The sequence below is a fragment of the Melitaea cinxia genome, chromosome 19 (assembly GCF_905220565.1).
Source record: "Melitaea cinxia chromosome 19, ilMelCinx1.1, whole genome shotgun sequence".
Classification (NCBI taxonomy): domain Eukaryota; kingdom Metazoa; phylum Arthropoda; class Insecta; order Lepidoptera; family Nymphalidae; genus Melitaea; species Melitaea cinxia.
The window spans coordinates 14,560,571-14,673,434 of record NC_059412.1 but is presented as its reverse complement, the minus strand read 5'-3'; the positions used below and the strand labels follow the sequence as shown (position 1 = coordinate 14,673,434).

At 35.5% G+C, this 112,864-nt stretch overlaps 5 protein-coding genes and 1 long non-coding RNA gene across 8 annotated transcripts; 4 read left to right on the top strand and 2 right to left on the bottom strand.

Moving 5' to 3' along the window:
• Nucleotides 1-12,165: 12,165 nt before the first annotated feature.
• Nucleotides 12,166-15,388, top strand: LOC123662936 (ubiquitin-fold modifier 1). Of its 3 annotated transcripts, none has more exons than XM_045597702.1 (4): nt 12,168-12,350; nt 12,447-12,503; nt 12,634-13,673; nt 13,711-13,738. In XM_045597702.1, exon 3 carries the CDS (start codon nt 12,689-12,691, stop codon nt 13,628-13,630), a length of 942 nt encoding a protein of 313 aa, XP_045453658.1. In that variant the 5' UTR covers nt 12,168-12,350; nt 12,447-12,503; nt 12,634-12,688; the 3' UTR covers nt 13,631-13,673; nt 13,711-13,738. The 3 variants fall into 3 exon arrangements, with proteins under 3 accessions (XP_045453659.1, XP_045453658.1, XP_045453660.1); XM_045597704.1 differs by lacking the exons at nt 12,634-13,673; nt 13,711-13,738 and adding exons at nt 14,348-14,478; nt 15,086-15,388 and having other exon boundaries at nt 12,246-12,350; XM_045597703.1 differs by lacking the exon at nt 13,711-13,738 and having other exon boundaries at nt 12,166-12,350; nt 12,634-13,681.
• A 34-nt stretch (nt 15,389-15,422) lies between these two features.
• On the bottom strand, nt 15,423-22,226 carry LOC123662938 (GDP-Man:Man(3)GlcNAc(2)-PP-Dol alpha-1,2-mannosyltransferase). Its single transcript, XM_045597706.1, has 8 exons — nt 21,985-22,226; nt 20,818-21,050; nt 19,510-19,727; nt 18,900-19,022; nt 18,038-18,199; nt 17,263-17,461; nt 15,812-16,007; nt 15,423-15,586 (listed from the first exon to the last, which is right to left on the bottom strand). The coding sequence occupies exons 1-8, from the start codon at nt 22,191-22,193 to the stop codon at nt 15,505-15,507; spliced, it is 1,422 nt and encodes a 473-aa protein (XP_045453662.1). The 5' UTR covers nt 22,194-22,226; the 3' UTR covers nt 15,423-15,504.
• Nucleotides 22,227-27,093: 4,867 nt separating this feature from the next.
• LOC123662939 (protein cramped) lies at nt 27,094-94,805 on the bottom strand. The gene is made up of 19 exons (XM_045597707.1): nt 94,751-94,805; nt 53,226-53,382; nt 51,736-52,023; nt 50,594-50,797; nt 44,151-44,323; nt 40,643-40,793; nt 38,088-38,252; nt 37,056-37,456; nt 36,512-36,775; nt 35,666-35,927; nt 35,306-35,423; nt 34,491-34,551; nt 33,440-33,553; nt 32,689-32,809; nt 31,848-31,932; nt 31,104-31,207; nt 30,311-30,439; nt 29,767-29,903; nt 27,094-27,436 (listed from the first exon to the last, which is right to left on the bottom strand). Exons 2-19 carry the CDS (start codon nt 53,359-53,361, stop codon nt 27,326-27,328), a joined length of 3,024 nt encoding a protein of 1,007 aa, XP_045453663.1. The 5' UTR covers nt 53,362-53,382; nt 94,751-94,805; the 3' UTR covers nt 27,094-27,325.
• LOC123662940 lies at nt 49,414-60,409 on the top strand. Its single transcript, XR_006744577.1, has 3 exons — nt 49,414-50,018; nt 54,775-54,778; nt 60,399-60,409. It is a non-coding gene; the product is annotated as an uncharacterized LOC123662940 (long non-coding RNA).
• LOC123662804 (lipase 1-like) lies at nt 80,156-92,680 on the top strand. Its single transcript, XM_045597599.1, has 8 exons — nt 80,156-80,212; nt 84,951-85,161; nt 85,636-85,747; nt 85,957-86,197; nt 86,667-86,825; nt 87,557-87,638; nt 88,987-89,105; nt 92,429-92,680. The coding sequence occupies exons 1-8, from the start codon at nt 80,156-80,158 to the stop codon at nt 92,618-92,620; spliced, it is 1,173 nt and encodes a 390-aa protein (XP_045453555.1). The 3' UTR covers nt 92,621-92,680.
• Nucleotides 94,806-96,883: 2,078 nt separating the features above from the next.
• LOC123662937 (RING finger protein 121) lies at nt 96,884-105,728 on the top strand. Its single transcript, XM_045597705.1, has 7 exons — nt 96,884-96,918; nt 101,051-101,192; nt 101,799-101,953; nt 103,025-103,253; nt 103,983-104,085; nt 104,360-104,492; nt 105,347-105,728. The coding sequence occupies exons 1-7, from the start codon at nt 96,896-96,898 to the stop codon at nt 105,465-105,467; spliced, it is 906 nt and encodes a 301-aa protein (XP_045453661.1). The 5' UTR covers nt 96,884-96,895; the 3' UTR covers nt 105,468-105,728.
• Nucleotides 105,729-112,864: the final 7,136 nt, after the last annotated feature.

Below are 112,864 nucleotides of genomic sequence, written 5' to 3'. Positions count from 1 at the left end.
GTTATACAATGAAATGTTTATTTATTTATTATAACTAGACCTTTATTAATTATTTACTTAAAGTACTTATCAGATTTTATTAATAAGTCTAATGGCAGTGCCACTGAACAAACAAAAAAAAAACATCTTTGCTGATTCTGCAGTGATAAAATTTATTTGGCATGCGTTAACACACGGTTGGGAAAAACACACATAAAGCACTGTTATATAATAACAAACAACCCCACAAAACATAATTTGAAAAGCGTAGGAACACATTGACATGCATGTCGTGCGCTATAAGTTGCATGTTTTTCGTTGTTACTTACATGTTTTGAGGTTAACTGAAATCTTTTTTATTTTCACTAACATATATATTTCACAATCCGCCATTTTAGTTTTCTAATGACGTCACAAAGATGAATAGCTTTTATACATAAATTCTGCTAAAGTAAGTAAATGTAATAAAACTTAAAAACTTATACCTAGGTAAAATACGTATTTTTCTTAAGATTATTTATTATTCGTGCAATTGTGTAATATTATATTTGTAAATATAACAAACCATAGTAAATTTAAAGAGTTAAATATATGTGACAAAATTTTGTGTCTTTTAAAAGTGTCGATTAAGATTGTGTTGTAATTTGAAGGCCATTTTCTATAATGTATGTATCTGTGATTTTGTATTCTCCATTTCTATAGAAATTGTAATATTTGCAAAGATTAATTTTGTCAAAATGAATTAAACAAATTTCAGCATCTGCAAATCTAGTTAACAAACAACTGTTCTGAAGAGACATTATAAGAGGCTATTTGCCGTAAAATATCAAGATACAGTTCATACAAATGGAGCATTAAGAGATAATTAATTATTATTATTCTTGGGATTAATGGCTTTCAGAGTAACCATACATGATAAAAAAATTTAGACAAAAACATTACGTAAAAACGAATTAAATTATTGCCATAATAAAAAACCACAGATAATACACATAGAAGTAACCATAAGCAATAAGAGATATCAGAATGCAAAGCATTTAAACCGTGCAAGAGACATACACTGGGATGATTGCGGGACACATCTACGTTTAACGGGACCTGGAGGTCAACTATCTTGGTCTTGGCCTGGTGAACCGTGGTCTGAAGGTCTTTAAGTAACGCATCGGTGGGTTTCGGGCTTGATTCTTTCTTTGCATCCTTAGTTTCCTGTTCCAATTCTATCGCATCTTCTTCGCCTGATGTATACACATAAGTATATTTTAGAGTTATTTGATGATAAATAATTGAAATGAAATGAAATGAATGGAAATGAAAATAAATGAAATGATGATGAATGAATGAAATGAATGAATCGAATGATTCATTTAATAAATAAATAATTGAGATATTTTATTACAAGTTTGATACATCAACAATGCTCAGTAAATAGAGCTATGACAGTCCCAATGACAAGTCGAGGCTGTGACCATTGCAAATGGCACTTTGAAACTTTATACTTGTGCAATTGCTAGATTCTGTAATGCAGTCACATCAGGTGTGATTATATAACAAATATTTTTAGTATATAAATTTTTTGCGATATTTAGGTTTACTTTATTGAGTGTATTTCTAGAACTTGAAACATTCTTACTCCAATCCCAAACACTAGTACATTTATTTCTCATCCTTTTTTTCATATATTTGTTGGTAAACAGCCTAACTGATGGCAAGTTTTTACCGTAGCCTATTAAGGCCTGCATAACCAGAAGCATCGCAAGTTCGGGTTCAGGGCAACGCCGACCCTTCCCCCGAACCCTCTCCGGTAGCTCTGGCGACCTTACACACCCCAGGAGCAACTTGAGAGTAATATTATTTAGCTGTGATCTTCTACAAGTTTGAGATACGTCTTAGTTCGTCTGCACCAAATTATGAGCAGGATATTTCTACTAACTGTGAGGTGTTCATCTTATACTTATATTTAAACAATATACATACATACCAAACCACAGCGGTTGCGGGGATACGCCACGTACATTGGGGCTATGCTCGGCTTCCTCGTGCCCCCAGAGTCTACTGAGCGTCATTCCATCTAAGCTGGCCAACAAATCCTGACCAACACTAATGCACTGAAGATCCATGTCGGTTTCCCAGGTTTTTACACTACCTGAAATTTATAAATTTCGTAATATTTATTTCAATTTCGAATACTTATAAGTAAGACAACTTGACATGGAAGCCATTAATCTGAATGAATGAATGACTACCTGACATGGTGTACTTCATATTACCTTTTTTGTGAAAATATTAGTTTTTTTTAAATTTCTTTTACAACATTGTTCTGACAATAATGAAAAAAAAAAGAATTATCTCACGTGTTGCATTTGTCCAAATTCATGAATTTTGGTGTTTTTTTTTTATTTATGTAGACTTATTCGTAACAGTAATATTAATTTCTTCTGTACATATTTTGCTGGTTTATATCAAAAAAATTTATTGACTTAAATTTAAATTTAAAGTCATCAATAAAACATCGTAGTACTTATTGTCTCTGATCTAAATTATTGCGTAAAAACTTTATTACTACAAACGTACCTTCAATAATTCTATCATAAATCTTAACTTCATTTCTCCCCTGTCGGCCCCTGCGTTGCCTTAAAATAGCCGCGGGTTTGACTTCAACTGTCTCACTACCTTCCACACCTATCTCGACCTCCGGCTTCTCTTTTGATTCTTCATTTACTTTCTGTATCACTTGTGGAACTTCTTTTTTTACGACTTTTGGACTTGGTTTCGGTTTTACTTCGGGTTCTATTACTAAGGGTTCTGGTTTCTCTAACTCAACAACGGGTTCAGTAACGGATTTGTCATCAGATATACTATTTTCTTCTAACAAAAGTATATGTATCCTGTCGTTGAGCCACACTGGGTCCGATATAGTGTTTTCAATAAAGTCGTCAAGCTTTTTGGCTAATATTCGAACAAGAAGTTCAGAGTATGGTGTATCCCATAACTCCCACGGTACAAGTTCTTTTAGAATTATTCTTAACACATTAGTACAATGGTCGGCGGAAACAGGTTTCTTGTTCTTGTTGTTATATATTGGATGAGTCTTCTTGTAAAGTGTATCGACAGAACTATCAGGAGAAGATTCTTGTCTTTTCAAAGCTTTTCTGTACTCTTTCAAGTGAGTTATTAGAATTGCACAGGCGTCAACATAAACATCTTTAGTTTCAATTTTATTGCATATCTAAAAAACACAATTATTTATTGTTAAAATAAAAATTAATAACTATTTTTTAAAATACACAAATTTATTGAAATGATAGTAATGATGATGATGGATCCTATATTTTTCAATGTGGCATAAGCAAAATAATCTGTCCACACATTTCGATTTTCGATTTCAACGCTGCCTCCAGGTCTTGCATGAAGCAAATCGCTAGGACAAAGTTTAAACACTTTCGCAGAATTCAAATCATCAAAAGTATTGAGCGAATCCAAAAAAGATTCATTTATCATTTAACTTACATTAACAATAAATGCAAAAATTTAGAAACTTATTGTAGTGATCTGTGATCATGGCAACCCTATGTCACTTGTCTCTCTAAACTTCGAATACAATGGTCGACACTTAGCTGGAGTTAATTATTAATTATCTCGCTTTGCCTGTCCTAATATAAAACCAAACCTAATAGACTTATGACTCTAGACTAAAGTATTATAATCTCAAACCCTTAAGTATTCGTCGGAAAATATCGGATATTTTGACTTTATGCAAAATTATACATGATTTAATGATATGTCCAAACTTTTTAAGTAAAATTTATTTTAAGATCCCATGTTCCGGTAGTCGTCTGTCAAATATGTATAGCTTTCAATTACCATATTTTCGTACTAATATTGGACATCATTCGGTTTTATATAGAATTCTGTCATCCTATAATGGTTTATGTCCAAACTTTGATATTTTCAATGGCTCCTTGGCCACGGCGAAGAATATTGTTCATAGATCGGTTAAATAGTTTTTAATATTCTGTGATTAGTTTAAGCTGAACATGTCAAAATTGCATGTTGTGTTCAATGTAATAAGAATGAACATTGTAAAACCTTTCCAATTGTTACACATATACACTTGATTGTATTGTATCATTCAATTTGTGAACCCAATAAAAATAAAATAAAAAAAAGAATTAGCGAGAGACTATTGGGCTTTCCAACTGGAACCCGTGCCTTTTGGTCTCTTGCCAAAGCTGTCAAAGGCAACTTCTGTCAGTCTTCACTCCCATTATTGGGCGAACCTGAAGGAACCCTGGCATATTCTGCGAGAGAGAAAGCGAAACTTCTCTGCACTCTTTTCGCGTCGAACTCAACTCTTGACGATGAGGGGATGGCACCGCCGAACATTTCTAGGTGCTCGCACACGATGCGTGATGTACGCTTCGACGTCAAGACGTCCAGAAGACGTGTGCTCCTAAATTGACTTTAGTTCTAACGCGTTTATTCTCACTTTCTTACACCACTGGTATAGTACCGTCTTCGTGGAAAGTAGCAATTGTGCACCCTATCCCAAAAAAGGGTCACCGCACACATCCATCTAACTACCGGCCAATTGCCATTACCTCCTTGCTGTCTAAGGTGATGGAGCGGGTTATTAACAATCAGCTCCTTGGTTACCTGGAAGATTGCTAGCTAATTAGCGACCGACAATACGGATTTAGTCGTGGTCGCAGCGCTGGTGACCTTCTAGTGTACCTAGCACACAGCTTGGCAACCGCCATTGAGAGCAAGGCCGAAATATTTATTTCAATTCGGAGCGAAGGCCTTTGATCGGGTCTGGCATAAAGCTCTTTTAGCATAGCAACCATTATACGGTTTCCCGGAGGGAATATGCAATTGGATAACCAGTTTTCTTAATGGGCGTAGCATCATGGTCGCTGTTGACGGAGTATACTCGGAAACCATGCCTATTAACGCTGGAGTTCCTCAAGGCTCAGTGCTCTCACCCACGCTGTTTACTCTGCATATTGACGATTTTTTGCAAACCAGCAATACCCCGTTGCTATGCAGATGACAGTACGTGTGATACATTCTACACTGGCCGAGCTAATATCCAATTTAACCCCTCGAAGACACAAATTTGCGCGTTCACCGCTAAGAAGACCCCCTTTTTTGTAGCGCCTTGTTTCCAGAACACATCGCTAAATATTCCTAAAAGTATTGGGATCCTTGGGGGTTGACATTACGAACGAGGTTCAATTCCAGGGTCATTTGGAGAGCAAGGCTAATCTGGCTGCAGAAAAGATCGGGGTTCTGAACAAGGCGGGCCGGTACTTCACATCGGGACATCGACTACTGCTCTATAAGGCTCAAGTCCATTCCCATGTGGAGTATTGCTCGCACCTTTGGGCAGGTGCCCCTCAATACCAACTCCACCCATTTGACTCCATCCAACGCCGGGCAATTCGCATTGTCGACGATCCCAAACTCACGGACGGTTTAGATCCTTTAAGCAAAGAGACGTTGGCTCTCTGTGTGTTTTTTACCGTCTGTACAACGGTGAGTGTTCTGACGAACTATTTGATATGGTGCCGCCGTCACGTTTTTACCTATCGTACCATTCGCCGAAGGACTAAGTTCCATCCGCACCATTTGGATACATGGTTTGCGACCAATATGCGAGCTTCACGCGCATTCTTTCCGCGTACATGCAAACTGTGGAATGACCTTCTTCCTGAGGTTTTCCCTGAGCGCAATTATTTGGGGGTTTTCAAGCGGCGCGTGTATAGGCATCTTATTCCTAAAGGCCGGCAACGCACCTGCAACTCCTCTTGTGTTGCAGATGTCCATGGGCGACAGTAGCCATTTAACATCAGATGGCTTCGTCAGCCCGTTTGCCCCATTCAAAAAAAAAAATATATGAAAACAAATAACTAAATGAATAACTATGAGTAGCAATTACTATTGTTTAAAATAAGAACGTTCCTGTGTGGAGTCGGTCGACGTCTGCAGCCACTGCCCACACCTAAAGACGGAGTGCACGGACTGGGCGCAGGCCGTCCTGTCCTCCTGCAGGAACTGCCGAAGGGCGAAACTGGACAAGTTGGACCACAACGCCTTCAGCAGTGACTGCCAAGTTAGGAGTAAGTGGGACGAGCTAGCGCGGTCAAAAGTCGCGTACTCCTGAGGGCGCGATGGTCGGCGCGGTGGCGTGCCAAACAGTCTCCATTCCCTGGCGACACACGTGCGAGACACTCTGCGGGGGTCATGGCTTCGGAAGAAACCTGTATATTTTTTGCGAGACAAGACTCCAGCAGAGCAAGCGGGGAGTGCACGGCCACCGACTCCTGCACAGGATTTCGGCATTAGGTCACAGGGCAGCACTAGATAACAAAGGGTCTCAGACAGTCTGATCTGTATCCTTGCAATTCTTTGAGGCGGCAAATGCATAATGGTCCCTGATTCAGAAGGCAGGCAAATATGCTATTTCTATATGAATAGCATAGCATAAGGTTAGGATAAGAATAGAGTAAGGATATAAAAATAGGAATAGACTGTAAAACGAGTAAACGTTGAAGATCAAAAATGTAGTAGTTAATAAGTTTAATGAAGAGAAACGTATTAATAGTAGTATTATGTTAAAGTATATAGAATATCTCAATTGTACGTAAGTGTGATAGAATAAAGAAATATATCAATTTTAGTATTAGACTAGAATAAATAAAAATAAAAATAAAAAATAAGACCTTGTGAAAGTAGAGTGTTGAAGCATCAGGCTCAACGTCGCTTCAAGACGCGGTTGCTTTTATTTTTGGTAAGGCGTCAACCAAACGATAGTGACGGTGAACAAAAATTATTTAATTAATATATCGCTAGCTCTCCTCAAAGTAAGATCTCAGTCTTTTATTTCAATTTCCTTGGATTCCTGAATTTTTAAAACCCCCTGCACGCACATAGAGTAAGGCCCTTTTAATGCGTTAAGTATGTAATAAAAATTTGTGATTATAAAATAGAATATAGAAAATTGTAAGAATGATAATGAATATCATTAAGACAATATTTAGCAGTAATTATTAGAAATTAATGAAAAAAACAAATATTGTAAAACAAAAATTGTTAAAACCCAAATGTGCAAAATTATTTATCCAATAACATAAATAAGTAAGGTAGCCTATTAGGACTAAAAAGTATTGGGAACCCACCTGTGTGAGAAAGGCGATGAATGAGAGAAAGAACAAGTATGCAGCATGGAAGTGCGAGAGGCATGAAAGCGAGAACTGGTATGAAAGAGTAGCTAGCAAATACAGTCTCCGACCTCAATATCGGAGTATTAGAATAAAAAAAAAAATAAGAACGTGCTTTAGAATTAGTTTTAGAAGTAAAGCATGTTTATAATGTTCTTTAAATTTAAAGATAAATATTAGTATGTATATACATATGTATGTATGTATGTATAAATAGATATATCTAATACTATTAAACGAGAAATTCTTGTATATATATATATATATGTTTATATATATATATAGAATCTGAATCTCGGAAACGGCTCCAACGATTTTCATAAAATTTAATATATAGGAGGTTTCGGGGGAGATAAATCCATCTAGCTAGGATTCATTTTTAGAAAATGTCGTTTTATCCCTGTTTTTAGGGAGTGAAAAATATCGTTAGAATACGAAGGTAAATTTCGCATCTGTCAATTTAGTTGCAATAGCTCGGTGGGAAATCGGCCGATCGGTATCAACCGAGAAGATCACGGTACAAATCCCCATGTCCCTGATCAATTATTTTTTCTTTTTCTTTTTCTAATTGCTCTCGTTATTTTTTATTCAAATAGGCTGATCATATTTTTATTATTATGTCGGTAAAATCGAAAAATATTATTCATATTTTATCATTATTATTTTTTAATTATTTTTTATTTTTGATTTTTTATATTTATTTATATTTTTTATTATTGTCGGTAAAAAAAAATACTATTCATATTTTATAAATATGTAATTCGTATTTAAATATGATTTTCAAAAAAAAAAAAAACACGATTTGTTGGAGCGCCTATCAGTTTTTGTGAAGCAATTAGTCTCAATCTTGTAATTGTCTAATTTGTATCAATTTTTAATTTATCGTTATTTTTAATTTTTATTTTGTGTTAATTCATTATTAATAATTGTGTTTGCCGCCTATTTTTTTTTATTTAAATAGGCTGATCATATTTTTATTATTATGTCGGTAAAATCGAAAAATATTATTCATATTTTATCACTATTATTTTTTAATTATTTTTTTATTTTTGATTTTTTATATTTATTTATATTTTTTATTATTGTCGGTAAAAAAAAAAATACTATTCATATTTTATAAATATGTAATTCGTATTTAAATATGATTTTCAAAAAAAAAAAAAAATACGATTTGTTGGAGCGCCTATCAGTTTTTTTTTTTTTTTTTTTGTGAAGCAATTAGTCTCAATCTTGTAATTGTCCAATTTGTAACAATTTTTAATTTATCGTTATTTTTTTTAATTTTTATTTTGTGTTAATTCATTATTAATAATTGTGTTTGCAGGCAAACGAAAAAAAAAACCGAATTCAGTTATATCGACAAGTAATACAACGTAGGTATACGAAAAAATAGTCAAGAAATACGCATTATCAAAGATTACTCTAAAAGTTGTAATCAGATCTCGATGAAATATGACCACATGATAAACATCGGCTTTCGATTAAGTTAAAAATCATTAAAATCAGTACACCCAGTAGTATGTTAAGTATTATGTAGTTGATGTAAAGTTGTGCGGATTTTCGAGAGTTTCCCTCGATTTCTCTAGGATCCCATCATCAGATCCTGGTTTCCTTACCATACCACACCAGGGATATCTTCTTTCCACCAAAAAGGAATTATCAAAATCTTTTCATAAACGACGAAGTTATCCCCGAACATACATTAAAATATATATATACTAGCGACCCGCTCCAGCTTCGCACGGGTATAAAATATAATTATAGCCTACGTCATTCACTGAAAAAATGATTAAAATCGATCCAGTACTTTTGATTTATTCATTACTGCCCGTGGCCCACGCACGCGTTAACTTTAGAGTAAAAGCCGGCCGGTACCGCCGCAAACGCTACATACCGCAATTTTTAAATCCGTAATATCTTCGAAAATATTCATTTAAATCATATGCTGTAAAGGGACATATATAGGGACATATATATCTATATTAAATCAGCAATGTATTTAAGGTATTTAATTAGATAAGGATTAATGCTGTATTGGTTAAAATCGCATTGAAAATTAGCCATTATTTGTCGTAAAAAGTAAATGACAAAAAAATGTTATTGTGGGATATCCATAAGAGATAGACATATACCCTAGCGGAGTTTTCTGTAGACCTTTTCAACGAGTACAATACTTAGTACATTATTTTGATAAACCTCGTAGGGTTCAGGCTGCGTTTGCGATGTAAGCGGAAAAAATGTAATTATTTACGACATCACATTAGAAACCTCAAAAATAACAGTATTTCTCCACTATTTAATGGATGTTATTATACATATAAACCTTCCTCTTCAATCACCTTATCTAATAAAAAAAAACCGCATCAAAATCCGTTGCATAGTTTTAAAGATTTAAGCATACATAGGGACATAGGGACAGAGAAAGCGACTTTGTTTTATACTATGTAGTGAGATATATGTCGGACCTTCGGTGCAACAAAGTCAAAACAGCTCATTTCTTAATTTTACAGGAGAGGACTTTTAACTTTTTTTTCGCTTTTACTTCCTCATTTCTGGATTGCTATTTATAGTAGGTTTGAAATCTTTATAAAATAAATAGTTTACTTTCTTTGCTATAGTTTAAAAATCTTATATTAAATTATCAAAAAGTCCTAATAAAAGACATAACAAAAAAAGTAGTAACAGAGAAAGCGACTTTGTTTTATACTATGTAGTGATATATATATATCTCGTACCTTCGGTGCAACAAAGTCACGACAGCTCATTTCTTAATTTTACAGGAGAGGACTTTTAATTATTTTTTTTTTCGCTTTTACTTCCTCATTTCTGGATTACTACTTATAGTAGGTTTGAAATGTTTATAAAATTAATAGTTTACTTTTTTGGTGGCTATGGCTAAAAGACATAACAAAAAAGTGTCCTGAATTGTGACTTTGTTACACCGAAGGTGCGATATATATATATTGAGTTTCCTTCAGCCGAATTGAGTAACCTCCTCCTTTTTTTAAGTCGGTTAAAAAAGACTTCATCCAAACCGGCAGCGAATCATTTTAACTCTCTCTTCTACTAATCCTTCACGATTTACTAAAAATACTGAGCTGAGCTTGGTCACCCAGGTACTATTATATTAACAGCATATGTATTATTTAACAGATTTTTTTTTGTCTTTTGGTTTTATTCTTTTTGTTCTCTCGCACTTCTGTACCCCTCGATAACACCAGTATTTACTCCCGTGGGTAAACTAGTAGAAATTTCTTTTAGAGATAAATAATAATAATAATAATAAAAAAACGCTTCACACTCAACGGCGCCCAGTAGGATTTTCTCCTGTGTCGGGGGTCTGGAAAAATAGACAAACACAACGCCCAGACCATGAGAAACATCTATATAGCCGATACAAATGTCTATCCTGAGTGGAATTGAATCCGCGACCGTCAGCGTAACAGCCAGTGCTATGACCGCTGCAGCAACGCGTCGTTATAAGTTCGCCCTTGCCAACTGCCATTATACTAATATTTTGTGTGTTTTTAAATACAATAAAGAGTATACATTAATTATAAGTATTAAAATATTTAGTTATAGCTATACCTATATACCTATTCTAATAAAACCACACTATATCAAAAGGCATTTAAAAGTTTATAGAAAGAAGCAATTAATCGACATGTATAAATAATACATGAACCATGACAATAACCGCTCTACATTCGACAATTATGTAAATAAATTACCTGAAAGGTTTTGGCAACCATTTGATCCAACATTTGTTTGCACGCAAACGGAAAGCCGATCTCTTGCGATATGTATGACATATACCATGAAGAAACTAACTTTTTTTCCAATACAGAAGTTATCACACTGAGTTCATTCGTATCATATTCTTTATTATTATCCTTTTCATCACTCTTTGGTACTTGCGGCAAGACTTTGAAAAAAGAGCTTAAAAACGGATACTTCTTTACGAGATTTTCTAAATCGTATTTCAAAGGCTTGTTTAGATGTAGTAACCATTGTATACATTTAAAACTACCGAATACAGAAAGGATAAATAATATTAAAAGATAACTTATGAACCAAATTCCAGTGATTGGTGATATATTCGTGACGTAGTTTAATGAGATACATATGACGGTGCCAATACACGATATTATTGTTACAGTTTCAAGTAGATTCCTTTTTAACAACATTTTTTATAATATTTTTGAAACATTTCACTCGATCTATATAGATTTGTTTTGACGTTCCAGTTTTCTAGTAGACGTCTAATGTCAAATTGCCAGGCAAACAAAATTCGGATAGGCTTATCGATAATTTGAAACACTGAAACTGAATCAATTAACAAGACTAATTTGATCAAATAAAATAAATGCAGAGAGTACGTATTAAAAACAAATTACTTGTAACCTTTATTTAATTGAGCCAACAACCATCACGTAATAATCTAATATATTTTACCTTACGTATTAAATTGACTTTTACCATGTTGATAAAGTTCTCATTTTATAACTTGTCGATATATTGATATCAATTGATTTTACCTGAGAAATATCTAATATATAGAATTCTCGTGGCGTGATGTTTATAGTTAAACTTCTCCGAAACGGCTTGACCGATTCTCATGAAATTTTGTGTGCATATTGGGTAGGTCTGAGAATCGAACAACATCTATTTTTCATCCCCCTAAATGTTAAGGGTAGTCCACCCCTAAATTTATTTTTTTATTTTTAGATAAATTATTTATTTTTATTATATTATGATTTGGCGTTGAAAAATACATACAACCCTAAATTTTCACCCTTCTACCACCAACCACTATTTTTAAATAGCGTTTAGCGGCAAGACAACGTTTGCGAGCTGGTGATGTACAAAAAAATATATACTCATAATATTTATATTATAATACGTACGATAGTTTAAAGTAGTGCTATAATTGAATTAAAGTTTGAAATATAATATTATTAGAGAAATTACAAAAGACATTAAAAAACATGACTAAATTGAATTTTTTCCATTTAAATCGATGTATCGAAGTTATCGAACTGAATCGAACAGTGTAAAAAATGTCAAGTTTTATGTGTCATCGTGTGTCACCGTGTCACGTCACTTTCATCCAACACGACTTGTATTTGCTCTTTAAATATTTTTCAATATGTAAGTTATTTATGAGGAAACTAAAGCTAATTAAAATATGCTGATATAAATATATGTTATTTTGTGATAAAATTATAACGTTTAACTTATTTTTAGGTCAAAAGTGACTTTCAAGATCACGCTGACTTCGGATCCTAAACTTCCCTTTAAAGTGTAAGCAGAATTGATTTTATTTTATATATGACATTACAAGAGCGTAACTTCAACGTAGAAGACAATGTTTAATTTCTAATTCTTCATATTTTTTTGCTATAAGAAGATGAAAATTATTCTTATTCGGCAGATGCTGAGAAATCGTGGGCTCTACGTTGAAGTTACGTTTTAGTGGGTTCCTCGTCATGGAGATGGAAACAATTGTAGTGCGTCAATTTCTAATATTTTTCCAAGACTTCATTCATTTGTGTCAAAAACGAAATTGGCCAAATAATGATACAACACCAGAGGAAATTCGGAATGCGTTTTTGATGGCTCAGCACATAGAAAAATGCTTAGATAAATTCCAAAAACGGTTGCTTATTGACGATTTTTTGTCTTTATTAAATAATAAACAAAACACATCAAGTTTGTTCCTAAAAAATTGTTTATCTGACCCACCAAAATACATTTTAAAGAAAATAATTAATTCCTCAGCGAATATCAGTCTAGTTGATGTAGGATTCACGATATTTCTAGAATTATACTCCGAGCAGAAATTAGAAGTATGTTTATCTGATTTAATGTTAGAAGCAGCATCAAAGGAGACTCTTTTAAAATGTTTAAAGATTGATGTACCTAAAGAGTTTGTATTAGAATTTAAGAGTAATTTCCTGCTTTCTGAAGTCAAAGATAAGAATAAAACCACTAAAGTAATTGAGGATATGTTAAGTAAATGTACAAAGGACGACATGGAATTACTAGTACAATGTATTTTATGTAAAGACTTAAAGTATGACGAAGCTGTTGATATACTAACTCAGGCGTTTGTCAGTTATATGAACGGAAAAACAGTTTCGAGAAAAACTTGTTGGAAGTTCTTCTTTGATACAGATGAGGAAAAATTTTTGCAAGTGTGCTTAAATCGTAGTGATATTTTTAAAGTAGTGGCTACAGCTTTAGTCGACGTCGGCGAGTGTCTCCGGAATGAAATGTCTCTGGAACATTTTTATATTGAACTAACATATTCTGAGTTTCTAAAAATAGTGCAAATGATTTGCAAAAATGACAATTTAAAATTGGAATTTCTAGATATTGTAGCAGAAAAAAATGTTGATTTTGAATTCTGGACTGGCTTAATGCCTTGATGTAGAGCATTTGTTAAATTTGATGAATTCTTTAATTAATTTATACAGACAGTAGCATTTGTTAATTTTTTATTAATTTTTACAGACAATAAAAAAATACTTTCGTGATTGTTTTTTTTTTTGGCTCTAATCCTTCTCCTACATGGGGAAAGAGGCCTATGCCCAGTAGTGGAATATAACAGGCTGAAGCGTTTTATACTTAGACCTCTGAATTAATTTACTTTGTCACTTTATGGGAATAAGCCTAGATTACGAAAATATAATTATAAATCATAATTTATTACATCAATTGCAGAGACTATATTGCAAAAACCTTTTAAAAAATTACATCAAGTCGGATCTAAATTTACTGGGGTATAGATACTTACTTCACTGAGATATGGCAGAGCAGAAAATATTCTGCTCAAAATCTAGAACAGACTGACTAGGGACCTCGACCTTACATATCACAGTTAAATAATACTGCTTTCAAGCAGTGTTGTCTCTGTGTTGAATAAGGTGACCAAAGTTCCTGGAGGGATTGGGGGTAGGGTCGGCAACGCGCTTGCGATGATTCTAGTGTTGCAGGTGTCTACGGTAATTGCTTTACCATCAGGTGAGCCGTAAGCTTGTTTGCCGACCTAGTTGTATAAAAAAAGACAATATTTCTTATGGATCAGCAAATAATTTCCCAACGTACCCATATTAATATGTTTATTTTTGTAAATATGGAAACAGACTTAGCGTGCCAGAAGCGACCCCTTTCACGGCGGTGTTAAAGTTCGCAGCGGAGGAGTTCCGCGTGGACCCCTCCACCAGCGCCATCATCACTGACGACGGGATCGGCATCAATCCACAGCAAACAGCAGGTATAAATTAAAGCAATTAACTAAGATAAAAGTTGTTAAGCTTTCATGGTCACAGGTATGTTTATATCAAAGATCTGTGGGATTGGTTGTGACGTATCTCCTGAGGAGAGTCTTATTCCGGTATGGCATGGCAGGATATTTTCTGCTCAAAATCTAGAGCAGCCCGACTGGGGAAGTACAAAAGATCACGGCTAACTAATACTGCTTTTAAGAAGTGTTGTGATCCTGTGGTGGGAAAGGTGTTCCTGGGGAGGGTCGGGGTAGGATCGGAAACACGCTTGCAATGCTTTTAGCGTTGCAGGCGTCTAGACTACGCTAATCGCCATCAAGTGAGCTGTACGCTTGTTTGCCGACCCAGTCACTACGACACAGTCTATGGTCACTGTCCAATAACTATCGACTATCTGAACCAAAAATATTAATTACGGTAAATTCTTAAAATTAGTTTACTAAGACCCTTTCTTCGTCAAAGTACAGGTAATGCCATTTTATTAGCACCCGAAACGTGTGCATGTTTATTTTATAAGGTTTTAGGCAGTGCAATGTTATCTATAGCCGGAACTAACGGTTTTACTCGTGCAACTTAATTATCGAGTTTTTTTTTCAGGAAATGTGTTCCTGAAGCATGGCTCCGAGCTGCGATTAATTCCCAGAGATCGAGTCGGAGGCGCCTTTACATAGACCAATAAATGCGTACATTCCTCTTAATGTGTATTATACGGTATTAGGTACAACTCTCAAATAAAAAAATCACTAAGGATGGCTGCGTTCACAAATTTATTTAAAAAATTTTTTTTCGATTTCATTGGATTATCAAAAATAAAAAAAGACAGTTGTATCAAATACCCGGCTTGTTATGATAATTTAAGAATAATTTTATATACATGAATTATATATTTTACGTTGTGAATACTTTTTTTTTCATAAAATATAAAAACAAGATAAACTTTGGTAAAATTTATTTCGTTACATTATTTAAGCTTAAAACTAATGGAAACTTGTAAATATTGCAAAACACTTTCCTAGTTAGTCCAATCTTATTAAAGGCTCAGTCGCTCTTAGGAATGCTTTTTCAAACTCTTTCTCAGAGAAACGATCCACAGAAGCTCTGAAAAGAAAAAATATATAAAATATAAGACTAGAATTAATAAAGACATATTTTTTCTGTTATAGAATGATAACTTCATATAAACTGACAAAATTTTATTTATAAGAAATTTATTTGACAGTCAATAACATAATTATAATATGGTATCCATTATTGTTTTTTTTTTTTTTTTTTTGAAGTGAATAATCTATGGCGTGATAAATATTTTCATTTCAATAAACTCACCTAGCAGCTTCTATAATCCGTTTTTTCTCGTCTGAGGGTAGAGCGATAACTTCAAGTATAGCACGCGCGTACTCATCCGGTTCAGATGCTAGGAAACCGGTTCTAGAACCTTCCGACGTTTCTATAATATCCGCTAGAGGGCCACCGGAGCGATGAGCGATTGTTATCAGACCCGCCGCCATACATTCCACTACACCTGGAGAATGTTTATAGGGTTACATAAGAAAAATATCGTTATGTAATAAATGTACTACATTTTACATACAAAATCAAAAACAGCTTTATTCAAATAAGCTCCAAGAGCACTTTCGAATCGTTAATTTACAAATATATTATAATATATAACTTTAAAAATAAATTATTATATTTGTAGAAGTAAAGCTACCACCGATTCGGAATGTAGATTCTGCAGAGAAGAATCGGCAAGAAACTCCGCAGTTACTCTTTTGAAAATAATACATAAACTGTGTTTTAGTACAAAATTAGAAATATGTTGCATGAAATACAGCGTCACTAAGTCCACACATCTTTATCAACTATGTAATCCTGCATTGAGTAATAAGCTTTATCTATTAATTTTTTTTAATTAAAATTTTTAAATTTATGTGTTTGTAGGATTTTATTATACATGTAAATACCATAACCCAGAAAGGAGACGTTTACTTTGCGCAGTCGGAAACTTGGGAGTTACAATTTTGTTATTCCTTCTCATGTTTACAATGCGATTATTACTATTATTTCAAAACAATCATTTGACATTTTATGATTTAAATGTATGTGTTTCTCTTATATCTCTCATAGATCCTTTATTGAAATGGACTTCTATAAATCAGGCAGGTGAGGTTAGGTGATTTAAATATTCTAGAATTGTTTTTTTAATGCACTCTTTAATTATTTTGTCATACCAGTGTTGCAAGCTTAACTGTGATTTTGTGGAATAAATAGTATATGCTACATGACTTCTTGGCCATACGTTACTACACAAAGAACGCTAGAGATCACTCAGAGGACTGAAGTGGTGCAGTAGAGTAAAATTGTAGTACTGTAACAATACAGTACAGTAGGCAGTACAGTAATGCAGCAGTACAGCAGTACAGTAGTGCAGCAGTACAGCAGTACAGAAGCGCAGTAGTACAGCAGTGCCACAGTACAGTAGTACAGCAGCACAGAAGCGCAGTAGTACAGCAGTGCCACAGGACAGTAGTACAGCAGTACAGCAGCGCAGTAGTACAGCAGTGCCACAGTACAGTAGTACAGCAGCACAGAAGCGCAGTAGTACAGCAGTGCCACAGGACAGTAGTACAGCAGTACAGCAGTGCCAAAGGACAGTAGTACAGCAGTACAGAAGCGCAGTAGTACAGCAGTGCCGCACTACAGTAGTACAGCAGTGCAGAAGCGCAGTAGTACAGCAGCGCCACAGTGCAGTAGTACAGCAGTGCAGCAGCGCCCACCGATGCCGAAGTGCTCGTTCCACATGGCGTGCAGCGCCAGCGCGCTGGACTGGTACAGCTGCAGCAGCTGCGCGTACGGCGCGTTCACCAGGAAGCTCACGCTGTTCTCCAGCGCCAGGTGCTTGGCCAGGTCTCGCAGGTGTTTCACTCGCTCTTCGTCTGCGGCGTTCCGGCAAGACCCCACCAGCACCAACTTAATCTGGAGACCACGTGCTTTTGTATCTCTTATGATGATCTAGCTTTGATATTACATCTTAAGCTTTAACATTAACTACAAATTATTTATCAAAAACGAAAATCATTTCTATTTTTCGATTTGATTAATTCAAAAATCTCAATACAGCTATGTAGACGAAGGGGGGAAATTTGAGATGGATGTAACAAATCTTTGGTCTGTTCCCATCCCTTGTCACACAATGTCACACGTCAACCATCTACACCCCTTGGCGTGTGAAGTAATTTATGGATAGCCCCTACAACCGTTCGTGCGAATAGTAAGTCACTCGAAAACAGCAACCTTGAGTGAGAATTAAAACATACTCATTATTTTATCCAAATCCTAGTGGTATTAGAAAAAGTAAATTACTGATTATTGACTGAAGTCAAACTTCGTAAAAACGTAACTCTCTCCCATTCTATCTTCACTAACTTATATCTCCCTCACAATTTCCGTTCGCCTCGCCCGATCAGACTTTTCGTAACGCTCTCGTCACGTATTCACCAGCTTACACCCCAAGTCAAACATGCGTAAAGAAGTTAAACTTCCAAAATTCACCTTATTCCATAATAGCTCATTCTTGATGAGTAAGTTTCGCAGTTCGTACATGGCCTGCAGCATGAGAGGATGATCCTTCTCTGGACGGAACTGCGCCACCGACAGTATACGTATGGGGTCCGAGTCCTTTACTAAAGACCGAAGCTTCTTCAATTCTGTCACCTTGGAAACATTATGAATGTACACATATTACAACTACTACACTTTAAATTGTGTGGTCTATGTGGGCGAAGACGCGAAGAACAGCTTATATTAAATACAATTAGAATTACACAATACTATTTATTCAATTACTTTGATATATCATAATTATACAAATGTGTAAGTTTCCTCCTTGTGATACACTAAATTTACTATGTTAATGAAAAATACAGTCATTATTTTTGTAACATACACTTTATGAAGTGAAACTTCTTTAAGCGCATGGGGTTTACATTTTTTACGGATTAAACGTCACGAAGATGTGCGACGTTTTGATATGCAACGTTTTTTTTTTATGATACCGTCTACGTCCGTTACAGGTGTCACCCACCTCGTGTCCCGCTTCACCTTCATCATTACAGCCTATACAGTCCACTGCTGGACAACGACCTCCACGAGTTTACGCCAAAAATACCTTTTCACCTTAGTTTTCAATTATTATTATTTTTCAATTAGTTTGCCAAAGAAGTTGCACTTCTGATATGTGTACTTTTATACGCACGCATTTTTTTTTAGAACAAGAATAGAAAATAATATTTGCAACAACAAATTAACCACGACATTCAAATTTGAAGTTCATTAAAAAAATTGGATGATTAACAAAATCACATACATTTTTCCATTATTTTGACAACTTTAATGCTGTTTAAAGACAAATTACCTCGCACGGCGGATAGACCCGATGGGTATTGAGTGGTATTTTCCATAGCTCATTTATATGGTCTTCCGTCCATGTTCCGTTTACCATGACTATGTCAGCGCAGCGACCCACCACACCGTACAACTGGTAACATATTAAAAAATTAAATCAAAGATCACTACTCGGAAGTAAAAGGAAACAATTGGAATTTTTTTAAAAGATTTGACTTCACTTACGTCAACAAATAATACGACATATTTATGGATAACTCGAAAAATACTGGTCATATTAATCAAATTTAAATGACACACATTTGCATGCACCAGCATTTAATAAAAAAATAAAAGTGTCAAAGTGTGTCAGCTCCGACGCACGACTGGAGTTTACTCCTTCAGATCGACGTGTAAATAGATACAAAAGAGGCTTACGTAGTCTAAGAAAAAGATTAATACCATATCAAATGGTAAATAAACTAATCAAATAGCGTCATCATCGTTACGAGAAACGTAACGAGGTCATTCGTTCAGTAAATTTTCCTCCTCATATGTTTCCTACTGGGGGCCTTATACGAAAATCGATTCTTAAGGGAGTAAACTCCCATTAACTCCAACAACATTCACAATTCACTTACCCAGCCAAACACCTTATAATACAGTAGCTTACACCACGTCAATAAGGGATTACGAGCTATTGCACTGCTGTTGTTATAGCTCGTCAGCCTGTGTTTTACACGTCTCATCATAGCGGAGGTTATTATGGGGTAGTGGGTGTAACAACCCACGGGGCACTGAGCTAGGTAGCGGAATATTGGGTAGGTGAATGCACAGCCCGTTGTGTCGATGTATATATCTGTGAAATTATATTAGGCTTTTACGTCTGCTAAAAAACAAATTACAAGGATTTTACATATTACTAGCGGACCCAGTAGATGTTGTCTAGCCCTGAATACAACTACCAAATTTGATTGCTGACATACTATAACAGTGCCACTTACCGGGTCAAATTGTGTTTTCAAACCATGCATCAACCCATAGAAATATATGGACAACAATTTTACCAAATCGGTTCAGCTGTTTAGGAGGAGTTCAGTGACAAATACACATAGAAGAAATATACATCTAAAGATATCAAAGCATAAACAGAACTGAAATTCTGCTAAATTACACAATAAGAGTAAATTATATTACTAACGACACGCGTTGGCGCAACGGTGACAACCATGGATTGTACCTGTTGCGCTGGCGGTTGTGGGTTCGATCCCGGCACATGACAGACATTTGTATTGGCCATACAGGTGTTTGCCGTGGTCTGGGTGTTTGTGCAATCCTTGTGGGTCTCCCCACCGTGCCTCGGAGAGCACGTTAAGCCGTCGGTCCCGGTTGTTATCATGTACACCTGATAGCGATCGTTACTCATAGTAGGGAATATATCCACCAACCCGCATTGGAGCAGCGTGGTGGATTAAGCTCTGATCCTTCTCCTACATAAGGAAAGAGGCCTATGCCCAGTAGTGGGATATTAGAGGCTGAAGCGTATATTACTAACATCATGGAGAGAGAAAAAAATAATAGAGATTATTTTTTTTTCTTTTTATATAATAGTTATGCCATCAAAATTCCAACTTCATAAAAGTTTGATTTAAATTTAAATTATGTAACTTAATTCTTATTTAATCAATAATATATTTTGTATGATTGTTCTAAGTATTTATAGCTAAAACAGCAATATATTCTTTAAAGATTTTTTTGAAGTAAAACTTCTTAACACACGCTTGACTTGGGGAGTAAGCTGGTCAATGCGTAACGAGAGCGTTACGAAAAAGTGTGATCGGACGAGGCGAACGGAAGTTGAGAAGGAGATATAAGTGAGATGGAGCTAAAGACGTTTTAATTCAATTATGAGGTATAAAGCACAATCTTTTTTTATGAAATATTCATACCTGGATTTAATTTCATAAAAGCTTCCATACCCAAAACCATTGACCCTATGCTTTGTAGGAGTAACGTAAAATATGGATACGTTTCAGCCTCAATGGTCTTCTTCAAGCTCAGTCTGACGAAGTTAATTCTCTCCGGTTCTACTTTAACATTGAACTGGTTTTGAACTTTGTTTATGATGGTCATAGGTTCTGCCGTTTCAACTGTGTAGATGTATATGTGAGAGTCCGGATACCTGTGATTGTAATAGAAATATTATTATTAAAATTTATTTTAAAATTACTGACAGACGATCTCAAATTTATTATTAATAATTAAATAAAACGATACTTGAGCAGGAAAGGATTAGTCCGCTTATTCTTTTCTTAAGTTTTCTTTATATACATTGTAGAAGGTTGTTACGGAATAATTGATTAAGATAATTGTGCTGAAAATGGAATATATCAGGAAACTTAACAATTTTTCACATTTAACGATTTGCAAGATATATGCTGTGTTGTTACTGCATTAATATAGCCACCCCCTCTCTTCCCGTGGGTGTCATAAGAGGCGACTAAGGGATAACACAGTTCCACTTATTAAGGACTACCTTGGAACTTAAAAAGCCGACCGATGGCGGGATAACCATCCAACTGCTGGCCTTGAAATACACACGCTGAAGATGACAGCAGCATCTTCGGTATGACAAAGCCAGTCCTGCAGTCACCAACCCGCCTGCCCAGTGTGGTGACTATGGGCAAAACACATGAGTTCACGCCATTTTTGACGTGAACTTGTGGAGGCCTATTTCTAGTAGTGGACTGGTAAAGGCTGATGTGATAAAGACATATAGGTCACACATGTTAATGTCAATGAATTCAATAACAATTTTTAAGTCTAAGGCAGTATTTTAACATATACTACAATTAAAAAAAAATGTATGTATGCAATTAACACATGTCAGAAGTGAAACTTCTGAAAAGTCATAGGAAGGTAGGCGATTTATTCTATCGACGATGATTACAGTCTCATGAAAAAGGTCATAGATGCCATGCAAAACGCATCGCTTATGCGTTTTCAGCAATAATATATTGTATCTCCCATACATTTATGTTCTTTTTTGATCGAGACGCATTTTTAATTCTAAGTAAGTTTCACTTCAATTAAAAAAACTACATACAATATCAAACCTTGTTAAAATAGCCCGTATTGCGACCCAGAGAACCCTCTCCCCACCTCCTCCAGCATTACAATAAGGGTGGAAGAAAGCAATATTAGCTCCATGCTTTTTCCTTCTTTGAAGCTTTCTTTCCTTTATCCTCATGTACCATGATGCAAATATGAAAGCACATGGTACGATAACAAATGCACCAAACAGCAATACGCCAAATAATATCATAGGAAGAACTATAACTAAGCTGAAATAGAATAAAAAAAGTGTTAGACCATAAAATAAATTAGTATAACAAAAAAAGTATACAATATCAAAATTTGTCTTATGTAGGTTTCAAAAGTAGTTGTAAGCGCTTCACACTCAATCGCTCCCAGTGGGATTATCTCCTGGATCCAGAAACACACAATTCACAAATGCCTAGATCACAATAAACATCTCATACAAATTTTTGCCATGTGGATAAAACCCGTGACCCGTGATTATTATTTAATTAAATACTTAAAGTAAATATGAAGTAATTACTGATTCGAATTGATAATATTATTATTCTATTAAACAAATATCTATTTTTGCTTCTTTGTTTCCTTTTTTAAGCTTCGTTTCAGTGCAAACTGCTTCAAATTACAACAAATATCTTAATAATCACAACACAAAAATATATGTTTTCTGGATATAGAAAGCTGGATAAACAGGTAGGTAACAAATACAATAATCTCTTACAAGAATGTTCGTATAAATAAGGTACAAGAAATTCGTAATTAACTTACATGAAAATTTCATGTATCATTTTTAGTATGTTTGGAAACACTATATACATACGGAATTAGGGACTAAATAAGTACTAAGGGTCTAAGGATAGTTGTTTAACTTAAATATCAACTGTATGCGCATTACATCATTAGTTTATTTATTTCATTTTAATTGTTGTCGGCTGTATACGTATAAATATAACCTACAAAAATAACGAAATATGACATGACATTGACAATCACAACAGTGACATTGCCAAAGTAATTAAAATTCTCCTTATTTTACTATATGTTAAATGTTAAAGTGTCCTCTACCATAAGCTATAACTTTATTACTATATCACTAAATATTTAATTTCCTTCGAATTCAATACTTCATTCTTTTAGCATCATAGCTTGATTAAACAAAAGTTTTATCAGTTAAATCTACCAGGCTCTTGGGGAAATTTGTATCCAGCTAGCAACTCACAAATTTCCATGCTCCATGGTGTTATCAATTATCATAGATAAATAATGGGTAAAGATCTCAATATGAAATATAGGTAAAATACAGTCGGAAATTGAGCCAGTCGAGAAAGCGGGAATTCTTCAGAACTATTATTTAAAGGATAATTTTAATAGAAACAAAAATTACGAATACATAGCAAAGTATATACTTGAATGAATAGATAGTAAATCATTTTATTAAGATGAATTTAAAATACCAACTCTTGACATATCTCAAAAATATTTTTATAAAGAAACTAGCTGTGTGATAAAATCAATTTTCTAAAATAAAAGTATTTTAAGTTACTCCTTATTACATCATCTGCCAACGAAAGTTCCGTCAAAATCGGTCCAGCCGTTTCAGAGATTAGCCGGAACAAATAGACAGATAGTGTATATATCCATATCACCATCATTAATCATCATCATTTCAGCCTACCACTGTGATCAAATGTTCTGTGACCGATAATTCAGCGACTGAAGGAGAAAAAAAAAACAGCATTTTTGGCAACATTCCACACCGACACGATTTATATCAAAACTATCTGTAAATATTTAGTTCTTAAGTTGAGAAGTAAATGTATAATATTAGAAAATTGTGAGACAATAATGATATCATCTTTACGTTTTAATTTATGTTGAATTAATTTGTTGTAAATTATTGTATTTGCGTTTTTCATCTGGTTCTAAATATGAACAATACAATTTTTTATTTACATTAGCCGGACTAATATCCCTAGGGCGGAAGTAGACGAGAGGAAATTACAACTCGTGTTTGAAATTGAGACTTCCTTGGAGCAAGTCTCCGAATGGAGTAGGCGCAACCTCATCCAATTTCACCCCAAGGCACAAGTTTGCGCGTTTACCGCTAAGAAAAAGTCACCCTTTTCTGTACCACTATCATGTTATCAAAACATATCCCTAAGCATGACTAAAACTATTGGGATCCTTAGGGTAGACATTACGAACGAGGTTCAATTCCGGGGTCATTTGGAGAGCAAAGCCAAACTGGCTGCAAAAAAGCTTGGGGTTCCGAATAGAGGGCCGGTACTTATCATTGGGACAAAACCGCTTTGCGCGCACTCTTTCCACGTACATGTAAACTGTTGAATGACCTTCCAACTGATCTTCCTCTTGAGGTTTTCCCTGAGGGCTATAATTTGGGAGTTTTTAAGCATCGAGTGTATCTAGACATCTTTACCCTTAAAGCCTGCAATGCACCTGCAACTCCTCTTATATTGCAGATATCCATGGGCGACGGTAGCCATTTAACATCAGATGGCTTCGTCTACTCATTTGCCCCCATTGATATGAAAAAAAAACCATGATTCTGATCCGAATTTTCTGTTACAAAAAAAAAAAAAAAAAAAATTAAAAGGACAAAAAGTGGAGCTTCTTATTCTAATGTCGAGATCAACGAATGTTCCAGTTCTATGAAAATGAACTTTGGTATCTTATTTTTTTAGTAACTTACAGACGGCTGCAATATCAGAAGCATCGCAAACGCGTTGCCATCCCTACACCAATCCTCCCTCCCAAGGGCTCCTTACTCACCACAGGAACACAACACTGTTTGAAAGCAGTGTTATTTAGCTGTAAAATCGAGGTAATTCCCTAGTCAGGCTGTTGCAGATTTTGCTGCTTTTTAGTATTGATCGTAAATCATTCTTAATGTTTACTATTTTATAAACATTATAAATACGGTTTTTTGAAATAAAATCATAATAAGAATGTGTATGATTTATTTATACATAATTTTATAAAGTACATAAGCAATATAAACTTATATATTTGATCGTAGTCAAATCATGATTGAAAATATTTTTTTACAAAACATTTACACCACTACCTTCCTAAATGTTTGGACAAAACATTATGTATTACATATTTACATATTATGTAGTACATGTATGTATTACAAACAACACTATGTAATATGCCCAGGAATAAAAAGTACTAAAAAAGTAAGTAGGTTATAAACATACATATTATGTGGATTGGCATAGTTTGCATTCCACATCACTTTTTATTATTTTCAAACATTTTTTGTTTTCAATATTAGTCGCCACGTTGTCGCGGCGGTCACAACCATGGATTGTACCTGTTGCGCTGGCGGTTGCGGGTTCGATCCCGCACATGACAAACATTTGTATTGACCATACAGGTGTTTGCCGTGGTCTGGGTGTTTGTGCAGTCCTTGTGGGTCTTCCCATCGTGCCTCGGAGAGCACGTTAAGCCGTCGGTCCCGGTTGTTATCATGTACACCTGATAGCGATCGTTACTCATAGTAGGAAATATATCCGCCAACCCGCATTGGAGCAGCGTGGTGGATTAAGCTCTGATCTTTCTCCTACAGGAATAAAGAGGCCTATGCCCAGAAGTAGGATATTACAGACTGAAGCGATTTCAATATTTACACATTAGGAATCATCAAATTTCTTGTAAAGTAAAAATACGTATGTCTATAGGAGATAGTAATAATCGTGTAGGTTTTGAATACATACTTTATATAAGTATTTTCATAATACACGAAAAGGAGAATGATACGATTCCATACATTCTTGGGCCAAAATGTAATGAAATGAAAATGGTATCAATTAATGCATTTAGGCTTATTGCTCCCTCGCTGAAAATTATCTATATTTTAGCTATCTGAGAGTGGAGTTATTAGACTTTTTGTAAAAGTGAGGTTATGTTACAATGTCTATACAAAAACCCGATCACTAAGTTTTTGTAGCATTAATGTTTGTTATATTTAGTGAAGACTGTTTGAAAACTCACTACAAATATTGATATAGGTAAAACTTTAGTTAAGTGGCCTCCAATTTATGGGGTGAAATGGGGGTGGGGGGGGTAAAGGGTGGTGGGGAGTGTGGGTTTTTTAGCCCCCCGTAGTGTGCGTTTCGCGTAAACCCCGTGGTTTCGAAGATATCGTGTTTGAAGTTTTGGGGTTAACTTTACGTGATTCAGAGATATTACAATACCTTAGAGCTCCGTGTCTGACTCCACCTTAACTCCGGTGCAGCGGGAAGTGCACTCATATGCTCCATTCACCAACTTTCACACTTTATTTTCGACCAAATTTACGTAAAAACGATCTCGATTGCAAGATACAGCTTTAATTGTGCATCTAAATATCTTGAGTTAATTAACTAGTGCAAACCTTTTTTTTTTGAATTCTGTAATCGATTATAGTTGAATCGATACCCAAATTATTTGATGAAAACTATCTTTCTCAATTTTCTCCGCTTCTAGATTCAGAATTGAGCTGATATTTTATATTTTAAAATAAAAAAATATGACCAATTTTTTAAACAATATCTCTACTCATTACATTTTGGCCCAAAAGTCCCCATCTCCTTTGAACAAATAAAAATATTACTAAACTGTTTTTCTAAAGTATAATGTGTCCCAAATTTAATATTTGTAGCTAAAGATCATGTTTTATGACGTCACAAGGAAACAAATATGGCTACTGACGGTACACACCACTGATGTATTTCTTTCTACTATTAAAAAGAAAAATAGTTCAAATGTGTTATTCTATTATATGTCATAATAGTAGTTGGTCTAATAGTTGTATGTAGATTCATAAATCAGTAAATTGTCGACGAATCTAATACTTCTACGTTAAAATAATACATTCATACAAACATACAGAGTTCCAAAAATACAGTCTGCCTGCAATAGTCATGTGACGGGCAGATTCTATTGAAACTACACATAGTAATTTTGACGTGAATTCCATACAAGTAGTGTCAAAAACCTAGCGCTAGTAAGCAAAACTACCGTAAGTTAGCATCTAACATCCATATAAACAACATTACATATATACGTACACATAGCTCCTTGTGCGTGTCACGAGGTACATTGTATTAACAACAAGTGCATTTTTGTACAATAAAAATTCATTATCAATTTATCGTTCTTAGTTTTCTTAATACATGATAATAAAACATGCGTGCATTCATTTTTAAATATAGTCAATTTCTTTTTAATCATAATTATATATTTACAAATACGCATGCAAATACGTGTTGCATGCTTCGTATTTTCTAGCACACGTACACATATAAATGTGCTTCAATGTGTGCCGCATTACATGCACAGTTCATACAATATTCAATTGTTGAAGAGATCTGGTTCTTCAGTGACCTCAGCCGCGAGGTCGGCGAACTTCGCCACGTAGTCGACACTGGATTCCGCCATTAGTGACTGGAGATGGGAGTCCACCTGAAATTATTTTAAAAATAATGATTCCAATATTAAACAATAATATTATAACGATTTGGGTTTTCAACAAAAACTTTATTTTGTAAATCAAAGTAAAATGTCAAGCCGGCCGGCAACAACGACAACAACGACAACAACAAGTGGAGCGGGGGCGTGTGGCACTGACCGGCAGGTCGGGGCGCGCCTCGAGGTGTCAGAGGAAACTGCTGAGCGAGAAGTCCTGCGCGGCGCCCTCCAGCCGGCCGGCAACAACGACAACAACGACAACAACGACAACAACGACAACAACAAGTGGAGCGGGGGCGTGTGGCACTGACCGGCAGGTCGGGGCTTGCCTCGAGGTGTCCGAGGAAGCTGCTGAGCGAGAAGTCCTGCGCGGCGCCCTCCAGCCGGCCGGCAACAACGACAACAACGACAACAACGACAACAACAAGTGGAGCGGGGGCGTGTGGCACTGACCGGCAGGTCGGGGCGCGCCTCGAGGTGTCCGAGGAAGCTGCTGAGCGAGAAGTCCTGCGCGGCACCCTCCAGCCGGCCGGCAACAACGACAACAACGACAACAACAGTGGGGCGGGGGCGTGTGGCACTGACCGGCAGGTCGGGGCGCGCCTCGAGGTGTCCGAGGAAGCTGCTGAGCGAGAAGTCCTGCGCGGCGCCCTCCAGCCGGCCGGCAACAACGACAACAACGACAACAACGACAACAACAAGTGGAGCGGGGGCGTGTGGCACTGACCGGCAGGTCGGGGCTTGCCTCGAGGTGTCCGAGGAAGCTGCTGAGCGAGAAGTCCTGCGCGGCGCCCTCCAGCCGGCCGGCAACAACGACAACAACGACAACAACGACAACAACAAGTGGAGCGGGGGCGTGTGGCACTGACCGGCAGGTCGGGGCGCGCCTCGAGGTGTCCGAGGAAGCTGCTGAGCGAGAAGTCCTGCGCGGCACCCTCCAGCCGGCCGGCAACAACGACAACAACGACAACAACAGTGGGGCGGGGGCGTGTGGCACTGACCGGCAGGTCGGGGCGCGCCTCGAGGTGTCCGAGGAAGCTGCTGAGCGAGAAGTCCTGCGCGGCACCCTCCAGCCGGCCGGCAACAACGACAACAACGACAACAACAGTGGAGCGGGGGCGGTGGCACTGACCGGCAGGTCGGGGCGCGCCTCGAGGTGTCCGAGGAAGCTGCTGAGCGAGAAGTCCTGCGCGGCACCCTCCAGCCGGCCGGCAACAACGACAACAACGACAACAACGACAACAACAAGTGGAGCGGGGGCGTGTGGCACTGACCGGCAGGTCGGGGCGCGCCTCGAGGTGTCCGAGGAAGCTGCTGAGCGAGAAGTCCTGCGCGGCCCCCTCCAGCCGGCCGGCAACAACGACAACAACGACAACAACAGTGGGGCGGGGGCGTGTGGCACTGACCGGCAGGTCGGGGCGCGCCTCGAGGTGTCCGAGGAAGCTGCTGAGCGAGAAGTCCTGCGCGGCACCCTCCAGCCGGCCGGCAACAACGACAACAACGACAACAACAGTGGAGCGGGGGCGGTGGCACTGACCGGCAGGTCGGGGCGCGCCTCGAGGTGTCCGAGGAAGCTGCTGAGCGAGAAGTCCTGCGCGGCGCCCTCCAGCCGGCCGGCAACAACGACAACAACGACAACAACAGTGGAGCGGGGGCGGTGGCACTGACCGGCAGGTCGGGGCGCGCCTCGAGGTGTCCGAGGAAGCTGCTGAGCGAGAAGTCCTGCGCGGCGCCCTCCAGCCGGCCGGCAACAACGACAACAACGACAACAACAGTGGAGCGGGGGCGGTGGCACTGACCGGCAGGTCGGGGCGCGCCTCGAGGTGTCCGAGGAAGCTGCTGAGCGAGAAGTCCTGCGCGGCGCCCTCCAGCCGGCCGGCAACAACGACAACAACGACAACAACAGTGGAGCGGGGGCGGTGGCACTGACCGGCAGGTCGGGGCGCGCCTCGAGGTGTCCGAGGAAGCTGCTGAGCGAGAAGTCCTGCGCGGCGCCCTCCAGCCGGCCGGCAACAACGACAACAACGACAACAACAGTGGAGCGGGGGCGGTGGCACTGACCGGCAGGTCGGGGCGCGCCTCGAGGTGTCCGAGGAAGCTGCTGAGCGAGAAGTCCTGCGCGGCGCCCTCCAGCCGGCCGGCAACAACGACAACAACGACAACAACAGTGGAGCGGGGGCGGTGGCACTGACCGGCAGGTCGGGGCGCGCCTCGAGGTGTCCGAGGAAGCTGCTGAGCGAGAAGTCCTGCGCGGCGCCCTCCAGCCGGCCGGCAACAACGACAACAACGACAACAACAGTGGAGCGGGGGCGTGTGGCACTGACCGGCAGGTCGGGGCGCGCCTCGAGGTGTCCGAGGAAGCTGCTGAGCGAGAAGTCCTGCGCGGCGCCCTCCAGCCAGCCGTCCGCGTCGCGCAAAAGTTGTGACGGCGACAGCGACACCGACTCGCCAGGCAGGAAATCTACGGACAAACAATGGGAAACTTAACCAAGCGGATTTAAGTTACTAATATTTCGGCACTACACAATAGCACCGAAAGTGGTCAAAAGCTAAATATATCTCGCCTTTGACTACACATCTTACCACCTATAAAAAGAATAAGTTACAGTAGGATTTTCATAAACTCATATAGTAAAGAGCAACGAAACTAAAGAAAAGTTAGTTCAACTAGGCATTAATTTCAGGATACGAGTTGATGTTAATATCAGTTTTAAATTTGACCTGAATCATAAACACTAGAAGCAGTCTGTTATCCCACTGCTGGGCATAGGCCTCTTTTCCTATGTAGGAGAAGAATCAGAGCTTAACCTACCACGCTGCTCCAATGCGGGTTGGCAGATACAATAAAATAAGAAACTATACACTTACTGGCAATATCCGTCTGTTCCGCTTTGGATCCATTCTTCTGCTCATTGGACTCTGAACAAGTTTCCACTTTAATGTTATTGATATCTTTGTTATCTCTTTGTTCTTCCTCTTCGTCTGTCTTTGATTCTTCTAAAATAAGAATATTCTTAGTATTATATTTATATGAGTAAAATTTTTTAATTTAAAAGTATTTCAATGTAAAAATGAGTACGATAAGGTATTAAAAAAAAAAAATAAATAAATAAGGAAGATATCCAATTTTGTTAATTTATTTTGAATGAATTTTATATCTTTTCTTATTAACTAAGAATAGTTATATCATCAGAAAAAGAACACATAAGTGGCTAACGCAGCAGGGGTCTTTGATATATGTAAGAAAAAGTAATGGGTCCAATATTCTACCTTGTAGAACACCAAATTTAGTAAACTACTTTTTTACTGAAACGAAATATTAGTATGTGATTTCGGAGACTTTATTACATTATATCTTATTTCCTAAGTATATTTTAATTTCTCCAACATTACACAATGTATCTATCTATCAAGTTTTGTTAGTTAAGTATTATGATCTACGTCGTCAAAAGCTTTCGCCAAGTCGAAAAAAAAAAAAAAAAAAAACTAGTAATCAGTACCGTTTTATTTTAACTTCTTTAATGAAATTAAGATACACTAACGCTGTCGAGCTATTATAGAGACATCTTCATTACTCTTTAAGAGCTACACTTTGGATTATTTTCCATAACTTAACAAAAAAGAAAAAAAAAAAACATAATTAACGAGATGTAATAATAACCTTGATCGTTTTCTGCCAAAGGCGTAATTGGTATCTTCCTGTCACCGTCGTGAAAGAAGAATTGACCGTTGGACTCACTTAGAACGTAGAAGAGTGATGACAAACTGTAACAATATTATTTGTTTAGAGCTATAAATTACGGCAGTAAAGAATATAGCCACCCCCTCTAGGTCTTCCCGTAGGTGTCGTAAGAGGCCACTAAGGGATAAAACAGTTCCACCACAACCTTGGAACTTAAAAGGTCGACCGATGGCGGTATAGCCATCCAACTGCTGGCTTTCAAATACACAGGCCGAAGACGGGCAGCAGCGTTTTCGGTGCCACAAAGCTAGCCCTGCGGTAATTATGGGCAACACACATGAGATCACGCCATAATGTCTAGCGCAAGCTTGTGGAGACCTATGTCCAGCAGTGGACTGCGGTAGGCTGAAGTGAGAACTATAGATTTATACGACAAACCTGTGTATTTAGCAACTGTAACTTCATTGTCTAACCGGTATTTAGTTTTGCAGAGACATTTGCTTAGTGTCTTGTCTAGTTTTTCGGAAGGTACTCACAGGTCAGAGCAGAGTTAGACCGTTATATCTTAAACACCAGAACTCTGAACGCAATTTTAACATTTTATTATTCTAAAATTGACACAGGACAGCGATTTATGTGAGAAAAGCTATAAGATACACTTAGTAGAATTATGTGATTATTATATAATATTAAAACAGTACAATTAATTTGGAATACACTTACTCTGATGAAGGAGTAGGCGGAGGTTTAGGTAAGATGCGCGGTGGCGCTGGATTCGTATTTGACACCATTTTGACTGGTATTAAATCTGAAAGAAAAAAATATATTAATATTCAATACACGTAAACAGTTAAGGAAATGAAGCATTTGCAGTAAAAAAAAATATTTAAAGATAATCCTAAAAGATCTTCTATGTTTTCGGAGAGTTCCCAATACAAGCTGAATGAAAAACAAATTTTATTATTATTACTGCAATACTGATAATGGATGTATATATAATAAAATAACGTCCCTAAGCGCAAGAGTGACAAAATACTGAGATGGTGTAGATTAGTTTACAATTTATAATCAAATCACTCTTTCTTAAATATGGTATGTTAACTAAAATCTAAATTGTAAAAGCTAAAAAATTAATACCCTTTAAAATATTCCAATTTCTACCTAACTTAAAAAAAAGTAGTCTTTATTTCTCGATCAAATTTAAATGGGACATTAACATGAGGCAAGACATTCTTCTTCCGATCAAAATTCCGTACAAGTATAATCAAAATTTGTATAACTAGTAAAAAGTTATGAGGCATATAATACAACGTACGTCGACGAAAAAATAGTCATTATGCATTATTAGATATAATCTCGAAAAGTACTTATCGGGTCTCAAATAAAAAATGGTACCACGTGACAAGCACCACTTTTCAACTAAAAAAGAATCATCGAAATCGGTCCAGTTTTGAGGTAACATAGATTTAAAAAGTACAGTCAAATTGAGAACCTCCTCCTTTTTTGGAAGTCGGTTAATAGAAGTAAATTTAAAGCGATAAGTCAATACTACAACAGTACTCACTGCTAGGCGGGGGTAGTTTAGGTAGCAGTGGGAGGAGCCTTTGTACAACTACCCTATCTGACATTCTGGGTCTTCCGCGACGCCATTTTGGTAACCCATCTAGGGTCAATGCGCGTTGGTTCTGTGACACAATTTTTTATATTAATAATATATAAAAGAAATAATTATAGTTTTAATAACCACTTACTGATAAACAAATCAAAGCAAGATTAAAACTTTTTACATGGCAACACTAAAATATTCTCACACAGGCTGTTGAACTTAATTAATTAAATTTTACTCATACGTTAATATCAACTTAATGGCGTAAACTATTTTGCTAATATCATGTTATGTGCCATGGAACTCAACACTAGCTCGTGTTAGCACAAATCATTAATTTTATATGTATTTTTGAAAGTCTAATTGTTTTAATAATTCTCATCACATAAAGAAATTACGTTTCCAGAAATACATAATTATAGAACAGCACTCTAGGACACATAAAGACAGTAGCTATATTTTATATTTTATTGTCTACCAAATTTAGTTATCATACAACAAGAACAAGAAGGCAGAAGAGACGTCTAGTAAACAAAACAAGTATCCGTCCAAATCTTGTTATTTTAGATTTAGTTTATTTTTCATCGATTTTGAGCATAATTATAATTTAAATATATATATTTAAAAATGCTTATTATTGATATTTTTACACTAGAAATAATCTAATATATATCTAGTTGGAGAGTCAGTTAAATAAATAAATAATTACCTCAGCGTCTGTTCTGGGCGCGATAGGCGTTGGGTGTCTGAATATTGTTGAATTGGTATCCGTCACTTTTGTTGAAAAGTTTATTGGATTCTGGGAACTGCAGGGCTGTTGCTTCTGTGTATAATTTTTTTATTAGGATTTATGTGATAGTACACAAAAGATAGACATAAATTAAACATCATGTATACATTTTTTTTACTATTAAAAAAAGCAGTGTTATTTTAAATAATTGTTAACAATAGTTTAGACACAAGAACGTAACTTTTTTTAAGGAGCTCGATATTTCTACATTATCTACGAGTCTTCTTCACGAGACAACAGATAAAAAAAAAATTGTAAATATTCCGTTTTAAAACAATTTAGTAGATGCATTTTGATTTTAGAAATATAAAATTTTGTAATCTTATATATAAAATTCTCGTGTCGCGATGTTAGTTACAATACTCCTCTGAAACGGCTGGACCGCTTTTTATAAAATGTTGTGTGCATATCGGGTAGATCCGAGAATCGGTGAACATCTATTTTTCATACCTCCAAGTTATAAGGGGTTGGCGATTAAGGGGGGTTAATAACACAAATGGCAAAACAATGGTTATGGAGTTAGCTAGTATTCTATATATGTATGTATGTATTAATACGTGAAGCAAAAACTTTGTACTCCTTTTTACGAAAATTTCGCACGCTTATTTTATTTATTTTATTTCTTTTTATTTTATTTTCAAATTTAGATTTTATAATTTATATTTTATAATTTTTAATTTATATTTTATATAGAAGTGTAGATGCTAATATTTTTTAAAATTATGCATAAAAATACATTGAATCAATAAAAAAAAAAAACATGACACACTACCATGTATTTGACACACACTCTTTCGTTTATTATTATAGAAGTGTAAGCCTTTGACAACAGAACCTTAATAATGCTCAAACTTAGAATCTAACTTATAATTGAAATTAATTATGGTCGAATTTCGAGCACTGGCCGACCACTAGTTCCAAAATATGAGTGTTGGTGTGTGAGCGCTAGGCGATGTTTGGTGTCACGTACCTGCCGGCGGGCGGGCGGCGCCACGTGGCTGTTGCCGGCCAGCGCCAGCAGGCGCTTCAACCTGCGGCACACGGCGGGCTTTAGTGGGCGGGCCCGGTGGGGCTATGGGGGCCCGGCTGGGGCTATGGGGGCCGGCTGAAGCTATGGGGGCCCGGCTGGGGCTATGGGGGCCGGCTGGGGCTATGGGGGCCCGGCTGGGGCTATGGGGGCCAGCTGGGGCTATGGGGGCCCGGCTGGGGCGCTACCTCGACCTTGCAGCAGATCAGTGTGAGTAAGGCGACCAGAGCTCCTGGGGCATCGGAGGTAGGGTCGGCGACCCGCTTGCGATGCTTCAGGTGCTGCGGGAGTCTACGAGCTACGGTAACCGCTGACGATCAGATGGGTTGTACGCATGCATTTCACGCTCAACTATATATATATATCGTTATTTTGTGTATGTATGTGTATATATATATATATACACATACATACACAAAATAACGAGTGTGCTTAAGACCACTCGACTGAAGTAAGTTACAGTAATATACGAAACGCAACCCTCTCTTTCTATCTTCACTAACTTACATTTCCCTCTCAACTTCCATTCGCCTCGCCCGATACCACTTTTCGTAACGCTCTCGTCACGCGTTCACCAGCTTACTTCCCAAGTCAAGCGTGCGTAAAGAAGTTTTACTTCGATAAATATTAATTGCCTACCAACGAGTGGACATCGGGAAATTACGACTTTATTTTGAAGACTACTTCAGAAGGTTAAAGTAAATAAAACAAAAAAACAAAGGGACTTTTTACACTGCAAAGAATCAAGAATAACTTACCGATCGCTGAGTAAAGAGAGCCCGCGCGGCGGCGACTGTGGAGCGGGGCGGTTGATGAGCTTACTTACAAGCTTTAAGCTACCCGATGATTTGTGGTCCGGAGACGATATTTGTTCACCTGAAATTAAAAGAAAAAAAAGTGTCAACGCTAGAACGACACTGGTTAGATTAATATTATCAATAGTATCATGTGTACAATGCTTAAGCGGATATTTCCTTCTCTAGAACATTCTCACATTTAAATGTCCCTACCGATGCTTCTGGTGTTGCAAGCGTATATACGGGAGCCGTTTATCATCAGGTGGGCCTTAAGCTTGTTTGCCGACCTAGTCGTGTGAAAGAAAAGGATCAACAACTTACATTTCCTCTCATCTCCCGATAATCCATCATTGCTATCTTGACTGAATGTATTCTTAGGAGAGAAGATATCTGTGTCACTCTCCCTCTTTTCCCGCTCATCTTCAATACTCTCCTTTTCTGGCGTCTTATTCCCAAGTCGCTTGTCTACTAGTTTGTCTCTGTCGCTCGGTTCCGCTAGCTTGACGGATTTGACCGGTTGCGGTAGAGGGGGGGTCGGTTCCGCCCACCAGTAATCTAATTCGAGTTTTGAACGTGAACCGAACTGAAAGTTAAAAAAAATATATTGTATATAGATCTATACTTAGAACGAAATTGTGACATATCCTATTCTATACATTTATATTAATATTATAAAGCTGAAGTTGGTTTGTTTGTTTAAATGCGCTGATCTCAGGAACGGCTGGTTCGAATTGAAAAATTATTTTTGTGCATAGCCCATTTACGAAGAAGGTTTATAGGCTATTTTTTTATAGGCTATTGTTTTCCGCGAGGCAAACTTAGTTAAATAATATTTGTAAATTGTTTGGAGTGTAATGTATCATACATATTAACGCCTAAACTTTTTTATTGTTTGTCATTGTTAGTCATGTCTTGTTTATAACTTCATCACGCATCACGCCGAAACTTCTGAATGGATTGAAATAAAATCACGGTTAGAGTCGATACTTTGAGCTTAGACAATAGAAAATTTATTCTGATGTCCAAGTACGATTTTGAGAGAGGATGAAAGCCAAATGACTTCTGTTGTTGTAAGCGTCTATAAGCTAATCGCACCACCTGTTTGGCGACCTGGTTGTATGAAAAAAGCAGGCTTGTTTGCGACCAAAGTGGAATCTAAAATCTTACCATCAAATACAAATCTCCAATCGTAAGTTCGCCAGCATCATACACGCTCCAACCCTTTTTTATCTGACGTATAGCCATATCCACATCTATGTCTGGTTTGGTTTCTTCCTCTTTCTCCTCGATCTTTGTGTCCTCGACCTTGGAGTCTTCGATCTTGGATTCGTCGCCTTTATGGTCTTCGGCTTTCGCATCATCAGCACCCTTGTCTAGTACCAACGTGTATATACTCCCTCCACGTTTCTTGGGACGTATTCGGAATTTCACCTAAGTGGAATTGAAATTGTTATAGTATAAAAACAATACGTTAGTCAACATTACAACTTTATTTTTTACTAATCTGTTCTATTTATCATCAACTTCGTTTTTTTTTTTAAAGAAAATGACGTTATTAACTTTTTGAACTAAGAAACCATTAGAAAAATCTGATAACTCTCTACGTACACACAAGTGATGTCATATTTAACGTTTTCTTATCTAAGTGAATTACTATTTTTAATAACAATAGCGAATAGTACTCATTTTCATATACGATTTTTTTACATACCTTTAAATTCTTAAATTTTCGTTCTTTCTGACTCTTATCCGTCCTGCCGTCACTTTCATTATCCGTGTCACTCTTATTAAACTTCTCATCGTCTTCCATTTCCGAAAAGCTGTCCTTTTCTCTCTCTGACATATCTTTGTCTCTTTCTGGCATATCTCTATCTCCTTCTTCCTCAGGGGTTTCTTCAGATTTCATCTCCTTCTCATCTTCTGTGCTCGGTTTCTCATCGTCTTCGTGGTTATGTTTGTAGTTGGCCATGAGTTCGATTCCGTCTATCGCTGTTTCATCGATGTGCATCAATTTCGTCGGTTCAGTATCGTCTAGCTTGAATTTTTTCTCCGTTTCCTTATCTTTGTCTGTTACGCTGTCTTTTCTTTGACGTTTAGGTGTTCGGATTTTGACTGTCATAATAAAAGATAATTTTATTGTATACATTATATTATTAATTTCATAGTTAGCTAATATAAAAAGCTTTTACAACGTTGTCTCCTTTTTGTATATTACTAGCTGTGTACACTGCGCGTGTTTCTGCGCTTTTTTTTTGTCGTACCAACTCAGAAACCTTTGTGGGCTTTTGCACAACACTTTGCTGAAGATGATGACACAATTAAATGCATAGTTTACGATTTGATAAACGACATACAGACAAACATTCATTTATATATATATATATATATATATATATATATATATATATATATAGCAAAAGGGAGACAAACAAAGTGTCATATCAATACCTTATATTAAGTGATTAACACCACCAGGACATCTACAACAATAAGAAAATTTGCAAGTGTGTTGCCAGTCATCACTAGACTCTTAGACTTCCCTGTTACTTACCAATGTTTTTTTTTATTCCACTATTTTAACTTCCCTTCCTTTGTAAGTAATTATCATTAACTTTAACACTCCAAACTAATCATTACCAGATTTTATTTCCAAAGCACTTTTTGAGACACACTTTTAGACATAGCCAACATTTCAACAAAATATTAAATTAAAAATCTACAGACAATAATACAGCCTACATACCGCCACTATCCTTATCCCGCCTCATGGATCCCATCCTCTCTAAATACGAAGAGAAGCATATCTTTTGACTGGAGAGTTGCTCGCTCGGACTGAGCACTGGCAGGTGGATCTCTATGCCTTGTCGGGGTCCCAAGTGTAGTGCAAGCTTTTTGGGTAGACGTTGTTCTATACGGAGTTATAAAAAAATAAGTTATATTTTAATTATGTTTATTATTGTATATTACTATTACGAATATTGAGATGTTTGCATTCAGCCTGTAAGATCCCACTGTTGGGTTAGGCCTATAAGCCTGTTTATCTATGTAGGAGATGTAATGGAGTATAATCCACCACGCTACTCCACTGCGGGTTCTCTACTATGAATAACGATCGCTATCAGGTATTTATGATAACAAGCAAGACCGACGACTTAACGTGCTCTCCGAGGCACGGTGGGGAGACCGATAAAGACAGACATCTAAACCGGAAAGGAATATTTGTACAAATACAATTATCCATCGCGAGCGGGAATCGAACCCGCGAACCGTCGGTGTTTTAAGCGACTACTCGCACCACTACACCAGACCAGTAGATGATTGTTGGAATTGATATTTTTTTTTTACCAACGTAATGACAAACAAGTGTAAGGTCTGCTATGGCATATGTACATTTGCAAAAGCAAGATCATATATTTGCTTTTTACCTTTTGACGATGCGTTGGCGCAGCGGTTATAGCACTGGCTGTTGCGCTGGCGATCGCGGGTTCGATTCCGGCTCACTACAGACATTTGTTTCGACCATATGTCGTATGTCATAATGTGTAGATGTTAGTCATGGTCTGGGCGTTGTTTTTGTGTACTGTGTGTGTGTTTCCGGACCCCCAACACAGGGGTAAATCCTACTAGGGGACCCGTTGAGTGTGAAGCGTTTATTACATACATACATACATACATATAATCACGCCTTTTTCCCGTAGGGGTAGGCAGATACCACTTTTTTCCACTTGTTACGATCCTTACATACTTCTTTCGCTTCGTCCACTTTCATTATTCCCTTCATACATGTTCTTCGGTTTAGGGTACTCTTAACCTGGCCTTTTTTCAAGACACCCCTTATTTGGTCTCGGAACGTCCGCCTAGGTCTAACCATTCCAACCCTTCCATTTACGCTCGCCTTATACACTTTTTTCGTCAATCATTCTTCATTCATTCTCTCGACATTGCCAAACCATCTGAGCATACCTTTCTCAATTTTTGTCATTATATCTTCTTTCAAACCACGTTTCCTTATCCTGTCACTCAATTTAACTCCTATCATACTTCTTAAGGCTCTCATCTCAACTGCATTTATTCTGGTTTCGTATTTCTTCTGCCATACCCAACTTCCACTTCCGTACATGTGCACAGCCAAACGAGCCTTGTCAGACACCTTCCGACTGCTCATAAACGAGTGCAAAGCTCCATTCACCCTGTTTCGTGCATTCACTCTTCTTTCAATATCACTCTCACACTTTCCATCTTTTGTAAACTTTGAACACAGATCATCATTACAGCCTATACAGTCCACTGCTGGACATAGGCCTCTACAAGTTTACGTCAAAAATAACGTGAACTCATGTGTTTTGCCCATAGTCACCACGCTGGGCAGGCGGGTTGGTGACCGCAGTACTGGCTTTGTCGCACCAAAGACGCTGCTGCCCGTCTTCGGCCTGTGTATTTCAAAGCCAGCAGTTGGATGGTTATCCCGCCATCGGTCGGCTTCTTAAGTTCCAAGATGGTTGTGGAACCTTGTTATCCCTTAGTCGCTTCTTACGACACCCACGTCACTTCTTACAACACAGATACACAAAGTCATTCACCTGTTCAATTTGTTCACCTCCAATCACGATATTGCAGTCTGTCACTGCCTCATCTCTTTCAAACACCATCACTTTCGTCTTCTTTACATTCATCTTCATTCCCTTTCTTACAAAAGCTCCACTCGTAGCAGTTACCATCTCCTGCAACTCCTCGGCCGAAGACGCAAGTAATACTTGGTCATCAGCATAGAGGAGACATTTGACGAGTAAATCATTCATTCTCAAACCACTTTCATTCTCTTTTAAATCTGTCAAACAATTGTCCATGAACAGATTAAACAGCCACGGTGACGCTACACATCCCTGTCTAACATCTTCTTCGATAGAAAGATAGAAATCATTCAGTGTATGCCCCGTTTATCCTCACACAAGTACTAGAATCCCTATAAAGAGATTGTAATGCTCGTATGACGACACTGCTCACACCATTCACGGACAATGCGAACCACAATTCACTCTTCATCACTCTACAGCATATTTCCAAAATTTTTGACTACCTTACTCACCATGAACATAGCACTATTTAAGAGCAGTAATTACTTTTTATGTAGTTGATTTTTCTGCAATACTAAGATTGTCAAGAAATTTTGACCAAATACATTTCGCCATCTTGCAAAAAGCATAAGTTTTAAGCAAAGTAATGGTAATGTACTTTACTAATACTAATTTAAATACTAAAATTAGGTCATGTGATAATAAATTCTAATTAAACTCTTACCTTCTACTATGATCCTATCTGTCTCCAATTGTAGATGTTCTTCTAGATCGTCTGCATCCTGCATATCCTGGTATTCTTCTAAATCTTTATTTTGTTCTTCGTTCACTTTGGTATCCATACCGTTTTCTGTTACTGATTTTTTGGTATTTGACTGGTTTTTTTTAAGGAATATTTAACGTTATATTGAGATAAGGGCAATATGGATATTCGGTCTGATTGGCCGATTGCAGGAAATTTTGACAGTAAATTATATTGTTACGTTAAATTTCAACTTTTGAACTAACTTAGCACTCATGGCTAAGATCTAGACTAGGAAAAACCGAATTATGGGGTTTTTGGGTGTGGGGGGCGGAGAGTGTAGGGGAAGCTATACAAGGTAACACTGCCACACTTCGAAACCCCATGGTTATCGAGATATTCATGGTTAAAGTTTTGATATTAGAGGAAGAATTTAAAGCTATTATAATGCCATGCGCCGTTTCACAACTTTATAAGTTATTTTCGAACAGGAGTACGTAAAAACGATCTCGACTCCAAGATCAACAAACGATACAACTTGCGGTAACCATGCTTAGTTCTGTAGCTTTATTTTATTTTATTCTATTTGGAACACCAACAGCACATAAGACATTAAATGAGTACAAATTGTACATTTCGACTAAGCCATTTACAGGTATTCGCATATGGTTATTTAAATGATGAGACCATCAAACAATGACAATAAAGCTACAAACAAAACAAAAACAAAACAAAAATCCCTGAAGATGAGGAATGAATGTATTTAAGAATTTGTTGCACCCTCGACGCGGGGGCCAAAGAACTCCAAAGCAAATAATCTACTCACGTTCTGAGGCTTAGTACAGAATAATTCTAATTCGTCACAATTCATTGACAGTTTGTTAAAAAGTTCACTCGCTCGAATAATGAATGAATTGCGGCGGTAATTAGTTTTAACTTTAGGAATTGCCAGCGGTTGGGTACGTCTAGTTGGTAATCTGCGAGGAACCCAGATGCTAACTTTTTCCAGCAAAGCAGGGCAATCAATGGTGCCATTAACAATTTTTAACAGATACGTAATATCAAAAAGTTGCCGTCTCTTTTCCAAGGGTAAGAAGTGGTATCTGTTGCATCTCGCCTCATAACCGCGATCCGATTGCTCGCACTTGTATTGAAGATACCTCAAGAACCTTTTCTGTACCGACTCAATACGGGAAATATACACGTTATATTGTGGACTCCAGACCATAGAAGCATACTCAAGGATACTGCGCACGTAAGCACAATAAAGTACTTTAATCGATTTAATAGATTTAAATTCATGTGTAGACCTTATAATGAAACCAAGAGCCTTGGAGGCCTTTTTTACTGTGTAATCAATGTGCCTATCAAATAAGAGTTTAGAATCTTGAATGAGCCCCAAGTCCTTCATAGATGTAACTTTGTTAAGCGACTTATTGTTGATTTTATACAGATAATTTATAGTGTTATATTTTCGAGAAAAAGTCATAGCAAAGCAAAGCAAGCTTTCAGATGTTATATTCACATTTCGCACTTGATATTAATATTTCAGACTTTAAGTTATTGTTTTCACACGGTTTTTTAACAAACGATACAACTGATGTTTAATGACTGAGGTATAGATGCTTTAAAAAAAATGGCGCGCCACTTATCGTTTCGCTCCAAAGCAATGTAAGCATAAATTCATTTTTTGTTCAAATAACTGTAAAGGCAAAGGTCTAAAACCATACAGCCTTGTTTCATGTTATGTTTTTTTAATTAAATATATTTTCTTTTTATTTACTGTTATAAAATTACGTCGATAAACGGTGTAATTTTTAAATTAGATAAGATAGGGTTATTTCTTTTTTTTTTGTAACAAAACTATGTCTATAAACAGTGTAATTTTTAAATTAGATAGGTTAGGGTTATATTTTTTTTTAGTAACAAAACTATGTCTATAAACGGTGTAATTTTTAAATTAGATAGGTTAGGGTTATATTTTTTTTTAGTAACAAAACTATGTCTATAAACAGTGTAATTTTTAAATTAGATAGGTTAGGGTTATATTTTTTTAGTAACAAAACTATGTCTATAAACGGTGTAATTTTTAAATTAGATAGGTTAGGGTTATTTTTTTTTTTAGTAACAAAACTTTGTCTATAAACGGTGTAATTTTTAAATTAGATAGGTTAGGGTTATTTTTTTTTTAGTAACAAAACTATGTCTATAAACGGTGTAATTTTTAAATTAGTTAGGTTAGGGTTATTTTTTTTTTGTTGTTTGAAAACTATATCTACAAACGGTGTAATTTTTAAATGAGATATGTTAGGGTTATTTTTTTTTTTTAGTAACAAAACTATGTCTATAAACGGTGTAATTTTTAAATTAGATAGGTTAGGGAGTTTTTTTTTTGTAACAAAACTATGTCTATAAACGGTGTAATTTTTAAATTAGATAGGTTAGGGAGTTTTTTTTTTGTAACAAAACTATGTCTATAAACGGTGTAATTTTTAAATTAGATAGGTTAGGGTTTTTTTGTAACGGAATTATGCCTATAAACGGCCCCTTTCTGAAGTCAGATTATGGTAATTTTTTTTATTCATGTCACTTCATTTCACTCCATTATATATTTATTTATTTATTTATTTATTGTCATATAAAATAAATTAAAATATTGAGTATTTTTCGTTTATAACAAACAGTAAATAAATAAAAATAAAATATATTTAATTAAAAAACATAACATGAAACAAGGCTGTATGGTCTAAGACCTTTGAAATTATTTGACCCTTGACCTTTGCCTTTACAGTTATTTAGACAAAAACAATGAATTTATGCTTGCATTGTTTTGGAGCGAAACGATAAGTGGCCTGTCATTTTTTATTAAAACATCTATTTCTCAGTTGTTAAATATTAGTTGCATCGTTTGTTAAAAAACCGTGTGAAAACGTTAAATTAAAGTGTGAAATGTTAAAATCAAGTGCGAAATGTGAAAATAACATGTGAAAACTATGGAACGGAGCATGAGTAACTTAAGTTGTATCGTTTGTTGATCTTGGAGTCGAGATCGGTTTTATTTTGAAAATAACTTATGAAACGTGAAAAAGACGTGTGAAATATGAAAATAGCGTGTGAAATGTGAAAAAAACGCTCGTGAAATGTGAAAATAATGAGTGAAAGCTGCGAAATTCTTCTTCTAATCTCAAAACTTTAACCATGGATATCTCCATTACCATGGGGTTTCGAAATGTGACAGTGGTACGAGGGATGGCGTCCCCCCCCCCCTTCGCCCCACGGTTCCGAAATTCGGTTTTTCCTAATCTAAAGCTTTACCGCACTCATTTCAGTACATATTAGTCGCCATTATTCTTTAGTTCTGACGTTTATTTGGGCATAAGCAATTTAAGGTCTCTTTTAAGTAAGACATAATATGGCGGATTAAGCTCTGACCCTCCTCCTACACGGGGATGCCTATCACCAGCAGGGGGAGAGCGTATAGAAGGGATACAGCCCAGCGGGCCTCGAGCGCGGCCAGCAGCGCGGCCAGCGCGGTGCGCAGCGGCAGCGCGGCGGCGGCGCGCGGGTTGTGCGCGGCGGCCTGCACGCGCGCCCACGCCGCCGCGTCCCGCGCGCGCAGCGACACCGCCGCGCGGGAGCACACGCGCGCGCCGCACGCCACCTCTGCGGCCACACTACTTATATACAACTAGCGCGGGCTGTGCGCGGCGGCCTGCACGCGCGCCCACGCCGCCGCGTCCCGCGCGCGCAGCGACACCGCCGCGCGGGAGCACACGCGCGCGCCGCACGCCACCTCTGCGGCCACACTACTTATATACAACTAGCGCGGGCTGTGCGCGGCGGCCTGCACGCGCGCCCACGCCGCCGCGTCCCGCGCGCGCAGCGACACCGCCGCGCGGGAGCACACGCGCGCGCCGCACGCCACCTCTGCGGCCACACTACTTATATACAACTAGCGCGGGCTGTGCGCGGCGGCCTGCACGCGCGCCCACGCCGCCGCGTCCCGCGCGCGCAGCGACACCGCCGCGCGGGAGCACACGCGCGCGCCGCACGCCACCTCTGCACCGCGGCATGGGCATGTGCGATGATGAAGCTTCGCAAACGCGTTGCCCCATCCCCCCCGGAGCTCTGGTCACCTTACTCACCAACAGGAACATAACACTGCTTAAGGGCAGTTTTAGTTAGCTGTGATCTTCTGTAATGTCGAGGAGTAGCTCGACTGGGGTGTACGTGTACCCCAGTCGAGCTACTCTATATTTTGAACAGGAAATTTCCTACTGTGCCCCAACTTAGTTAAAATTACTAACTACACATATATATTATATCAAATTAATACAAAAATACATAAATTTACACAATACTGCTATAGTTTTTTTTGCATAACACTTGAACTATACGATTCACGTTCAAGAAGATTGGACATAACTCACAACGGCCAGTGAACTAATGCAAATGACATTGGGGTGTATCATTCACCTTCAGAAATATATATATAAATAATATATATTATATTGTGTTTAGAATTTAACGATTTATTTTTAGACGCCAGCTATTGGAATTTTTTAGAGCGAGTTTTAGGAATTTCATTAATTTTTCATATTACAATGAATGCAATCAATTGTAAATAATAATATAGGATATTATAAAAGTAATGATTCAAAAAGTAACAATTCCTGGTAATGTAGAGAAAGGCTTAATTATTTCCTTCGAGCATTTATTTGTCTAATTTTCTTTTCTAACTTTCTTACCTCCACTCTTTTCATCCTATTAGTCAAAAACTAAGACCACCATAGAAAAGATAAGATCTTTACTTTTAATGAAGTCACTGAACCAACGATTTGATTCAGTCTTGTTATAATAATACATCAAATGAAACAAATGGTGCCATCTATTGGCGATGTTGTAGAGTAATTGAATATTGATTGTAATCTGTTGATTTGATTGAATGATTTGCTTTTGTAACTCTTTCCTTTAATTGTAAAAAGTAGTTCGCTGTTCGCCACCATTGTGTAAACTTGTCGTCATTATTAAATTATAATTATTAGGTTATGGGCCCAGTCACATTTTTTATTTAGTAAGAATAGTTCTAGTTAATTTGCTGAGTAATAGTGTACAGTGGAAGATTACGAAGTTGTAATTAAGTTAGTGAACTTTTAACTTTGTATCCGTGCTACACGCGGTGTGGTTGATTGACAGACATGGCTTCTAGTACGAACTCATTTATTGCAAATGTACCGAAGTTGAAAGGTCGGGAAAATTATAGTGAGTGGGCGTTCGCGGCCGAGAATCTGTTAGTACTCGAAGGAAAGACAAATTTTCTTAAAACTGAAGGAGTTGGAGCTAACATGGCGGACGACGCCATGACGAAAGCCAAGTTGATTTTAACCATAGATCCGTCGTTATATGTACACATTAAGAGCGCTTTGACTACTAAAGAACTATGGCAGAAATTACAACAAATGTTTGATGACTGTGGTTTTTCGAGAAGAATCATGTTATTGAGGAATTTAATATCAATACGTCTCGAAACTTCAGATTCAATGACAAGTTACATTACACAAATTATTGAAACGGGGCAGAAATTATCTAGAACTGGGTTTTTAGTAAATGATGAGTGGATTGGCTGTTTAATGCTGGCGGGATTGCCCGAAAAATACTTCCCAATGCTAATGGCCATCGAACATTCCGGAATCGCCATTACGGCGGATGTTGTAAAATCAAAATTATTAGACATGTCCGGAAGTGAAGATTTGACGAAAACTACTGCATTGTATACTAGAGGGCGCCAGCATGTCAATCAAAAATCGAAGTCGTTCAATAAAACCAATCAAGATGGCGAAATGTCAGATGTCGAAAATAGCAAAAAGAAATTTATCAAGTGTTATCGTTGCAAACAGATCGGGCACTATAAAAATAAGTGTACACAAGGTCAAGATATGAAAATAAAGAATTCTAATGCATTTTCTGCAGTATTTTTAAGCGGAAACTTCAGACAGTACGATTGGTATTTGGATTCCGGTGCAAGTATGCATATAACCTCAAACGTAAACAATATTCGAAAAACATCTAAGAATACGAGTATAAAGGAAATTACAGTGGCTAATAAAGCAGTGATGGATGTGCTATGTTCAGGCGATGTTGATATTGTTACCATCACGTCGAAATGCAAATATTCTATCACAGTAAAAGATGTGTTATGTGTGCCTAATATTGCTACGAAATTATTATCAGTGAGTAAATTGATTCAAAATGGAAACAGAGTGAACTTTCAGAAAAATTGTTGCTATATCTATAACAGTAGAAATCAACTGGTTGGAGAAGCCAGATTAGTTGATGGTGTTTATAAACTTAATGTTGAGAATAGACACGACTGTTTGTTCACGACATCTGATAGTGTAAACAGTGAACTGTGGCATCGCAGATTGGGCCACTTAAATAGCAGTGACCTTAATAAAATGAAGGAAGGTGCAGTTGTAGGCGTAGACTTCAAGGACAAAGCTGTTGTTGACAAAAGTACATGTGTTGTATGCTGTCAAGGGAAGCAGTCACGATTACCGTTTAACCATGCGGGCATGAGGAGTAGTGAAGTACTTAATACCATTCATGCAGACGTGTGCGGACCCATGGAGGTGACTTCAATTGGTGGCTGCAGGTATTTCTTGATCTTTGTCGATGACTACACACGTATGACCTTTGTTTATTTTTTGAAGGCTAAGAACCAAGTGTTCAAATATTTTAAAGAATTTAAAGCTTTAGTTGAAAATCAACAGAATAAGAAAATTAAAATATTTCGAACTGATAATGGTCTGGAATTCTGTAATGCATTGTTTGACAGTTATTTGGCTGAGGCTGGTATAATTCATCAAAAAACTAATACATACACTCCAGAACAAAATGCTATTAGTGAGCGTATGAACCGAACTCTCGTGGAAAGGGCTCGTTGCATGTTGTATGATGCTGGACTACCCAAAAGGTTTTGGGCTGAGGCTGTAAATACAGCTGTATATCTCAGAAACAGGTCACCAGCATCGGGATTACAGAACATGACACCGTTTGAGCTCTGGTCTAATAGAAAACCAGATCTTAGTCACATCAGAATTTTTGGGAGTCAGGTTATGGTGCATATCCCAAAGGAAAAACGACTTAAGTGGGACACCAAGTCGAAACCACATATTCTTGTCGGTTATGCTGAAAATGTTAAGGGGTATAGGATTTATGATCCAGATAAGAAGTGTGTGTCTGTGAGCAGGGATGTCATAATCCAAGAAAACTTAAAGAGTAACATAGATGATAGGATATCAGTTTCAGTGGGGGAAATCTCAAAAACACAACAAATTAAAAGTGAAATAGATGAGTCTGATATAGTCACTAGTGTAGAACTTGAAAATGATACTAACCACACAGATATTACTGACCAGACTAATAAATCTATACTGCAGGATGTAGATGAGACTCCGCCCCCAGAAGAACCCAAGAGGATCAAACGACCACCACAGCGTTATGGTTACTCAAATTTGTGCATACAGTCAAATGCTGAGAATCAAAGTGATCCAATTAATATCTATCAAGCTCTACGAGGTCCTGACAAAGATAAGTGGATTGCTGCGATGGAAGAGGAACTTCAAGCATTTGAAGAGAATAATGCCTGGGTAGTGGTGAGTGAGGTGCCTAAAGGAAAGACTTTAGTTCAGTGTAAATGGGTTTATAAAAGAAAGTTTGATAGTGACAATGGTGTTCGATATCGTGCTCGTCTTGTGGCAAAGGGCTTCACGCAGAAACCGGGAATAGACTATGACGAGACATTCTCACCTGTAGTGCGTCACAGTACCTTAAGATTGTTATTTACATTTTCTGTACAATTAGATTTAAATGTAGTAACAGTGAGTACACTTAGATGTTAAAACTGCTTTTTTAAATGGGATTTTAAATGAAGATATTTATATGGCTCATCCACAACTTGATTTAAATAATAATAGTAGAAAAATTGTTAAATTAAATAAGGCTATTTATGGTTTGAAGCAGGCGTCAAGATCATGGTATGAAAAAGTTGATCAGTGTCTGGTTGAATTGGGTTTTAAGAGAAGTGATGTAGAACCATGTGTATTTACAAAATTTCATAATAATGTTAAAGTTATTATTGCTTTGTATGTAGACGATTTCTTTGTATTTTCAAATTGTAAAGTAGAGACAAATAACTTAATTTCAATATTGAGTTCAAAATTTCAGATTAAAGATCTCGGACAGGTAAAGCATTGTTTGGGGATGAGAGTAAATTTTGATAAAGAGAATAATGTTTGTACATTAGATCAGGAACAATACATTGATCAATTGTTAATTAAATTTAATATGTTAAATTGTAAAGAGGCTAGTACACCTATGGAGTTAAAATTCAATATTGATAAAAATTGTAATGTTAATGATAATAATATACCATATCAGCAATTAGTAGGTAGCCTCATGTATTTGTCTGTGTTAACAAGGCCTGACATAGCCTTCAGTGTTAGTTTCTTAAGTCAATTTAATTCTTGTTATACCAGTACTCACTGGAATTATGCTAAACGGATTCTCAGGTATTTAAAGAGAACTAAAAATTATTGTATAAGGTATATAAAAGGAAGTTTTGAATTATTGGGATTTGCTGATGCTGACTGGGCTAATAATAGTTTTGACCGGAAATCATATACAGGGTATTGCTTTGTGATGTCAGGGGGTGTCATATCATGGGAAAGTAGAAAACAAAGGACCGTGGCTCTTTCCAGTATGGAAGCTGAGTACATGTCAATGGCAGAGGCATGCAAAGAATTAATGTATTTGAGAGTATTGTTGTCTGAAGTCACTAATCAAGATGTATGTCCTATTACCTTATACAATGATAGCCAGAGTGCTCAAAAATTTGTTGTTAATCATGCTTTGAATAGGAAAAGTAAACATATAGATATCCGTTATCATTTCCTAAGAGATGCTGTTAGTAGTAATATTATGAATATTGAATATGTGTGTACTAATGATACACACCATGCCAGCTGATGTTCTCACAAAGGCACTCGGTGTGACAAAGCATTACCAATGCATTGAAGCTTTAGGAATTGTTAATTTGTAAAGAGTTGTTAATTTGTAAAGAGTTGTTAATTTGTAAAGTAAGTTTCATGTGATGTAGTGGGGGTGTTATAATAATACATCAAATGAAACAAATGGTGCCATCTATTGGCGATGTTGTAGAGTAATTGAATATTGATTGTAATCTGTTGATTTGATTGAATGATTTGCTTTTGTAACTCTTTCCTTTAATTGTAAAAAGTAGTTCGCTGTTCGCCACCATTGTGTAAACTTGTCGTCATTATTAAATTATAATTATTAAGTCTTTTCAAGATCCCATACATTTATATTCTTACTCTTATGGTCTTTTCTATCACTGACACTCATTTTACCAATTCCCCAAAATAAGTAAAAGATTTCTCGTATACGGTGACCTAATTACAACTAACCAATCCTTCAAATGACATATTCTGAGTGAAGACGGCTAAATCTTTTTATGACTATATTTATATAATGTGTGGTAGTGGTACATATCTACCATTTTATTTATTTCCTCTACGTAAAGTTCCCGAGAAACCACCACTTGCTATCTCGTAAACATTATTGCTATGTACTTCCGTTCTAAGTTATAAGTTTTATCTGGGGTGGGGCACAGCAGGAAATTTCCTGCTCGAAATATAGAGCAGCCCGAGCGGGGCTCTCAGAAGATCAGAGCTCCTGGGGGGAATTGGGGATAAGGTCGTCAACTTGCGATGCTTCAGGTGATGCAGACGTCTATAAGCTACGGTAATCGCTAACAATCAGGTGAGCCGTACGCTTGTTTGCCGACCTAGTTGTATAAAAAGAAGTTCTGTACTTTTTAATATTCAATAAAAACTACATGCATGCTATACTCACCCGCAATTTGGTTCAACCTCCTCAGAGCCCTGCACATAGGTGTCCTAACCCTCATGGTCTTGCCCCTCACTCTTACCGCCATACTGCCCCCCCTCACCATTTCCCCCAAACGAGCACAGGTCTTCTCATTCACGGAGGTGAGCTTACGACGAAGCTCACCATAATTTATTAGAGCATATAGCTCTTGGGCTACTTTTTTGACATCTGGAATCGTCAATATTGTATCTGAATGAGAGGAAATCATAGAAATTGTTACGATAATAAACAGTGATGAGGCATTTGTTACTTATTTTTAAGCACCCCGTCAATAAAATATATGTCTAAAGATTATTCAGTTAAAGTTTGATCCAAATTTCGATTTAGATGAAATTTCAAAAAAATTGGTAGTTTAACACATAATTAAGGCACCCATTCAAAAAAAACTGGAAGTGTAAACTTTAATTGTAACCTCGGCCATTATTTCAAACACCAATATTTTGGACACAATGATTTGTTTAGTATTTTGCTATGCTGACGTCGCGTTGGTGCAACGGTCACAGCCATGGATTGTACCTGTTGCGCTGGGCGGTTGCGGGTTCGATCCCCACTCATGACAAACATTTGTATTGATCATACAGGTGTTTACCGTGGTAATAATGTGGGCACGTTTACAGTTTTCACAAGAGACAACTTGGTATACAATAAATAGTATATACGACGTTACCTTTAAAGTAATTATAATTCTCTTTAATTTAGATAATCGGTACCCACCATTAGTAAGGTGATATAAGTTTTTGTTACTAAAATTGAAAGAATAAATCAAAAGCGGTAACTTCTATTTATTACATTAAGGTCAAAGATTACAAGGATATAACCCACTTAGAACAATAACTATATCTGAAACTATCAATGAACCCCGTTACCTACTATAGTACCAGTTTTGGCCCCGGTATTTTTTTTAAAACACGTTTAAAAAGAGGGTTGTATTTATTTGTCTGGGTGTAAGTACATAGTATATAGTCATTGATGATTAAATAAAAAAGTGTGTGTGTCAGCTCCGACGTACGACTGGAGTTTACTCCTTCTGATTCCGACTGTCTAAATAGGCAAAAAGCTTACAAGTCTAAGAAAAAGATTAATAATATATATTAAATGAAACATACTTTCGTCAAAGCGTACGTGTTTCGAAAGCTTGTGCCACGTCCTGTAATAGAAATGGCTGACTTGGGTCTTCGTCTTCAAGTTACCGTCTGACATTCCCTTTTTCTTCATCTTAGCGCAAATATAGGCAGTAATAGCATCAAAGTCCTTCCCGTATTCGTTGAGCGCTTCAAAAAATAAACTCTTCTCATCGGCAGACCACAGGGCTTTGGGCATTCTCTGCTTTACGGTTGGAAACTTTAGCGGATCCTTGTCATCGGCTTTGTTCGGTGTTTCACATTCTGTTGCATCTAAGATATTAGTTGGTTATTATTTAGATATATATATATATAATTCAATTCTTATATATATATATATATATATATATATATATATATATATATATATATATAAGAATTGGCATTGGTAGCGCACAGCAGGAATTTCCTGCTCAAAATATGGAGCAGCCCGACTGGGGTAGTACCTCGACCTTACAGAAGATCACAGCAAAATAATAATGTTTTCAAGCAGTATTGTGTTCCTGTTGGTGATTAAGGTGACCAGAGCTCCTGGGGGGATTGGGAATTGGGTCAGCAACGCGCTTGCGATGCTTCTGGTGTTGCAGGCGTCTATAAGCTACGGTAATCGCTTACCATCAGGTGAGCCGTACGCTTGTTTGCCGACCTAGTGACATAAAAAAAAAATTGAACAAAATTTCATCTCTAAAAGAGAAAATTATATAATTAATAATCTAGCCTTTGTCAGTTAACTCATATATTATTTTATTGCAAGAATATTTCTGGTTTTAAAAACTAATTGGTAAAATATTTATACTGACAAAGATTAATATAGAAAAGAATAGAAATTAGAATATTTGTACAAAGATTTAATTTGTTCACACAGATATCAAATCTTTGACTAGCTTGTTGGCGTATTTGTAGTGCTTTAAAGTAGTTGTAGTAGTAGTTGCTTTCTGTTCCGCGGGTTGCGGGTTCGATTCCCGCCCGAGTCTGGGTGTACTATTTGTATTTATAATGTATTGTTTCTATGTATATTTATCCAAAAAAATAATAATTATAACAGTCGGCTGTTACCTGTGACACAAGCATTAATTTGCTTATCATAGGAACAGACGACCGGGTGTGTATAATATAAAAAATAAAATTGCGTCAAATTAAAATACAGTAAAAACTGACGATACTTCCTAAACAGAAAATTATGCTATATATGTATATATCTTACTTTTGGGATCCTCACCTCGTTCATCAGCCTGCGGTTCTAGTCTCACCTTGATGTCGCTTCCAATTCAGCACTCCTTTTTATTCTAGTTTGACGCAAAAAATATCCAGCGTCTAACCAGAAGAAAACGGAGTGCTAAATCTAACCCAAGGAATAGATTATTTATCTTCTGGCATTTTTGTATTCAGCAGAAAACACAGTATAGAAAGATACTTCCTAAATATAAAACCATGGCATAAAATATAACAGTTCCTCATATTTTTGGGGTCCTCACCTCGTTTATCAGCCTGCGGTTCTAGTCTCAGCTTCTTGATAACTCTAGCGCTGGTCCGTTGTTGCTGCTGTGTTGTCAACGACCCGAGCAATTCAGTTCTCTCTTCATCAGCAACTGGAGGCGCTCCTGATGACATGGCTGTTTCTTTCGAAGCTACCTTGAAGGACAGAGAAAGTTGGACAATCTGTATTGCGATTTATTGATTTACATGTAAATAAGTATAATAATCTAATATATAAAATTCTCTTGTCGCGGTGTTTGTAGTTAAACTCCTCCGAAACGGCTTGACCGATTCTCATGAAATTTTGTGTGCATATTGGGTAGGGTCTGAGACGACACTGCTGGCCCACTCCGGCGCAGACGTACGGGGGCAAGGAGAAGGCGGTTTGCCCACCTCCTCTCCCCCTCGTAATAGTGGGGTCGGCGGCCGATAGTCGGGGGACTTCGGCCGGCCGGACGACACGACCCCATACGTCTGAGGGGTGGCCTTGTTGTGAGCGAGGCCACCCCACCATCATGCCGGAGCCCGGAAGCTTTGTCCGGGCCTACCGCTGAGGCGAGGTGGCGAATGCTAGCGCGACCCCTCTCGCCCCACCCAGGCGGATGACTGCTAACACGTGGTGGTTTTTAGTCAGTAGGAGTCTGACATAACCCTCTGGCGCCCCCGCGCTGGAGAGTATCCATGATGGATTTTCCCCACGTAAAAAAAAAAAAAAGGTCTGAGACGACAACATCTATTTTTCTTCCCCCTAAATGTTAAGAATAGTCCACCGCTATTTTTTTTTTAATTTTTAGATAAATTATTTATTTTTTATTTTATGACGATTTGGCGTTGAAAAATACATACAACCCTAAATTTTCATCATAATTCATAAATAAATAATAATACATATGTATATAAAAATAGTTTTTAATTTTTAAACGCCTCACATTCAAGTCCTTAATTTTTGAACCTTAAATACCTATATACAACCTATACACAATTATAAATGGTCTAAATAAATTATTCCAAACATTTTTGAATATCATATCAAAAATTGACCGCTCCAGCGGGATTCGAACCCGCGTCTCCGACTGACCGTGTCGGCGCTCTAGCCAATTAAGCTATGGAACGATGTCGGGTACATCGTATATAAAAATGTTTAGAATTCCTAATGTGTGGGTAACACAAAAATAAAATCGTACATATTAAAAATAGCATGGTGTCGTCTCCTGTCAAAGATTTTCATTGTAATATGAAACTTTGAATAGTTACGGGTCTCTGTAAAGAACTCACTATAGACGGCGCCACGGTTCGCTTAAACCGAAAGTAAAAAATCATCATGTCAAAAATTTCGCTCTAGCGGGTACATCGTTCCATAGCTTAATTGGCTAGAGCGCGGACACGGTCAGTCGGAGACGCGGGTTCGAATCCCGCTGGAGCGGTCAATTTTTGATATGATATTCAAAAATGTTTAGAATTCCTAATGTGTGGGTAACACAAAAATAAAATCGTACATATTAAATTATTCCAATTTATTATTAAGTACTACGCACTAACTATAGGAAGAGATGTGTAATGTTCGAAGGTACCCAACTGTACAATAAACTGCCAAACGACGTTAAGGGAGCTAAATTGCTTTTTAGTTTCAAGAAAATACTCAAAAGATATATATAAAAAAAAAAACGAATAATATAATTATAATAATTTATAAACTAAGCACTAATTATTTCAATTTCATAAAAATTTCTAATTATGGGGTTAATCGGGTTATGGAATTTGGCAAGGGAAAAAGAATAATAATAATAAAATATTTTAATTTTATTTTATATTACAGTAAAAAAATTACTAAAATTTATAATAAAGCAAAACAACATAAAATAACTCCTTAACAATGACACTTCCAGTTGCGCATATTTCGATTAACTTGTGTAAATATATTTTAAAACTACCCTACATATTGTTAATTTCTTGTTTCGACTATGAATTGTTTATATATTGTATTGCGATGTACCCAACATATAAATTTTTGTTTTATTTTAGCGTTTGTAATTTCTCATGTAAGTGAATTGCATTCTTTTGAGAAATAAATGATCTTTAACCTTAAAATTTTATTTCGAAAGAACCTTCTAGAAAGTGTTAAAAAAACTTTAAAATAAAATGAATGAAAGCAGTAAAGTCATTCTTAAATTATGGCGTGATCAATACGTTATTATTTATTTTTATAACGACGCGTTGGCGCAACTGACACTGCACTGGTTTGTAGCTGTTGCGCTGGCGGTTGCGGGTTCGATCCCTGCACATGACAAGCATTTGTATTGGCCATGCAGATGTTAGCTATGTTGTGGATTTTTGTGCAGTTCTTGTGAGTCTCCCCACCGTGCCTCGGAGAGTGATAGGGATCGTTACTCATAGTAGGGAATATATCGCCATATGTATCGCCAACGCGCATTGGAGCAGCGCGGTGGATTATGATCCTTTTCCAACATGGGGAAAGAAACAGTAGAGGGCTATTACAGGGTAAAGCGTATACTCGTATACGTATTTATTGACCCAAAAACTTTGTCCTCTCTTGTAAACTGTCAGTGTGCAGTTGAAATATTCGTTAGATTTTCCGAAATTTCCCAATTTCATGTCCATTTTTATTTTTATATAATTATTCCGTCTTACAAAACTACTACCAAGTATTATATACTTTACTGCAATAAAAAAAAAAGAATATACACAAAATCAATTGTATGGTTAATGGGCAAAGGTGGACTTATCTCTAGAAGAGATCTCTTCCAGTCAACCAATGGGCACTAGGGTGAGTCTCATATAGCGGCGTAGACAATCCAAGAAATATACCTATCAGTGTAACAATAAAAGTACAAAGTATTATAAATTTTTTTTTTTTGAAAATTAAGCTTTGGTTTGAATTCGCAACACATTTAGTGATTCACTAGCGACCCGCCCCGGCTTCGCACGGGTGCAATACTGATACTAAATATACTACAGAATGTCTTTATTTATAGTATGAAGCTAGCTTATATAGCATGGTTATTAACATAATAACAACAACATTCAAATATGCGTCGTTAGATTACACGTTGTTACAGAATGCGTTGAAGAAATAAAGGTTCACTGCTCGTTCCCCGTAGGTGATAGCGTGATAATTTGTAGCCTATATGTTGACCCGACTTCTTAATTCGTTCTAATGACTTCTTAGTTCGTGCCAAATTTGAAGTAAATCCATGCAGTACTTTTTGAGTTTATCCCGGACTTATATATATACTTTATTGCACTCAAAAAATACATGTAAAAACAACATAAGAATAATGTTTATGGCAAAGGTGGACTTATCTCTGAAAGAGATTTCTTCCAGTCAACCCATGGTAATGAGTAAGTGTTTAATATAGCGAGGCAAACAGTGTAAGAAGATTTACTAAGAACAATACAATACAATACAATACAAATATACTTTTTTGTACAACCAAAAACAATACAAATAACATAAAAGAAAAAGAAAAAGAAACAAGCGAGAAATAATAACAATAATAACAAAAAAGGAATGTACAAAAGGCGGTCTTATCGCTAAAGAGCGATCTCTTCCAGACAACCTTTAGAAAAAGGACATGAATAAGAATAAAGCGGCATAGAGGTGTACTTTAAAATAATAGTACCTGGGTGACCGAGCTCAGCTCGGTATTCTTAGTAAATCGTGAAGGATTAGTAGTAGAAGAGAGAGGTAAAATGATTCGCTGCCGGTTTGGATGAAGTGTTTTTTAACCGACTTCAAAAAAGGAGGAGGTTACTCAATTCGGCTGAAGGAAACTCAATATTAATAAATATCCCACCTTCGGTGCAACAAAGTCACAATTCAGGACACTTTTTTTGTTATTTCTTTTATTATGACTTTTTGATAATTTAATATAAGATTTTTAAACCATAGCAAAGAAAGTAAACTATTAATTTTCTAAACATTTCAAACCTACTATAAGTAGTAATCCAGAAATGAGGAAGAAAAAGCGAAAAAAAAAAATTAAAAGTCCTCTCCTGTTAAATTAAGAAATGAGCGGGTGTGACTTTGTTGCACCGAAGGTGCGACATATATATATATATATATATATATATATATATATATATATATATATATGTATCACTACATAGTATAAAACAAAGTCGCTTTCTCTGTCTCTATATCCCTATGTCCCTATGTCCCTATGTCCCTATGTATGGTTAAATTTTTAAAACTACGAAACAGATTTTGATGCGGTTTTTTTAATAGATAGAGTGATTGAAGAGGAAGGTTTATATGTATAATAACATGCATTAAATAGTGGAGGTTTCTAATGTGATGTCGTAGATAATTACATTTTTCCGCTTACGTTGCAAACGCAGCCTGAACCCTACGAGATTTATCAAAATAATGTACTAAGTATTATACACATTGAAAAGTTCTACAGAAAACTCCGCTATGGTATATGTCTCTTATGGATATCCCACAATAACATTTTTTTGTCATTTACTTTTTACGACAAATAATGGCTAAATTTCAAATCGATTTTAACCAATACAGCATTAATCCTTATCTAATTAAATACCTTAAATACATTGTTGATTTAATATTGATCTATATGGCCCTTTACAGCATATGATTTAAATGAATATTTTTGAAGATATTATAGATTTAAAAATTACGATACGTACCGTTTGCGGCAGTTCCGGCCGGCTTTTACTCTAAAGTTAATGCTTGCGGGCTACGAGCAGTAATGAATAAATCAAAACTACTGGATCGATTTTAATCATTTTTCAGTGAATGACATAGGCTATAATTATATTTTACACCCGAGCGAAGCCGGAGCGGGTCGCTAGTATATATATATCATATATTATCGGCTCTTAATATTGCCCATTTGTAACAGTACTAAGATGTATAGATAGGAAAACCTATTACTGGCCTTAATATTGTTAATATTATGTTAAATGTCATATATACGAATTGTAACGCTGTTGGTTTTCGAATAAAAAAAAATAAAAATGAAAAAATAAAATATTTTAATGTATGTTCGGGGATAACTTCGTCGTTTATGAAAAGATTTTGATAATTCTTTTTTTTTTGGTGGAAAGGAGATATCCCTGTTGTGGTAGCATGATAAGGAAACCAGGATCTGATGATGGGATCCTAGGGAAATCGAGGGAAATTGTCGAAAATCCGCATAACTTTATATTAACTACATAATACATAACATACTACTGGGTGTACTGATTTTGATGTTTTTAACCTAATCGAAAGCCGATGTTTATCATGTGGTCATATTTCATCGAGATCTGATTACAATTTATGGAGTAATTTTTGATAATGCGTATTTCTTGACTAATTTTTCATGTACCTACATTGTATTACTTGTCGATGTAGTATTTCTTGACTATTTTTTCATGTACCTACATTGTATTACTTGTCGATGTAATTGAAGTTGATTTTTTTTTTCGTTTGCTGCAAGCAGCAATTATTAATAATGAATTAACGCAAAATAAAAATAATAAATATGGATAAATTAAAAATTGATACAAAATACACAATTACAAGATTGAGAGTAATTGCTTCTAAAAACTGATAGGCGCTCCAACAAATCGTGTTTTTTTTGAAAATTATATTTAAATAAGAATTACGTATTTATAAAATATGAATAATATATTTTTTACTGACAATAATAACAAGTATAAATAAATATAAAAAAAAAAAACAAAAATAAAAAATAATTAAAAAATAATAATGATAAAATATGAATAATATTTTTCAATTTTAGCGATATAATAATAAAAAATAAGAACAGCCTATTTAAATAAAAAATAACGAGTGCAATTAGAAAAAGAAAAAATAATTGATTAGGGACATGGGGATTTGAACCATGATCTTCTCGGTTGATCCCGACCGGCTGATTTCCCACCGAGCTATTGCAACTAAATTGACAGATTCGAAATTTAGCTTCGTATCCTAACGATATTTTTTTCACTCCCTAAAAACAGGGATAAAACGACATTTTCTGAAAATGACTCCTAGCTAGATAGATTTATCTCCCCCGAAACCCCCTATATACTAAATTTCATGAAAATCGTTGGAGCCGTTTCCGAGATCCAGATTATATATATATATACAAGAATTGCTCGTTTAATAGTATAAGATATGTAAACACATATAATTATATAACTGAACAAGAAAAAAAAAACGTAAAAACGTTTTTTTTTTTCGTAACGTAACTTACATACAGACAAAAATTCTAAATATATATTTTTGGCTTCGGTATCGATTGCAGATCACACCCCAAGTATTCTTTTAAAAAGATATTCAATGTACAGTTTTGACTTTCCTACCATTTTATTATATGTATAGATATTTATATCGATTTTCTGGAATATTCATAGTAAGCCCTCATGTAATTCTGTAGTATCATACGGTAAGTGTATATAGTCTGCATTAGGAAGAAAATATACATTGGGTTATATAACATTTTCAATTATTACATGCTCATAAATTAGAAGGTAGGTAAATGCTTTGTAATCAGCCTTCGTGTATAATCAGCTCTATTGCATATGACATTTTAAATGACCTATTATTTTGTCGCATGTTCAGGACGTACATAATATACAACTGGATATATGTACTCTCTTTGATACTATTTATTTACTGACTTTAATAATATATATAACGTTCCTTTTATACACCTACTGATTATGTGATTTTTGACTTGCTGTGTGGTTACGGCCTGCTGTGTAGTTACCTTCTCTTCCAGTGGGTGTCGTAGGAAGCGACTAAGGGATAACACAGTTTCACTACCACCTTGAAACTTAAAAAGCCGACCGATGGCGGGATAACCATCCAACTGCTGGATTTGAAATATACAGGCCGAAGACGGGCAGCGGCGTCTTCGGTGCGACCATGCCAGACCCGCGGTCGCCAACCCGCTTGCCAAAACAAAACACATGAGTTCAAGCCATTTTCGGCGCGAACTCGTGGAGGCCTATGTCCAGTAGTGGATTGCGATGGGTCGAAGTGAATTTTATACTACATATATACACAGTGAGAAAGAAAGAATGGATAATTCTGAAGCGTCTAACAGTACGGCTTTGAGGCACTCTAAAAAAAATACACAAGAAAAAATTATTCCAAATGGTTCATAAAAATATACACTTCAGCTTATCGCAGTCCCCAGATTACGAAAAACACCTGTATGGCGTATAAAAATATTTGTCACGAGCGGGGATCGAAACCGTTACCGGTCGCGTATTAGTCAGTATGTGACCACGGCGCCAACGCACAGTGGAAAGTTTGTGTCCGTATCGGATCAAAAATCTTTCTAATTTTGCACTAATATAAAGTAATTTATAAAGATTAATAAAAGCTATTTTTGCTTAAATAAAAATGTGTTATTACTCTTTCAAATTTGTATATATTACCTAAAAAAAAAAAAAATTGAAATAAAACTTCTTTACGCAGGCTTGACTTGTGGAGTAAGCTGGTGAATGCGTGACAAGAGCGTTACGTTTCGTATACATATTACTGTACAAGGGCAACTAAGGGAGTTTTACTTCAGTCGTGTGGTCTAAAGCACACTCGTTTTTTTTTTGTTTAACACTTTCGCACACGTGTATTTAAATAAATCATAATTTATACTTTTTTTTAAATATTCATATTAAATATGAAATACTCTATATCTTGAACGTGAACTTTTAAAACAAAGTGACTTTGAAAATTGTAATTGAAGAACTTAAAACTTGCCAATCGCAAAAACGTTAAACTTTCCTACATGAAAACAATTACTTGAACTAAATACAATATAATTGTGTTTGCGGGCAAACGAAGAAAAACCGACTTCAATTATATCGACAAGTAATACAACGTAGGTAGACGAAAAAATAGTCAAGTAAATACGTATTATCAAAGATTACTCCAAAAGGTGTAATCAGATCTCGATGAAATTTAAATGTGTCTACATGATAAACATCGGCTTTCGATTAAATTAAAAATCATCAAAATCGGTACACCCAGTAAAAAGTTATGCGGATTTTCGAGAGTTTCCTTCAATTTCTCTGGGATCCCATCATCAGATCCTGGTTTCCTCATCATGGTACCAAACTAGGGATATTTCCTTTCCAAAAAAAAATATCAAAATCGGTTCATAAACGACGGAGTTATCCCCGAACATACATAAAAAATATATATATAATATATACGGTTGAATTGAGTAACCTCCTCCCTTTTTTGAAGTCGGTTAACAAATTACGCTACAGAGCATACTATTATGATTTTCGAACTACATAACATCATAGTATACACTATTTTTGCAAGTGCAATAAATAATTATTGACATGCATTTGTTCTACCATATTCCAATCCTGTGCAGTGCGTCATCAGTAGTATATTGTTTATTTACTATCAAATGCTTAGAATATCAAGGATAAGGGTCGAAAAATATTATTCACGCTTGAGACGCCAGACGAGTTTTTTTTTTTGCTTAGTAAGCTTTCGTATGGTCTTGATTGCGTTGAGCGACTTTAAACTTGTGGACTAGTCCCCTCGTCAGTGTCCACGTCTTGGCTCCGTATGTTAAAACAAGCAGGACGCATTGCTCAAAGACTTTTATCTCCAAGCAATGCGAAATCTTCGAAGTGAATACTCCACGGAGCCTGCCAAACGTCACCCAGTCCAACCGAACCTTCCTATCAGCTTCCTTTTCGAAATTGTTTCGGCCGAGTTGAATAGTGTGACCTAGATAGAAATAACCTTGAACAACTTCGAGAAGGATACCATCAACCTATATCGGTATCGGACATGACTTGGTTGTTAAACATAACTTTCGTTTTGTCCAAATTCATATCGACCAATTCGTCAGGAGGACTCGTTTAGGCCGCCCAGCATTTGGCCTAGCTAATCCAAAGTCTTCGCAAAGATAACGATATCTTCAACGGAACGAAGGTGGGAGATTTATTCGCCGTTAACTTTGATGTTTCGTTCCCACCAATCCAAGGTCTTAAACACATCACTTTGCGCAGTGGTAAACACTTTCGGCGATATTACATCACCTTGTTTAAAAAAAAAGCAACAAAAAGATTAAAAATATATCAAAATAACATACAGCAATAAAAGATAATTGTGTTTACTCGCAAATAAAATAAAAACCGATTTCAATTACATCGACAAGTGATACAATGTAAATAGACAAAAAAGAATAGTCAAGTAAATACGCTTTGATAAAATACTCTTTGGATTACTTTAAAAGTAGTCATCATAACTTAAATGGGACTATAAGACAAGCATCAGCTTTCGATTCAAACGAGGATCATCGAAATCAGCACACCCAGTAAAAAGTTAAGCGGTATATTACAGCATAGGTCGACGAAAAAATAATCAAGTAAATACGCATTATTAGATATTACCTACTCGAAAAGTACTAGTCAGATCTCAATTAAATTTAAATGGGACCACATTACGTGTACCACCTTTCCATAAAAAAAAACATCAAAATCGGTCTACCTAGTCAAAAGTTCTGAGGTAACAAACATAAAAAAAAATAGTGACGAATTGAGAACCTCATCCTTTTTTGAAGTCGGTTAAAATCATCTAAAATACAATTTACATAGCAAATGGATTTGTTTTGTTATTATTTAGCTTTATATCTTAATTAGAATCTGTGACATTAAATAATGTTATGCATCCATAACAAATAGGTAATTAAAACTTATACGTCAAGGTTAAATTTTCGAATGAAAATATATATAATGACAAAAATCTATACATATAATAAAATGGTAGGAATTTCAAAACTGTACATTTAATTTTTTTTTTTTTAAAGAATACTTGTGTGATCTACAATCGATACCGAAGCCAAAAATATAGTTTTTAGAATTTTTGTCTGTTTGTCTGTTTTATGTCCGGGATAAACTCAAAAAGTACTGCATGGATTTACTTCAAATTTGGCACAAATATTATGAAGAAGTCGGGTCAACACATAGGCTACATATTATCACCCTATCACCTACTGGGAGCGAGCAGTGAACCTTTATTTCTTCAACGCATTCTGTAACAACGTGTAATCTATCGACGCATATTTGAATGTCGTTGTTATTATGTTAATAACCAGCTTCATACTATAAATAAAGACATTCTGTAGTAAGAGAAGTCGGGGCGAGCCACTAGTTTACTAATAAAAACCTTAAGAATCAATTTAGAAACATTTTGTTTTTATTTTAATCTTTCGTATATAATGTACCTACTTACGCACGCACGCAAGTTTGTGTGGACCCACGCACCATGCATGCGCGATGGACGCACTAGGAAAGGTGTGAACAGCTTAGGGGGCATCCATTAATCACGCGAGCTATTTTTCGTGTAGGTGAGATTTAGTGAGATTTGCCTGGACCGCCCCTCCCTTTGCGTGATATAGACGCTGAATATAAAAGAAATTGACGGGTAATAAATAAAGTTGTTCAACTATACTATAGCTAATTTATTTCAATGAAATAAAATTCAAATCAAAAATTAAATTATTTTAATAGCCATGAGATTAATTTTAGCGGGCAAAATAAAAACTCCAATTTATATCTTTTTTTTTTTATACAATAATAGGTATCTGTAATATTTCATAGTTTTTGTGAAGTTGATGTGAGATTTTCGATTATCCCAACTCGGTTTAAATGAGATTTGGTGAGATTTTATGGGGGGGGGGGGCATCAAATTTGTAATGGGTTCTCTCTTTTTACATTTTCTCAATAACTGTTTTAATGAAACGTTCTTTTATTTATAATAAAAATAATCAACAAATATATATAAATTATTGTTTGTCTGTATGTCCTTTATAGAATCATAGTCATGATCTTCAGCAAAGTATTGTGCATGAGCCCACAAAGGTTTCTGAGTTGGTACGACAAAAAAAAAAAGCGTAGAATCGCGCGCAGGTTACAGCTAATTTATTATGAATGTTAGTTGCAAATATTGTTTTCAATACATATAACAGGTACAGGTACAGGTTTTCACTGAGGTAGGGCACAGCAGGAATTTCCTGCTCAAAATATGGAGCAGCCCGACTCGGGTAGTACCTCGACCTTACAGAAGATCACAGCAAAATAATACTGTTTTCAAGCAGTATTGTGTTCCTTTTGGTGAGTAAGGTGACCAGAGCTCCTGGGGATTGGGTCGGCAACGAGCTTGCGATGCTTCTGGTGTTGCAGGTGTCTATAAGCTACGGTAATCGCTTACCATCAGGTGAGCCGTACGCTTGTTTGCCGACCTAGTGACATAAAAAAAGGTACTACGTGTTTAGGAATTAATATTTAGTATAAATCACCATTACCAACCGGTTCATCTACCATTTTTATGTAAGTATTTATAACAATACTTATTACTTTATGAAACATAAATACTAAAATTATAAATAAAAAGTGTAATCGAACATGATTTTCCATTTAAGTACAAAAATAGGAGAACAAATTGTTAAATATAACAATACTTGATATAAAAGGGTAGATAAAAATCGATTAAGTGGTTTTAAATGGAGATCAACAATTGTAACATCGGCCATCATACTAATTATACTGTATTGTGTTATTTATAATTGAATAGAGAATTTTAAGATAATTTGTATGTAGGACGTAGGTATGTAATAAATTATCCAAACAATTTAAAATACTGTTGTTTACTGTCTTTCACTGCTATTTACTGACTTTTAAACAAAAGAGATTTGTTTTCGCGCTTTATTATGTTCCGATTTTAGTAGCAAAAAAAAAAATCAGCATTGAATATTAATTTAGACTTAAGATATGGCTGACTTTTAAAGTTTTTTTTAACAAAGTTTTAGTTAAAGGTACTTTATATTTGTGTGTATGTATGCATGTATATTATATAAACACGAGCGTATATGTATGTGTAATGTGTAAGCGTGAGCGTGCGTGCATATAAGGCAATATTTAAATAAAAATTCACGAGGATTAAGAAAGCATGGAGTGTACACAAATAATAAAATAAAAACAATATGGCCTATATTCACTAGAATACTAATGTTGGACATGGATCGACGTTTAAAATAGTTGGTTTACTTCTGGGCAGTGAATCTACGAAGGATAACAAGGAGACAGCTTCATATTTTTACCTTAATAGAAAAAGATGATTTTTAAATCACAGGACCATTTACAACATGTGCAACACGAGAAATTTAATTCATGATTTTTTAAAATTTTTAATCTTTCGATTTTACAGTAATTAATTATTAATTTTTTGTCATCAATCATTGTTTATCCGCCAACCCGCATTGGAGCAGCGGCAGCGTGGTGGACTAAGCTCTGATCCTTCTCTTACATGGGGAAAGAGACTTATGCCTAGTAGTGGGATATTACAGGCTGAAGCGAATCATTGTTTAAAATTTTTTGAATGTTTTAATATAAGTGTTTGTTACAATATAAAATCATATGACCATGCTGGCAAAATGTGCTGCTATAAATGAGAAATCAAAATATAAAAAATGGGAAGGATATTTGTTGTTATTTCTTGCAAAAGCTTCTAAACTGAAAACAAACGATTGCAATGAATCTTGAGCGCAGATAGGCGTGTGTAGATAGATGATAGAAGAGTGCAGAGAAGTTGGCTACTTTTTATTTTGACGTTCGCACGTATCCAAAAATTAAGTTTTTTTTAAATATACAAATAGGTCGACAAACAAGCGTACGGTTCACCTGATGGTGAGCGATTATCGTAGTTTATAGACGCCTGCAACACCAGATGATTCGCAAGCGCTTTCCCAAATATGTTGTCCACAAGCTCTTCACCTTACCACAGAAACATAACAATGCTTGAAAGCAGTATTATTTAGCTGTGATCTTCTGTAAGGTCGAGATACTTCCCCAAGCGGAATGCTACAGATTTTGAGCAGGATATTTTCTCCTCGACCCTACATCAGTTAAATCGTTTTTAAAATAACGACGCTATAATACACAACAATGAAAGAAACAATTTACGAATCTATTTGTTACAATTATGTCTGCTGATTAAAAACCTGATAAAAATCATTACAAATATAGTCTATAGCAAACGCATTACCCTAATGATGAACGGAGTCTGTTTAGATACGCGAGATACGTCACCACACGTGTATAGCGACTTGATAAATAAGCCGGAAAGACGGAGCTTGTCTCATTCTGAACGCAACGGATGGGCGTTTAGTTTTTAAATGATGTTCGGATTTTAAAAGAATATATTTTTTAATTTGTTCTTTGCTAGGTCCTTACCGTATATTTTTGTAGTCCTATTGTGTGAATTTTTCTTTTTTTTATTAACAATGTTCGAATTTTGAAAGAATATATTTAATTTTTCGTACTCAGGTCTTTGCATGTATCTGTGTTATTGTTTTTTGAATACAAAAATGTCGATTTCGATTTCGCGCGTTCTTTTTATTCTGTGCTTTATTGTTACGAGTGAACAACAACAAATATTACGGAAGGAGGCATACGAAACTGTGGTAAGTTTTTTATTAATATTTTCTTATTAATTACAAGACTATATCAGTACGTTTAAATATTTATTTTTATATACACACATAAATATTATATTTAGTTAAAAAAAATTGTGTTGCGTGAGTTTTTTTTTTTTGCTGAGTGGTTACGGCAGTAAAGATCCTCCCACTCTCTACTCCCTCTCTTCCCGTGGGTGTCGTAAGAGGCGACTAAGGTATAACACAGTTCCACTACCACTGGAACTGGAACTTATAAAGCCGACCGATGGCGGGATAACCTTCCAACTGCTGGCTATCAGATACACAGGCCGAAGACGGGCAGCAGCATATTCGGTGCGACAAAGCCAGCCCTGGGGTCACAAACCCGCCTGCATGGGCAACACACACGAGTTCGCGCCATTTATGACGCGAACTTGGGGAGGCTAAAGTCCAGCAGTTTTACTTTCCATTTTTTTTAAAGATTTAGTTTTTTTCATGATATTTTTATTATTAATCATAGAAAAGTATCGTTTGAAGCGCCAATAGCAATTAAATACTAGTTCTTTAATTATACAACATTAGTTAAATAAACGCAATTAGTACATTACAAAACATTTAACTTGGAAAATATTACATTAAATCGTTTTTGACAAAAGTCTATTTTAATAGAAAACCTTTGAATACATTTTTAATAGAAATATATAGGTATATATGTCAACAATTTATACCTAATCATTCAGGTTATTTTAAGCAATTAACGAATTTTATAATTAATGACGTTATGGTTTATTTACAACGGGGTCATTCAACCGAATTACCGAAAGAAGGTTTTGCTTATTTTTGATGACATGGGGGCCGGGGGGTCCAGATGGTGGTTACATCAGCAATATTTATTTATTATTTCTTAATAAATTAAAAATATACATACCAATGTTTACGTAATCATAGGGGGAAGAGGGTAGGCTTCTGCTGACTTTCGCTGACAAGGGGAAGGAGAGGGTTAAAAATTATTAAAATTATGCTCACGTAATTCTTGAATGACCCCCAATTCCTATGGACCTTATATGTAAAAAAAATGTCTAGTAATTCAAGTCTGATTTAGAGATACAATTTAGGAAAGCTAAAAGTGACCAACAGATGAACGTAACTATAGTTTATGAAATATAGTTAAATCTAATTAGAAAATCATTTTTACGTTATTTTATTCCCAATTAGTTGATTGCAAAAAAAAATGTGTTTAATTTTTAAGTTATTTTTTATTTATTTATTGTAAAACATACATGGGCTATAGTAGCCAGCGCCTTTAAAAAAAATCAACATTTTTTTTGTGTATCGCGAGCGGTTTTTTTTGTACATTGACACTTATGGCCAACAGTCCTCAGACTGCCAAGAAAAGCTAGGACATACTCCGACACTGGCGGGATTTTTCTGTTACTGTTACAATAAGTTAATGGTTTATACATAAAGTTAACTATGATATTTTTTTTATTATTTATCGTTCCATTTATGTATCATTGACGAAAAAGTGCGAATATGTAGCAACCATGGTCAGTCCTCCCGTGACCATGGTTGCTGTAAAGTATCCGAAACGTCGGGAATCAAAAGTTAACAATAAACCGCGATAAAATCCGAAAAAAGTGTTTTATTAAATCGTAATCTTTGTTATATCTATAGTTGAATAATGACTAGCCCGTTGGCGCAGTTTGTAGTGACCCTGCTTTCTGCTTCGAGGGTTGTGGGTTCGATTCCTAGCCTGAGTCTGGGTGTAATATAATATATGTAGCTATACCAGATGGCTGTTACCTATAACACAAGCATTAAGTTACTTTAGGAACAGACGACCGTGTGTGTATTGTGTAGAAAAAAAATTCGTTTTGTTGATATGGCAATGGCATATTTTTCCATCGAGCGTAGCGGAACTATAATTAATCTGTCACATTAAACATTAAATCACATAAAATTTAACATATAAAAATCAAAACCAGAATAACAATACTATTTTAATGATGTGAGTGGAATTTTTTGATAGAACATTTTAATATTTTTCTTTGATGACCCATAAAATATACTTAGGTAATTACTGACTTAAATATATATATTTAACACACGCACACGTCTGTTCCTAATGTAGGAACTTTATGCCTTATGAGGTATAACAACCGGCTGAATATAAACTTTTTTTTTTGTTATAAATGTACATATAAACAAAACATCGAAACCACAATTAGAAATTTATAATTAAAATGTCGTTCGGATCACTTCATACTTCATCAAGGCGGCAGAAAAACTTTTAAACTACTAAGTATTACTACGGTCAAACCTCTTATTAATGTACTTTATACCACTAACTATATGTATACGAGATATATATGTATACGACCAAAATTCTATTGCGATGGTAACCTATGTCAGAAACAAAGAACAATCGTCTTTGTGCCTTCTTTATTCTACTTAATATTGGCGAAATCGACTTATTAACCAACTTCAAAAAAGGAAGAAATTACCTCATATAATAACTTTTTACTGGGTGTATCGATTTTGATTGTTCCTTTATAATCGAAAGCTGGCGCTTGTTATGTGTTCCCATTTAAATTTAATCGAGATCCGACGGGTATTTTTTGAGTTATCCCTAATAAGGCGTATTTACTTGATTATTTTTTTCATCTACCCACGTTCTATTGCTTGTAGATGTAATTGCAGTCAGTTTTTTTTTGCAAGTAACACAATTATTCTGACACGAACGAAATCCATTATATTCAATAGTTCAATACTAACTTACTTATTATAAATCAATAATTTATTTCTTTATATCGGGCTTTATAACTGAGGTAGGGCACAGCAGGAATTTCCTGGTCAAAATATGGAGCAGCCCGACTGGCGAAATAATACTGTTTTCAAGCAGTTTTGTGTTCCTGTTGGCGAGTAAGGTGACCAGAGCTCCTGGGGGGAATTGAAGGTGGGTCGGCAACGCGCTTGCGATGCTTCTGGTGTTGCAAAGTCTATAAGCTTCGGTAATTGCTTACCAGGTGAGCTGTACGATCGTTTGCCGATCTATTTCTATAAAAAAATTTTGTCTTCCCAATATTATGGCGACATTACACACACCATAGCGACCGAAATATAAAAATTATAGATATAAGTTCTAATTATAATTTTTTCACTTCCTTTGCCACTAAACCAAATTCATATATAGGTGGAGAGGAATTATAAATACAAAGTTTTTGCTTAGCCTACTAATAACGTTATATAATAAGAAGTTGTTTTTTTCTAAATTACTGATATTAATATTTATTTAAACACTCGAGTCACTTCTGGTTTAGGTATTTATACTCGTAACTTCTATTCCACAACTATTAGTCGTACCTTGACCTTTTATAGCCTACTAGCGACCCGCCCCGGCTTCGCACGGGTGCAATGCTGATACTAAATATAGTACAGAATGTCTTTATTTATAGTGTGAAGCTAGCTTATAGCATGGTTATTAACATAATAACAACATTCAAATATGCGTCGATAGATTACACGTTGTTACAGAATGCGTTGAAGAAATAAAGGTTCACTGCTCGTTCCCCGTAAGTGATAGCGTGATATTATGTAGCCTATATGTTGACCCGACTTCTTAATAATATTCGTGCCAAATTTGAAGTAAATCCATGCGGTACTTTTTGAGTTTATCCCGGACATACATACAGACAAACAAACAGACAAAAATTCTAAAAACTATATGTTTGGCTTCGGTAGAGATTGTAGATCAAATCCCAAGTATTCTTTTAAAAAAATATTCAATGTACAGTTTTGATTTTCCTACCATTTTATTATATGTGAAGATTACGGCCGGTTATGTGTTTAAATTTTGCGAGGTAAAAATTTCCCTTCTGCTATGCTTATTATATTATAATTGAACGCAGCATTTTTTAAAGAGTAACCACGGAGTTACTTTCCGATTCTTCTCTGCAGAATCTACATTCGGAATCGGTAATAGCTTTACTTTTAACTATTATGACACAATTAAAAAAAAAAAAAATTGTAAAATAACGACAAAGCTCCTTTAAAGGCTACGTGGATGAATTAAATTTTTGATTTATCATTTTGATTCCCAAACTACAATCTATCTCTGTGTTCTTTATCAAAATCTGTTAGTAGTATCCATCTTCCATCCATACTTCTAAATTTATAATAATACTAGCTGACTCGGCAAACGTTGTCTCGCCCCTAAACGCTATTTAAATATAGGGGTTGGTGGTAGAAGGGTGAAAATTTAGGGTTGTATATATTTTTCAACACCAAATCATAAAATAAAAAATTAATAATTTATCTAAAAATTAAAAAAAAAATTTGGTGTGGACGACCCTTAACATTTAGGGGGATGAAAAATAGATGTTGTTCGATTCTCAAACTTAACCAATACGCAGACAAAATTCATCAAAAATCATCATGAGAATCGGTCAAGCCGTTTCGGAGGAGTTTAACTACAAACACCGCGACACGAGAATTTTATATATTAGATCGATTTTAATTTATAAAAAATACTTTACTTTTAAATATGTCTACTTTTTTTTATTGTATGCAACTAAACTATAACCAGTTTAAAATATTCACGATTCTCAATTTATAAATACTTAACATTAATTATTGATGTAGTTCATTAGAACTTCTAAATTATAATAATTTAGTCATTTATACCTGTTTAAATAAAAATAAATCACCATAATATTTGTATGGGCTGATGATCTTAACAGTTCTTAACACTTCACACTCACCGGCCTCCAGTAGGGGTTTCCCCTGTGTCGGGGGCCCGGCAATACACACAAGACACAAGCACAAATGCCCAGGCCACGACAAACATTTATGTGGCCAATACAAATGTCTGTCGTTGGCGGGAAATGAAACGGTAACTACCAGCGCAACAGTGCTTTAACCGCTGCGCCAACGCGGCGTCCATCATTACTAAATAAACAAAACCTACGGGTACTAAATTGCACGTTACTTTTGATATTCAACTCAAGTTAGTTACGTCCGGCTTCAATGAAACGACTTTTTCGGATTTTATCGCGGTTTACTGTTTTTTAGGATGTCCGTGACCATGATTGCTGTAAAGTATCCAAAACGCCGGGCATCTAAAAAACTCAATAAACAGCGATAAAATCCAGAAAAGTTATTTCAATGTAACAAGTGAAATTTGCGTAAATATAAGAAAACAATACCTATCTGTAGTTATGCAGTTTACGTCAAAATTCTATATTATAAAGAGAAAAAGTTTAATTGTTTTATGGGGTTGCGGAGGAACGAGGTATTGAGTTCCTCGTTCCCCATTGAAAAGGGAGGATCCTCCAACCAAACGGATGTTGTGTCTGGTGGGCTACCACCCCGACGGTTGTTGTCGGGATCTTGTATATATACTCAATCACTTTGATAACTTTGATAGCGCGATGTAGGATACGTCAGTTTTCTCTAGTTTGTGTGCCGCGCGATAGATGTCGCTACAGTTTGTTTGCATTGAATAGGCCCCAAAACTAATGAACCGATTTGATAAATTCTTTCACTGCTAGGAAGCTACACTATCCGCGGACGACATACGCTATATTATATTTCAAAATTAGAGGAATTTTTTTTTGATATTTTTGTTAAATTCCCGTCCAAAGCCTGGGCGGGATGCTAGTTAATAATAAAATATTATTCGTATCTCCTACATTCAACGTGACATTTTCTCAACTTTTTGCCGCTATTGAAAATCATGAATGAGAATAAAAAATATCACATTTCCATACGCATTAGACATATTTAAATAAACAGAAACTCAGAGACAACTTTTAAAATACAAAAATATTGGGGCAACGTTGTCGGTACTATTTACGTGTTGAATTGTAAATCTCCTGGACGGTGACAGGTTTCAATCGTCTTCTAATGAACCATTAATTACATTTATTATGCGACATTTTCATCGTTAATATATAATTTTATTCTATAATAATTATTATGTAAATTAAAATAATTGATAATTTGCTAATTAATTATGTCTAAACAGAATTAAAATTATTAATTGGCATGATTTTAGTTCATAATCGTTCGTAGAACTAGGAAGTTTAAATTTACTATTCTTAGGAGAGGAATTGAAAATAATAATGTGTTAACTACAGCGGAATTCGCAGTTGCAATCGGCAGGTCTTATTGAAAACTATTTCAGCAGATAAAGCTAAGTGCTTGCCCACAATTTCACCTTCGACATTATAAAATTAATTATTTTGTAAAATTCTAATAGGGACTTAAATGCATTAATTCAAAATATTAAAAGATATTAAATTGGTTTCAATCCTCAGTAGAATTATCAAAAAAAAAAAAAAAAATTCAATAAATTTGGAAATGACATATGAATTTTAAAAATTACTAATTTTTTCAGAATACAACATACTCGCGTAACTATATACGTACTAACATAACGCGAGGAGCAACCTCTCGGTTTCACGCTTGTTAGTTTAAGGAAAAGAATACCTTATAGCCATCCTCGGTAAATAGGCTATCCTACAAAAAAGAATTTTCCAATCGGAACCAGTATTTCCTGATTTTAGCGCGATCAAATAAACAAACAATCGTTTCAGCTTTATAATATTAGTACAAAACAAGTTTTTGAAAGAATACATAGGCTTTGCAATCAGATCAAGACATCTTTGACAATGAATAAGTTATATGTATATTATATCCATCTATTTTCTGCGCGTCTGACGAATGAAGACAATGCAGGAAATACGCACTGCTCTGAATGCGAAACTGAGCACATTCGTGACTTTAATTTTAATTGAAATTCGCCGCTTTTTGTTAACAGTTATAAACTTCATTGAGTGTATTTAATTGTACTGCTGTGTGGTTACGGCAGTAAGGAATATAGCCAACCCCTCTCTTCCCGTGGGTGCGATTAAGGGATAACACAGTTCCACTACCACATTAGAACTCAAAAAGCCGACCGAAGACGGGCAGCAACGTCTTCGGTGCGACAAAGCTAGCGCTGCGATCACCAGCGCGCTTGCCCAGCGTGGTGACTATGGGCAACACACATGAGTTCACGCCATTTTAGGTGCGAACTTGTGGAGGCCTATGTCTAGCAGTGGACTGCGATAGGCTGAAGTGATATTTCTATATCTTATAAATAAAGTGGAATTCGATGGTAAGAAAGAATAATATATCAAAAGCTTTTATCTATTGGATACCGTCATCCGTCAAATAGTGTTATCCACGACCGGTAAAACAGGCCCTATACCTCATTATCATAACGATAAAAACAGTAATATTAACTATCAATTTATCAGTTCCATCGTTTTAATTTATTCCTAAGATTAATAATATAATTATTATTTTTAATATTAATAATATCTAACATGTCCGGTTAGAATATCAAAGTTTATTATCAACTAGCTGTGCCCGCGACTTCATCCACGTGGAACTTAATAAAAAGGTTTTTTTTGCAGTTCGCAAAATTATAACATTAATAAATTTCTAAAATAAAAGTAGCCTAAGTTACTCCTTATATTACATCAGCTACTATCTGCCAGCGAAAGTCCCGTTAAAATCGGTATCAGCCGTTTCAGAGATTAGCCGGAACAAACAGACAAGATAGACAAAAATTGTAAAAAAAAAACATGATATTTTAGTATATGTACCGTGTATACATCCGTATGCATTTAGTAAAAAGAGGTTATTTTAATATTACAAACAGACACTCCAATTGTATTTATTTATACAGAGTACAAATGTATAGATATATAGATTAATTCATTAATCGAAATTAACATACATATACATATAATATTAGACTGTGTATCACGGGTAAAAATAATAGGTCATATATATATATACCTATGAAATTGCCGTTTTTGATGAAATAAGTCAACGCACTTTTTTTCCATATTTTTATCTTTATTATTCAAGTAATAACCCATGGAATCAATGATTTTTGCCAACGTAGTGGTAACTTATTGATACCTTGCTTGAAAAACTCTGCTGGATGGGAGACAACAAACTCTTCAAAGGCATTTTGTACTGCCTCTCAGGTATTGAATTTTATTCCCGCCAAAAAGTTATCCAAATTCTGGAAAGAGTAAAAGTCTGTAGGGGCAGGATCTGGTGAGTACCGTAGTTGACGGAGAACTTTTAACCCCAGCTCTTGTAACTTGGAGACTGTCTGCTGTGTGGTATGAGGTCGCGCGTTGTCGTGCAGGAGCAGCGAAGCCGAGCGATTGACCGAAGCTGTTTGGAGACGTGCGAGCTTCCCCATTATTGTGTTTAGTTCTTCACAGTACACGTCTGCAGTAACGCTCATGCCGTTCGGTAAGAAACTGTAATGAATTACACCGGCGCTAGACCACCAAACAGTTACCATCACTTTTTTAGCGGTCGTTTTTCGTTTCGGGCATTGTTTAGGTACTTAACCAGGATCTAACCAACTAGCAGAGCGCTTGCGGTTGTCGAATAAAATCCATTTTTCGTCACAAACAACAGTGCGATTCAATATGCCTTCGTTTGTGTGTCTGTTGAGCAGTGCAAGGCACGTCTCGACACGTATTTCGCTCTGGCGTTCATTCAATTCGTGAGGCACCCATTTGTCGAGCTCGATCTTCGCTCAAGCGTCGATTCTTTACCTTGCCAATTTGACGCAAATGGCCCAATATTGTTTTAGTGCTAACTTCGAAAGCTGCTGCTAATTCAGCTGTAGTTTGAGAACAATCGCCTTTAATTCGTCATTGTCGACCAACATTTTCGGCCGACCACGTGGTTCAAGTAAAAATTTTCGGAACGAAAGCGAGCAATAATGGGTTTACGATCGTTAGTACTGTTCGCACTGTAAGCGTCGTTGATGTTGCGTGCCGCTTCTGTCACTTTGCTACCGCGACGGAACTCATACTCCATAATCACTCGAATTTTTAACATATCCATGATGACAAAAAACGTACAAATGCGATATAAACAGAACGCTAACCATTAAACAAATGACTAATTATAAAAAAAGAATTCTATATTTTAAAATAAAAATAATTTGAAAATAGAGTTCTTGCGATTTTTTTTTTTTTAATTTTGAAATAGCCAGTACGACGAAACGGCAATTTCATAGGTAAAGATCTAATATAATTGTCATGATTTAAGGTACTCCATAGCTTTATCTCCGTTTTTTTTAATTGCAACTATAAAAGGTTATCTAAGCAAATAAAAAAAAAAATGTCATTTCGTAAGATTAGATTCTATAAAAAAATTAAACTATTACGCTGTAAGGCTATATTAAATACAAGCTGTCGCTCACGGCTTTACTTGCGTGAAAATTGATAACATTTACAAAGAAGCTTTTTCTAGTGTACTACTTTTAATTTATTGTTTACTCATTTTTATCAGTAGTCATAAAATAAATTTGTACGTTTTTAACTTCAAAAATTACGCACGCTTCAGCCTGTAATATCACACTACTGGGCATATGCCTCTTTCCCCATGTAGGAGAAGGATCAGAGCTTAATTCACCACGCTGTTCCAATGCGGGTTGGCGGATATAATCCCTACTATGAGTAACGATCGCTATCAGGTGTACATGATAACAACCAGGACCGACGGCTTAACGTGCTCTCCGAGGCACGGTGGGGAGACAAATATTACGGAACTACCATAAAAACATACCCGATACAGTTTCAACCACAATCCCACCCCATTAAGGGTAGAATTATCACATCTACAATGAAAAGTGTGTTTACTCATTTTTGATCAGTAGTCCAATTTCTGATTCTGAATTATCATTTTACAATTATAATTATTTTTATTATTTGGCTATATAGATGTTTGTCATAGTCTGGGCGTTTGTGCTTGTGTATTATGTGTGTTTCCGGACCCCTGACACAGGGGAAAATCCTACTGGGGGCCGTTGAGTCAGTCAGTCAGTCAGTCAGTTTAGCCTATTGCAATCCACTGCTGGACATAGGCCTCCCCAAGTTCGCGCCGGACATCCCGGTTTTCCGCAATTCTCATCCAGCCCACACCGGCAATCTTAAGCTTATCCGTTGAGTGTAAGGCGTTAATTTTATTTATTTATTCTCTGAGAGATAATTTTGTTTAACGTGAAGCTACAACTGATTCGGAATGTAGATCCCGCAAAGAACCAGCAAGCTCCGCGTTACTCTACCAAAAACTGCCAATGATTACAGTCATATATTGCATGAAAGAAAGCGCCACTAATCCCAAACATTTTTACCAATAATAGTGATATCTTGAACAGTATAATATGTACATCGTTCCATAGCTTAATTGGCTAGAGCGCCGACACGGTCAGTCGGAGACGCACAATCGATCCCCGCTGGAACGGTCAATTTTTGATATGATATTCAAAAATGTTTAGAATTCCTAATGTGCAGGTAACACATAAATAAAATCGTACATACTAAAAATAGCATAGTGTCATCTCCTGTCAAAGATTTTCATTGTAATATGAAACTTTGAATAGTTACGGGTTTCTGTAAAGAACTCACTATAGACGGCGCCACGGTTTGCTTAAACTGAAAATAAAATCATCATATCAAAAATTTAGATCTAGCGGGTACATCGTTCCATAGCTTAATTGCACAGAAATAGTAATAAAACCAATTTGGGGTATTACCATTTCTTTGCTTAATTAGCTAGAGCGCCGACACGGTCAGACGGAGACGCAGGTTCGATCCCCGCTGGAACGGTCAATTTTTGATATGATATTCAAAAATGTTCAGTATAATATGCTTTAGCTATTAAATACTTCTTAATTTAAACTTAAACTCTGAAAAAATTTGGATGGGTGATGATGGTTAGTTTAGTTAGAAATAAATTTTTTTAAAAAATATATATTTTCTCTTCATAATAATTAATTTCTCTTGCCATTAAAACTTTATAATCTTAAATACGGTACTGGCTAAATATAAGCCATTTAGATCATTGCCTTAGAAGTCATTTTGACATAAATAAATATAATACCTAATACCTTTTTAGCGCAATTGACGGCAAGGGTATCTCAAAGTCATAATATATTAGTTAAATTAAAACATCACATCATTATTTTTATAGTTAAAGTCAGAATAGGCAGTTGATACCATAAATTATTACAAGATAAAATATATATTTTTGACCGACTACAACAAGATGAGAGTTATGCTATTGAAGTATATTTATACAGTGACAGAACGTATGTTTAGTTCTTTGTCAAATTGTATAGTTTTAGCCTTTTAGCAGGGCTGATAAAATAATAATGATTTTCTCGTGTTAGGAAAAAATCACGACATATGGGGGGGAGGGGGTGTAGTAAGACATCACGTGTATTTATTTTTTCGTCAACCGCACGATTTCTGAACCTAAAAGCGGCGCGTAGTGTGACCTTGACACGCCGTTGCTAGGTTACGAACGAAGACGTCGCGCGCCGCGCGTCGCGACTACCGCTCGGCTCGGCTAGCCTATATTTATATTTTTATGCAAGTCAAAAACAGTCTGCAACCTTTCTGTCTAGACATTTTTATCGTGGTCTTTTGTTTCAGAATAAAATTAGATAATACCTGTATTTTAAGATAGCATTGTAAAACTTTTAACATTATCTGTAGGTAGGTACTAAAAATGCGCGAGATTTTGGGAGGGGGGGGGGGGGGAGTTAGTCTCTTACCTGACCACGCATCACCAAGGGAAAAGGTTCTATCCTATAATAATAATAATAGGCTACTTTTTAAATACAATTACAAAAATATTTAAAAATTAAAAAAAAAGTTGTTCTCTCCGATAGCAGGCCGAAAAACCTCCTCACAATGCATACCGTCTCATACAATACTGCCTTCTGTATCTGTGACCCTTGATTCAGCAGTCAAGTGAGACTCTTTAAGTTGTTGTTCGAAACTCTTCGCTAACAAACATATTATTATTACTAGCTATATCCGCGACTTCGTTCGCGTGGAATTTAACAACAAATTTATTGTCTGTTCGCAGACCTATAAAATAAATAAATTTCGAAAATAAAAGTAGCCAAAGTTACTCCTTACTACATCAGCTATCTGCCAGTTAAAGTCTCGTCAAAATCGTTCCAGCCGTTTCAGAGATTAGCCGGAACAAACAGAAAGACAGACGAAAATTGTAAAAAATGTTATTTTGGTATATGCATCGTGTATACATCCATATGCACTTAATAAAAAGCGGTTATTTTAATATTACAAACAGACACTACAATTTTTTTTATTTGTATAGATATGATTTTATTACTGTGTCCCGCGGTTCCACTCGCGTTAATTTGAGGGAGAAAAATATATTTCCTCGGTAAATGGGCTACCGAACACAAAACGAATTTTTCTATTGAAATTAGCGCGTTTAAACAAACAAACTCTCCAGCTTTATAATATTTGTATAGATATTATTATTATATGAAATAAAAGCGCGAGCAACAAAACGACATCTTTTAATCGTTATTGTAATCATTATAATCACGCGAGTATATTAATGTCACGATTTTATAATATCGATGATTGTTTTTAAGTTTTTCTAACGAGTTTCGAAACAGAATTAATGTACCTATTTAATTGTAATCATCGTAGAGTTATAAGTCCTTCATATATTTTTTCTATAGCTGTCACGGCACAAAATACTTTTTTTTTTATATAACCAGGGGGTACAGAGGCGACTAAGGGATAACAAATTTTCACTACCACTTTGGAACTTAAAAAGCCGACCGATGGCGGAATAACCATCCAACTGCTGACTTTGGAATACACAGGCTGAAGACAGGCAGCAGCGTCTTCGGTGCGACAAAGCTAGCCCTGCGGTTATGAACCCGCCTGCTCAGCGTGGTGACTATGGGCAAAACGCATGAGTTCATACCATTTTTGGCACAAACTTATGGAGGCCTATGTCCAGCAGTGGACTGTGATAGGCTGAAATGATGATGATAATGATAGATGTTACTTGCCTTTTAACAAAAACAAGTCAATATCAATTAATTTTATGTTTAAGTAAACTATCAAACCACTTTGGAATTTTTACTTTACAAAAATGTAATTACATTTAACAAATAGTTCTTGACTAAAGCCATAAACTGTAGATTTTTTCTACTTAACTATGGTTTAATTAATCAAAGGGCATAACGAAGTGACAGCTTTGAGTCTCCATTTTCTTATTACATATTTACTATGATGCTGATACTACGAGCATATGTATATAATTTAAGATAACGCTTCACATCAATTGACATATTTAAATATATACAAAATCGCCGGAACATAATTATGCAAACCACATAACGCACGAAACTGTATCCGATGTTATCGCTTCATGATTATAATTCGTGTGGTTCATTACACGATATTTTATTTTGGGGTTCCGTTGCGGAAGTAAATAAGCGATTAACAGGAAAAAACGTGACTTGTTCTCTTTTAAATAAATCTTTATTACTTATGATAAATAAATTCCTACCGTCTTCAATTTGATGAGAATATTTTATAAACTCTCAGACAAGGACAAACATTAATATGGCTAACACTAATATATTTTATTTGCGGGACTACCGCCAGCGTAGGAACGGAGCTGTGACTTGAAGTCGCTGACTTCCAAGGAGGATCAAGTAGTGTGTTGTGTTGCTGAGGTGGGTCCCCGAGTTAGGTATACTCACAATAGGAGCACATAAGCAAATAAATAATAACAAGAGTTATACTATTTTGACGTCATAAAATTGTCCAATAAATTAAAAAAAGGCTTTCGATACAGGATTATTTTAGAACAATGTACAAATTATACAAATATCAATTATAACGTAAAAAATGTAACTTGTCTTTGAATAAATATTTTCTTTTACGTAAGCATAAACCAGCCAGTTACTTAAACGGGTAAAAAAAATATTGTTCAAAATTATCAAATTCTCATATTTTGAAATGATTTTTGAAACAAAGTAAGTGACAATTTAGTTTATAATTTACTTTGATTTAGCATATTCATTGGTTTTATGAATTATATTTGTAATAAACTATGAAAAATGTAGTCAAAAAATGCAATAAAATAAGTACGTTACTTTGAATAAAAAAAGCGACCTTTGTTTACTTATAACGTTTTTTTTTTCATTTGATAGTCAATATTATAAGCAAATAACAAATGTAACATTTTAGGGTTCTGTACCTCAAAAGGAAAAACGGAACCCTTATAGGATGACATTGTTGTCCGTTTGTCTGTCATGATCCTTTTTCTCAGGAACGCTTAGAGGTATCAAGCTTTAGCCGTTTATGCTGCAAATTTTGAACACTCGCAATGGAATCAAAACCTACAGGGTACTTCCCGTGAGCTCAGAATCTTAAAATTTGATACGAATCAACGTCTTATAGCACAGATATAGGAAAAATTGGGAAAAGCATAAAGTTTTAGTTACATCATATAATAAAAATATTTTTAATAACCTTGTTTGTACGGAACCCTCGGTACGCGAGTCCGATTCGTACTTTGCCGGTTTTTTATGTTCATATCTATTTTTAACTTTATTTAATACTTAATCGTGTTCAGTGATAAGCAAAACAGGTAGAAAATGATGTATGAAACATAGATAGTTGAAGTTTTTATGTTTATATCCATTTATTTGATTTAAAATTTGTTAACATAAATCAAAAAATATAAGTGAAAGTGTCAAAAAATTACTAATAAATTAGAACCGGTTTTGTTTGTTCTGTTATACTGCGAAAACTACTGAAGCGATCGGAATAAAGCTTATACCATAAGATGCAGCGCGTTTCGGAGAAGGTTTTAGTATATGACACGTTGGTGATTACTTATCGCTGGATACAGCTCCATGCATCCGCTGCGGATTACTATTTTTAGCACGGGAGTCTCATCGGAAGCCACAAATTTTAATTTAATTTATATAATGTAATTGTTACTAAGCCTCTTTTTGTTTTATTTTATTTTAAGTGTATTTGTTACTAACACATAATTTAGTTTAATTTTAAAATTTTAATTTTATTTATTTTATTTTATTTATTTATTTTGAATATGGAATTATTTCTGAAATAAATGATTATTATAATTATTATCGTGTAAAAAAATATGGACGGACAGAGGTCGCTAGTATAAATATATTATAATAAAGACAGCTTATGTCTAAAATCAAAACCTATGTTTTCTTTATTCAAGTAGGCTTCGATATTTGAATCGTCATTTTAGAAATTAAACTCTGAAATCACTCTTTTATAAAAAATGTGTTTTTTGAAAAAATTTGTAAAATCCAGCATAAAATACAGCCCAAATAAATACAAACATCTTTATTATTAAAATATCCCGCCTGGCTCCTAAGCCAAATTTCACGTCAATCGGTCCAGCAGTTGAGCCGTGAAAGTGGAAAAACAAACCTACTTTTATAGTTACTAGTGGTCACCCAGAGGTCTAAATTCAACCATAATTAAAAATTTAAATTAAATAAAACCAAAAAATTTTAAAATAAAGATTAAAAAAAAAAAAAAAAACAATTAGACTACAGACTTTGACAACCAAAAAAGAAGATATGCGTATGTGTGTCATATACACGGTAGTGTGTGTAATGTTTTCTTTTAATTATTTAATGTATATTTTATGTATAATTAAAAAAAAATATTAGCAATCTGCACTCCTCTAAATAAACAATAAGTGTGCGTAATTTCATACTCCTCCGTCCGCGCAATTTTTTTATAAAGGGGTACAAAGTTTTTGCTTCACGTATGTGTACGTACGTCACGTAACTGTAATTTTTATATATAACAACACATCAATTAATTAGTCTTGATCCGCGCAAAGAATTTCATGTAATAACTGTTTGCTCGAAAACGAAATAAAAAACGATTCAATTGCATCGACCAGAAATACGACATAGGTAGACGAAAAATTAGTCAAATAAATAAGCATTATTAGAGGTAACTCAAAAAGTATTCATCAGATCTTAATTAAATTCAAATGGACATAACACGCACCACCTTTCGATTAAAAAAAATCATCAAAATAGTCCATCCAGTAAAAGGTTCTATAACATACATAAAAAAATACATTCAAATTGAGAACCTCCTCATTTTTTGGAAGTCGGTTAAAAATCAGTCCCATTAAATTTTTACATATATATATATATATATATATATGTGGGGCACAGCACTACTGTTTTCAAGCAGTTTAATGGTCTTGTTGGTGAGTAAAGTGACTAGAGCTCCTGAGGAGAATTGGGAATGGGGTCGGCAACGCGCTTGCGATGCTTCTGGTGTTGCAGACGTCTATAAGCTGCGGTAGTCGCTTAACATCAAGTGAGCCGTACGCTTGTTTGCCGACCTAGTAATATAAAAAAAATACGATATACGGAACTTAAAATACGACAGTAACTACTGACGTCTTAAAATAAATCAAGAATCGCAGAGCACCTGGTGGTCTATGTTTATGGCAAACAATTTCCTTATTACGAACCGATGTAATTCATCACGTATTACTTGTCCTGATTCATATTCAACGGACAGACGAACAAAAGGATTTTATAACTGTTATGTGTGCGGAATTCCGAGAACACTGTTATGTACTAAATGTACACGTACTAATAGAACAAAAGTGGTTCATTGTTTTTATTTAAATTATAAATCAGTTTTTACTGTAATTGGTTTAAAAATTTAACAATTTAACGTATGACAATTGTTTTGGTGTTGATGGTACATAGTTTTGTCCAAATACAATTCGGGAGTTCGATTCACAATCGGAGCAACTTTGTACAGATATCTACCCCGCGCGGGAAGCGCGCGGTCTATGTTAATGTTTATTTATTCATTTATTTATTTCAATCACAACTTACAACTATCAGTACAGGTACTAGACAATTCGATAAAGAAGCACACATAAATTAACTTATGTAACAAATAACATATAACGCTATCCTTGTGAATTAATTCAATGTACTCGTAAAAATATCCGTCTCCTCTGCTACAAGGTTGAGAGTGCGAAGCGACCGCGTCAGAGGCGCCTCGTTCAATAAATTAGTGCGACCACGAGGTACAGCCAGCAGGTGAGTCCGACGTCGTCGCCACACATACCTGTCCAGCACACACAAGCACAGTAAACGTAATATATCGGCGTGATGTACCTTATCCCTAATTAACCTAAATAAATATAACACACGTGCGAGCTCCCGCCTGACTCGTAGCTCGTTGTATCCCACCATGCCCAATACAAACTAAGTTGGATACATAAGAGGATAAATAGGATATACCCCCAAATAGTCTAAAATATTAAAACCTAATAAATTTGTTTTGTATCCGCTCCAACATGAGACCATATTTGGTCTCATGCGGGCCCAGATGATTTCGCTGCATTCCAATTGGCTTCTCACTAAAGCGTTATATAAAGCGATAATCGCTGCTATATTTGTAAAATTACGAACAGTCCGTAAAAGGAATCCTAAGTTTCTGTAAGCCTTTTTACAGCACTTAATAATGTGATTACGAAAGGTTAGCCCCGCGTTGAGAGTAATCAATAAAACTTTAACATCTGTAATCCTGACCATTGGCATTCCATCAATGTTGTAACTATGCACAACAGGCCTATGCGCACGCGAAAACGTGATTGTGATACATTTTTTCGTGTTGAATTGTAAAAGATTCTCCTTGCTCCAATTAACTACACTATCAATGGCATTCTGTAACCGTCCACAGTCGTCATCCTCCCTCATAGCCAGAGATATCTTAAGGTCATCTGCAAACATTAAACAATTTGCTTCTTTAACGACTTTGGACAAATCGTTCATCATGATTATAAATTGCAGAGAATCGAGATTACTTCCCTGACTTACACCAGACCACGTAAAGTACGGCTCCGATCTGTGTCCCGCGTATTCTACATACTGCTGCCTTTCCCTCATATAACTGGCAAAAAAGTTAAGTAGATGCGGTGTGAAACCAACACCTGCTAACTTCTTCAGCAACACGTCATTATCGATTAGGTCAAACGCTTATATGTTCTTGTGGGTCTCTCCACCAAGTCAATAGCACGTACAATTTTAGGCTCCCGATGTTATACATAGGCTTTCTAAGAATGTATTAACAAAATTAGGTCTCAAAAAATTCAACGACTCAAAAGGCAAAATTGGCCCTTTCGAATAAAAATCCCCTTTGCAAATTTATTCTCCTAGCTTCAAACTTCATTCTCCGAACTGAAGATTAAATTTGTGAAATAATAAGAAAGAAATAAGTAAATGTATCCAACGACCTTTAGAATTATGGTCGTCTTGTATAATCTACCAATTTTACTACTTAAGTTTTCTAATTCAAAATAAATACTTCATTTCAGCCACAGCTAGTCTCATCAGCCGGTTACCCAGTAGAGAAGCACCGTGTAACCACGTCAGATGGTTACATCCTGCAACTGCACAGGATACCGGCGGGCAAGAGAATAGCCAGGAAGGCGTACAGCGCAAAGGGCAAGAAAGCTGTACTCATCGGCCATGGTCTGCTCGGGAGCAGCGGCGACTTCGTCATCATGGGACCAGAAAAAAGTTTAGGTGAAATTATAAGTATATTTTAGTTTGGACATGGTTTCTTTAATACTTTATTATTCCAAATTGAATTGTCCTGTAAATGTCCTACAATAGGGCAAAAACTACATTTCCATATAGAAGAAGTATAGCAACTCTGTGCGTTGGCAGATAATTTTCCTATAATAAGTAGTGGCTGCTATCAGGTATCTATGAAAACACAGGAATCCATGTCTTAACGTGCTGTCCCTTGCACTATAATCACAACAACAAGTGTGCTCCATTCAGGAACCGAAATTGTAATCTATGATTAAAACGCGACATCTGGGATATGTACAGAAATAAAGAAATACACGTGTAATTGTACTTCTCCAATTAATCAGATAAACCAATTCGTATAAAAAAGTAATATATCGTTTTGCCGCAAAATTTCGGATACACGTTAGTCAATGTAACTCCGAGTACTGATTTGATCTGAGTATTTTAATAATATTTTTCTAGCGTATATGTTGGCGGACGCTGGCTATGACGTTTGGCTCGCAAATTTCCGCGGCAACATATACACCTCTCACAGAAACTACACGAGGAATGATCCTAAATTTTGGGAATACAGGTATGTCATTATACCTAACTAGCTAAATACAAGTAGCAATCGCACCCAAAATACAAGAATTAAGTTGCGTAATTTAGAAACAGACGACGGTGTATATTACACATATTCTTTCGTTTTAGGACATTTACATCCTACAAAAATAAGTCCTGTCTCCATCAGCACATTTACAAACAAAATTCCAAAAATTTTCTCTAAATATTTGATTCCAGTTTCCATGAACACGGTAAATACGATCTACCGGCGTGTATAGACAAAGTCCTCAACGTGACCGGTCTTCCCAAACTCTTCTACATCGGATATTCGATGGGAACCACAACTTTCTTCGTGATGGCGTCAGAAAAACCCGAATACAATGATAAAGTCATAACGTTTCTTGCTTTAGCGCCAGCCGTGTATTTATCACATTTGAAGGGTATTGTCGAATTCTTACTCAAGAATATTAATATTTTGGTAAGTTTCTGAAAAGTTTAAAGTTTGGGGTTTTTAAAACTGTCAATGACTTTTGGTCCTTTTTATTTAAAAGATAAATTGTTTAGAAAAATTTAGTGTGTAATATTTTTATAGTTAAGGTAGATTATAAAAAACTGGCAATATGACAAATGTGTTGTTATATTTTGCGAAACGATTTTTCTTTAAGAATGCTCACTTTTTTTCTACTTTCGGTTAATTCATTAATTCATGATGCTCCATTGTAAGTAAGCGGCTTGGTTTCTTACTAAAGAGAGCGACCGTTGTCAGGTATTTATAATAACTGCAAAGGATTTACGTGCTTTCCAAAGCTAGACTGGAAAACTGCTGTCCACTTATAAAATATACAGTCTGACTAAGTATTAAGCCCGCAACTATCTTACTACGTTAATGGAATTTTCTTCAACCAGATTAATAGTCCACGTAAATAACATATAATTGAATATTTCAGGAGCGACTGAAAAATCGAGGACTGCTCTCGATCAACGTCAAGCGAGACATTTTAGACGTCTTCATCAAGAATATGTGCTATTCCAAGAAATCGAAAGACAACGTCTGTATGAGCTTCGTTTACTTGGTCGTTGGCGAAGATGATGAACAATATGACCAGGTGAGATTGATTGTCTTTAAGATTTTCTGAACTCGTCTAATTTTAATAATATTCTTTTTAGTAATATTCTACGGTTTAAGATTGTTTCGTTTTACCACGCTATATGAATCTGCTATGTGGCTACGGCAGTAAAGAATATAGCCAACGCCGTGTCGTAAGAAGCGACTGAGGGATAACACAGTTCCGCTACCATGGAACCTTGGAACTTATAAAGCCGACCGATAGCGGGATAACCATCTAACCGCTGGCTTTGAAACACAGACCGAAGACGGACAGCAGCGTCTTCGGTGCGACAAAGCCAGCCCTGCGGTCACCAACCCGCCTACCCAGCCTGGTGACTATGGGCAAAAAACATGAGTTAACGCCATTTTTGGTGCGAGCTTGTAGGCCTATGTCTAGCAGTGGACTGCGATAGGCTGAAATGAATCTGAATCTTTAGATCATACAAATAACTCGTTATAATTCATTTGTGTTTATGTTTAAGTAATTATTATTTTTCTGACGTCCATAATATCGACTTAAAATTCGACATCTTGATAGGATGATTGTATTCAAACAATTATGAATACTATTCGTTATAAAGTGTTTTTTTGAAAAATTTAGCTTAGCTTAGACCATTCATAACATTGTAGATATTTTGTTTAGGTCTTTCGGTGAAGTTACTTATAGGTAACAAGTTAGTTGTCGATTTTAATTTTGAATTTTTTTCTCTATTAATGCCTTTTTTGCAGGAAGTAACCGCGCTAATTTTATCAAGAATTCAACCGGCTTCGTTCCGACAAGTTGAACATTTTGGAAAAATTGCTATGACAGGTGAATTTAATATTACGTAATTTTTTTTATAAGGTTATAAAAAAGTCGAATGTATTATTTATTTAATTACTTTAATGCTTATTGCTAGAGATATTTATTCAATGTCAATCCAAGATCCAAGAAGCTTCCAGTTTGCTGAAAAGTTTGTTTGTTTCTATTTTTTAAAGACGCTAATCTCAGGAAGGTGAAATTGAAAAATTATTTTTGTGTTAGATAGCCCATTTCTCGAAAAAGGCTATAGGCTATGTTGTTTTCAAATAAACACGTGTGAAAGTGTGGGGCACAGTTAGTATATAATAAGGGTAAAACAGCATATTGTTCCAATTCAGTAAACGCTTTGCACTCAACGGCCCCCAGTAGGATTTTCTCCTGTGTCGGAGGTCCGGAAACTCACAATAAACAAATACAACGTCCAGACCATAACCACCAGCGCAATAGTTAGTGACTTATACAAAGGCGAAAATTTTCAAGTTTTCGATATCCACTTCATCATCATCATCATTACAGCCTATACAGTCCACTGCTGGACATAGGCCTCCACAAGTTTACGCCAAAAATAACGTGAACTCATGTGTTTTGCCCATAGTCACCACGCTGGGCAGGCGGGTTGGTGACCGATATCCACTTTATTTGTGTAAATTAATCGTGTATAAGCTGGTCACATACTCGTACCTCGCACGAGTTTGTTTCTATTAGACAATTGTCAAAACAAAACCCTGATTCGTGTTTTAAGTAATGCTCATTATTCTCCTTCGTGACTTCCCATTCTAAGCAAGAGTGGCGTATAATTTTTGCCATTGACTAGCCCGTTGGCGCAGTTTGTAGTGACCCTGATTTCTGCTCCGAGGGTTGTGGGTTCGATTCCCACCCCGAGTCTGGGTGTAATATAAATATTTATTTATATATGTATTATTTATAAGGATGCTTATCGAAAAAAATATATGTAGCTATACCAGTCGGCTGTTACCTATAACACAAGCATTAAGTTGCTTAACATTTTTGAATATCATATCAAAAATTGACCGCTCCAGCGGGGTTCGAACCCGCGTCTCCGACTGACCGTGTCGGCGCTCTAGCCAATTAAGCTATGGAACGATGTACCCGCCAGAGCGAAATCTTTGATATGATGATTTTTATTTTCGGTTTAATAATTTTTGATATGATATTCAAAAATGTTTAGAATCCCTAATGCGTAGGTAACACAAAAATAAAATTGTACATATTAAGTTGCTTACTTTAGGAACAGACGACCGTGTGTGTATTGTGTAGATATTTATTTATTTACTTCGGCACTTTTGGAAGTCCTTATTTCAAATGAATGAATGAAGACACAACGGGTTATTTACAGACGTGTTTACATCATGGGAGGACGGGTTATGGGGTGCCGTGAAACCTTACAACCTGGACAATGTAAGGGTACCCGTCACCTTGCTGTACGGGATGAACGATCAGTTAACGGAGAAATCTGTACGTATGCGGTACTATTAATTAGTTAAATATGTTAATGTTTTGGGAAAATAAAATTATAACGTCGATGTTTATTAGTCTTGAGAATGAGACTAACAAAAACTACAAAAAGAGGAATATTGTTTGTTTATCAAAATTAAAAAAAAAAAACAAAACGACTTTGCGAGTATAGGTTGTACGATTCAGCCTGTAATATCCCACTACTGGGCATAGGCCTCTTTCCCCATGTAGGAGAAGGATCAGAGCTTAATCCACCACGCTGCTCCAATGCGGGTTGGCGGATATATTCCCTACTATGAGTAACGATCGCTACCAGCAGGCCTAGCATGCACGCCACGACAAAATTTTGTCTACCCCTTTTCTCGTATTATCTCTCTATGTCTACAGTAGCTAACATGCGTGCACGCGATACTCTTCTCGTTACGTCAAGAAGAGATAATCATTAAATTTTAGTGATCTGTGGGTCTACCATGAGTTTCCAGAGACGATACACGTTAGCGAGTGTAGTAGAAAATTTGTATGGCAAGTTGAGCAGCGCCTCTACCGGATACTATCATTACTATATTTGGTACCATAAGTTTTCTCAGGACAGTTAAGTTAACTACATTCGTAAATGTCATTCTAGAGCGCCGATATTTTCATACAATTCGCTACCATGAGTAACATATTTGACAGATGTCACCCTGTTTAGCGTTACTATTATAGTTGCGTCACTCACTTGAAAAAATCGTGCGAGAAGTTTATAATTATTAAGTTTATATACTATTTATTATGCGCTATGTTTGGTAGAACATATATTGCTACGGAAATGTTAGAAGCAGCTACATTAGAAGACGAAAGACGGCAGCAAAAAAGGCTTCCAAAGTGAAATGCATCCCCGTTCGTAAAACACAATTTACGTGACTAAAATTATGATCGCGATTTACGTGAATAAAGAAAGAGATAAATAACCATAACACTTAGATGTACACTTACTTTTCCATATAATCCACCATAAGTTCGAACTGGCAAGCGCTAGTTCTCATTTTTTATATTTTGTTGTTTTAGGACTATTGTATAACAATTACCTAAACAATATAATTGTTTCACAAGTGTTTGACAACAACTAAAGTTATTTAGACATTTAAACTGACGGAATAACTTGAAAAAATTTAAAAGTTCTTGAGCTCGCATGAATTCACTGTAATATGCTGCTTTGCATTTTGTCGGATTATTTTAAACTTCGTTTAGACTTCACTTCATTCGAATGTCATCATGTTTACTCTTTCTTTTTTCTATACGGAAGAAAGAGATGAAGATATTAGTAACTAATACCAATATAACGCATTTGAAACTATAAGTCTTATCGAGTGCTCGATAGACTGTATAGTAAAATTTAGAATAACTCATAATAGGTATGGTATAGATAACTATTCCTGTTGCGTTTCTACGTTTACTACTGTAGCTATGTCAAGTGCGCTTGTAACAAAAAACTCATGGTAGAGGTACTGTGATATTTATCTCTACGGAAGCTAACATGACATCGTAATTTTGTCGAATTTTGTCGTTTTAGGAAGAGAAACTTCTCGTCTTCAATATTATCGACGAGAAAGACGATAAATAAAAAATAAATAAAACCGGGTGCCTATTTTTTGTATACCATGGCGTTTCCCTATTATAATTATATAATTTCGGTATACGAAGAGCGGGAAATGCGAAAAGTCGAGTGAAGTGTGCCATATAATGACACAAAAAACGTATTTGCGCCCTGTTGCTTCTTATTCTAAATAATAATAATAATAATACTTTATTTCAGACCAAAGTATAAGTCCATATTGGGTCAGTACAACAAGACAAGACAACATTCAGAATAAAAAACAAAACAAAATTATATTAAAAAAATCAATAACTAAAAATAAAATTAAATAGAATAAAAGTAAAATTCATAATCAAAAAAAAAAAAAAATTCAAAAATTCAAAAAATTTTAAAAATTAAAAAAAAAAAAAAAAAAAACAATGCGTGATAGAATTACAATTATCTAATGTGCGACAAGATATAAAGCACAACACGAGCATATTGTTTTACATGTGGCGTTTATATCAGAACGCACCCATTAAAAATAGCGGCAACACAGTTGCCCGCCTATACTGCTGTCAATAACAGGAATAAAGGTTTTACTTCCGAAGCTTCTGGAGTTTTACTTCCGTAGACTAGTTGCTCATATATCGCTATTCCAATTTCATCCGCCAAAAACTGGTGACCCCGACGTGATAAAATTAAATTCATTTACTTACGCCGTTTTATTTTCCATATTAAAAATTTTGAATTAGATATACACTTTTTATCTTAGCCAAAAGGCCGAGAACATTGTTAAATAAAACATGTGTCACTCGTTTGAAATTATACAAACGTTGGCTCATCCCGGTTTGGCACGATTGGTCAATAACCTTGTAAATTCAACTTTACGACATAAGAAATAAGAATGATATTCAGTTGTGATTATGGTTGATAATGTTTCTCTACTCGACAAGGCGAAGTCTTCGGAAGAGAATTTTGTCTCTCGTAGTGCGCATGTTAGGGTAATCGAGAAAATACTCGATGTAGACATTATCTCTCTCTCTCGTCAAGAGATATCTCGTTGTATGCATGCTAGGCCGGCAGGTGTACATGATAACAACCGGGACCGACGGCTTAACGTGCTATCCGAGGCACGGTGGGGAGACCCACAAGGACTGCACAAACACCCAGATCGCGGCAAATACCTGTGTGGCCAATACAAATGTTTGTCATGTGCGGGGATCGAACCCGCAACCGCCAGCGCAACAGGTACAATCCATGGCTGTGACCGTTGCGCCAACGAGTATAGGCTGAGATTGTTTATTTTAATGAGATAATAATTTATTATTATGATATATCGTATTTTGTAAATTACCCAAATGTTCATAATATAATGGTTCAGAATTGACGAAAATATCGCTTAAAATTCAGTTTGCAGATCATCTGCAAATAACTATAATTTTTTTCATACGACTATCGGGCAAACAAGAGTACAGCCACCTGATGGTAAGCAATTATCGTATTTTATTGACGTTTGCCACACCAGAAGCATCACAAGCTCATAGCTGATCCTAATCCTGACTCTCCCCAGAAGCTCTGGTCACTTTAGTCACCACAGGATCACCACACTGCTTGAAAACAGTATTATTTAGCTGTGATCTTCTGTAAGGTCGAGGTACTACCCCAGTCGGGCTGCTCCAGATTTCGACTAAGATATTCCCTACTCTGTCCTGCCTTATTAGTAATGTATTATTACTAATATTAATATAATAGTACTTATGTACAGCAAATCAAACGCCTAGCCGATAAGCTAAATGCAACCGGAGTGCTCGAAGACTTTCGTCCGGCGTGTTCCTGGCATAAGTTCAACCATCTCGACTTTACCTTCGCCTTGGACGTCGGAACAATATTCAATAAGCCCCTCGTTAAAACTGTCGATGCACTCTATGATAAATACGGGTCTCATGAAGAATTGTAAATTTTGAAACTTTAAGAATTTATGTAACTTTTGAAATAATTTAAAAATTTAGGTAATTATGTACAATCGAGGAGTGTAATTTAACCCTAACCTATCTAACTTAGAAGTACAACGTTTAACGACAGTTTCGTTTAAAAAAAAAAAAAAAAAAAAAAAATAACCCTAACCTATCTAACTTAAAAAGTACAACGTTTAACGACAGTTTCGTTATGCAAAAAAAAAATAACCCTAACCTATCTAACTTAAAAAGTACAACGTTTAACGACAGTTTCGTTATGCAAAAAAAAAATAACCCTAACCTATCTAACTTAAAAAGTACAACGTTTAACGACAGTTTCGTTTAACAAAAAAAAAATAACCCTAACCTATCTAACTTAAAAAGTACAACGTTTAACGACAGTTTCGTTTAACAAAAAAAAAAATAACCCTAACCTATCTAACTTAAAAAGTACAACGTTTAACGACAGTTTCGTTATACAAAAAAAAAATAACCCTAACCTATCCATACACTCCTCGATTGTACATAATATCCAAAATTTATTTATGATTTTGCTTACTTGGAAATCCATAGTATAAGTGAATAGTGACTACTTTGGTACATAGGGATGAAATTGTTGTTCAAAGTTCAGTTATTAGCTCTCTGTTGATGTTACAGACACTTCAACTTCATGTATTTGTAAATATTAATAGACTCATTTTATTTATATAGTATTTCTTTGTAGGTTATATGTTGTAAGAACTGTCAGATAATGTATTTTATAAATATACTAGCTGACTCGGCAAACGTTGTCTTACCGCTATTTAAAAATAGGGGTTAGTCAGTGGCGTAGCTAGGGGGACAAGGGCCCTGGTGCATAGGGAAAGAATCGGGCCCTCCTCCCCTCTTTCCGCGTTGTTTGAACTTGTATTGGCCTTTTTTTTTTAATTTATTTTATTTTATTATTTTTTTTTTTCAAAGCTGAGGTTAGAGGGCCCCCTGAGCTCCGGGGCCCTGGTGCACTGCACCACCTGGCCCTATGATAGCTACGCCACTGGGGTTAGTGGTACAGGGGTGAAAATTTAGGGTTGTATGTATTTTTCAACGCCAAATCATAATAAAATAAAGAATAAATAATTTATCTAAAAATAAAAAATAAAAATTTTTGGGGTGGACAATAACATTTAGGGGGATGAAAAATAGATGTTGTTCGATGCTCAGACCTACCCAATATGCAAACAAAATTTCATGAGAATCGGTCAAGCCGTTTCAGTGGAGTTAAACTAAAATCACCACGACATGAGAATTTTATATATTAGATTTTGTGAATATATAAATATATTTTCTGATAATAGCTTGTAATATTATAGCTCAATGAATGTTTATAGAATGTTTTTAATGTACATTACACTGCGTAACTTTAAGCAATAAATGATATTTGCACAAAGTTTCTGTGATTTTATTTTATTCGTTAATAATAATTGAAAGAAAGCCATCTGAATATCACTAATATAAAAATATCCTAACATTTTTATTTTTTTATTGTCTTAATATCTGTCTATTTCTTAATAATAAGTAAATATCATATATTATCTCCTGTGCCTCTAGGTTGCCTGGAAGAGATCGCTTTAGCGATAAGGCCGCCCTTTGTACCTTATGGTACTATGTTAAAATTATTCTGATATGTATTATTTCTGTTTTGATGTACAATAAAGTGTATTGTTATATTATGTTATTTTCTATTAAATTGTTCTGATATTATTGACACTTTTAAAAGTAGATGAATTTTAAATTCATATTAAAAACAATATATACAAAAAAAAACTTACTCCTTTGTATATTATGAAAACACTACTCAATTATAATAAAACAAATGTTTCGGATTTTATCGTGGTTTATTGAGTTTTTTAGATGCCTCAGGACTCAGTCCAGTATCTAAAACATCAGGCAGCTAAAAAACATAATAAGCTGCGATACAATCCGAAAAAGTTGTTTCATTATAATTAGTGAAATTCGCGTAAACAATAGAAAAGTACTGAATTTTCAAGCAGAAAAATTGTATAACCTTTGTATGTGTGTACTTTTTTATATACTTAGGTTGGCTCACAAGCATACAGTTCACTTAATAAAAGTGATAAATTTCTAAGACTAACCTTATTCACTGGTTTAACGGCACCCACTTTAAGTGATGATACATGCTGTGGTGTAGTGGTGGGGAGCTTCTGGTCTACTGGAGGGATGCGGACATCTAAGTAAAGAAATACATTTATTAAAGTCAATAGATTTAAAATTTTATTGTTATGATATTTAAGGTAATATTAAATAAAATTATTTCATTCTCAATGTATTTAATAAAATAAATAAATAAATGCTTCTCAATGACCACTCATAGGATTTTCTGCTGTGTTGCGACAACATCTATATGGCCAATACCTATGTCTGTCGTGAGCGGGGATCAAACCCACAACCACCAGTGCACCAGCTAGTGAAGTGACGGCTGCGCCAACATGTCGGAAATTAGATTTAGAAGACCTTAGATGTCATTAGAACTTTTAACTAGAGTAATTTAAAATTTATACAATATATAGTATAAACTACCAATTTTCATACATGTAGTTAATAGGTTGACATCCCAAAATATATGTAATGTGCCTAGTCATGTAATGTAATTAATATTTACTTTTTTGTACAGGGGTTGTTTGTAATAAATCACTATCAGTAGTAACATGTGGTATAAAGTACTAATTTACATTATTTCGTGAAATAGTAATAGGTTATCATCCTAAAGATATTTGCACCATGTGGTTACTAAAGTCATTTTACCAATATTTTACTTTTTAATCAGGGATTGTCTGTCTATTGTATAGAAATTACTTGATAGTGATCGAGATTGATGAGAGCGATCACTTGATAGTGATAAGAATGCCTTTTCACTTAGGTTTGTCTATTTTGTAACTTTTTTTCTATAATTATCTATATATTACAGCATGTAATTTTTAAATGTGATACATATGAAAGGAATAAATTAATAAATAAACCTTTATATCACAATTTTTAAATTACTTATTATTATTTTATTAATATTCGATCTTGGGATAGCTTGTTTGTATACAAACAGTTGAATTAACGGAGGACAGTTGATGGACAAAGCTATCAACAAGGATAAGAACAGGAGTTTTAACTTTGTTGTTTACATAATAATTTTTGGTAAATATGTACATTGCCGGCAAGAAATTTGGGGGTTTTCTGGGCTTTTCACAGCACCGGAATTAAGGTAGAGTCAGTCAATAACAAAAATTTAACCTCCCATAAATTTATCTACCTGTAATGTACATCATAGCCTAATTTTTGAATATATATTAGCAGATTTAAGTATAACCTTGCTTTTTATTCAATTTAAAATAAATTACATCGAAAATATGTATTAAAATGTTTGTACACGAAAATTTACCCGCCAAATAACTTTACAAAGCCATTATTTGACTAACCTTTATTTGGCATCGATTTACAACTTAATTGTACCAAAAAATACACAATTATTTAATTCAATTAAACTAGTGTAAAAGTAAATATTTACTAAATTACGAAGAAAATACTAGCTGACTGGCTGTCATTACAAAACTTCATTTGCGTCTTTCAAATTGGAAGATTTGCCCACTAAAATCGGTATAGTTGTATCGGTAAAATCGAAATATGACAAACAATACAATATTCAAACAAATTAGTTTAATTTATAAAATATAAAGCAACTAACAGTCTGTCTAATTTATATCAAACACAACATTAATTTATATCAAACGTAAAATTTCAATTTTACGTTTTCGGGGTTTTGTTAAAAGATTTAGGGAAAAGTTTGTTCTTGGAGTTGGCAGCACTGCTTGTCTTGTCTGTAAAACTTATCTGTGCTAATGTGCTTTGACAGAACATGGCAACGGCACCTTAAAATCCTTAACTTATTGAGGTACACGATAACGCCATTAGTTTATTAGTTTAATACAATAGTTTCAATTAATTTATGTAAATAATAAGTAATAATTTATATTATATGTAAGTGTTGATATTATAGTGTATATCAAGAATAAAATTAAGGAAAAATGGATCTCCATCGACCGGTAGACGGCAACAAGGTATTAATTAATATTGTTTTATTTTAATAAAATATTTAGAAATAACTAATAAGTGACGCGTGGAGTGGCTTAAGTTCGCGAAATTTTAATAAGGTATGTTTTAATGTCAATACCTATTTTATATAAATATTTTAAATGTTCTTGTTACTCTGTTTACAGTCGTATGAAGAAATGACATCTGAAGAAAAACTAAGGTAAGTTCTTATTAGATTTAACGATTTTTTTTTACTCTCTGAAGACTGATAACTGCACGGCTATAAAATATTCAGTTCAAATTTTTAATAAATTACTTCCAACCTGTTAAATTTATATGTAAAAAATTACTGTATTTAATCATATTCACAACAAATATTTTATTTAAAGATTTTAGTTTCGATGTAAATAATTGACAGTAAACTTTTTTATAAATTTTTTGAGTATACATTTTTGTCTTTCAAACATAAATAAAGTTAGTATTCTAAAACTAGGAATGAAAAATAGTGTAGCTTAATTACAACTATTATAACTAATAGAGTACAAAATAATTATAAAATAAATTATTTTATTTTGTGTCCTTAAAAAAAGTGTTATACTTTTAATAAGTGTTTATTGAAATGCCTGTAATGTGTACACTATCTTTATTTACTACAAAACACACCACTATAATGCTGAATAAGAATTAAAATAATTGTGTTTGCTCGCAAACGAAAAAAAACTGACTTCAATTACAACGACGAGTAATACAACGTAGATCGACCAAAAAATAGTCAAGTAACTACGCGTTATGAAAGATTACTCAAAAAGTAGTTATTAGATCTTAGTAAAATTTATATGTGACCACATGACAAATATCAGCTTTCGATTAAATTAAAAAATTATTAAAATCGGTACACTCAGTAAAAAGTTATTGCGGATTTTCAAGAGTTTCCCTCGATTTCTCTGGGATCCCATCATCAGATCCTGGTTTCCTTATCATCAAGGTTTAGTAAAACTTGGTATATCTACTTTCCAACAGAAAAAGAATTCAAGATCAAAATCGGTACATCCAGTAGAAAGTTATGCAGTATAATACAACGTAGGTCGATGAAAAAAGCGTCAAGTAAAAACGCATGTATGTATGTATGTATGTATGTTGTACACGGGCTATTTTCCGCAACTCGACGCCTTGATGCGCCTTTTTTGCGTGATCGGCTGGTGGGCACTATTCGTGCCAGCCAAGCTCCTTGAGGAAGCCTAGCAGACCCTTCACGTTGCCGACGACTTCCTGGAGCAACCTCGGTGTCCCAAGGTGTAGTGCCCTGTAGTTCGCCACACCACCGCATTCCAGCAGGATATGTGAGGCCGTTTCCTCTGCCTCCAGGCACGCTCTGCACAGGGGGCTGTCTGTAACACCTAGATTGTGTAAGTGCTTGTTAAGCAAGGCATGTCCCGTAAGCGCCCCGACCAGTAGTCGGAGCTGGGCTCTTCCATAACCGCGAAGTTTGCGGGACAATCCTGGGTTGATCGTCGGAAGAGCTTCCTTGGTCTGCCTGCAGGTAGTTAGGTTTGTCCAATATTCTTGGTGCATTACCTTGGTGTTGTGTCGCAGCTGGCTGCGCAGCCATCCGAATGGCAGAGGCAGAATGGGTTCGGGTCCGTGGACCCTCATCTCCGATCCATTCCTCGCCAGTCGGTCGGCCGCGTCATTGCCTCGCGATCCACTGTGTCCCTTTATCCATTGAAGGGTAATGGTGTTCGTTTCACTTACCTTCGTCAGAGCTCGATGGCACTCGTATATTAGCCCTGATGTCATAATGTCGCTCTGTAGGGCTTGCAGGACTAAAAACGCATTATAAGATACAACTCGAAAAGTAGTTGTTAGATCTCAAATAAATTTAAATGGGACCAATTGACACACACCACCTTTCGATTAAAACAAAATTTGTCGAAATCGGTCTACCTGGTCAAAAATTCTGATGTAACATACATAAAAAAAAATACAGTCGAATTGAGAACCTCCTCCTTTTTTGGAAGTCGGTTAAAAAAACTGTTTCAATTACAATAATTAATAATGATTGACAGTTGTACAAACCACAGCTAATATTGTAACTTATACATATTTATTGATTGGGTTCACTTCTTTATGAGTGATTTAAATGTATAAAATGGTGATTTATAGCAGTGTAGAGCAGTGACTATAAAATACCAATATTTTAAAGAAACAAAACAGCTTAAATAAAACTATTATTTAAATTTTTAACTTAATCAAATAAACAATAAATTAACATTTCAAAATCAATCACAATCAATAGCATATGTATCCTGTATCAAGGGTCTGAAAACTCACAATTTATAAACACTAATGTAACTTACTGCACTAACTTATGGCTCGTGTATCAGCCAATTGCTGGAGCAACTATGGCCATGTATCCACCTAAATAATTTCTAACACAAACTTAAATAATAGTTACCTTGATACAATACGGAATCAGTATTATTAACTTTTAGTTTTTTTTTTATTTATTTCTTCATAAGTCAACAGCAATAAGTAGTACAACAGCAAATATAATAATAATAATACAGTAGGCATCGATATTTAGATAATTGCCTACTTTTTTACAGGTGTTCTTAAATTACTCGGAATATTGTCAACATTGAAATAAGACACATAAAAATTGTCCATGTAGCATACAGCAATACCTACTTATGTTATTGCAATGTGTCGAGGAAAATAATACAAATGACTTATTTATAGATAATTTATTCAATCCTCAAATAATTATTCTCTTTTTTTTTTCTTTTTTCTATCTATCTCAATGTCAATATCTTACTTTTTAATATTTCATATTTATTTGCGACCTAACAGTTGTGACTAATATCTATAGATATAATACTGTCATTTTTTATTATTTCTATTTTCTTTATCAGATAAAAATGTTATCATACATTAGTTTTTTGATGATATATCAATAAAATAATTAAGGCTAATATTATATGTCTAATATATGAATCACGTTGAAAGAATTAGAATGCTTTGGTGTAGTGTTGTGTGTGTTGTAACACTGCCTACATACTGGTGCACCGGTTTGGATGTCTATTTGTATCTACAAATATTCCTTTCCAGTTTGGATGTATGTCTTTGTGGGTCTCTTTACTATGTCTCGGAGAGAACTGTAGGCTGTCAGTCCCGGTTGTTATCGTAAATACCTGATAGCGTTCGATACTCATAGTAGATAATATATCTGCTAAATCAATCAGATCATGGATTGTATAAGTCAAAATCAAAACTATTAGTATTTAAATAGATTATATAAATGAAAAAGATATGTGGATTTAGTAGTCCTAGTTATCGTACAGAACCAATTACTGAGTTTATTAATGGTTGAGTAACGTGTTTTGATGGTTTTTAAATGAATAACTTTTAAGTTTCTTATCAATTGTTTCTCAACAGATCCTTTATTGAAATTAGTGGTATATTCACAATAACTATAATAAATAATTTAAATTTTCGGACATGAGGAACAAAAAACATCAAAAAGAGCGACAATAATGACACTAGCACATCTTTTTACTGTTCGGTGTGTGGTAGAGTCTGCCAGGACCGTATAAGCTTGTACAGCCATCAGAAAAAATGCTCTTCAGGCACTGCTTAAATCGTCTGGAACAGACATAAAGGCCTAGATGATACTGTATGATGATGTATTAAAATGACAGTTTTAAGCTTACATGAATAAAGAAACTTTTATTTGATATGAAATTGTTGCGTTACATATGTTTTATTTTAGCTGTAATGATAAAAATTCTTTCCTCTATGTTAAATACTGTTAGATATGCATTATCACAGGATATGTCTTTTTTAACAAATACCTATAATATAATATATTTTGTCTTTAAAAGTATGATATCATGCTGATGGTAATGAAATTAGCATATTTAATTACTTAGGGCTTTATTTAGTTAAAAATTACATTACATGTATAAGTAATGGAAATAAAAAATAATTATGTTTATAAAAAAAAATACAAAAAAAATATTTATTTAATTTTGTTTTGATTTTTAATCTACTTCAAAAAAGAAGACGATTCTCAGAGTGTGTTGTCTACTAACTTTTTAGTGGTGTACCGATTTTAATAATCGAATGTTTATTTGACTACTTATATTGTATTAGTTGTAAATTAAAATTGGTTTCTTTTCATTTGCAAGCGAAGACAATTGTAAAATAATTTGAAATAAATGGAACAGTAAAAAAAGCATGCCTAACAATTTTTTCTTGCTCCGAGTTTTTGTTTTACAGCATACTAATAGCAGGGGACACTAAGTAAACATCTTCTCTTTTACATACATTTCAAAAGCCTATTTCTATTTCAGATACGACCACCAGAAAGTGCATGAAATGCATCGTGGTCACGATTCCATGCATATGACGATGGCATTGATTCTCATCGGGACATTGATAGTTGCACATATAGTTGTTACGAATTGGAAGAATCTACATTACAGATCATATGCAGTAAGTTTTTACTGTTTTAAGGCCTAAAAAATATTGTAAGTGGTGCTAACCTGGACTTCCAACTAACGCTATGGTTATTTTCTGTAATTTCACCTTCTCTTTATTGGGTTTAATGTTGGTTGCTTCCTTGAGCCACGTTAGGACTAATGGTTAAATCTTCAGTTTCTTGCTGATTCAATCATTACAGCCTATACAGTCCACTGCTGGACATAGGCCTCCACAAGTTTACGCCAAAAATAACGTGAACTCATGTGTTTTGCCCATAGTCACCACGCTGGGCAGGCGGGTTGGTGACCGCAGTACTGGCTTTGTCGCACCGAAGACGCTGCTGCCCGTCTTCGGCTTGTGTATTTCAAAGCCAGCAGTTGGATGGTTATCCCGCCATCGGTCGGCTTCTTAAGTTCCAAGGTGGTTGTGGAACCTTGTTATCCCTTAGTCGCCTCTTACGACACCCACTTGCTGATTATTCTCTGTAGAATCTGCATTCTGTAGCCGTAGCTTCATTTTAAAGATATGTAAATATTGAATTAATAAAAGGAAGATTTGAAGGTGCTTTTGAAGCCAATTTGAATGAAGTTATTTTTGTTTTTGTTTTTAATTTGTTAGCTTTTCACAATGGTAGCGATGTGGTCCATACCTCTAATGATGAGCATCAACAACCACTGGGTGAGATTCATCGTGGTGTGGACGATATTCACCATCCTTACCGCCCTTGTTATATGGAAGTCCTCACAGAAACCCATGTCGGTCACGACGCCCAGGTTTGTTGTATTTTATGGATAAAATATTATACTATCCATTTCCTTTTTGGATCTTTTCTTTTTTGAACGAATTTTTGAATTTTTATTTTATATCTAAACTAACTGGGTAACTATTTCACTCTTACTGAGGCAGATCTTATAAAGAAACTAATATACGGTCGGCCAGGAAAGTAGTGTACCAGTTTTGATTTAGTTTCCTGGTAATCAAAAACTACAAAAAGGTTCGTTATTAAAAAGTATTACTAAAAGAGACATAATAATGACGTAAACCTAATTGATAAGTATTCATACGTCATTATTGTACATGACAATTTAAACTCTATTAGCTATAAATAATATCGTTATCAATAATCAGATAAAGACGGCAATAGAAGTTGTCAGATCGATCTGCAAGCGAAACTAATCTTTATCGCCTATGAATCTGCAAGCGGCATTCAACCTTGGCGGTACACCACTTTCTTTGGCTGACGGTACTAAAAACCATTTGTGAAATTTCATAGTGTCGCACCGTTGGACCCCGTTGTCTATGATAATATCAATAGTCTGATAGTAACTGACGCTGCGTTGGCGCAACGGTTACAGCCATGGATTGTACCTGTTACGCTGGCGGTTGCGGGTTCGATCCCCGTACAGGACAAACATTTGTTTTGGCCATACAGGTGTTTGCCGTGGTCTGGGCGTTTGTGCAGTCCTTGCGGGTCTCCCTACCGTGCCTCGGAGAGCACGTTAAGCCGTCGCTCCCGGTTGTTATCATGTACACTTGATAGCGATCGTTACTTGTAGTAGGGAATATATCCGCCAACCCGCATTGGAACAGCGTCGTGGATTAAGCTCTGATCCTTCTTCTACATGGGGTAAGAGGCCTATGCCCTGTAGTGGGATATTACAGGCTGAAGTGATAGCAACTGTTACTTGTTGTTATATGGCCAACCGCTTCATTGTGAATTTTAAAATCTAAAAAAATCTAGATCTCTACGTTCTAGACCTCCGAGGTGATAGAAACGACCCACAAGTTTACTTTATTACCATGACTAACAACGAAATCCTCAAAATATTGTAATATTTTTCCAGGCTAGTGTACAAATGGTTCTACCTAATATACAAAGCGAGCTGTTTCCTCGGGATCTTCGGTTACATAGTCATGATGCTAACATTCATGAATGTTAACTCGATATTTAACCAAAAGCCCCAAGTGTGGATGGACGTCGGTTTAGTGACGCTTTTCTATGGACTGTACTTTGGTGTGTTAGGTCGAGATGTTGCTGAATATTGCACGGACAAAATGGCAGCGTCCATTGGGGTAAGGTGCTTAATTGTAATTACTAGCTGTGCCCCGAAATTTCACCCGCTTTAATTTATAAAGCTTAATTAAATATCATATAGATTATAGCCTATCTCGGTAAATGACTATCCAACACAAATGATTTTTCTCTTCGTACATATTCAGCTTTATAATATTACTAGCTGACCTGCAGATGTTGTTTTGCCGCTAAACGCTATTTAAAAATAGGGGTTGGTGGTAGAGGTGATTTAGGGTTGTATGTATTTTTCAGTGCTAATCATAATAAAATAAAAATAAAATAATTTGCCGAAAAATTGAAAAAATATTTTATAGTGGGCCACCCTTATAACTTACGAGTTTGAAAAATAGTTTACGACCGATTCACAGATCTACCAATTAGGAAAAAAAATCTAAGAATCGGTCAAGCCGTTTCAGAAAAGTTGGCCCCTCCTGGAATTGTTTGAGTGTGTAACTTTTAGGTTCTTTTCAGTTTCTACATTCTGAATCAGTGGTAGCTTCACTTATAAAAATAATAACACATAATAATACATAAAATAATGGTTTTTGTAAAAAGACAATTTGAATCCTATTTGAATAAAGTTATTTTTGATTTTGATCAAATTATTTGATATTTTTTTTTATATTTCTTCATTTCTGTAAGTAATAGTCATCATTCTCAATGTTAAAGCAGCTCAGTTGAAATGGTTTTATAATATTTGTTATACCTAAATTAATTCTTTTTTCCAGTATTACACAAAAGAAGGTATGCCGACAAGACACTTAGAGACCAATGTGTGTGCCGTCTGCGGCAATAAGTTGTTAGTGGATGTCGATGAGGAAGGCGTTCTAGGTATGTTGTATTTAAGTAATTGTGTGCTATTGACAAGTTCTTTACGCTCGCTTGACTTGGGGAGTAAGCTTGTGAAGGCGTGACGAGAGTGTACACGACTGGAGTAAAACTTTGTAAGCTCCATTTACCTTCTATCCAACCTCCAATCCCTCTCAACTTCCCTTCGCCTCGCCCGATCACACTTTTCGTAACTCGCATGCACCAGCTTACTCCTCACGTCGAGCGTGCGTGAAGAAGTTTTACTTTGATAATGATCATTTAATGAAAATTTCAGAGAACACATACAAACTGACATGCGGTCACGTTTTCCACGAGTTCTGTATTCGTGGATGGTGTGTTGTGGGCAAAAAGCAGAGCTGTCCCTACTGCAAAGAGAAGGTCGACCTCAAGAGGATGTTTACTAACCCGTATCCTTTAAAAAAAAGATTCCTAAATGTATCTATATACCTGTAAGCGGAAGTACACCGTTCAAATGACGCGTTGTATACACTGCATTGCTTGAAAGAAATTTAATATAGAATGATACTGTTGATAAAATGATAATGTACTGAATGGTCTCGTGTTCTACCGTAGATATATATCAGAATATTCTGAAAATTATGTTCTATTAGAAGAAAGGAGTAACATGGAATTTGATTTTTTAACAACTGCTCTGGTGTAGTGGTGCGTCTAGTCGCCTAAAACACTGACGGTTTGCCGGTTCGATTTCCGCTCGAGATATATATTTATATTCCACAAATATTTCTTTCCGGTTTGGTCCTTGTGCGTCTCCCCACCGTGCCTCAGAGAGTACGTTAAGCCGTCGCTCCCGGTCGCTATTAATACCTGATAGCGGTCGTTACTCATAATAGCTAACACATCTGCCAACCCGCAGTAGAGCAGCGTAGTGGATTAAGCTCCAATCCTTCTCCTATATGGTGAAAGAGGCCTATGCCCAGCAGTGGGATGTTCAGATCTTCAGATTTTTTGTTTACATAATAATTGTCAATCTCACGTCTTTTTATTGCAATAATTCGACGCTTTTTTATGAATATTAATTTTTTTTATGTGTTTTCTACCTAAAATTGACACTGCAGGAAATATCTAGCTCAAAATTTGGAACGGCCCGTCTGGCCAGTATATATATATATATATATATATATATATATATATATATATATATATATATATATATATATATATTAAAAATTTGTTAATAACATGATAGGAATTAAAATATTTAGTGTAATATCATAATAAAATTCCTGAATGTAAAACCCAGTTGGGACCGACCCCACATACTATACGGGCAACTTCTGGACTGGATCAGATGGGTGATAGCTTGGCAACCGCTCGTCTTATTCTTCGCTCAGGGTATAAACTGGCTCTTTGGACTCGAATAGAAACAAACAAACAATTAACTTTGTGACAAATGTGAGTTGATAACTTAATACCGATGTGTAAGTAATATTTAATATTCAAATGTACATATTTTACACAGAGTGTTACAAATAAAACTGTTAATAGTATTGTGAAAAGAGAAAATAAAATATTAATAAGTGTGACAACACAGTGATGGAGCAACTAGTTCAGCTACCAATGTTTCCAAGTGACTAAAGTTATGTAATAACACAATAATATTGGTATTAAAAATGTATATTCAAGTATTCAAGTTTTAATAATAATATTTTTGACTGACCGGTAGAACTACTAACCTTAATACAAAAACTTAAAAAAAATAATTGTAAGGTCGTTTTTTTTTTATAAAGTTATGTCCACAGGCTTATAATGCCCGTGCTTTTGTCATTCCGAGTTTTATTTTTGTTAATGATCGTTTACTTGTTACACTACTGCAGCTTACATTAAGAAAACTAGTTATTCTATCTTAGTATCCCTAATGCAGACGTGAGTCCACCGACCAAAATTATGTTAACATTCAAGATTATTGTAGCATATGTAATAAATGTACATTAAAGTGAATGCAGCCTTAACAGTACAGTCTAATTGAATAATAATAATAAGTCATAGTCAGGCAATCGGTTGCGCTACCGATGAGTCTAGTTATTTAATTATAATAGCATGATTAATATAATATTTTTTTTTTGTTATCGGTGATAGTATTACTAGTAATTTAATAATAATAATGGTTTTTAATGGTATTTATTTATTAAATTCAGTTTAATTTGTGAAACACAGTCAAACATTCTTAACATGTGTGGCGTGAGGGAAATTTATTGAAAGTTATTTGAATATTATTAACCGATTTCAAAATAGGAGGAGGTTCACAATTTGATTGTTTTGATTTTTTATTTATGTTAACTCAGAAATTTTGACTGGGTGTACCGATTTTGAGGATTTTTTTTAAATCGAAAGGTATTACGTGTCATGTGGTCCCATTTAAATTTATTCGAGACCTGACAAGTACTTTTCGAGTTATATCTAATAATGTGTATTTACTTGACTATTTTTCGTCCACTTACGTAGTATTATTGTATCTTTTATAGCGGGTATTTACTTGACTATTTTTTCGTGTCCCTACGTTGTATTACTTGTAGATGTAATTGAAATCGGTTTTTTTTTCGTTTACGAGAAAACACAATTATTGAATTATAGTTTATTAAATTATTATTATATCAAATAAAATTTATTAATTGTGTGCTAGCGTTGAGCAGTATTGTATTCTATCTCACTCTCCCCTGTACATTTATGTTTTTGTTTCTTTATCGTGATGCATTTTCGTTTCATCTAGTTTCAAATCACAACGGTTCTAAAGAAGTTTCTCTTCTAAAAAGTAATTAAAAGCATTACTGGTGAATTATATAGGGTAGGGCGGGGCTAGTTGAGCAATTTTTCACTTGAGCGGATATAGCTCCTCAATGATAAGTCTTAATGAGTTGTTATGTGGCCTGATATTATTTTCTTCGTCACTATCAATCATTTTACTAATAAAAGACCGAAAAAACAACTATATTTACGAAACAGCCGCTCCAAATAAACGCTCGACATAACCTCAAAGTTGACATAAATATTTTGACAGTTTGGACATTCCTTCTTACGTTCCGTTACACTATGGACCTCCCCTGTTTTGTTCCTGTATACAGTTTTGAAACTTTAGTAATAGATCTGACTATACGCGTTGTTACTTTTTTTAGACCGATCGTCTTGTTTTCTTTGCTAGTTGGACCAGGTTCGGGTTGGAGGCAGAAAGAGTAGCTTGGCTGGTGGAGGTAGAAGGAGTGGGATTAGGTTCAGTGCTGATAACCACCATAGCTTGCTCTGGATGAACTTTTTCCGAATCGACAGTTTCTGGTTCAAGACGATCGGTTACAAATGATGGGGAAAAGTCATCCTCGCCAAAAATATTTGCATTATACGGGAAGATGCCTGTCTTTCGAAAACCGTTCACAATATTTGAAGGGTACAGGGACAAAACAAGAAATGTCACAAAAACAAAAAGTTATGGAATTAACATTTTAATTTTTCAAAGTTAAAAACTTTCATAAGTGTCACTTAAAATTATTGAACGCTAATAGGAACTTTAAACCTTATAAAGTCTTATTTTTAGGAACATAAAATATTGAAATGAAAATATATATTTTTTTATGATTAAAAAATTAAAGTAATTCACTTTTGGAACATAAAAAAACTCCACTGTGTCCCATACAAGGAATGTCCCAACTTAATAATTTTTTTACTAATTATGCATGAGGAATGCCTTTAAAGTAGGATTGAGCCCCTTTAAAACGAAATCTTTTAAAATCCATTAAATCCTTGTACTTTTCTGCACTAATAGGTAAAAAAATTTGATAGGAAAATTTTGGTAATTCAAATTCATTTGATGTGTCTGATCCAGTTCCCTTTTTTGCCACTATGGGTGATTTCTCCCATACACCATTATAAGTACTTCTGTGTGAAATAACTCTAGGCTGTCTCTTACACACATTATTTCTCTTTGAGACTGCAAGGGAAATGAGCATTTTTTCAGATATTGATTTTGAAAAAATTCTGATTACCTCGCCTATTCCTACCTCAATCACCTCAAAAGGTTTGGGTCTATGGCGACTAACTCTCAGCAAATCATACCAATGGTATGGAACTTCCATGTGGGTTTTTAGATTGATAGGCCCATATTTTTGTCACATTCTAAGTATGAATGTCCTCGCATTGGATATGTTATTTTTATGGAATCCAAAAGTTTCATTTTATGGACAACAAAATGTATGAATCTTACCATTGTGTAGTTCTTATTCTGTCCACCTGCAGAATCACAATATATTTCTAAATGCTTAATACGGCTATCCGGGTGGTTAGTTAAATACTGAAACAGAAATGAAACCACTTCATCTGATCCCTTGCGTCCACAGGTTTCAGGATAGGTATAAAAGTAGGAGCTTGCATCTCCCAATGTACGGATATTAAAAGAGTACATTGATAACTGACGCTTGTAATACACATCGTTTGTTGTAATGTTTGGCAGGGATACATTCTTCTGGTAGTCCATGACAATCGCTTGAAATTCCACATCTTTGTTGTCTTGTTTGTTTCCCAAATAAAATAAAATAAAATATTTTCCAGGTTATCATCTTCATCGTCGTCACAAATGTTATGGAAACTCGAATCTGACTCGGAGGTCGATTGGATGTCTTGTAAAACACGTCTTTTAGCCTTGTTTTTCACAATCTTGCATTGTGTTATGCGTTTCTTTGCTTTCGTAGTAGTTTTTTTTGTCTTCTATTTTTTTTCTTGCATTCTTTTGTCTTCTTACCTTTAGTTTTGGATTTTTCTGTCTCTGCTTTCTCTTTTTTCTTATTTTTCTTTTCTAAAAGACTATCTTTTAATGGTGTATACGTTAACTCTTTTGCATGTTGCTTAGTTGCACCTTTTCTCGTTTTGACACATGCTGTTTGTTCAGGAATTGGAAGCAATCTTTCAAAGGCTGTGTGAAGTTTGTTCAACGACTTGGCTAGGTGGGGTGGCAAATGGCGAAGCTGGAGTATATGCTTGAGCAGTGTTAAAAACCCTCAAACAGGCAGAAGCAAGCGTGGGGACCGATACCGCAGGGTCCATCTTTGGTGTACTTGGCATAGCCAAAGAGCTTGGAGATGCAAGCATGGGTACAGTTGCAATAGAGTCTACAGACTTGTTTGTAAGTATTTCAGCAGGTCAAAAGTCTTCATCACAAAAAACGCCAGGGTTGACTGGAAATATACCTGTTGATCGAAATCCAGACATTTATTTGTTAATAGATGCCACAGACTATTTTGTAAGCAACTTTAAAAGGCCCAAAAAATGTGACATCAAGCGGCTGCATGCGGTGTGATGTGTGCAGAGGTAGTGAAAGCATATGTATGTTATTTTGTTTGTAGTGCTCAAAGATTTGTAGTGACATGTGGCTTGCATGATTATCCAGTATCAGTAGAATGGGTTGTTCAGGTGACGGCTTAGTATGCGCAGTGAAATGTTGTAGCCATTAAAAAAACAAATTCTCGTTTATCCATCCATTGTCAGAACATTTGTAGATTGCACCGGCTGGACCATCTTTCTTCATCTGTGCAGACATTCTCTTCCTTGGAAAAATATACATTGGTGGAACAAATCCTCCGGCAGCACTCATTGCACACAATATTGTTATGTTTTTTCCTCGTTCCCAACTAGTGATAGATCCAACTCTTTTCACACCTTTAGGGGCTAAGATTTTTCCAAGATCCTGGACTGTTGAGATACCAGTCTCGTCACAGTTGTATATATTTTGTGGTATAAACTTGTGTTTGTCCATCAATTCTTCCAGAAAGCCATAAAACAATTCAACTTCCCGTCTATTAAAAGCAGTGATTCGGTTAATCTGGTAGCCTCAGGTTTGCAAATAGAGATATTGTTTCTTTTTAGAAATCCTTCAAGCCAGTCACGACCTGCCATTTCTGCATTGTTGTAAAAATTGATTTTAATTCCATGGTCTTCTGCGTATTGGAAGGCAATCTTTCTGACTTGATTAGCAGTGCATCCGTAAAAAGTTTTTGCCATTAATTTAACTCGGTTTGCCAGGTCCTCTTCCACTTGTTTGCTAAATACGGTTTGACGCCCAAGACGTGGTTCCGAGGAGTCTTTTTTTTTAAGCACTTTTGAAGGCTGGAAAATGGTATATCCATACATTTGGCAGCTTGTCTTATAGATGAACGTCCATTTATGAGATCTTCCGCCTTGGATAGTGTGTCTGAAGACCTTTATTGGTACTCCTGGGACGTGATTTTGGCATCTGCAAAACAGACAATATAATATAAATATACTATAAAAAATCGAATCATGTGATCGCCATAATTATTGCGGGTAATGAGAATTACTGCGGAAAATGGGATTCACCGTGACTCTCATTACCCTAATCTGACAACTTGAAAAAAATAGGTTATAAAACAATAGTTTAAAAATTTGTCAATTCGTATGTATTACAAAACCAGTTTCAAATGATCTAATTACAGTATGAAATGAATAAATAGTTGAAATGTATAACGGAAATTGACTTACCGTTTATTTTGTGCACACGAAAAATTATAAGAAAATGGCACAAAACACTCACATGGCCGTATCTTCCGAGCTTCGGCGCGAACTAAGCACGCGTTGGTGCGGGGCCTGTATGAGGTGAAATGACCTTGGATACGTGGCGTTTGCAACTGAGCGCATTTTGTTTCTCGAGTTATTGTAGTGACCACGACTGACTCCCATTACCCACTTCTCCCCTACCTGATTAAAAACTGATAATATTTGGCTAATACAGACGAAAACTTGCGATAAACGAAGTTTTTACTTTTTGGTCACAAAAAAAAAACTCAAGACACTAGAGATCGCGCTGTGATATCCCCTCCTGCGACCCCTTCTTTCCGCCATACGACGCCTGTGCGTACGGTGTATAGTTTGCGAGATATTTCGATTGCTCAACTGCCCCTATGCTCAACTAGCCCCTCCCTACCAGAGGGTCGTATAAAGGTCTGAGTAAGCATTGAAATAAGTACAATTTATAAAAACTAAATTTAATGTCTGTTAATAATTACAGAAAATGTAAATATAATAATTGAAATAAAATCCATCGAAAATCCGTTATAAAATAAGTGTGTCACGTCTGACACGCGAATGAAGTTTACTCTTGAAGAACGATTGCTGTAATATCTTGTATCGTAATTTTACGAGGCATTCGTAACTTTTTTCGTTTATCGATTACAGCGAGTAAAATGTATTGTGAAGCTACTTAATTCAGTAAAGTAAACGAGTTTTTGTTAATTTATTCTAGCTTATTATACTAGCTGTGCCAGTTTCACATGCGTTAGTTTGAGGGGAAAAAATAGCCTATAGACGTCCTCGGAAATGGGCTATCTAACACCAAAAGAATTTATCAATTCAATTTTTTTTTAACATACACACGGTCGTCTGTTCCTATGGTAAGCAACTTAATGCTTGTGTTACAGGTAACAGCCGTCTGTTATAACTATTTTTTTTTTAGAAGATTTTAGATTAACATGGTTACTTCTGTTACGAAAATTATTCGAAAACGGGATATTTGCCATGTTTATTATTTTCTGTTCTGTCTCAGTCATCACAGTCTCGTGATTATGACATTCGAAGTCAATGTCGAAATATCGAGCTCCGCAAAGCGAAAATAATAAACATGGTAAATATCCCGTTTTCGAATGATATTTTTTTTAGATAATATTTGGATAACATTAGCGTTTTAACAAACTTTTCAGCTTTATAATATTATCAGTATAGATATTCAAAGTTCATTATTATAGAGGTATTAAATACTGTGTTCACTTAAGGCTAAAAGGAAGTCCTGTTATGCAACTGCTACACCAGTGTTATAAGAATTCGAATATTCTTTGAGTTGTTTTGGTTACAGAGATGTGGCTATTTATTTATTAATAAAAGATATTGTGTAGAATTTTTCTTTGTGAAGTTATCAGCGTGATTTTTATATTTGAAGGAAAATTTATAAGTAGAATAAAAAAGTGTATGTGTCAGCTCCATACATTCAACTAGAGTGTACTCCTTAACTCTTTTTTTGGTCTCAGTGTCACTATTTTACATGATTTCACTCCCATATTTTGTCATACCACAGATTACTGTGGTACACTCTTTAGGAAACTATTAAGTTTCTTAAGAAGTATTAAGTTTCGTAAGGAGTCCTTAAAAAACTTAACAGTTTTAGAGTACACCCTAAAAATGCTTATAAAAAAGTTCATGAAATTTGTCAGAGAAATTATTGACACAAAAAAAAATGTTTAGTATTACAAATTTTTGTATTGTTTTCTATGAATATTCTCCGATGTTTTCAATTCCACTTTTATTATTTCCATGAATGTATTAATTCAAGTGTTTGTATTTTACTAGCTTATAATTTGTCGTTTACGAATGAGAATGCCATCAGTGTATGATGAAATACTGTTTAAGCATTTACTAAGAGTCTACATATTAAAGTTCACTAAGGTTGCGAATTTTATACGTAGGAAGCGTCGATATAATGTAATATGTTATAATTTAAACCTGTTTTCTATATTCATTATGAATCGTTTTTTAACTGATTTAAAAAAAAGAGGTTCTTAATCTGGTTGCTTTTTTAAAATGTGTATGACTTCATTACTTTTTATTAGTTTTTACTGCGTGTAACGATTTCGATGATATTTTTTTCCAAGGCTTGTTGTCTCATTTAAATTTGAACCATCTGACGAGTACTTTTTGAACTATCCCTAATAATGTGTATTATACTGTATTTGACAATGTAAATTAAATTAGTTTTTATTTTGTGTGAGAAAAA

Bases quoted from the DNA above. Each gene is read 5' to 3' on its own strand.
- LOC123662936 (XM_045597702.1), top strand. From the start codon at position 12,689: ATGGAGATGGAAACAATTGTAGTGCGTCAATTTCTAATATTTTTCCAA.
- LOC123662938 (XM_045597706.1), bottom strand. From the start codon at position 22,193: ATGATATTATTTGGCGTATTGCTGTTTGGTGCATTTGTTATCGTACCA. The intron at 19,728-20,817 runs GTATGAATATTT...ATAATTTCACAG, and splicing joins TTTTATGAAATTAAATCCAG to ATATATACATCGACACAACG. The intron at 16,008-17,262 runs GTGGGCGCTGCT...AACATTCTCCAG, and splicing joins GAACGAGCACTTCGGCATCG to GTGTAGTGGAATGTATGGCG.
- LOC123662939 (XM_045597707.1), bottom strand. From the start codon at position 53,361: ATGTCATCAGGAGCGCCTCCAGTTGCTGATGAAGAGAGAACTGAATTG. The intron at 36,776-37,055 runs GTATGTAAAAAA...AATTCCACTTAG, and splicing joins GAAAATTTAAGAATTTAAAG to GTGAAATTCCGAATACGTCC. The intron at 34,552-35,305 runs GTAAGTTATTCT...CGTGTGCCGCAG, and splicing joins CTCTCTTTACTCAGCGATCG to GTTGAAGCGCCTGCTGGCGC.
- LOC123662804 (XM_045597599.1), top strand. From the start codon at position 80,156: ATGGCTAACACTAATATATTTTATTTGCGGGACTACCGCCAGCGTAGG. The intron at 80,213-84,950 runs GTGACTTGAAGT...ACTTCATTTCAG, and splicing joins GCCAGCGTAGGAACGGAGCT to CCACAGCTAGTCTCATCAGC. The intron at 85,748-85,956 runs GTATGTCATTAT...ATTTGATTCCAG, and splicing joins CCTAAATTTTGGGAATACAG to TTTCCATGAACACGGTAAAT.
- LOC123662937 (XM_045597705.1), top strand. From the start codon at position 96,896: ATGACATCTGAAGAAAAACTAAG. The intron at 101,954-103,024 runs GTTTGTTGTATT...ATATTTTTCCAG, and splicing joins ATGTCGGTCACGACGCCCAG to GCTAGTGTACAAATGGTTCT. The intron at 104,086-104,359 runs GTATGTTGTATT...TGAAAATTTCAG, and splicing joins CGATGAGGAAGGCGTTCTAG to AGAACACATACAAACTGACA.